A 108,324-nucleotide genomic window follows, 5' to 3' on the forward strand; every position below is an offset into this window, starting at 1 on the left:
ACATTTGGATACCACTCTACAGAACCATTACCTATTCCGAGGGGGGTTTCCTATAGGCCTAACACACATACTTTTTCCCGTTTTCATTTTCATTAGGAAAATGGATAGTGTGTTCTACCTGGTGTAAGTGTCATCCACCATCTTCAATTATTTCCTTACATTGCAATACCCTTTCATTATTACTTTCATTTTCAATGATTTTCCTCGTTATGTTGCCATCCCAGTTCATCACTAATTTCAATTCTTTTCATTTATTCTTTTATAGGTTGAATACTTGTTGGTCCACAATGGAGAGCATACATAAGATACTATGGCATACACTGATGTGTTTGCATATTCTATTGATAGCTATTGATATAAAACATATACAGTACTTTCCTTCTTTAAGAAGTCCTGAAGGAGGAGTCTCCTTGATGGGCAATGGTGTAAGGCTACCTCCAATTGGAGAAGAACCCAACTAGGTTGCCATGACTACTATATTTTCTTGTTCACTCTTGAGAAGTGGGCCCCACACTTGGTCAGAAATGATGATGGGGACAATCACTACCTCCTCTCTCTCCTTTTGTATTCTCTTAATACTCATGCTACTCCTGCCTTCCTTCCCTCAAAAACTCACGCACTAGCAAGCTCTATCGCAAGCCTTCAGCATAGACCATCATGCACCTCACTTCATTGATGCTTGCCTCTGTGAAGCTTCCCATCCAGTTTATCTAGTCTCCCACTTCCATCCATGCAAGACTCCTTCCTCTCACATCTCACGTTCTCCTTCAGAGACTGTCTGAGGATGGTGGTCTTCCTCTTGCCTGTCACCCACTCACAACCTCCTCTTGTTGTTACAAGCTTAGCCTTCATCACTTCTTCCCTCCATTCCTTAGTTACCATCATCTTCTCTCTAGCTTGCCTTCTCCTAACCTCTTCCTCTTCATCCCTGAAAGCCAAAATTTTTCCTTGTTCCCTCATGTCTTATTGTATTTTCCTTCTCATCACTTGGAGGCTCATCTTATGCAAACCTAGCAACAAGTATTAGCCTATGGTCGCCTACCCATGCAATCAATTGTGCCAATAAAGCTATGTATGAGACCTGAATTACATTTGGCTATGGTCCTCCTCCCGTTTTCCTTCCACCCTTCCCCTCATCTTCTCTCCTTGCCTCCCTCTTCAAAGCAACTCTACTGGATGAGTGCCAAGCTATCCACTCCTTTCCCTATTCATTTCTCTTCACAAAATGGTGACAAGCGACTATAGCCTCCTTTGGTTCCACCTCAAAGGTCACAAGTTCGGAATCATCTCACAAGCATCTTGCCTCATCATATCTCTTTTTTTCTCCGTGCCAAAAAAATCTTCCCATCAACTGATTGTGACCTTGCTTAAGAAACCAAGGTATAGTGCTTGTCTTCCTATTGATCTCCATAAACATTGTTGATTGAGAACTCAAGAAGCACTTTCTTTGATAGGAGTCTTCTGAGACTTTCATTCACTATGTAAATTGAATTTCTCAAGCTTAAGATTATGTCCCTCACTAGCCTTGCAAACAAGGACATACAACCTTGCATTTGGGTTTGAAGAATCGAGAATTTTCTCTCAATGGCTCTATTTGTAATCTAGTGCTGTGATCTTTCTCTACATTATCTACGCTATTGGAAACATCTCCAATCTGGGATGTTTATATGCTCTCTATCCTTGGGTCCTCTTGAGTCTAGGATTTGGTTGTATTGCAAACCCATGTAGAACCATAAAGCATCTGCATAGCCAATCAAGAGAATCATGTCCTTGACCATACCTTGCATGATCCATAATGGCTGTTTTTACTGGGTACAAGGCACTAGTGGTTAAGTTGATTCACTCCCATTCTATGCCCCTTCTTAGATGAAGTGATGTGTTGGTTATCTTGACATGCCATCCTGGTAGGTTTGTAGTATTTCCTTCTAGAAGATGAATTGGCTCTAACATAAGAGTTCATTGTCCTATGTAAATTGTGATTGTTTTGAAATAACAGCACCCTTATTCTCTATTACATTTTGTCCACATGAAATATGCCACAGTATAGTGTTTATATCTCAGTGGCCTTGCTACTATTTTAAGTAACTTGTATGCGTAAGTTGTTGCTTGCTTTATCTCCAATTTTTTAGAACGAAGATTAGCATTGTAGGTAGTCTTGAGATGCAGTTGAGACCGATTGTGTTCTCCATGTGATCATGCTGGCCTGGAAGTGATATCTTCCTCTTTTACTTTGTTGAATTTCTTAATTCTTTTCTTTGTCTTTTCTATGTAATTATAAACTACATTTGCTAACATTATAATCCACGGCTCTTCCATTTCATTGTTCAATTCCTTTTTGCCTTGTTAAATTCCTTCCTTTCTATTTAACTATAAATTGGAGATGTTGGCATTATAAATACATGACTCTTCCATTTCCTAATGCAATTCATCATAATGAGATGCTCAATTTTAATGTTCTTCCTTTTTCTACTCATGATCTTGGCACCTAAATCCAACTTGGCACCTTTGCAAAAGTTTCTTTTTCTAGGTTATGATAATGATTTTGCTAGATTTCTTGGTCGATTGTTGGGTTGTATGCTTGACTATAATAACAAGCAGTTGGGGTCTATGCCACCTACCGTCCCAAGCTAGAAGTTGTGCATATCTGATACCTGCTTCTCTTGGATGGATGCAGGTAACATTCCTCAACATTGGAGTGCATTTCTAGTACAACTGCTAACAAAATATGTGCCTTCAATCTCTTATTACTCTTCATATTTTCAAATGGAGAGTGTAAATGCAAAGGGTTTTCTACCTCTTTATATATTTCGTACTTCATTTCGATACAAAATTGCATTTAACATTTGGGTACCTGTTTGCAGAACCACTACCTATTCCCAGGGCAGTTTCCTATAGGCTTAGCACACACACTTTTTCCCATTTCAATTTTCATTAGGAAAATGGATAGTGTGTTCTACTTGGTGTAAGTGTCATCCACCATCTTCAATGATTTCCCTCTTTACATTGCCATATCCTTTCAATACTACTTTCATTTTCAATGATTTTCCTTGTTACATTCCAATCCCCGTTCATCACTAATTTTAGTTCTTTTCTTTCTTTCTTTTATAGGCTGAATACTTGGTCCAGAATGGAGAGCATACATAAGGTACTCTAGCATACACTGATATGTTTGCATATTCTATTGATAGCTATTGATAAAAAAATTATACACTACTTTCCTTCTTTAAAAAGTCCCAGACGAGGGATCTCCTTGATCGATAATGGTGTAAGTCTACCTCCAATTGCAGAAAAACCCAACTCGGTTGCCACCACTACTACATTATCTTGTTCACTTTTGAGAAGTTGGCCTCGCACTTGGAAAGGTAAGGGCCCACTCCCTTATTTTTCAGGTGTGCAGACCCTAGGATGGGCATGCGCGCGCACAAACACACACACACACTCTTACATTCCTAACCTAATTAATACACACATTCGGTTATGAGAGTAGGTGTTTAATGCCTTATTTCCTTATGATTCTTTGCTATTTAAAATGGGTGACATGGAATATCTATAGTTAGCACACTTTCCTAAGTATTGACTCCAAGTTTACCTCTAGTGCCCTGGTAGCACTCTCTTCGATTCTTTTTTACATTGGGGGAGGCATAAGAGACAAATGCCCATGTGTATTTTGCACTTTCTGATGGGTACACTCATCCCCATGGTATCCATAATGGTTGTACTGATTAGGGGACTAAAATCCAAATTTCCTTCATGAGGGACAAAAGAAAGGAAGGAGGACCTTTTCCTTTTCCTGAGTCCATTGGCTACCCTCTAAATACTCTAATTTGTTAGATGCCTTGTTCCATTGAACTTTAATGAATTGGTTAGTAAGGATGAGGGGGACTATCACTACCTCCTCTCTCTCTCTTTTTGTATTCTCTTGATACTCGTGCTACTCCAACCTTCCTTCCCTCAGAAAGTCACACACTAGATGGCTCTATCACAAGCCTTCAGCATAGACCTTCCCACACCTCACTTCTCCATTGATGCTTGCCTCTCTTAATCCTCCCGTCCAGTTTCTCCAGTCTCCCACTTGCATCCATGCAAGCCTTCTTCCTCCTACATCTCACTTTCTCCTTCGGAGATTGTCTGAGGATGGTGGTCTTCTTCTTGCCCGTCTCCCCACTCACAACCTCCTCTTGTTATTACAAGCTTGGCCTTCATGACTTTTGCCCTCCATTCATTCGTTGCCATCATCTTCTCTCTAGCTTGCCTTCTCCTCACCTCTTCCTCTTCAATCAAAGGATAGAGAGTGTATAAACATCCCAGATTGAGATATTAAGAGATTCATGTCCTTGATCATACCTCTCATGAGCCATAATAGTTGCTTCCTAGGTGGCCTAATAGTATATATGCAAGAGGGCATTAGTGGTTCAGTTGATTTACTTCCCTTTTGTGCCCCTTCTTAGATCAAGTGATGTGTTGGTTATCTTGACATGCCGTCCTTGTAAGTTCCAGTATTTCCTTCTAGCAGATGAATCAGCTCTATCACAAGAGTTCTTATCAGATTCTCCTATGTAAATTGTGGTTGTTTTGAAATAATAGCTTGAGATGTAGTTGAGGCCAATAGTCAGCTCCATCTGATCATGCTAGCCTGGAACTGATGTCTTCCTCTTACTTTGTTCAATTTCTTAATTCTTTTTTTTGTCTTTTCCATGTAACCATAAATTGCATTTGCTAACATTGTAATCTGTGGCTCTTCCATTTCATTGTTCAATTCTTTTTGCCTTGTTAAATTCCTTCCTTTCTATTTAACTATAAATTGGAGATGCTAACATTATAAATTCATGGCTCTTCCATTTCCTAATGCAACTCATTATAATGAGTGTTCTTTTTTCTACTCATGATCTTGGCACCTTTCCCAAAAGTTTCTTTTTCTAGGTTATGATAATGATTTTGCTAGATCTCTTGGTTGACTGCTTATTCTTAACTATAATAACAAGCAGTTGGGGTCTATGACACCTGTAGTCCCAAGCTAGAAGTTGAGTATTCTAAGATCGCCTTCTCTTGGATGGATGAAGGTAATAGTCCCCGACATTGGAGTGCATTTCGAGTATAGCTACCAACAAAATCAGTGCCTTCAATGCTCTTATTACTCTTCATCTCTCCAAATGGAAAGGGTTTTCTACCTCTATGTATTTTGTACTTCATTTCGATGCAAAATCACATTTAACAATTGGATACCAGTCTGTAGAACCACTACTTGTTCTCAGGGCGATTTCCTATAGGCCTAAAACACACACACACACACACACACACACACACACACACACACACACACACACACACACACACACACACAGAGATGCATATGCACGTGCATGCATGCACACATGTGCGCACACACTTACACACACACACACACACACACGCATATAAAAGCAAAATCAACAGACATCCAACAAGCCACTCAGACTACTTGAGCAACCCTATTTCTCCTTTAGAATGTGAATCACTTGGGCAAACTCGAGTATGATTTGTACCTTTAACTGACCAGCCATAACTGGAGCAATTCAGCAATCAGATACCCCTCCCCCCCCCCCCCCCCCCCATCAGGACACTTGACAATATGCACACTTCTCTATCTTAAAAGGATGAGATACAACGTTATATACACAACTCTACCAAGGAATCCCACACTAACCCTTACATTGTGGAACCTACATACACACTGCCTATCATCTCTTCAACATAAAAATACTATAATTTTGCCTTGAAAGAATGGTCAATGGAGGGTTAGATATAATTTAAAAAATATATGGTAGCTTAAGCAAATTATTTTGCAAGTTTACTCGGAGCATCATTCTTACTAAAAATTGCTTTAATTAGAGAACTTCGCGTATCTCAATCTCAGTGTTTTGAAACCAAATTTTAACTCAATTGCCAACAATGGAATAATCATGGCTCCACTTTTGCAAAGGGGTTCCCATACTAATTGGAAGCATAATTAATATGGTTGGCCATACCAAAGAAGACCTTTGACTTTGACTTTTAATATAGCTAGCTACATGAATATAATACATGTATCTTGTTTATAAACAAAGAAGGTGCTCCTCTCATCATTTTGTTTGAAAAGTGTGGCTGTAAATTGATGCCATCTATGCTCACAACTTTAATGATAGAATTTTATTTGGCTCTTCTTCTTACCCCCTCTATAGCATCAAGTTTTTGATCTCATGGTTAAATGTCTCTTTTTTGGTAGTGATGTCTCGTCTTCTCTCTCTCTCTCTCTCTCTCTCTGTCTCTCTCTCTCTCTGTTTCTCTCTCTCTCTCTCTCATCTAGCTCCCTATGTAGCCTAATTAGAGTTTGTTGCTACTTTACTAGCCCCCTATTGGAGCTCCTCTGATTCTCTTCTTTCACAAGGACCTGCTACAGGTCCATCATCTCCAAAACCTCAAGCAAAGCGAGGAATTTGAGTGGATTGAGGACCAAACTCCATGTGTGCAAGAATTTGAGTGGAATGAGCATCCAACTAACTCAGACATTCGAATGGAGTGACGAGCAAGCAACAAAGAAGCACGTTCTCTCTCTCTCTCTCTCTCTCTCTCTCTCTCTCTCTCTCTCTCTCTCTCTCTCGTGTTTGTCTAACTTCCTACCATCTAGGTGTCTCTCTCTCCCCCCTGTCTAGCTCCCTACCATTTAGTGTGGAATTGCTATATGGAACCCTCTTGTCTAACCTGAGGGGATTCTCATAAATATACACCAACGGAGACATGATCTTCTAAAATGACACACATGAAAGCCCGCCATAGAGAGGACTGAACATAGTGACAGGATAAACATCGAAATTAGCCCATTGGAGGGAGATGAGGAGAGACCGTGGGGTATGGGACTCTAGAGGCGTGGCTGTCCTCTTTAGATCACACCTAAGACCACTCACATATGTGGTACAGAGAGAGAATCATGCATGATAGATGTGGATACGAGTCTAGCTACCAAAGGCACAACCGATTTTCATTAAAGTGTGTTATTTCCCTCCAGATTCATTATCTTATACACCTGAGGTCACCACAAAGGGACACAACCCATATGAGACGATACATGCTCACATCACGAAGTTCTCTAGGTAGGGAGATATCCTCCATCTTGGTGACTTCAATGCACACATGGGAGATAGATAAGTGGGCTTACTTGACTTTGCATCTGACTCCTTCATAATACCGAAGCTAGATGCAGCGCAGAGCTTGGGATAGTGAGGCACTCAACAGATGCACCACCCGTGACAAGGCATGGGAGACGTCTACTAGAGGTGGGGTGCTAGATTTGATCATATATAATGGTCTCCAGAGATGGCCATCATTTGGTGGGCTCACTTGTTTTCCACATGGGAGGAAGACAAGTAGTGAACTACCTGTTGGGTTCTTTGCCTTTGCCTCATGGATACATAACTTTATTGTGCCTCCTCTTCCACTCATACGTAGCCTTTCATATTTGTCCTACTAGGCCAGTCACAAGGAGGGCCCCTGCCATGCCCGCTCGTGTCTAGATCCACTTTGACCATGCCCTTGATCCAGTTTATGTTAGCCACCTAGCCCAGGAGCTCCTGTCCCTTCTTGGGATGCTGTAGACCTTGCCCATATCTCGAGCACCCTTGTCTCAATGGTACATGACGTTGCCACCAGATCTTTCCCCATGACTCCGCACATGTACCAACTGGGAAAATGCCTCCAAACCCTTGGTTTGATGATGAGTGAAAAGAGATGAGATCTCACCTCACATGTGAGCAAGCCTTAGGTCAGCTGACATCAGCTGAGGCACAAGGGATCTCACGATCATTGACACATTGTAAGAGGCATGTTTTTCTCACACACCAGATGAGGGCTTGCATGTAGGTGTCAAGAAGGCAAATGACTCCACTTTGGGGAGCTCAATAGTGGCTTGCATAGATGTGAGTATCCCTTTTCTAGACCTAACGTCTAGGGTTATGGAGCGACCTAAATCTAACTGTCTATGAACTAAACTAGGAAGGGGCCTATGAATTAACTTGAGTTGAGAAAAGGACGAGTTAAATTGAGCTGGACTTGGAGTGTAACAACAACCTGTAGACTTGGTGCCCTATGAAGTGAAACTGAACTTTAGAGGAACTTTGAAGGCTTGCTTGCTAAGTACCTGTGACGGCGAACAATGAACTGTGGTGACGAATTGAGCTGTGACGAATTGTGGTGGCGGTGAATTGAACTGAGTATACGGGAGGGAGCTAGATGGGAGAGAGATGGCAAGGAGCTAGGCAGGAGAGAGAGAGAGAGAGAGAGAGAGAGAGAGAGAGAGAGAGAGAGAGAGAGAGAGAGAGAGAGAGAGAGAACTAGACGAGAGGGGTGAGAGAAAGGAAAAAATATATATTAATGTCCTCAAGAGGGCTCGCGGGCCTAAGGGACAAAGTATAACAAACGAAAATAACTCATACAAGCCTCGAAGAGCTAAAGCAAAAGATACGCTAGGGACCTTGCTAAGCGCTATGTTAAGCTGAAGCTAAAGAGATCAAGAGCTCAAGAAAAACTCAAATACAAACTGAGAGTTGAGGCTCAAAAGCCGAAACCTAGCACCATGGTGGCTTTCCTATGGGTTGTGAGGATATCTCGGATCTGTGTCTATCGAGCCATCTTTTGCTATGGCAGAGAACATGCTCTCCTCGCTCTCTAGATTCAATGGGCTATGTGAAGAGTGATGCCTCATCTCTGTGGTCCCCTCTGAGGAGAGTTGAGATAGTAATATCTCTATCATCAGGTCATCCAATAGTGACGCCTCGCCTCCTAGGTAATCTATAAAGGATGTGATCTCATCAAAGTAGATTTGAAAGACAATCGACAAAAGGGGGCATTCCTGCTTCACCCCGATCGTGCTCTCAACTCAATCCGATAGGCATCTTGGAGCATTTGAACAAATGATGAGTAGTGGACTATATTAACTAGTGCTTGCATCGGGCATCATAGAGAGAGCATGCATATGTGTGCCAAACACCTACATGTGTGATGGGAATAGGCAACTTCCCCTTCGATAGAAGCCCCCACCCAATGGAAGGATCTTCTCCTCAAAATGATATGATGATCTCGTCATGGAGACCCACTCCCTATGCAAAGACATACAAGCAAAGGATCATCTCAAACCCATAGGAGTAAATTTATTATTTGCAACAAGAAATCAGAGAGCTCAAACTTCAATGGACGGCACTCCAGAGGAAAGTATAGAATATGGGAATAATGAAAAGCAAGAAATTATTACAAAGGTTATACACAAATGTGATGCATCACCGACACCGACACCGACACATGTCTCTACAATTAAGGATATGATCAATTGAGTGAACTCAATCAATCAAGAAATGACTACTAATGCCAACAACAAAGTCAATAGAGTAAGTTTCTAAATGGAAGTAAAAAGCAAGATGCCAGAGCACAAAATAAGACGATCTTGCGGATCGGGGGATTGAAAGATGTCTACCTTCATGATCATGAGTGAAACGAATTAAATAAATTAATTGAGGATGAGTCAATGTCCATTGTGTGAGATAACAGATGCAAGACCATGATGTGAGACATATGAGAGGATACATGTTGAATACATTGAGATATATGAAAGAAGTGATTGAAAACAAGAATGGTATAATTATCAAATTCCTATCATGAGATATTTGTTATATAAAATAAGTTAGACTTTAAATGAAGACAAGAAAGATATAATTATCAAATTCCTATCATGAGATATTTATTATATATAATAAGTGGAGAAAGACATCGATGACATAATCATGTCTTAAGAAAGAAGAACCACAAGTTGAATGGGACAATGTAATATTAGTTGAAATGGCACACAAACACAGGTCTACTACAAAGGGAAGGTAGCAAGAGTTAAGATCCTCTGACAACCACATTTGCTAAATGGTACAAAGATTATAATATATGAGGAGCTCACTCCTATTTAACTTAAACAAAGAAACAATGAACTCACCAAAGTAAAGGAAGCATGCAAGGCAAGCAAATGGACAATTTATGGAGATGGACAAGTTGACTAGGGACTCCACAAAGGCCACCTTACAATACTATAAGAATGCAGCTGTCCTATAATAACTTGAGAGGAGCTAGCCTTGTGCACTTTCCCAATTCTTTGGCTATCTAGATCTAGTAAGACATTTCTTGTGTTTATAATTTATCTCATAGACCCATGAAGTCTTCTGTATGCCTCTCTCTCTCTCTCTCTCTCTCTCTCTCTCTCTCTCTCTCTCTCTCTCTCCATGCAAAAAGCAAAAGCACAAGCACAAGCAATCCTTCCATAGCATTTAGATCCATGTGCAATGTGACAATGCATTAATTTCTTCATGCTCTCTAATCCTAGTTGGATGTGAATTAACATTTCTTTGTGTTTATATATTCACACTACCTTTCAAGTAGCGGTATTGCAATCAAATAACCCATTTGTTTCTAAGTTTTCATCATTTGCCACATGTTAAATTGTTTATTGAATCTACTTTCATTCTGAAGTTTTTTTTTTTTGGTTGCCCTTGAAAATTCAAAGCAACCCCAGCATGTACTCATATCTTTAATATTCTTGCAAGGTCATGGCAAATGTTTGATTTCAACTTTTTTAAATTTATTTTCTCTATCATTGTTTTACACTACTATAGCACCTCATTGACTTATGATGAAACAAAAAATGACGATACAAGCATAAGTAGAGTCAAAAATACATGTCACTATACAAGTGACCTCTCAATTAATTCTTATGAATGATTTGCTCTTAGGATCTTGTCAAAAACATGAACGACCAAAGGAGGCATATTGATTCCTGAGTGAGCTGCTGCTCCTCCCTGCTCCCTTGCTGCACCCTCTCCCTCAGCCTGTCCCTCCCTCTCTCCCTTTCCCTCAGCCCCTCCCTCTCCCTCAGCCTCTCCCTCCCTTCTCCTCCTCCCCTTCAGCCCGCCCCCTTCCAGCCCGCTCCCTCTCCTTTCCTCTCAGCCTGCTCCCCCACCCCCTCCCTACTTCTCCGCCCCCTCCCTACCTCTCCGCCCCCTCCCTGCCTGCTCCCCTGCCCCCTCCTTGCCTCTCAGCCCGCCCCCTGCTCCCTCGCCCCCTCCCTGCCTCTCCGCCCCCTCTCTGCCTCTCCTCCCCCTCTCAGCCTGCTCCTCCGCCCCCTCCCTGCCTCTCAGCCCACCCCTTCCTCTCCCTCTCCTCTCCCTCTCAACCTGCACTGCCCCCTCCCTGCCCCTCCCTCTCCTTCCTCTCCCTCTCCTCTCCCTCTCAGCCAGCCCCCTCCCTCAGCCCGCCCCCTTCCTACCTCTCCTTCCTCTCCCTTTCCTCTCCCTAGCTTGCCCCCTCCCCTTCAGCCTCTCAGCCTCTCCCCTTTACCCCTCCCCTCCTCGCCCCTTCCCCCCGCTCCCTCCTCACCTCCTTTCCCTGTTTTCTACCCCCTATCTCCCATAGCTTTTTTTTTGGAGCGGAAGGAGCCTTCGAATTGTCAGAGTCAGCCTCCTCACCTCGATTGGCGATGGATACTCCGTTAGCCAATCCTACTGCACCTCCACCGGCCATGAAAACTATTACCTTTTCTAAAGACGAGTTGCAGCAGCTCAAGAAGGATGTAGAGATTGAATGCTCTACCACGTTGCTAGCACGCATCTTCAGGTCTCACCCCTCCAGATCCCAAGCCAGAGGCTGGATGCTTGTGGCTCTCCCCCTAGACCTCACTCCACGATTGTTATATGTTTGTCTTCTGGGATGAGGTTTTTTCCAGGTTGTTTTTGACACTCCAGAGGCTGCGAGCACTGTGCTCAAGGCTGAGTTTTTACACCTGGGACACAGGAAGATCTTCTTTGAAGCCTTTCATATTGGTTTCGACCCAGTGGAGGCAGATAAGGAAATCTTTTTGCTCTTCATCAAATTCCCTGGGCTTCCCTAGGTTTACCATCGACTTCTTTCTGTTATTGGGGAGCATTTTGGCGCAGTTGCTGAGATCCCACCCCTCCCTGGGTTGCCATTGACTGCGGCAGAGGCAACCAAGGCTGATGGGGTACCTAGAGTTAGGGTCCTCTATGAGGATCCTAACCTCAAGATGAATCATGTTATGATCCAGCGCCCGGATGGTTCCTTTTTTCGCCAGAGTAGAGATTTCAGGCAGACAGGACCAATGCAGGATATGCAGGACCATTGGACACTTTGCCAGGGATTGCCCCAGGAAGAAGAAAAGGCCCAAGAAGCCCTCTAGTACAGCTACTGCCCCATGGCCTCGATAGGGGGGACAGGGGGTGGTATAGGTCCAGCACTTGCTCCTCGGCCTCGACAGAGGGGTGGTACAAGTCCAGCACCTGCTCCTCGACCTTCGCATGGCGGTCCTCCTCAGGGTGGTGGTGGTACAGGTCCAACACCTGCTCCTCGGCCTCGACAGGGGGTAGTACAGGTCCATTGCCTGCTCCTCGATCCCCACCTACCTCACGGTCACGCGATGCTCTCCAGTGGGTTTCAACACGTGTGCAGATCCCTCCTTCAGTTCACCTCGAGCTGTCCCTCTAGTCTCACCTCGCATAGTCCGAGACACTGAAGCTTCGACCTCCTCCCCGGTTGCAGCTTCTTCCCTAGATCCAGCGGTGCCAGACGCTCTTCTTGAGCAATAGAGGTCTACGCGGCTGGGCAGACACAGGATAGAGAGCAGTCCTCACTTCCTCCCTTGGATAGGGGGAAGGGGATGGTTTACACTATTGATCCTCTTCCCTCAGAAGGGATCCTTTGCACTCCAGTGTCTGGCTTGCTTCACATGAACTCGTTTTCAGCCTTGGCAAATGGTTCAGATTTCTTAGAGGAGGAGTTTGTGCACGCTGGGCTTCCTGTTGACAGGGCTTCTTCTTCAGGTGGCAGGGTTCTTCCCCCTGTTGATTTTCCGCCACTTGGTTCCATCCATCCCTCCTCGAGCAGGAGGTCTTCCCTTGTTGAGGGGTTTGTTTCCGCCACTAGATCGGGTAATGTGTTCCACTCTACATCCTCCTATCGATGAGGATTATTAGTTGGAACATACAGGGCCTAGGTGGCATCCCACATCGCCGCCGTAGACAGCTGATCCGGGATCAGCTTCATCCAGGTGCTACTAGGGGTTCCATTGATATCTTATTTATTCAAGAGCACAAGCTGGATTCTAGAGATTGTGCCAAGTCAGGCAAGTTGCTTTCTGGCCAACATTTCGGTCGCCTGCCTTGGGCACCAAGGGGGGCACTTCTATTTCAGTTTCGCAGTCGGTTCTCCCCTTAGTTGTTGGACACGGAGTCATTATTCCCTCTAGAGCTCAGTGGATTATTCTTTTGATTGGAGGGCGTAAAGTTGGTTTCCTTAACCTGTATGCCTCCAATATTAGAGGGGAACGTGTCCTTATGTGGAAGACTTTGCTCTCCTGGGCCCCTGTTGTGGATTCATGGGTGATTGGAGGTGACTTTAACATGGTCGAGTTACTGTCAGACAAAAAAGGGGGTAGAGAAGGCAGACTTCACTCTTTGGAGAGAGTAGCTTGGGATGCCTTCCTTTTTCACTTCTGTAGCAGAGATACTTAGTGGGATGATGCCTTTCTTATTCAGCCATAGTCCCTCCTATTCTCTTGGTTGAATAGGAGGCAACAGATGCCTATTCATGCACGCATTGATAGATTCTATGTAGATGACTAGGCACTAGACAGAGGTGGATCGGTATGCATTGCTGCTGGGGTTTCCACTTCAGACCGCTTTCCTGTTGTGCTGGCTATCTTAGAGCCTCACTTGAGAGGCCAGTCTGCTAGCATCAGGATTCCAGATGCCTTTTACACAGAGGAGGACCTTACAGAGGCAGCCCTGCAGATATGGATTTCTCATGTCCAGGGTGGGCAGCCATATCCATCACATGTAGCCGCTGCCCTTTCTGGTATTAGCAACTTCTACCACTCAGTTGCTTGTACCAAGAAACGAGATATTCTCAGACGTGAGATTGGTGTTTGCCAGCAGTTGGCAGCTTTGTAGAGGGAAGAGCAGAAACGGCCTTCAGATGCTTGGATTCAAGAGCGCCTTGCTGCAGCAAGGACTCATCAGCAGTTATTGCTTGATCAGAGAGCAGAGTATGCCTTTCATGCACGGGAGTCCTTCTGGATTCAGATGGGTGGTAGAGTCAATAAACACTTTTTCTCTACATGGGGTTTTACAGATAGAGCCTAATGATGTCTTACGCATAGCTTCAGATTTCTATGCCACCCTTCTTACTGCTGATCCTGAGACACATGATAGAGAGGATGCTAGACAGGCTATTTGGCAGAGCATCCCTGTGTTGGTGAATCCGGGTATGCATGTTATACTCAATGCACCTTTCACCAACACAGAGTTCGACTGCACTTTCAGCCCTTCACAAGGTGCCCAGGTTCGGATGGCCTCACCCCGTCTTTTTTCATTGCATTTTGGGTTACGATTAGAGACTATATTACTTCAGCCCTGCAGGCCATTTGGGACTCTAGCGAGATGCTTGGGTCGCTTACAGAGGGTCTCATCCACCTTATCCCAAAAGGAGGTTGCAGAAATTTACTGTCCCAGTGGAGGCCTATCACACTTCTGGGGACTTGTTACAAGATTCTAGCCAAGGCTATCAGCCTCCGATTGCAGCCACTTCTCCCTGATCTTATTCATGACACTCAGACGGGATTTGTGCATGGCAGAAGCATTTTTTATAACATTTTCTCTTTCTGGGAAGCTTCAGAGTGGCCCATGCAGAGTCGCCAGAATCTTGCCATTCTACTTTTGGATTTTGAGAAAGCTTATGACAGAGTAGATTGGGGTTTTTTGGAGGGCACCCTTCTACGCTTTGGCTTTATTGATGCTTGGATCAGAGGTGTTTCCTCTTTGTACAGATTAGCCCACAACCAGGTACTTATTGGTGGGGTAAGGGGTGAGAGATTTCAGATTTCGAGATCAGTCCATCAGGGATGCCCCCTTGCTCCTTTCCTTTTTTTGTTCGTGGCCGAAGCTATGAGTATCTATGTTAGATCTCAAGCTGACATCTTTGGGCTGAGACTTCCCATCAGAAGGGAAGAGGAGCTACTTGACAGTGAGTTGGCAGATGACACAGCAGTTTACTTGGATGCCACTCCACAGACGCTCACTTCTTTCAGGACAGCATTGGATTTATTTTGCTTGGCGGCAGGGGCGCAGATAAATTGGCATTAATCCAATGGCTTTTGGATCAGTGATGAGGACACTCCAGTTTGGGGGCTTGACATAGGATTCACTTGGGTTCAGAGGGGTGAGCCTATAAGGTATTTGGGCTGCCAGGTCGGCTTGGATATTTCTACCACGCAGCAGTTTGCTCCCGTTTTGGAGAGCATCAGAAGGAAGCTTCTTTTTTGGAGCTCAGCCAAGCTGGATCTTGCCTCTAGAGTTGTGGTGGTCAACTAGGTCCTCTTGGTCACGGCCTGGTTTGTTTGTTCATGCTGGTGCCATTCTAGGGACTGCATACTGCATTATTCAGCTCAGAAGACCGATCAGAAACTTTCTCTGGAGTGGGCTTGATGGCACAATAGATGCCTTAGCCAGGGTGGCTTGGGAGACCCTCATCCTCCCTACACAAGAAGGGGGTCTCAATATTATTGATCCAGATTTACAGTGCAGAGCTTTACTTTGCAAGATGGTGGTGCGGGGACTTATGCCAAGGCAGGAACCGTGGAAGGACTTTCTTATCGGCAGCATATAGAGGTGCACACCTTCTTCAGGAGGAGACTGGATGAGCAGTGTTAGGTGGATCTTTACCATAGCACACTCAGATCACCTTTTGGTTTTTAGTGTCCAAGATGGTGGCAGATTGCTCAGGTCCACAGAGGACATCTTGCTTGAGTTTGCTTTTCAACCTATCAAGGTTGTAGGTCTTTTGGTGCAGGGATCAGATTCAGAGTGGTTCCTAGACCCAAACCCCCGGCTACTCTCCACCGGGTCTGGGAGGCTCTAGCTCTATGGGAGAGTTCCCATCAGGTATTTGCAGTGGGACCCCGAAGAGTGGGAGTGGATTGACGCAGGACATCGAGAGAAGAGCATCCCCTTCTTTCGTTACACGGCCAGTAATGCAAGGAGATTTCAGCGCAGTAGTAGAGGTTGAAGACCTTCTAGAGTTCCTCATTGGGAGACATTTGATATCACTGCGGATCTGCAGAGGTGCTTCTGGAGGAGACTCTGGAAATCCCACAGAAATAGAAAGATTGCCTAGTATCTGGACAGACACCGTACATACTTTGATGGCCGTATGGACGGGTATGCAAGGAGACTCCCGTGCAGCCTCAGCTAGGAGGGCTTCTTTCTTCAAGGAATGGAAGGATTCTCCTTCCTTCTCTGAGACTACTACAGGGTTGAGGTGGCACTTTCAGCCTCAGCCTTGATTGTTTTCCACCTCACTCTGAGGGGATTTTTATTTATCCTCATTATTTCATGATGTACTTCACTTTGAGCTTGTTGTCGCGGGTTTTTTCTCTTAATAGAAGTCTCTTTCTTGAAAAAAAAAAAAAAAAACATGAACGAGTCTATAGAGTAAAAGATGAACAAGGAAGTGCACTCTTTGGATCATTATTTTCCCATTAAAATATGGCAAAAATGCCTACTTTCTTTCCCTAAGTGAAATAATCTTGCCAATGAAAATATCTTGAGCCATTAAGACCCAAAAATAACTCTAGCCTCTTTATAATACCTTGAATCGAGAAAAAAAATTCCCTTGAAAAATGTGTTACACTAAGGAAATATTGAGGCCCAAGGAAGGAAAAAATGTTGGGTGGCTCAAACTCGCTCCTTAAAAATATCCCAAGATTTTCTCAGTCAATCTTTTAGTAGATTACCATCACTCCATTTTTCTATCCCATTAGGTGCTCTCATATTGGTTGGAGTTTGCAAAGGAACACACTCATATTAGAATAATCAGTGCAGGAGTGCGTATGAAAAAAGTGGCATTGTTTGAAAGCAACTCAGGATTTCCAGGAAAAAATCAAATGTAAAGGGTGTACAAGTCAACGATTTCTATTTCTACCAATTTTTATTTTTGAAAGAAAAGAAAACATTAACTATAATTACTTATGTTTCTGTTATTAGTTTTCATAGCTTGTAGCCTTTTTAGCTTCTCACGTTTATGAATAAATGCAGAGTGTTCTAGTGCCAGTTGGCCCTAGAAAATCTAATGTAGGAAGTAACTCGTTAAGGATGTATATAAGAATGAGATGCAGATTAAGAAACCAGAGAAAATCCCACCTTTTGGTGATGGGCCTCAGTTCATTAAGGTTTGCATGCTCATGGAATCAGAGGACAGCAGGCAAGCACATCCCAGCTGTTGAAGGATCCAATTTCACCAGTCAATACAAGGGTGGGCAAACTTAAAAGAATTGGTGGCTTTGCCTTCAAGAGATAAGGCAAATTCATAAGTTATTAAAAACAACAATCGAGTCAGAAAATTTGAAAGTGGGCTACCATTATCTCAAATGTGTGACTATCATTCTGGACCATGATGTCAACGCAACCATAAACGGTTTACAGCAGGCTGCCAACTGCATCTACTCGCTTCAGCTACATGAAACATAACGCTGCTCCAAACCTACTTCTGAACAATCTGCTAAACTTCTATGCTAGGGAAAGACAAAGTGAGCCTTCATGCTGGCCTACCTTGTCAAATGCTGATAAAAGGCATATGTTCTGGGAGGTTGCTGTCAAAAATATTTACTGCATTTCAAGACTAAGGAGAAAAAGGGCGAAAAGGGAGAGCACCACTCTTAAGACCTGATAGATTTTATCTCAAGGAAATATAAATTGGACATCGAAAAATAATGCCTACTGACTCTATATAATTTATGTGGAAAGACACAAATGATGCATAAGCATGTACAGGTGCTGAGAACGTGCACAACTTGGCCTATGCACAATTCATTTCCATGCAAAGGCCTTCAATCCAGTCCAGAACCAGAGCAGGGCCACATTTTGGCATTCCTTATGCGTCTGTACAATGACCTTGAAGTTAAGGAGGGCGAGGGCGAAGTTTTTGGCATCTCTTTAGGTAAATGTTTATGGAAGGCTTTTACAGCGCCTGCTACCCCATCTTCGCCTTTCATAGCTTCCGCTAAATCAACAGCCCTCTTTTTCACCTGAGTACGTTATGGATAACAGGTAATGCACACAAAACAAGCGTTTTCACAATCCTGCTTATTCCTCATGAAATCTCTCTCTCTCTCTCTCTCTCTCTCTTTCTCTCTCTCTCCCCCCCCCCCCCGCCCCCCCCCCCCACCTGCAGAGAAAGGATAGTTGGAAGGACATTTCCACTTTGTAAAAGAGCTCAACCTTCATGCAATCCATTAGATGCATGCTTTGGCTGACTCTTAGTCGTGCATACTATGGAAGACCATCGGAGCTGAATAGGAAACACATCTAGTTGCCACATTAACTCCAAGGCTCACATGGTGGGATTTGGCTAGTTGCTCTATAACAGGAGGGTATGGTCTAATCACCAATCTGGTGTGTGCTCTTATAATCATGTTGGTTTTGGATGGTAGATCTTAATGCAACTAATGTCACTGTCCCATAATATTTGCACCATTTTAAAATCTCTTAAGCAGGCCTCAAAACTCCCTCTATCCTGCTCCCTTATCACGAGGCTAACCAGGTCATTCACGAGGATCTCATACAGCTACACACATATGACCTGGCTAGCGCCTAGCAATCTTCCTAAGCTCAGCTTCTACCAGAGAGCACTGCCTACAGATATTAGAGGATGTCTTCATCGACCTGCCAGGCTACAAATGGATCCACTTCCTAAGAATCTCGATTAGGAAGTTCCGTGTTTCTTCCCGCCGATTATGTATTTAGACTGGACAGACTGACGGCATATCTAGAGAGGGCCACATCTGCACTCTATGCAAGCTACAGGAGGTTGAGTCAGAGGATCACTTTGCTGCTTTCACATGTCCTGTGTACTATGAGATCTGAGGCCACCACCACTATCTTTTCAGAGATGGACTAAGACCGCTCTCCATAATCTTGGTCCATCCAAAATAAAGACGGCTAGCGATCTTCACTCACGAGGCTATATGACACAGACCAATTACTAATTGACGGGCTGGAGCAGGAGTTGCTGGGTGGTGAACTGATGTTGGAGGTACTGGGCAGTGAACTGGCACTCTATGACGACAAGCTGAAGCTGAGTTGTGAACTGGCGCTATAGAGCTGGAACTGTGCGGCAAGTTGAACGGTGAAAGGGAGCGACTAGAGCAGAAATTGGGCGGGGGGGGGGAGAGAGAGAGAGAGAGAGAGAGAGAGAGAGAGAGAGAGAGAGAGAGAGAGAATTAAATTAGGTAAAATTCCCACCACAACACAAACCCTAATAAGTTTCAGGGGACAAGAACAAGAACAACAACTAATGCTAAAGATTATGTACATATAAGAAAACAAATGAAACACCAATGCAAACAAGGAAAATCGTTATCATTATTTTTAAATTAGGTTTTAGACAAGGAAATTTAAATTAAACAAGTACCTACGAGTAGATGAACTCCAAAAACAGAACCTACCTAAGAGCTAAGAGGGAAATGGGCTTTGAAGATCCCCACTATGCATTTTGATTGTACGTTCAAGGATTCTAAACATATCCAAAGCCGAAATTCTAAAGATATAATAACTATAAATTACGACAGATCGGAGTTTCTTCATTACTTTTCTTGTATAAAAGCCCTGCCTAAGAAGTAGGCTTAAATTATGAATTAATGCACTCTTACTTGTGCAAAGACGAGAGAACCTATAGAATTGGGAAGTAATCACTCGTGCAAACATCAATGTGAGGCATTCGTATCATATTCAAGATAGAATACTCAAGTTGTGTGGTTTATCATAAACATCGACTTCTAAACCTAAAGAAGATTGAGTAATGCTAAGATCCAAGAAACCACAATAGCTTCCACTAGCTGTACAATTAAGTTCAAAAAACTCTGGACTCTTGAGATAAATTCCTTTACCAGTACATAAAATCCTTAAGTTTGGAATGTTCAGTCATCTATGAATCTCCTAACCTGAAGTTTATTAAGAACGATTGGTCAAGTCTCACAAGAGATCAATCGTTGCATAAACTCAAATTCATAAGTTAAAAGGTAGAAGTTTGCTAAGGAAACAACACAAATAGTGCCCATCAGAGTACCAATGCTTTGTTGAAATAAAGAGTCTCCTAGAGTTATGAAAAATTTATCTAGAAGAAGTTGAACCAATATAGGACATCTTCAGCATCTACAACATTTGTGCACCTTTTCTTTTCCAAATCAAGGTCTTTCTTTTAAGATTTCATCCAACAAAAATCAAAATGCGAGGCTGGTTTTTCAACTTTTAAAACCTTGCATCTATCTTTTTTATATCTATAACTGAAAACTTGTGAAACAATCTTTCCTATTCGTGATTTCAAATCTTCCAAATCTAAATTAGTATAGAGTGTAGTTAATTCAAATGTTTCAAAAAAAAATGGAGTACTTCAAAACTTTAAGACTGGTATAACCCCCACTGAATCATCAAATCCAACTTAAATCTACTCTAACATCAGTCTCTCTTAATAAGTTTTTCCATAGTTTCATGGACAATTGGTAATATGTCCTTGAAGCAATAACTCATTTCACTTAGAGAAGCCTTACAAAATCCAACTTAAATCTACTCGAACATCAGCCTCTCTTAATCAATTTCTCCATAGTTTCATGGACAATTGGTAATATGGCCTTGAAGCAATAATTCAAACCATTAAGAGAAGTCTTACAAGCCCCTACAATGAATCTAGGTTTCTTAGGATTTTTATGAAAATTTAAAGAAAAGGAAGACTTGGGTTGCAAAGACTTGCAAAAGTTTTGATGTTTCAAAAGAGGTATAGAACAACTAGCATACCTCTTTGCTGTAGTGTCAACCTGTCCTAGTAGAGATAGCAAATAAAACTTTTTACAGCTAAAGACAATTATTTGAGTATTTCTCTACATAAGAAATCCCAAAGTTTTGCTAGAATTTACGCAAGGATATCTCATCATCTGAAGAGAGCGTGCTACAACTATCAATGGTGGGAACCAAAGGAACTTCTCTTAGTTTTGAAGCAACTAAATTCAAAACTATCGATTTCCAATGTGATAAGAGACCTTGGACCAATAAAGAATTTTATGACACCATAGCCTAGCTACGCCTTTTAGGCTACCTAACTGCCATCATGTAACCGACACAGACAAAATACACAACTTTCTTCAACTCACAAGTATGGTGCCCGGTACAATTGCTTCATTTCTCAATGTCCCTTTTTATATAGCTTGTGGTAGACACCTACTTGTGACTTGCTTGTCATAGACTCTACCTTCCTCGATACTTTTAAATAAGTAACACAGCCAAGCATGCGCACATTGACAAGGTGTATTAACACCTTTTCAAAAGCTACATGGAAAACTAAATATAGTGCAACAAAGTTACATAACCTTAGCAACCCCCCCCCCCCCCCCCAAAAAAAAAAAAGACACACACACGCGCAGGCCCGCGCGCACACACCTTTGTCTTTTTCTTTTTTGGGGTGAAATCTTTGATTGCTTTATATTACAATGTAGCTAGCCAGAAAAAAACTGGTAAGCGGAAATAGTACATCAAGCAAAGATGTTCATTTAGGACAAATATACATCCTAATCTATGCAGTGAGTTTGCTAACAATCGAAGAGCGATTGTTGCAAGGAATGACGGAAAAAGACAAAAGTAAAAAATACACACACACTTTTTTTTAAAAAGTGAAATCTTTATATTTCTGTGTGGGAAACCTCAAAAGAGGTAAAAACCCACCAACAAGTACAAGAAAAAAGTTTTTACAAGTAAAACCTCAGAGCAAAAGTCATGAGGTAGCCAAGTAAAAAGTTACATATCAAGCTGGAGGAGAGTCAAACACAGCATCCTCCAGCTTCAAATTGTTCTAGTGTAAAAACTGATGCAGTGATGAAACCACACCATCAATAAAAACAAGCTGTTTTTTGCCCTTGTGATTCTTCTTGATATAGGCTGGTACCCGAAATTTTTGAATCACAGGGTCAAAAACCTGTTGTAACATGGGATGAAAAGATTCCAGTAAAAAAGGTACTTCTGCATCCCTGACAGAAGAAGACTCTGACACAGGCATCAAAGGCAGAGAAGCTAAATCAACATCCGTATCTTCCGATGAAAAAGCTGCATCTGATGAAGCAGGGTTCAGCATTTGAGCTTCATTCGGAGGATCAATCTGAGTAAGAGCAGGGGCAGTATCCTGAGAGAGAGCATGCATGTCATCCTGTAAATTGCCCTCTGCAAGGGGTACATCCATATCCTGAGTAGAAGAAAACTAATGGTGCTCAACAGGGTGCAATCCTGAGCTTCTTCAGCAAGAGGAAGATTTGCCTGTGATTTATCAACCTTCCTCCAGTAGTGCTTCGAAGCAATAGAGGGCTTCGCCAAAGAAGCCATAGCAGAAACCGGAGGAGAAGGTCGAGTAACCTTGATAGTTGAAGAAGGAGCACGTGGTATGGGCTTGGATATAGAAGGGCAGGCACGTGCAAAATGACCAACCTGTCGGCACCGATAACATCCAATGGGGAAAGATGCAAAATGGAGCTTGATACGCATCGGATGAGCAAATCCCAAATCAAGATCCAAAGTAGATGGCATGGGCTGCGTCATATCCCACAAGATGCAAAGACGAACATCACGGAAGGCTTGCAAGAACTCCTGTCTCGGAATATGGAGAGGCCTTCCCAAAAAAGCTGCAAGAGTTGGAAGATGTTGAAAAAGAGGCACAGGCAACGCTTTGAGAGTTATCCAAACCGGACAGTGAGTCAAAAGTGTCGCAGAAGGATCGAAAAGTGGATCCCAGGGCATAACATAGGCGAAGAAACCTGCTCCAGGAACGCCAGCATCATTGACAAGGCACTCTACCACCTCAGTCGAAGTGCATTGGGCATAGTAAAATCCTTTGCCTAGAAAGACAAAGGAAGAAATACAATCCAGACCCACTGCAACATCAGCCCAATGACGGAGCTGAGCTAAAGATAAAACCCTGCCCATGAAGTATAGGCAGACTCCAAATTGCTGAGCCTGTCGAAGACCAGAGACCAAAAGGCCAGAATCCAAGGAACAAACAAGTGGGAAACTCAATGAAGGAACTTCTGTAACAGAGGCAGAGCACAATTGGCGAAGAAGATCCACCTGGAGAGAAGAAGGGCCATCAGAATTATCCAGCTTTGCCGATTTGATGAAAGGGGAGGCAGGCAGACCACCATGCTTTCGCCGAAGGAACACACGAGTAGGAGCAAAGGCAGAAGGAGGTGCCGAGGCCGAGAAAACAAAAGAGAGAGGGGGCTGCGCAGGGGATTGTATAGGTTGTACTGTCTGCCGTACAGACTGTACGGTCGATCGTACAGCCTGTACGAAAGTCCGTACAGCAGGAATGGAGGGTTGTACGGGGGGGTCCAGAGGTCACGGGAAGAGTACGAGAGACTGCGCAGGAGATTGTACAGGCGGTGGTACGGAAGGCAGCAGCCTGCACGTCAACAGTACGGAAAACCGTACAACTGACGGTAGCTGTACGGACGACAGAGGAACCAGCAAGGTCTGGGATTGTACGGACGACGATGGTACAGACGAGGATGGTACGGACGGCGATGGTACGGACGGAGACAGGGAGGGAGAGAAGGAGGGCTCCATCGCTCCTCACCCACTCACACCTTTCTGAAACACCTCCTCACGGGAGGTGTTTTAATAAGACAAAGCCCTAGCTCCCTTCGCAATCACACACCCAATCACCCCATACCTACATAAACACACCCATCTAACCCCATCACCCCCCCAAGGCCCATTGCACACATAAAGACGTATTGAGCAATTTTTGAAGTTGACAGTTCCCAACTTGCAAATAACTCATAGACTAATACAAGTATCAGCACATCTTGCTTACAACTAACTTGCCAATAACTCATAGACTATTACAAGTATCAGCACATCTTGCTTACTCCACAACACATCTTTAAGCATAGCAACCTTTAAATTTCCATAGAAAGAAAGAAAGATGAGAATAGAGGAGAATCGATAGTTAACAGAGCCTGATAAATGGACTGAAAATCCTACCTCGGGGTCAATCATGTATTGAATTGCATGCACAAGCTTATCCAATGAAAATTGCTCCACCGGGATTGGAGCTGGACCCACACCTTTTGCATGCACTCGATCACCCCAAAAAGGTTGGTCCCCGAAGAAGGGGACGATGGTTGTGGGACACTGTATCACATGAAGTTAAAGATTATTCACAATATTTGGAATGCAGCAACACTCAAGCTTGTTAGAGACTTGGGGGAGGGGAGGCTGTAGCTAACTAGAAATAGAAAACAATATTAGCCTCTCAAAATCATTCCTCCTCGTCCCTCTCAAGAAAACAAAATCAAAAAACCTGTATATCCTAAGAAAATAAAGGGGCCTACTAGGTGCAAGGAATTATCGCAGCATGTGAAAATGTAGAAGCATTCTTAAACAAGACAACATAACCTGCATATTGATGCTCCTTTTAACTTGGCCTACTGAAATGCAATTCCACAAGTGATTACTGAAGTGCCATCCCTAAGTTGAGAAGCATGCCTTATCATGTTCTATACCTGCAAGCCTTGCTATAGTTATGGCCCGTGGGTGGTATATTTGACTCCATTTCAAGTTATGCTCGGTTTTAGAAGCTTGCACACCAAGACAAATCATTCTTCTATTGGGTTTTCATGATGCATAGAACACATCTTATTCAACAAACATTACCAACATTACCCCTAAAAGCTGGAGATCTCACTAGGAGGTAAGTAAAGATACTAAAGTGTGCCACACACATTTAGGATTGCCCTATCACATCATCGGTAGCAATTCAAGTTTTTCAACTAGTCACTTGCACTTGATTGCCAATGTTCACATCCACCATCACATATGAACTACACGTAAAGCCCTTAGGTGGTAAACAAGATAGCTATCATGGGGCATTTCATCATCACAAACACATGAAAATAAGTTTGTGAGCCGCATAGGCCTGCGAGGCCTTCCACAGACATTAACACATCTCTCTCTCTCTCTCTCTCTCTCTCTCTCTATGCGCACGTGCGTGTGCACATGTGTGCGTGTGTGTGCGTGGAAAGGGTATGAGGACTATAAAAACAATTTGAAAAATCTGCTGGATCAGCCAGCCCAAAAGTTAGGAAGCTAATTGAAAGAGCCCTTGGAACGCCACAACCAAGTACTAGGTCTAGCACACAAGCTAGCCCAACAAGTACTCGCTACATAGCAAGGTTTGTAATATTTTTCTTTCATTGAATGTAAGGGAATCACTATCATTTGATAGTGCCCTAGATCTTGAAGGGTCTCACGTGGACTTTCATAGAATCATATCCCTCTCTCTCTCTCTCTCTGCCTCATAGAGCTCAGGCACACGCCATACCAGAGGACAGAGACCAAGAGGAGCACGAGGACGGCAGAGCCACACAGGACACATGCCTCCACCATGTGGATGTACATATGAGATGGTTTGTAGATGCCGCAGGATCTTGTTACATAGGGGACGTACTCGCCGCTTCATCTCCAGACGATCCAGGATGATGGCAGCATTTCGGAGGAGACTTACTCATGGAGATCTCGCCCCACCAGCCGCTCACCTCACCTTTGCCCAGATTTGTACTCTCATAGCAGGAGGCAGAGTCGATGGACAGGATTTCCAGTATTATTTTGGTTCTCAGACTCCGTGACACCTGGACTTGTATCTTTGCATTGGCATATTGTGCTCATCCCCCCCATTTTGCACCCGGGGGCGGTTTCCTTGCATCTAGTTTACTCTGTATTTAGGCTCAGATTTGACATTATGTACTTTCACTTGCATTATATTGCGTAGCACTTAGATGATATTCGACGATGCCTCTTCTTTGGGGCACGTTGATTTTGTGCTATCTTGTATGCAGAGTTCTTGATGTCCCATGGGCCCATTTTGGCCTCTAGTGGACAATAATACACTTTCTTTCTTTCTTTCTTTCTCTCTCTCTCTCTCTCTCTCTGCTCCAAGAGTTTCTCTCCTATGAGGGAGGGACTGAAAAAAGTTAATGGAGGCCTCAAAATCATCATTCTCCACCTCCATCATTCTCTCCACCCTCCCTTACCTCCATATCCATCACTATCCCACACCCCACCCCCTTTCTCTTCCCCTTATCTTCAGGCAGGGGGGGATTCTCCTCCTAGGTGAATTCAATGCTCATACGGGGAGTAGACATGTTGGGCTGCTTGACTTTGGAGCTAACCCCCTAAGAGAATCCAGCGAAACTTGGGATACCAAGGCACTCGGAGGATGCACCACAGGTCATAGGATATGGCCAACACTTACTAGAGATGGGAACACTGCATGATTTAATCATATAATAGATGGGAGCACTGCATGATTTAATCACATAACAGATAGCCATTATCCAGAGGGCTCACATGTTTTCCACATGGGAGGGGTACGAGTACAGTGCAGCATGTCTCAAACACTCTGGTATCAGTAGTTTAGGACTCCGCCGCTAGATCTTTCCCTACGACTTGATTCATAGCATGGCCCCAACTGGGAAGATGCTCCTGACCCCATGGATTGATGATGAGTGCCGCGAGATGAGATCTCACCTCACACGTTTGGGACACCATACAATGCTGAGGCACAACGGATATCACGGCGCTTGACACACCGTAAGAGAGAAGCTTTCCTCGTACATAGGATGATGAAATAATCGTTCCTTTTCAAGGAGGGAATCCGACTATTGGGTGGGGACACGTACGTGACATCACTCTATGACATCCCGATCCAGCTACCACCCAATATGTCGTCTCTGTCCAGGCCCACTACATCCATCCTATTCACGGCACAGAATTTGCAAGCTGCACCATACGGTCTCCACAACCGGAGAGCCCAAGACCATGAGGGGCTACGGACTGAGCACTTTACATGGGCAAGAGGTTTTGGCTCCAATCTTGGCACAGATGTTCAACCATGCCGTATGCCACAGCTTCCCCCCTACTTGGAGTACCACACCATTGTGCCAATACACAAAGAAGAGGACCCCATGGACACGGGGAACTACCGTACCCTCATGATTGACCACACTGGCCAAGATCTATGGGTCGGTACTAGAGAGAGAGATCAGCTATCACACTAAGACACATGGGCAGCAGGCTTAGGGACAGGCTGATTTCCAAAGGCAGCATTCCCATCTTGACCATATATTCACTTTAAGGACCAAGAGAGATCGAGATCCCAAAAAGTCTACACATGCTTTGTCAACTTTCGGAAGGCCTTTGACATAGTCCCACGAGCCCGCATGATTAGGAGACTCCAAGAGATGCAGATCCCAGGGTTGAGGACTTCGCAAACTTACGTCGCACGTAATGCTTCTTGTACCTAGTTTGGTCTGCCGAAAGTCTTTTCTCTACTCTCCTCAAGTATCTCCTAGTTCTCTCACTAGCTCCTTCAAATGTTTCAGAACTACTCGGCATAAGACCTCTCTCTAGGACCCTAGATCACCACTTCACTCGTGCTAATCAACACCAACAGTGTCCCACCGTGATCGCCATAAACTGTCCGGGGGGGGGGTTTTCCTAACACTTCTGGAAGTATTACCGGAGGCCTAGGGCCACTGGTGCGAGAAGCGAGTAAGACGTGCCATAAGTGTCACTGATGGTACGTAGGCAAGTGCTTGTCGATGGTGTCAACTATGTGCAAGCGGTACAAGTGCTGAAGTGATGTGAGCAAGAAGAAGACCAAAGCGGAACAACATCATGAAAGCCAACCCTCGACATGAACAGCAAAGAACTTCAACCACATGACACAGGTCCGTTGTACCAGGTGAAGGGAGGAGGAGGGGAGGAGAACACAACGGAAAGAGATTTTAGAGTAGCGAGCAGAGATGGGGAGTAGCATAACTCATTAGAAAGCAAGATGACTGATACACCCCCAGAAGATACACACGAGGCGAGCTCTTGACTCTAGCCTCTCCTTCACTCACGCCTCTCGCCCCTGCCAGAATGTCCCTCTCCCTTTTCCCTTTCCCCCTCTTCACCTTCTCCTCCTCTGCTCCACCCCCCGCTACCAATCTCCTCTCCTCCTTCCTATTGGATGTCTTCTTGCACCCTTAGCCATCCTTAGCCATTCCACCGTTTGTGGGCCGCTCTGTCCTTGATGGCTTCCGCAACACTCCAGCCTGTCCTGGGTCAGTGAATCCCATGCTCCATGTGTTCTCCTACGCTCATGACACTAGTTGGTTGAGAGGGTTGGTGCACCACCTATGCCCCTTAACTGTTGGACTGCTTCCCATGTGCACCAACAGGTGTATCCCGTGTACCATTGCGCCAGTACTTCCCTCTGATTGACTTTGACCATGGTGAGTCGAGGTTGAGGTTTGGCACTCTTCAGTCATGTATTGCTTCCGTCATATCCAAGTCATGTCCAGGTCAAGTCATGTCCAAGTCATGTCCATGTCAAGTCATGTCCAAGTCTGTTCCATGTCATGTCCAAGTCATGTCCATGTCAAGTCATGTCCAAGTCTGTTCCATGTCACCAAGATGTGAACATATGTGAACACGCTGCGACTAGGTATGACCAAGGTCTAACAACTTGGCATGTTGCTGAGGTGACCATGACGTGACCCAGGTGTGACTCTTGGTGGGTCGCCATAAACTTTGAGTACAACACCACTCCAGCTAGATGCAGCCTTTCAGACCATCACATATCTACACCGGGTTAGATCATATGGGGACTGCACATCAAGGACACAGAGGTTGCCATGGTTGGCTCTTGATTCCTCCGTGAGATTGGCAACATAGGGAGACGAGTGACGCTGGTATGCACGGACTCACAGATGGTTTGTGAGACTAGGGTTTCACATCGATAGGATACCTCCTTTTCAGTACAGTTTAGATGCCCCTCCAGTACTCCCACCCACCATCCTGATCGGGCCACACACCAACCAGGTCATTCGAGAGAATCTCTTGTAGCTACAAACCTTCAGGACCTGGTTGGAGCCGAGGGAGCTCCCAGTGAAGCTGAGTTTCTACAGAGATTACTGTCTTCGTATTTCGGAGGAAAGATTCATCACACCACCGGGGTACACTGAGCTTCATATGCCGCACTCACTATGGATCTCCATCGGACAGTTTCGGGTATCATCACACCGCCTCCGCATAGAGAGCGGCAGAGCAGAGGGGATCCCCAAGGAGCATCGCATATGCATATTGTGCGACTGTCAGGAGGTTGAGTTGAAGGAGCATTTTATTTTCAGGTGCCCACTCTACTACGAGATCCGAGGTCGCTACCACTATCTCTTCAGAGACGGCTCCGGGCTCCTTTCCAGATTCCTCGCCTACCCAGATCAGAGATGTCTTGCGGCATTCATTCACGAGGGGGTCCGACACAGAGAGTACTTACTCGGGCGACGGGGCTTGGCCACATCATCAAACACTTCTCAGAGCAGGATCACAAAGTTCTTCCCATCAAGTGACATTGATCATCCAGTGTCTAGCCGCAAACGTGACAGAGACCCTGACCCGACGACCGCAACACGACACACGAGACATCGAGGGGACACACAGATCACTCTGGGGGACCTCCCGTCATTGTTTAGACCCAAGGATACGCCCCACGGGAGTCACGGTAGCTCTGGTCTTACGTCGAGCCTCCTCCAGGAGACCGAGACGCACGGGACCCCTTGATGGACGCCAACATCCCATCACCAACTATGCACAAGCTGGGGCGACATGACATACGGAGGATTCCGCTCCGCTCGAGTCTTTTTTCTTTTCATTGTCATACCCAGATGTATTTGATTATGTATGATCAGACTTAGGATTCAGCACGGGTGATGATGCTCGTTTCAGTAGCTCCACCCTTACTGTGATTTGTATCAGGTTTTCTTTCAGTCTCATAGACCCATCGGTCTTCCGAAGACTCTAATAAAATTTATTTCTTTCTTTTCTCTCGGGGACCCTCTACTGTGGCGCCTTCCAGCACCTCCCACCCCGATTTGGTGCACCGCGAGGGCTCCCCTCCTGCCTACAAGCATGACACATGGCTGTGTAAGCCCCGCCTCCACCACCCAGGGGGTTCTTTACCCCCACCTATTTTTGCGAGCTGCGCCAACCATCAGCCTCCTCGTGGGGTTCCTATAGCCCCCTACCTCTGCTCATGTGGGCTGTGCCCTGCCCCCTGAAGGCCTATCCCATACATAGCCCTCTACTTGGGCTCACATTGCCCAAGCAATCTACTCTTAAGAACCTCTGCACCTGCAAACAGCAAGAAGGGAAGGAGATTAGCTACGAACGTTGGGAGCATTGCAAATCTAAAAAATGTTACAACCATGCTCTCAGATTTTGCAGCTTTTGCAGAGTTCTTTCATACATAGCAGCAAATACAATCTTGGGGTTCAAAATTTGAAGATGGACAGCTCACCTGACAAGAAGACAAGAGGGGAGAAACAGCAGAAATATAGTGACACTGGGGCAAAATTGCAAACACACAGAAAATTGATGATGCAAATGCCAAAGCTTGCATATCTGCAGCTAAAGACATTCTTAAAATGCAGGATGCAAAAATTGAAGATGCAAAAATTGAATCACAACAGAAGATTATTGGGGAAACAAGGTAGAAGAGACTATGCTTAGCTTAAAGAATCATATGCAGAGGGATTTGAACAAGCAGAAGGAGGAGATACAAACAGGATGGAAAGCTCAGTTGAAACAATTGCAAGCAGATACGACTCACATAATTGAAGAAGAAACCAGCTACCATGCCTCACTCATTGAGGAATTAGAGGGACAAATTGTCATCCTCGAAGCAGAGAATGAAGCCTTGAAAGCATGCGCACAGCAAGAAAGGGGATTTCAGACACCCTTGAATGAGTAGCTGAATATCATCAAAGAGCAGGTTAAATCCCTCCAGGCACAAGAGGGCAACGAGCTTTGGGACAGGCTGGTTTTAGGAGACATGCGTACCAAGATGAGCCAGTAGAGATAGTGCAATCTTACACATATTTGGGACAGTGTTCACCGGATCAGTTTTCACGATGTCCCATGCAACTACAGCACGACTCACATGACGGCGGGGTGCTCTGGCCTGACTAGAAAGGCAGTCCTTCCAGGCACACTTCCATGACCGTCCAACGAAGGGTTGCTTTTGACACCCTGGTGAGACCGACTGCCATGTATGCAGCACCTTTCTATGGAGTGACATTTCAGTGACAAAGTGGAAGAGATTTGAGAGCCTACAGGTGACTATGGAATCTATGATGATTCCGAGTAAGCTATACAAGCAAAGTTTGCCATGATCCCTCTTCAGGTTGATTTCATTTTTCAGACAATGACATTCCTCCACAAAGTTTGGGCCTTACCCAATGGAGATTACCGAGGCTAGCATTGGAGTCTTCCGGGCGACTGGCAGAGAGCAGTGTTGATACTGGTACGCACAGGTATCCACATGGTTTGGTCGCCACGGCATTCAGATGGACACACTTCCCCCCTTTCAGTACAACATGGATGCACCATCCGAGATGATCGACGAGATGAGTCAACCGTATCATACGGTTGGACCTCCTCCAGCTTCATACGTCTTGGGCTTGGGGGGGAGACCTGGCCTTCCCCACCAAGATCCACTTCTACCATGACCACTTCCTGAGGGTCTCGACGCATGGTCTCGTCAACAGACCTCAATATCTGGAGGATAGGAGAGTCTCATGCACCGAGGATTGCCATCAAACAATTGTAAGTCTCGTCACATCAGCTGAGGATTGAGGCAGGGAGCGCTGCAGGCATAACCAGAGAGCAGAGGATTTGCAAACTATGCCCAATGGAGAAGGTCGAGACAAAGGAGCACTTTCTATGTGTCTGCCCAATCTACTATGAGATCCGAGGCTTTCAGGAGGGGTATGGATTTGGTCTACTTACATGGCTGATCCATTTTCCCGACCATGATTGATGCGACAACACAGAGATATACTGATGCGACAGACCAGAAAGCAGCAAGAGGCAATGCCACAGGTCACCGATATCGACGAGCGCAGACACGTATTACAGACTCCTATGCATTTGAGTCAGCTCCCGGGGAGGCTGAGGGAGAGGAGCTTGATGAGATGAGAGCATCATGGATTAGCAGCGAGAGTCACCGTCACGATGCTGCTAGATGAGAGGCGCACACTCCACATGCGGCACGGAGAGTGACCAGAGCACGCCCGATCAAGGTCCGTTCTATTTCAGCCCTCCTCCAAGGAGACCGCCAGAGACGCGAGACGTCACTCTTGACGCTGAAGCGTTAGCTCTGAGCACCTAATACTATTTTGCTATTTTGCTATTTTGCTCACTAGTTTAGCACTTTAGCTTTCAGAAAGGGCCTTAGTGAGCCCTTTTCTTCAGCCCATAGCGGCTTGTATGAGTTACTTTTGGTTTTGTACTTTGTCTCATAGGCCCACGACGCCTCCTACAAACGTTAATGCATCTCTCTCTCTCTCTCACACACACACACACATTACCATCAAGAGTCTAAAATTTAGCAATACCAATAATATAACCTGGTAAAAGCCTGGAAGTGGCATGATCAGCATAATCTACATCTCTCTCTCTCTCTCTCACACACACACACAAATTACCATCAAGAGTCTAAAATTTAGCAATACCAATAATATAACCTGGTAAAAGCCTGGAAGCGGCATGATCAGCATAATCTATATATGATTTGCGAGCCACAATCAACTAAATCACAGTTGGATATCAAAGCCTTTCCTTAGAGGGTAATGAGCTCCAAATCACTATTAGGTTTTCCACTACATATCAACATAGGTACATGGACATACACGCTACTCAACACATCCACTTGAACAAAAACTGTAGTCCACACAAAGCAATATTTTTAAGAGCCAAACAGAAATCAAAAGCATATGCACATGAGGAGAAACAAGTACAAATTTCCTTGCCATAATCTTTTCAAGTTCCAATGTAGATGGAATGACTATCATGTGATCCTGAGAAAAGAACACTCCAAGACCAAGTTGAAGAACTCAAGGGATAAATTTTGGACGAGACAACCAATGAGGTTCTGTTGGAAGTCAAAATGCTCTACCAAATGCATCAGAAGCTTTCAGTTCATTTCTTTTATTGCAATATCTTCAACATGCAATGCAGAAAGCAAGCAATGAGATCACATACAACAAAATTGCTTACCGCTGCTCTCAAACCAGCAGCTGTCGTACCAGCACCTCCATGATGAACCTGTTTTACAGGACAAGTGTCAATATGGTTCCAAGGCTTCACAGATTCGTTTTCTCCTAGATGAGTCAAACTCCCTCCCCACACACCCCCCCCCCCCAAAAAAAAAAACAACAACAACAACAGAATCATGCCAATGGTTGACACAAGAACTGACCAATGATTGAATACCTTTACAAAGATCAAAGCATTTTACTCTACATGCATACCTTTACATAGATCGCTACTACAAGAAGGCACTAGGTGAACTTTATGCATAGCTAACAAATATCAACATTCCACATATGAAGATTTAGTTTGCTGTTAGCGAGCACAGACCAAGTTTTGGGTTTGTACTCATTTGCTCATTGTGCCATTTGAGTGCAAATTGTGCCAAGAGATAGCCCACCAAAAACCGGTGGTAAGAACTACAGCTAGATCGAAATGCCTATCCAAGTCAAACAAACCAATTCTATGAAATCATATCCTGTCAAGGCCCAATCAAACATTCTCCGTGTGTCCAATAGTCTAAATAAGAAAAAGATCGCTTCTCTATTCTTGTAGGTGCCTCCGTCAATAGTGTACCCTATGTGACCTACAGGAGATTGAGTCACAAAAGCACTTTGATTCCAGATGCCCTTATACTACGAGATCCAAGGTCAGCACAACTATTTTTTCAACAATGGATTCAGACCCCTCTCTAGCTTCTTGGTTCACCCGGATCAGAGACGTTTGATGACCTTCGTTCATTAGGCCATACGACACAGACTAGTTGCTCAGCGTACATAGACGAGATCAGCGTATCCACCCAAAGCATGCTCAATCAGTTTTTGCAATCAGATAGCACGAACAAGAAGTCCCCCAAGAGACAACATAGCCAATGACCTGAGCAAGAGACACGGCAGAACCGTTAGCGTGTTGATGCACATATTAGGCTTGGGGATCTTACTTGCATGTTCGTCAAACTACGGGCATAGCCAAGGGGGGTGACAATGGCACTCATTCAACGGAGAGCCATGGCTAGGAGACCACATCAGACCTTGCAAACTGAACAACGTCAGCACTCTGTCATGGGTTACATTCCGCTGCAGCACAAACAATGACTAGAGCCTCTCTCTGTCAAGAACCTCTTCTCCATTCTCAATCACCCGGTGGACTTAGTTTCTCAAAGAGCGATACCACCACAGTTTCCATCCTCTCCTTAGGCTCCGATACTTTGTTTACTAATGTTTTCGTGTTGGTGTTTGTGTTTGTGTTTGTCTTGGGTACAGATGCCCACTCAGAGGCTCAACCTATTCAACTCGTTGTATCTAGTATTTCATATCTCTAAGACCGTTAGGTCTTTCAAAGACTTTAATAAACTTTCTTCTTTCTTTCTTTCTTTCTTTCAAGTCTTCTAGCATCAATAAAAAATCATATGTTGTTCTTTTTCCTTATTCAACTTTCACCGTGTCAAATAAGAACGAAATAATCCAGCATCTTTTTTTTAAACATTAGGCATGGGTGCATGCACCTAAGCCATCCATGTATACTTCAAAAATCATAATGCTACTTGAAACTCTATTTGGACACAAAATGTCATCTAAGACATGAACTCAACATGCAAAAAATGACAGCTCAAAAGATTTTCAGTTCAGCTTAGAGTACCTAGTTTAGGCCATCTTGAGCTTGCATGTACTCCATCCAAACAATTTGGTTGTTGATGTCTTAACTGGCATTTGAGGCAAAGGCCGATTTCAGCCATGGAAAACTTAACACAAAATGGACACATAAAAGCTTTGCATTCACCTCAAAGTGCCTCATGTGGGCTATTTAAGCCTACACACAAACCGTCTCATAGCTTCATTGTTAGAAATCTGCTCTGGTTGTTGTACTTGTAATGTCATTCTTGGACCAACCAGTGGTCACTTTTGAAATTTAACATCAATTAAACTCAGCTTCCTCCTGCCTAATCTCACTAAATAGCTTTAACAAGGAATATCTGGGGCATCCTGGCCGAAAGGGTCTCTCCAATACCACTCTCCTAGGTCCCACTGAAGCCTCTTCAAGGATCTCCTCTCCCAAACCCGAAACCTCTGATACTGAGCTACTATTCTAACTCTCTGAGGCATACATCCTCCAAAGTCCTCCATCCTGACCTCCTCTCTCTATATCCTACCGCTTTCCCACTCAAAGTGCTCTGCCTAGCACAAGAATGCCTCAATCCTGTATGGTAGGTGTCCAAGGCTCCACAATGCAAATGCAGTACTCCTCCCTGCCATGCACCCTCGCCTACCTGGGAGCCCAGAAGGTCCTACTCTGGACCCATCAGGGGAAACACCCACCTCTTTGCCTATCAACCGTGACTTTGCTTTGATACTATGTTGGATATCATGGTATCCTATCTTGGGAGCCGAGAAGGTCCTACTCTATACACATCAAGGGAGACACCCACCTCTTTGCCGACTTTGCTTTGATAGCATGTTGGATATCATGTCTCTGATACGATGTTGTATCTACCTGGCTCTGATACTATGTCAGAGAATATCAACAAGCTCTGAAATCATGGCAGACATTACTGTGAATAGGCTTGCTTGAAATGTCATGCCCAAACCATAATAGACAGCAGATAATAAATCGACCACAAGATCACAATTGAAATCTAGAACGTACTCAATATGTGTGTGTGTGCGCACACCCACACACACACACACACCCACACACATATATATATCAATCCCACGTTCAGATCTGAAGTAGACAGTGGGCTGTAGCAATCAATAGATGAATAATAAATAGACAGTGGGATGTAGCAACCAATAGATAAATAGAAATACCCACTGGAAGGAACAAAAAAATCGATACACAAGTGCTCTCAAATGTAGAAACAAGATGTCAATGCATCTGAGATTAGATAAAACAGGATGAGGATCTAGGCTGTGTATCTGTCTCAGGGAGCTTGTTGCTACACCTGATCTGTCATAAGTGATCTATGCTTCATCTAGCCTAACTGAAGTCCCAGCAGCCCTCTGCTTTAGTCTGTAGGGTATAACCGTGGACTTCGTGACACAGCTTAGCACTGTGATGCTGCAAGCACAGTACCCCAAATGGGATGCCTGCTTGCTGGCTCTCATTACAACAGAATTGAAAAGCAATCAAAAAGATAAGAAGACAGGACATTACAACAACAAAACATGAGGGAACAACAGCAAACAAAACAAAACTTGTGCTCTCATGAGAGAACTCTCAATAAGCTCAGGGTCTGCCTAAGCTCCTGGAATCTCAGACAGAATCATGTCTTGGGCTAAGTATCAAGGCCAATAGGCCGTCAATGAACATAGGTTAACCCTTCTGGAAGTGGAGCTGCCTCAAACATTACATATGCATACAGATTAGCTTTCCCTTCATGTGATGTGTCTCTTAACCAATTCTTTCTGGCAATTTTAGCACACTCTGGATACTCTCTTGGCCCCATGCAATACAATAAAGCTCTCAATATGTAGCAAATACCAACTCATAGAAGTTATCAGACCGACTTATATCAAACTTCTCTGAGAACAAGTATCATACCACAGCAGCACATTGTGGAAACAACCAGTCATGAGGGCAATTCTCCAAAAGATATATCCAATCAGGGAGATCCTTCACTGCAATAATAAAGAAAACAAAACATCCAATCACTAAAAAATTTGGCATCCGAAAGATCCCTAAAAGTTATCATTTGCTACTAAAGAAGAAACACAAATTTGACCACCATCTCAAGCAATTGTTCCATGAGGAGTAAATAAACTCATTATTTGGCATAATAACAGAAAAAAATGTGAGCCCTAACTATGAACGTGAAATTTTTTAAGAAGTTTATTCATCATATCAGAGTTAAACCCGCTACCAAAAATTTAAAAGTCACATGCACATAACCCTTGTAAAAACTTACATGTTAAGATCAAACTATAAAAATATATCCCATATGACCAAGGAGGAGATTTATTTAAAGATTCGTTGGTTGCAGCTAACAGAAACACACTCCAGATCTTTATTTTACTGATGCTTTGCCTGTCATAACAGTGGAACTTTTGAGGAAACATCCGATTTGAGAAACAGAAAATATAACTACAATAAGTGTAGATCTGTATATGTATGCATGGGGATGTATGTATTTCTTGTAAGCATGTTATGTATGTATGTATAAAAAGTGTTCTGTCGTGATAATAACTAGTATCCTCTTTTGTAGAGGGCGTCCAGATGTGTCTGGACGCACCCCAGAGTCCAAACTTCCTATGAGACTCATGATTTGAAGGTCAACCTTGGGAAAACCATCTTCAACACATCCCGGGCAGCAGCAGTCTGAGAGCAATCCATCTTCGACAAGGCACCACTAGAGATTGTCTCGTGCTATACCTACCTGGAAGTCCTCTTCTGAGGCCCGATCTTCAAGCTGGACTAGCTATGCAGGCCAGGTTGAGAAGAGGGTATGCTGCACTCACAAGACTTCAGCAACAACTGTTTCCAGACACACTGTCAAGATCCTAGGACTAAGTTCTGTTCTTTTCAAATGGTAGCCCCTTTAGAGGCCCAGATTTATTAGAGGCATACTAGTCCAAGATGCACATGGATGATCTACAGTAAAGCATGGGTCCCACACCAAATCCTCCCAACAGCATTTGGAGCTACTCCCCTTCAACTTGATGCAGCCTTTCAGGTCATCATGTACCTTCGTAGAGTCAAAGACTTTGGCTCCACGGCATCAAGACAGAACATGCGACCTTGGTTGGCCCTATCCTCGTCTGTGGCACTAGGACTTGATATGCTTGGACATGCAAATGGTTTGTAGACCTTGACTTCACAGGATAGATTGCCACCTTTTCAGTACAGCTCCAAGGCCCCATCAGTCCTGCTCACCTATCATGAGGCAAACTAGGTCATCAAGAGCGCAAAAGATTTGGATGGGTTCCAGCACGTAGAGGATGCAACATGACTTCACTTGGGGGATGGCTGCATGGCTGACAAAGGGAGGTCCTGCATTCTCTATTGATCAAACTTCTCCAACCTATAGGATCTAGGGCCATCTGGTATTTACGATTGAGGTACAAGATTCAACGCCGCCTTCTCGTCCGCGCCCATTGCGCCAGAGGATAGTGTTTGGGAGACTGTGTCCAACATCACTACCTAAGGTCATGCATTCTCCATTGATCAAACTTCTCCAGCCTACACGATCTAGGCCCATCGGGTATTTAGGATTGGGGTACAAGATTCAACGCCGCTTTCTCGTCCGCACACATTGTGCGAGATGATAGTGTTTGGGAGACCGTGTCCAACATCACTACCTAGAACATATGGGTTGCCTGCTACAGTTTTGTGATGGGAGGCCATCAGGTTCCCCCAGCAACCACCCTTGTTGCCATCACGTAGGATATCATTCACATTGCACACCATCTGGGAGCATTTGTGCACATGATCCCCTTAAATCGTTAATCTCCTTTAGAATGTTCAACTAAAAAGAGAGTCAATTTGATTCTTCATTTTACTAATGGCGACTTGTTCTTATGTAGCTCATATGGAATACAAAAATAAAATATGATATATCTACAAATATATCATATGCACTCGTACATGAATGATGATCTGTCACGAGCATCCGCAGCCCGTGGCCACGTCCGCATCCAGCTAGTTGCCACATGGACTGGTTGGTGCCATGTCAGCCCAGTCGGTGGGCAGCAATGCGGTCGGCCATTCTAGTCGGTCTATTTTGAGGCCCAAGGGGGCCTATAAAAGGCAGTCCCTTGGCCTTCATTTCACGTCCACTCCTCAGGCCTTATAACTGCCATGTTGCAGGCTATGATGTAGATGCAGTAACAACAGTCCGAGGCTCTCTTCACCCGCATGACCCGGGAAGATCGTGAGCAGGCCACTAGAGAGCGTGAAAGGCTAGCTCAGGAGGCAAAAGAAGAACGCGATCAAGAGGCTTGAGAAGCAAAAGAAGAACACGATCGGGAAGCTCGAGAAGCCAAAAGGGCAGCTCGAGAAGCAAAAGACGAACGCGATCAAGAAGCCAAGGAACTTCGGGACCGCGAGGCTCAGAAGGCCAAGGACCTCCGAGAACGTATTGCTCGGGAAGAGAAGGAAAACGGGCTCGACAGCTTCTCATTTCTCTACTTCGACCAGAGGGGGGAGAAAAGGAGAGACTTCCATCTCTAGCAAGCCTTCTTTTCCAGGGAAGCTCAACTTCACACGGTACGATGGTAAGCAGGAACCCTTAGTGTTGACTTCATGGCTCAATCAATTCGAAAGTTATTTTTCAGTGATGCCTACGAAGGACGACGAGCGGTGCATCCTAGCATCCATGCACCTCACAAGCGAGGCGGTCACCTGGTGGCTCAAGTGGCAAAAGAACCACTATGATGCAGATGAGGAGACAACCTTTCTACAGCTAGACGGAATTCATGAAAGATCTTCAATCACGATTCCTACCACTGCAGTACATGGACAGGCTCCAGGGTCAATTCTACGAGCTATGCCAAGGAGATACCGAGCCTCGCCCTTTGATTTTCAGATAGCACGTGAGATTCAGAAGGGAGGAGAAGCATACATCGTCTATGTCAACGCGACCAATACGGAAGTTCCAATTAAGACCCCCGAGCAGGAAGCCTTGCTTCAGCAGTACCAGGACATTTTTCTCACATCGAGCTTGCCTCCATCCTTACCACCCAACCGGCTAGAGGACCATCGTATTGAGCTTTTGCCTGGATCATCACCTCCCAACAAGCATCCTTACCGTCTCAGCAAGATGATGGAGGAGGAGCTTGAGCAGCAGTTAGAGGAGTTGTTACGCAGTGGCTTCATCCGCTCCGATCCTCTTCGTCAAGAAGAAGGACAACTCAGCTTGGATGAGTGTGGATTATGCGTGGATTATGCGCACTGCCTTTACATTCCTTGCCAAAATCTTGTGCTTAAAGCAATGTTTCCCAAAAATGAGAAACATTTACTAACCTTCACATCATACCAGTATCAATGCATGTCCACTTGTTCCACCATAAGTCCTTCGAAGTGGAAGGGAAGAATGTGAGACTAGATTCGCCACTTAAATTCCTTCCGCAAGCAAGCACGATGCTTGATGCTTCTCATCTTACCATAGGGATGCCTGGTAAGCCAAGTAAATTTGTAAATCAAACCTTGACCTTAACTTAATCTATCTCTTCAAAGAATGAATCCAAGCCTCTAAATCTTTGGCTTCTATCCAGCATTATACTTCCTAAAATTCAACAAATTATCATAAATTTCACAAAATCTTTAACTGCATAGTCTTCAATCTCAGTTTTGGTCCAAGAAGGAAAAATGATAAAAATGATGGCTCCACCAAGGTACAGGGCTCCCTTCCCTTATGGATGGGCTATTAATATTATTTTGTACAATTTTTTGATTCAAAAAGTCCAAAGCCTACATTCCAACTCGTGAAGTTACAGTAGTCCTGTACCAATCTGATTTATTTCCATTGGGTTTGTCACATGGTAGCCCATGTGGCTTTCCATATCGACCTCAACTCCAGACATGACTCGTATCAAAGCTGGCTTTCAATCACATGCAAAGATTATATGATTTTATGATTTTACCTAAAGCTTACAGCACTTTTGAAAACATTAATCATACTAGCGATTATTAAATAAATTAAAGCAAGTATGGACATGAAGATTAAACTTTACCTCGAACAAGGGAAGAACATACACCATCATCCACATAATATATAGGACAAAGGGCTCAAATGGTGCTTTTTTCCTGCTCTGCAGAGTGCCTTCAGAGACGTTTAGATGCACTACAATCCCTTTGTGAGTCACATGATTTGAAGGTCAACCTTGGAAAAAACCAAGGTTATGATCTTCAATACCTCTTGAGCAGCCATGCATCAAGAGTTGTTCGCCTTTGATGGATTGCCGGTTAAGATTGTCTCATCTTATACATACCTCAGAGACCTCCTTTCTGGCCCTATTTTTAAGATGAGGCTAGCTATACAGGCTCGTCTCAACAAAGGATGTGCCTTTTTAGCGTGCCTTTTTAGCCAGGTTGAAGAGGCAGTGCTTCAACTCACACTTTCAGGATCCCCGGACCAAGCCCTATTATTCAACTCCTTGGTCCGACCAACTAGGATTTATGGCAGCCCTTGCTGGGGACCGTATCTCTCCGATGCAGAGTGGGCTCGAGTGGAATGTCTCCATGTGCTCATGTTGTCACGGATGATTTGCAGTAAGCCATCTGTTCCCCCTCAGTTAATAGACATCTGATAAAATTGGAACGATACAGAGAAGATTAGCATGACTCCCTTTGAAGCTATATATGGACAAAAAATTGTCATTCACCAGTTAATTTCTCTGATACCACTTGAGACAACAACTCATCTATGTGAGGTAGAGGATATTTATTCTTGATTGTCTGCCTATTTAATCCTCTATAGTCAATGCATAACCTGTATGTTCCAGTTTTATTTCAAAAGAAAAAGGATGGAACATACAAGTTATGCATTGACTATAGAGGATTAAATAGGCAGACCATCAAGAATAAATACCTCACATAGATGAGTTGTTGTCTCAAGTATTATCCAGGCCCAGTTTGAATCACCCCCACTACAGCTCAATGCAGCATTCCACGTCATCACGTACCTATATCATGTTAGAGGGTACGGGGATTGTACTTAAGCCATGGTTAGCATTGTCCTCCTCTATGGCCCGAGCAACTGAGGGTGACCAGAGATGCTGGTACGCACACATAGGTAGGTGGTTTGAGAGATTGGGGCTACACATGGTCAGACTTCCTCCCTTTGAGTACAGCATTGACACACCACTTCTCCCACTTAGGTATCATAAGGTCAACCAGGTCATGCACAAGGACCTCCTGCAGCTACACACATTCTAGACCTGGTTGAAACCGAGTGAACTCCTAGTGAAGCTTGGCTTCTACACAGACCATTGCCTACATATCTTTGACGAGGGTTTTATTGTTCCTCCTGGATATACTCGGATTCACCTCCCCCATTTACTAAGGATCTCTATCAGGCAGTTCCGGGTTTCTTCGCATCGACTTCACATTGAGAGTGGACGAGCTGAGGGAGTACCCAGGGAGAGTCAAAATCTAGAACCTGAGTACATAGAATTGTCCATGAGAGACTACAGGCAAGTTCAGATATTAACACAGGTCCACATGCTTCCTTTAACAAAAACTCCCCTCCCTCTTCACGTTGGACCCCTCTGGAAGCTTAGTATGAGGGCACAAGTGCCTTCTACATACAATGGACAGAACGACATAAGCAACATACAGTGTACCTTCACATAAGCAACATGCAGAAAACTAAGCCAACTTAACCTAGGCATGATTTCATGAAAAGTGGAGCTTGGAAAACGAGCTGCAGCCACAGGTGAGGTGTCTACAAGTTTGTAACTTTCATAAATATGCTAGTTCCATGAATAGCAGCTTCAAGCAGGCACATAAACAATACGCACAAAAAAAACATCCAAAGTATCACATTAGAGATGAATATCTGTCTCAGATACGTGTCCATAAATTGGCATCGATTCCAGAAGCCAGTACATCACTTTCCACCTCATTGATAACGGTATGCTACCTTGTTATGGAATTCACAAGAACTTCTAAGTGGACAGCCAGACATAACCAGAACTTGTATCACAATGCCCATGCTAGTCATTTCAACAAAACAGAATATGAAAAGACCGACACCCATACACAGTCCAATTACAAAAATAAGCTAACCACTTCAAGCATGGGCAAAGCACTTACAATTTCCAATTCCCCCCCAGCCTTTGTCAATAATTCCCCTATGAGATGTCTGTTTTAAAGCTTCGACTATAATCTCTGTCATGCCTTGAGGATCTTCAACAGGCTGCAAAAAGCATACCCAATAACAAAGAGACACTCACTTTCCAGTCCAATATAAATAAGTTGTGTATTGTACAACAAAAAGGCATTACACGGACCACAACAAAAAGGCCTTACAAACACTTTGAAGAATACTATGGCCCAAAAGAAAAGAAAAGTCCCCAACTTTGGCTCATCACATCTGGTGCAGATCAGCAGGATTAAAATTCTATATACATATAAGACAGAACGTGGCAAAGTGCTGAAGACAAGAAACCAAGCTTATAGTTGCTAACATGTACCCCATTACAAAAAATTGGCAGGTTCATACTACCGCTGGAGTTGCAGCAGCGGCAGGAACCAGCACTAAAAGAGCAATCGTCTTTAGATGTGCAACATAGCATCCAAGCATACCGAAATGTCATCCATTAAAAGCACAATGTATGCTGATAACATAAGGCATTGGCTGCACCTCCACTTCACACACACATACACAAACACACACACACAAAACAAAGACCTATCAAACAATACGTGAGCAGGCAAGCAGACACAATAAGGCTGCAACACATAGATGAGTCAGGAACTTGACTAAACAGATCAAAGCATCCGCTGAAGAGCACTTCTGCAAGGACAATACATTCATGACCAGGCACAAGAATCTACATACCAAGCTCCCAAATCCCACATAAATCGGTGCATCTCCAGCTCTAAGCCAGCTCACAAGTGGCTCTGGTGGCTTATAATCTTGGGACAGGTTCAGAAAACAAAATCCCACAACATCAATTTTAGATCCCCAATCTGCAAGTTCCAATCCAAAAGAGTATTACTTTTCCAATCTTAACGTGCAGCACACAAGGAAAAAATGTTACAGAAAACTCCCAACAACCCCAACCTTATCCACTCAGATAATTTTTAGTTTTTTGATTCTGTAACACTGACCAAATCTCTTCATGTGCCTTCCTTTACAATACCTCATAATTTTGCCACAAAAACCATCCCAAAAAGAGCTTGAAGCAACTCTTGAACATAGTGAAACACCTTTTGGTTTTGGCACCAGGTGTGGACTCCAAATATACCCTGTTGGCAACTTCGAAACGGAAAATTGAGTGCCACTCAGGTAAGTGATTGGCCGAAGCTGCAGCTTTTTTTTTCTAAAATCATTGATTAGGTCACGTATACCCCACCAGATAAGTGAATCAACAACTTGGTAAGACAGCTGCAGTTACAAGTAAGCCACAGAAAAAATCATTCACAAGTATTGCACAGCTTGTCACTTAATAATCCAGCACAAACATTAATCTATCCCCCTGATGGAGAATGATATATGTCCCAAGGATCTTCGTATAAATGTATGCAGAAGTAAACTCACCCGGTTTGCAGCTAAGTGATGTACACGAGAAAGAGGATGAGGGAACTCACTAGTTGGCCTACTCAAAGCACAAAAAAGGTGTTAAAAGATGAAAATAGCTAACAACTCATTCAAAGATGCTGTTTTTGAGAGTGCACTTAAATAGCAATTAAAAGCTGTGGATGCTGATTGTTATACAGCACCATCTCCTTAATCATGAAAATAACACATGGTTCAACCCAGTAATTCAACACATGCGCATCTGACTTTGCAGCACTGCACTTCCATAAAACATACCAGCAGTAGAGAAAAGCCACACTTCAATTTCTTAAAAGCTCCCCTTACTTCAACCAAGTAATAATTGTAATTTGTATAAATAAAAACTGCCGGCACCCCTCCCGCCTGCTCCCCGAACAAAACAAAAAAAAGAAAAAAACTTTATAAATGGCTCAGACTGTCATTTAGCAAATCGCCCCATATATTTACGTATTGTAGTTGTTTCAATAATTCTCCATAGCTAGTCTACACCTGCAGAACATACTTGGAGTTCTGTAGAGTCAGTATAGAAAGAAAGCAGCAGACTTACGTCCAAGGCATGGTGAAAAATATATGCAATGGCAGTTTCAAAGCCTCTGCAACATGAACATGCCCTGCATCCACACCATACAAAAAGATTTACTGCGATTAATCTCTCTCTCTCTCTCTCTCTCTCTCTCTCCGCGTGTATAAGCCATCCTTCCCCACCAAATTTTGTAAAACCCGTGTGGATCTTGATGGTTCATGCCGTGGTGCGTGTGTGTTTGATTCCTAGGATTCACTTCGGATGAGTCAATTTGGCTCCTTGGCATTGTCAATATGAAGTAAAAAGCCTCTCTCTCTCTCTCTCTCTCTCTCTCTCTCTCTCTCTCTCTCTCTCTCTCTCGGTCGGTACTAGAGAGAGAGAGATCTGTTGGAAAGGTCACCTCCCCATCTGTAAGCCCCCAAATGAGTAGAGCGTGGGGGAGGGATACCTAGGGCAGAAGATGCCCAAAGAAGAGAGAGAGAGGGGGCTGCCACATGGGCAGCACCTCACAAGAGAAGAAGGCTGCAATAGATGGCGCGAATTACAGTGCAGATGGCGGCGACAGCAAGCCCTAGATCTGACCTGGCAGGGCGCAATGACATCAGCAGTGTATGGCGCTGCACACGTGGCTGGAGAGAACCTGGCACAGGGCAGAACCAGCAGGCCTGGTGGAGCAGCAAATGGGGCTGACAGTGGGCCGTGGCATGCCTTATATAGGCTGGGCCCTTGCCTAGATTGGAGGGCCAAAAGCCCTAAAAGTGTGGGCCATAAAGGGCTAGTTTTGTGAGCCCTTAAAGGGCTGGACCACCAGCAGACTGGTCGGCCAGTATGAGGCTGGCTGGTCGGTTTTCTCAGCAGGCCTTAGGGCCTATATAAGGAGAGGCTCTTGGCCTCATTTCAGCATCCAGCAAGTCAGCAAACAGAGGAGCAGCAGGAGCAGCAGAAGCCTGATCTTTGGGCCTACATCCAGGAGGCAAAGCAGGGCCAGAGTTGCTGCAGACTGAGCTCACTTGGGGCTGAAGCCTAGGCCGTCTACTAGGGCAGCAAGGTGCTGAGATCTTTGGATGGAAAGTCTACTTACACTCGAGGTGGAGTATGCGGGCTCGAGTCTAGAGATAGTCGGCAGATAGGAGAAGGACCTTGTGGTAAGATCAGAGGACCACACCATTGGTGGGACTTTGGATCTCTCTCTTTTGTATTGTGTCCATAGTTTTGGACGGAAATATATTATTTTGGTGGTTTCTCTATCAGGCTGGTTCATTGTCTATTGATGAGTCTGCACATCTATTTTATGCACATAAGTTAAGAAGTTTGTGATTCCACATCCCACACGCACACTATGTGAGCTCCTAGGCATTACTATAAGTCTTCCGCTGTGTAACCCTCTGTTGGGTCATTTCTAACATGGTATCAGAGCCAGAGTAGGAGGCTCACAGGTGTGGGAGCTTGAAGGCAAGGACCTTGCTGAAGGACGACCCTAATTCAGAAGCTCTTGGGAATTGACTTCCACGACTGGAGGATTGTGCCCTTGCGAGAAGGAAGGCGACTCAGGTTCAGTTAGGTGCATTCAAAGTTCTGGTCTACTGAAATTGAGATTAGTTGACTTTGCTGTGTGGTATAAACAGCAGAGATGTCGACCTCTACAGCCTCTTCAGCCCCTGCTTTCCCTTCCTCCTCCCCCAGTGTTCTCTCTTTCACTATCCCTAACTTTGGAGAGTCTGGGAAACTGGACGGGACTAATTACCCGATCTGGAAAGTGAAGATCCAGAGTCATTTTTAGTGGTTTGGAAGTTGTGGAAGCTGACCACGGGAGTGGAGTCGAAGCCGGAGGACATAGTGGATAGGCAACGGAAGATATTCATGGCAGTAGACAGAGAGGAGCTCGAAGCTTGGGAAGACAGAGATGCCCATGCCCTGGCAATAATCATAGGGACTACGGCGGACTCCGTTCTTCCACATATCTAGCTGGCCGAGACATCAGTAGAGGCGTGGGCCACCCTAAAGGATCTATACAAGACAGACACGCAGATTGCTAGAAGGTGATGGACAAAGAGTACTGAAGCCAGAAGAGTACCTACTTGAGAACTCTGCGAGAGTTCATGGTCCAGGTTATCTGGAAATATTCATTGGTTACAGACCTTGCCAAAGGGAGGATGGGTTGAGACAGACCCTCAGAGCATGGTGCCTGGAAGACTCCAGGTTGTTCACTCATTATGAGGGGGACAACTGGAAGATCGTGACGGCTGGGTTGCTCGAGTTTAGAGGCGGGAACGTGACTGAAGGTGGTGGTGCCAGGAGGTGCTACCAAAGATGGACCTGTGTACCAAGATGGTGTGCGGAAGCGGAACCAAACCTGGTGGAGCACGAGCCACTGGATGAAAAGCCAAGAAAAGATTTTGACATCAAAGAGTTCCAGAAGACTACAACCAGGGAGTTACTGGAGCATCGTCATCGCCGTGTTGGCATTGGGCCAAGATGTGTCGGTGGGAGGGGGTGTTGGAAAGGTCACCTCCCCATCTGTAAGCCCCTAAATGAGGAGAGCGTGGGGGAGGGAGACCTAGGGCAGAAGATGCCCAAAGAAGAGAGAGAGAGGGGGCTGCCACATGGGCAGCACCTCACAAGAGAAGAAGGCTGCAACAGATGGTGCGAATTACAGTGCAGATGGCGGGGATAGCAAGCCCTAGATCTGACCTGGCAGGGCGCAATGACATCAGCAGTGTACGGCGCTGCACACGTGGCTGGAGAGAACTTGGCACAGGGCAGAACCAGCAGGCCTGGTGGAGCAGCAAATGGGGCTGACAGTAGGCAGTGGCATGCCTTATATAGGCTGGGCCCTTGCCTAGATTGGAGGGCCAAAAGCCCTAAAAGTGTGAGCCATAAAGGCCTAGTTTTGTGAGCCCTTAAAGGGCTGGACCACCAGCAGACTGGTCGGCCAGTATGAGGCTGGCTGGTCGGTTTTCTCAGCAGGCCTTAGGGCCTATATAAGGAGAGGCTCTTGGCCTCATTTCAGCATCCAGCAAGTCAGCAAACAGAGGAGCAGCAGGAGCAGCAGAAGCCTGATCTTTGGGCCTACATCCAGGAGGCAAAGCAGGGCCAGAGTCGCTGCAGACTGAGCCCACTTGGGGCTGAAGCCTAGGCTGTCTACTAGGGCAGCAAGGTGCTGAGATCTTTGGCCGGAAAGACTACATACGCTCGAGGTGGAGCACGCAAGCTCGAGTCTAGAGATAGCCGGCAGATAGGAGAAGGACCTTGTGGTAAGATCAGAGGACCACACCATTGGTGGGACTCTGGATCTATCTCTTTTGTATTGTGTCCATAGTTTTGGATGGAAATATATTATTTTGGTGGTTTCTCTATCAGGCTGGTTCATTGTCTATCGATGAGTCTGCACATCTATTTTATGCACATAAGTTAAGAAGTTTGTGATTCCACATCCCACACGCACACTATGTGAGCTCCCGGGCATTACTATAAGTCTTCCGCTGTGTGTACCCTCTGTTGGGTCATTTCTAACAAGATCAGCTCCTACATGGAAATGCATGGGCAGTGAGCCTTGGGGCAAGCCAGCTTCAGGAGGCAGCACTCCCCTTTGGATCATATCTTTACTATGCGGGTAGTCATTGAGAAGGCATGATCGCGATACCAGAAAGCCTACGCTTGCTTTGTAGACTTTTAGAAGGCATTTGATACCGTACCACGAGCTCATATGATCAGACGACTATAAGAGATGTAGATCCCAGCTATCATGATTTGGGGGGTGATGAGTGTATATGAATAAGTCACAGGGACAGTACGTGCCTTGTCAAACTAGGTCGAGAGTACGGTAGGGGTGAAGCAAGGGTGCCCCCTCTCGCCAACCTTGTTTGGGCTTTATATTGATGAGACCATGACATTCATTGACCGACTGGGTGGCGAAGGATCATGGCTAGCCGCCCTGATGATCCAGATACTGTTTTACTCAGATGATGTCCTCCTCTCCTCCTCAACAGCAAGGTTACAAAAACACCTAGATGCCTTAGAAGTATTTTGTAGAGAGAGGGATCTGACAGATAACCTTGGTAAAACCAAGGTTATGATCTTCAACACTGCACTTCATCGACATAGCTTCACCTAAAGAGGAGAGCTAGTGGAGATCGTACAATCTTACACTTATCTAAGGGTAGTCTTTGTAGGGCCGGTCTTCACGATGACCCATGCATCCAAGGCACACCTTACACAAGGGCAGGGTGCTCTAGTCGACTAGAGCAGCAGTGTTTTCAGGCACATTTTCAGGACCCTCCGATGAAGGGATGGCTATTTGACACACTAGTGAGGCCTACAGCCATGTATGCAGCACCCTTCTAGGGATGTGATCTGACAGTGACGAAGTGGCAACGTTTCGAGAGACTACATGTGACTACGGGATCCAAGATGATTTGGAGCAAGCCCACAGTCTCCCACCAGATCATACAGGCAGAGTTCGCTATGACACCACTCGAGATTGATGCTATCTTCTGGGTAGTTACCTATCTCCACAGGATCTCGGCCTTACCTGGAGACAGGCTACCAAAAGTGGCACTAGAGTCATCTATGCGACTGGCTGAGAGTGGAGTCAGCATGGCCTAGTGTGCACGCATTTCTAAGTGGTTCGACAAGCATGGTATTCACCTCCCAATATAGTTTGGATGCACCTGATCCTCTTGTCCCACGGGATGAGATCAATCGTATCATACGGTTAAACCTGCTCCAACTTATACGTCGTAGACATGAGGAGGGGACTAGGAATTCCCCACCAAGACCAGATTCTACCACGACCACTTCTTGAGAGTGTCAAAGAACGGAGTGATCATCAGACCCCAATATCTAGAGGACACACGTCTCACATGCTCTTAGGATAGCCATTGGGCTGATACAAGTCTCATCCCATCAGCTGAGGATTGAGAGAGGGAGAGCCGCAGGCACACCTAGGGAGCAACGAATGTGCAGATTGTGCGCATTGGGTGAGATAGAGGAGGAGCATTTCCTATGTCCCTGCCTAGCTTACTATGAGATTCAACGACGCTTTCACTGCCTCTTCCAAGAGGGCCTTGGTTTCAGGCCTCTGTCAGATTGATTCACTTCTAGGACCAGATCTGCATCGGTCTCTACCTAATGGAGATGATACAGCAAAGAGAGACCCTTCTGCGTCTTATCACAGAGCAAGACAGAGTTGCACAGTAGGAGATTGAGGTGGGTCAAGCTCAGCGACACGTCACAGACTTCTACACATTCGAGTCCACTCCTAGACAAGTCAAGATAGAGGAGGAGATCGACGACATGAGGGCCATATGGACTAGTGAGACGAGACGACGACGAGGAGGGATTCAACCAGGGATGCTGGAGCCACCCGCAACGCAGCGACAAACCAAAGCACGCACTCGAGCCCATTACAGCACTACTGGGAGGAGACCGCCTGACCAAAGGCGTTACCATTGATATGGCCTACTAGATACAGAGTGCTCGGAGACCATGCCCCCCCCCCCCCACCACAACGTGAGGCGACCAGCCAAAAACACATATGAGACATTTTTGCAACTCACAGGAGAGCCACCATGGCACCTAGATATGTCTTACGACTCCTACCCCGAGACTGAGTCTAGCTATTAGTCCTTAGTTTTGGATTTGGACTTGGAGATTACATGGTTTTTTTGTACTTCTGATTTTAGTCTAGTATGGTATATTACTCTGCAAAGGGTCTTAGTGAGCCCTTTACCTCAACACTCTGTGGCTTCTCTCTTTCTTTCTTTCCATCACTCAAACCCAATCGTACACTTGTCAAGTTTCAGGACACTCAAACCTGCCTCAAGTTTGCTCAACCGCAAACATCACGTTAAAGGGCACTCCATATGGATTAATGAGCACCTTGGTGGACGCACTAGGAAGGGGGGCCACTCAACCCCCGGCTATACCCGTATTTCTAGCAGGGAACACCAATCCCTCTAGGAGTCGATCCATAGCCGTCTCCAAACTAATAACTACATTTCTCAGGGAAGGAGATCCAAATCCCATGTGAAGCGATTTGAGAAAATATGTGAAGCATTCGGTGCTCCCAGAGATCTAGAAATGGTTAATGCATTCGGCCTCAGCCTAGGTGGCAGGGTAGGCCAATGGTATATGTCACGAGGACATGAAAAGAGGACGTGAAAAGTGATGTAAAATATCTTCCTAACTCAACCTACGCTTAACCGGGTTAAGTGTTGTAATGGTTTGGCCGTGAGGGACTGGCTAGAGGAAGTGCACACTTCCTAGAAGTTCATAAGGGCAAAGTCTAGGTGCACCACTAGGTCCTAGAGGCAAGGCAAAGGCTTCAAAAGAGGGGTCTAAAAGTTGGGCCCAAGGACAACCAATGTTGTCCTTGGTATGGGGGTTAGGACTTTAATGAAGGGGCAAATGGCAAGGAGGAGGTGCCATTTGTCAAGCATGTGTATGCATGCCCTTCCCCCACCTTCCATCTCTCTCCCCTCACTCTCCCAGAGGTGTTGGACGTTTTCAGTTGTTCTTGTGCAGTTTTTGAGCTGTTTGAGCTGTTTCAAACCTGTTTTCAGCTGTTTTAACACTCTTTTGACTGTTTCAAGGCTAATATGCACTTCTAGGAAGTGCCAGAACTCATTTTTGGACTTAAAAAAATTTTCTTACAAACGTCCGTACGGAATCCATGCAGATGTGTTCAGTTGCCTCCATCAAGTGCCCAGGGTTGTCTTATGCTGTGCTGGACCTTTGTGCACATGTTTTTGGCTGCGTGGTGGCTTCTGGACCAGTACACGCTGCAGGAGGAACTTTCCCTGTTGCTTTTGGCACCTTCTCTTAGGAGAACTCAGGCACAAATCCCGAGGCAATCATTTCGGGGCAGATCTATGAACCATCTTTCCTCTACAGCTCTTTCTTGTTCACCCTCCGCTCTCTACCTTCATTTCTCTCTTCTCCTGATTGCTGGAAGACACCTGCACCCTGCGGGGAGCTTGGACAGAGGATAGGTGCAAGGCAAGAGCTCGCCCCTCTGCCACAGACAGCAGGAGTTGGTTCCAGGTTCGGTTTTTTCCTTGTTCTTTCTTGCTTTGCAGCTTTTTGCAGTGCATGCGTGTTATGTGCAGTCCTTTCAAGACTCCAACAGGTTCTAGTAAGCACCCAAAGGCCAGGGTGATCCTGTGGAAGGCCTAAGGACAGTGTGGATGCATGTGATAGCCTTGAGGCTACCTTGAGCTCGGTTTGCCAGTGGTTTGGATGCCTGAATGCCTCTAAGTTGTGTCAAATCAGAAGTGGATGCCTGAGTATACCTTGCCAGTGGGAATTCTAGTGGTGCACTGGGATTAGATGCCTTGAAGACAAGTAGAGGATTTGCAGAGAGGAACAATGCAAGGTTGAACCCTTGTTGTAAAGCATTTCCATTCGGAAGCATTAAATATAAACCGTAAGGGGCGCCAAGGCATTTGGGGCCAGTGGGTGCACTGTGTACTATCTTCATTGAGCAGGGGCATTCTAGCCTCACCTTTGTTGTTGTTGAAGCTTGTTTCTAAGTTGTGCTAAGTGATTTAAGTGACTGAAGCTTGCATTGTGGCTATTTATGAAGTTTATGACTGAGTAGAAGAAGATCACTGCTCTTTTGTTAATTGAGGGCCGGTTTCAGTGGTTCCATTGCCGAGATCGTCACCATCTTCCTACAGAGGTGGGCCCTAATAGTGTTGGGTGATGGACACCTTCAGTGCAATTGTTGCTATAGCCATCAATCTTAGCAAGCATGTCACACCGTGAGAGGTCATTGACCATTTCAGAGTAGGAGGGGCAGGACGAAGACAAAGCATCAGAGAGGTTTGAAGAGGAGCACAGTACCAGCAGGGGTGATGACCAGCAGGACAGTGGGACTCATCCACACTCTCCTGAGCATGCCACGGAGGACTCACAGGATGAGGTAGATGAGGCAGAGGAGCTTGATCCCAATGCACTTTTTTAGCTACGAATGCAAAGTGTAGCGGGAGCCCTGTCGCAGTTGCAACATGCTGTCACGGAGATTATGCAAGCTCCTCGCCCTATGGTTGCTTCCCCTGGAAGCAAAAAGTCATCTCAAAAGAAACATAAGAAGCATAAGAAGACCCCTAGGCATGTTTCTTTCAGTGGACAGCCATCAAAGATGCCCTCGATCACCCCTATAGCGGGTAATGCCAATAACTTCCATTCAGTCAATCAGGGACAGCAAGCCCTTCCTCAGCCCACGATGCATCCAGGATATTTCGGAGGGGGATCAGTTTTTCAGGCAATGGTGGCACCATCTGTAGAGGCACCCGGAATGCCAGGTGACTTTATGGGCAGCACGCAGCCGGGAATGCAGAATTTCCAGCAACCTATGATGGGTGGAATGCCCCTTGCAAATGCCAATATGATGTACTCAAACATTGGGATGCAGCCTGGAATGCAGACAGGAATGCCTGGGACAATGGGCAATACTTGGAATATGCCACAGATGCAGGGAGTGGGACTTGAATGCCAAACCCCACCATGGGTACGGTTGGAATGGCTCAGAATGCGGGAGCAATGATGCCCCCACCGTTTTTACAGGCCCCCGTTTATGACAATCTCACCCCTAAAGGCAAATTGAAAGATTATAAGGAGGGAATTATAAGGAGGGAGGGGCAACTGTCAAGTTTGAGACTTTCAATGGGATGCAAGACAGATTGAAGGCTTTGACATTCGTGCAACAGTTTGATGCTGCCTACTCAGGTGGACACTTCACAGAATCCTCCAAAGTCCGAAAGGCAGCCACCTTTTTGAAGGGCAATGTATAAAGAAAATACTTGGAGACAAATGTCACGATCTGTGACGTTTTCCTTTCTCTATTTCTAGACTTATGGATGGTTTGATGAATGGACACTTGTGGAAGGGTATGCCCTTTTCGACGGGACACTTGCCCTTTCGACGGGACACTTCTTAATGAGGCACAACCCTTCACAAGAGACATTCTAATGAAGAGACATTCCTATTGTAATGTACCCTCTCATCAAGGGTCACACCCTTCACAAGGGGTACACACCTCTTCATGCACATACCCTTTGGAGTACACACCTTTCATGTGTGACTCTTCACTCTCTATATAAGAGAGGCCCAATTGTATGGATGACAACACATCCACCCTACAGACATTCAAGCAATACAATTATTCCCTGTTCTCTGCTATCTCAGTTCCTTAGCACATTTCTAAATATAGTAAATCTAGGATTTCTTACAGTGGTATCAGAGCAAAATTCGCTCCTGCCTGTAGGAAATGCCCCCCACCTTCTAGCGCTGATCTGATACATTTTTTGCCGCTAGAAGGACATCCGTGCACATTGTGCATGGAAGAGATGGAGAGGATGAGCGTAAAATTTTTAAACGCCTACCCGGCCTAAAGTCATCCTGGCCTCTCCATCTCCCTCACATCACAAGTTGATGTGAATGGGCACGACCAAAATCGTGTCTTTTCAGGTGCTTGGGCTGTCCCAAAACCAAGGGACGCACCTTTTCCACCATGGGACACACCTTTTGGTGACGAGTCTCGACTCCTCACTCATGGGACATACCCCATCGTGGACAAAAGGACATACCTATTCATGCAGGGTCACACCCCTTTTAACAATGGGGACATATCCCCTCATGAACAGGTGCACCTATTCCAAGGGTCACACCCCTTCGAATAGGCACACCTCCTAGGCCCCAAGTACCCACAAAAGGGTACCTAGAGGGGTAAAAAAGGAAAAAAAATAAACCCATCCCCTACCCCTGGGTTTACCCTAGCTACCTAGGGTTAACTAAACCCCCCATTTAATTTTTGGGGCAACTAACCCATTAGGCAGCCCAACGAATCGTCGCAGCCTTTCCCCAAAAAAGAAAACGGCTACGTACGGAATTCCCTGCGCAGCACCTGCGTCAGCCGTACGGATTTCCGTACCAGCCTGCGTCAGCCGTACGGCCAGCCACCAGCCTGCGCCATCCTCGCCATTTCTGCCTGCGCAATTCGACCGTACAGTCCGTACGGTACCTCCCGCCAGTCTGCCGTACAGGACGTACGGTCAGCCAGCCTGCACTGTACAGCCTGCGCAGCTCTGCATCAGCCTGCGCTATCTACACGACCAGCCCCCCCCCCTGCGATATCATTGGCCTCGCCAGCCCCCCCCCCTTTTTCCTGCGCAGTCCTTGCCAGCCAAGCCTCGCTCCTGCCTTTTTCCTGCGCAGTCCAGCCCTGGGCAATGTTCTAAGCCTCGCCAGTGACAGCCCGCAGCCCTTGTTTCGCCATTCATTGGGCCCTGCAAAATCAGCACCAGTTGCAGCTCTTCGCGCGATGAAGACAGCCTGTTGACAGCCCGGACCAGACAAGTATCGAGCACTCCTCGCAAACCATTGCACCATGGATCTCCGGACACCAACTTGCAGCCTTCTTCTACGCAATAACTTGGCAGATTAAAGTATTGCCAGGTGGAGTCTTTCCAATCTGCTTTTTACGGATTCTCTTTAACAAATTACAGCAAATGAAAGAATCCACATTAAAGCATGGAAACCCCTGGTAATTCACCCGGCCTTTCAAGGACACCTCAGGCATCTGCTACTACACAATATCGTGTTCAAATTGCACAGCCAGCCCATTTTGGAGCCTTTGCATCTTGGGTCTTCTGTGTCACGTGCCCTCCGAGTGACTTGGACCACATCCTCTACCTTCTGCATGAGGCACCTCAGTTACATTATTTCCTCAGCACAGTACAGGTTGTGTTCCACGAGACATGAAGATATCCGGAACACGATATTCCTCAGGAGTTTGCTGTTCATTTTTGGAGAGAATTTTACCCTTCACCTTCGGCATCTCCAGGGTACTCTCCACCTCCTTCAGCTCCCAGATATCCTCCTCTACAGGTTGTACCTTCTCCAAGTCAGTATTTACCCTCTGAAGGCACTCCCTCTCCTGGATATCCTCCACTTCCGACAGCAGCTCCTTATCCCTTTTTAGATCCGTGGACTCTGCTACCTACCCCTGTCCTATCACGAGCAGTAACACCATTTTCAGAATCTCCAGTGTTACCTCCGACAGGACCTCCCTTACCAGATTTCCACGGGTGGTTCCATCCTGCCTCGCCTGCCCCCTCCAATATGAGCAACCTCAGGGAGCAGCCCGAATCCTCCTCCAGGAATGGTACAAACTAGAGCGCAAGTTCGCGCTTTTCTCACAGGGATCTCCGACATGTCGCACCACTCGCGTGAAGCCTCTCCAGAGATTAAAGAATCAAGTCCCAAAAAGACCCCTGAAGGCAACGTCCAAAGTGAATCACTATTGCAACTTCAAATATCTCAGCTTCAGGACAGCATCTCCGACTTGGTTCAAAAAGTTCAACAACTTCAAGATTCTCGAAGTCCCGCACATACAGAGGATGACGTGACGCAACCAGACGACGATGCGGACTCTTTCCGACCAGAGGTAGAAAACACTGAACTACGTGCCCTCTACCGATTACTTCAAGCTTCCAAAACTAAAAGACTTGACGTCAAACTTCCGGAAGCCTACACTGGTCAACGCAATCGCCGAACAGTTGACCAATGGCTCGCTAAAATGCGCATGTATTTTGACACTGTTGACCTCACTGAAGGCAAAAAGATCGCCTTGGCAGCCTCCCTCCTGAAGGATACAGCATTTCTATGGTGGCAAAGATGCTTAAAGGACGGAAAAAGTGTGTTAACATGGGAACGTTTTGAACACGTGCTCCGTAAGCAGTTTGTACCTGCCAATGCGGACTTCCAAGCACGTTCAAAACTCCGACAGTTGGAGCAAACGGGTTCCCTGTCTTCCTATATCTCTCAGTTCACCACATTGGTGCTGGAGATTGATGGTTTAACTGAGGATGATCGCCTTCATGCTTTCATCTCAGGCCTAAATCCCTCGTTACGCATTGATGTTCTTAAAGCAAACATCACCACCACAGATGGCGCTATTGCTTATGCAGAGCGCATTACAGATTTCCTAAACACAGGGAAGCAGAGTGCTAATCGCACACAGAACTCTCCTATGGCCAAAGGTGCTCGCCTTCAAGATAACACCAGGTTTCGAAAAAACTTCGGTAATCAAGGTCAGCGACAGTCTCAAGATCCCCAGAAGCCTCAGAAATCATTTGCTGGATTCCAACAGAAGCACTCCCCCAAGGATCGTGTTTCTTCTTCTTCACAAAGTCATTACCGACATCCCCAACATAAAGGTGCGGCCACTGACAAGAAGAACAACTCCAGCTCAAAAGGACTTTGTACCATCTGTACAGGCGACCATAGATGGTTCGATTGTCCCAAGCGACCAAAGCAAAATTCTAATATGGAACCTAGCACTTCCCAAAAAGAAGATGCTACCTCAGCACAAGACAAGAAAGGCAAAGCTGTTCGAATGGCGAATACCATCCACCTGAGCCTTGCCAGCAACCCCGAACCTTCCCTGGCCACTCAAGTACTTTGTGTTCAAGGATCGATTCGTGGAACAACGGTCACCATCCTCATCGACAGTGGCTGTTCTCATAATTTCCTAGCCAGTTCTGTGGTCGATAAACTTCGGTTGACCACCAGTCCTAGCCTCATGGACTATCAGATTGAACTCGCAAATGGAACAACTTTCTTGTGCAACACCAGGATTAAAAACTTGTCTTTTCGCATCCAACATTATACGGACAAGTTGAACTTCGACATTATGCCTCTTTCTCGGTACGATGTCATACTCGGACAACAATGGCTCTACGACTATGATCCATCAATCAGTTTTCGCAGCCATACTATCCAGTTTGTCCACCAGGGAAAACTTATTGAGCTAACTGGTTCTAGGGACTCTCCTTCAACCCCAGTTGCCTCTGTCCTACAAGTAAAGAAGTGGGTTCGTAAACGCCAAGTAAAGACTTCACTTCTGTTGGTTACGGCAGTAGAGGAGACACCAACAAAGGATCCTCCTGAATACCTCAACCAACCTTTTTTCCAGCCATACCTGGATCTTTTTCCACAGGAATTGCCAAAGCAGTTACCACCTCGACGACCAGTGGATCACCCAATCGAACTCATTCCCGGCAGTAATCCACCGTCGAAACCTCCTTATCGGGTTTCTCATACTCAAAATGAAGAAATCCAAAGACAGGCCACCGAGCTACTCAACAAAGGTCACATTCGGCCCAGTCGCAGCCCTTTCGGATCTCTTGTACTACTTGTGGAAAAAAAGAACAAGTCTATGCGCCTCTGCATCGACTATCGAGCCCTCAACAAGCTCACTATCAAAAACAAGTATCCATTGCCTCGCATTGATGACCTCTTCGATCAACTTCTACATGCAACACAATTCTCCAAGATTGATCTTCGTTCAGGTTATCATCAAATTCGCATACGAGAAGGTGATGAGTACAAGACAGCTTTTCGAACAAAGTATGGACACTATGAATGTTTGGTCACGCCTTTTGGGTTAAACAATGCCCCAACCACATTCATGATATTAATGAACGACATCTTCAGGCCTTTCCTCGATAAGTTCGTCATCGTTTACCTCGATGACATCCTCGTTTTCAGCAGATCCCTACTTGAGCACAAACAACATCTTCACCAAGTTTTTTAAGTTCTCCGCACAAATTCTCTCTACATCAACATTGAGAAGAGTGAGTTCTTCAAGACCCAACTTGAATATTTGGGACATGTTATTTCCGCTCAAGGTATCTCTGTGGATCCTAAGAAGGTCGAGGTAATCCGAAACTGGCCTACTCCTAAGAATGTTCATGATGTCCGCTCTTTTCTCGGATTGGCAAACTTCTACCATACAAAGGTCTATCGGTTTTCCGAAATCACAGCTCCTATGTCCGAATTATTATGGCTATTGCTGACCCAAACCTTCCATTTGAGGTCATGACCGACGCTTCCGACATCGCTACAGGAGCAGTCTTGATGCAAGAAGGCAGAGTTATTGCTTTTGACAGCCATAAACATTCTGATATCCAAACCCGATATCCGGTCTATCATAAGGAGTTTCTTGCTGTTGTACATGCTTATCGCTCTTGGAAACATTATCTCATGGGTGCCGACTCTGTGGTCAAAACAGACCATCACTCTTTAAAGTACATCTTTACTCAGCCAGTCATGAACGCTCAACAAGCACGCTGGGTTGAGTTTCTGGCCAACTTTCACATGACCATTGAGTACATACCAGGACTACGCAATGTAGTTGCACATGCTCTCAGCAGGTTACCTCTAGCATCAGCCATGGTAATCTCTACATTATCTGTGGATGTTCCGAATTCATTCAAAGGAAAGTATTTCAATGATAAAGACTTCGGCACAGCAGTACAGGTTCTTTCCAAAGATCAACCTTCGACTTCCGAACAGAAGATTTTCTCATCCTATTCTTATACGGACGACCTTCTTTACTATCAAGATCGCGTCTGTGTACCACATGACAAGGATGTTCGACGTCTTTTGTTAAAAGAGCATCATGCAGTTCCTTATGCTGCCCATCCAGGCATCAATAAGACTTATCGGTTACTCAGTGCAACATACTACTGGCCTCAAATGAAAAGAGAGGTCATCAAAATGGTTACATCTTGCTTATCATGTCAACAAATGAAAGCAAGTCGACGACTTCCAACAGGACTTCTTCAGCCTCTTCCAGTTCCAACTGAAAGGTGGGAAAGTATTTCCATGGATTTCATTACAACACTACCACGATCTTCCCGAGGTAACACTCAGATTATGGTAATTGTTGATCGCTTGTCCAAAATGGCACACTTTGTTGCTTGCAAAAGCAGTGCACAGGCCCCGGACATAGCCAAACTCTTTATACAACACATCTTCCGACACCATGGATTACCCAAGAATATCATATCCGACAAAGATCCTAAGTTTACCAGTCACATTTGGATTTCACTGTTCGAATCTTTGGGTACAACTCTACTGTTCAGTTCAGCTTACCACCCAGAATCAGATGGCTAGACTGAAAGAGTCAACCAAGTTCTGGAAGAAATGCTTCGACATTATGTTCAGTCACGCCTCGCAGCCTGGGAAGAGTATCTACCACTCCTTGAGTTTGCTTATAATAACTCTTTCCATAGTGCCATCAGCATGACTCCATTCCAAGCAGCTTATGGACACACTCCGATTGTACCAACAAATTTTGTACTTCAACATCGAGTGGCCCTAGCTGATCAACTGGTTCAAGAAATGCAAGACATTCTACTGCAAGTCAGGGATCATATGCGAAAAGCGCAAGAGCGGTATCAACAGTCTGCCAACAAACATAGACGTCACCTCGAATTTAACACTGGTGACATGGTGCTATTATTTGTAGCTCCACATCGCTATAAGACGGTTAAGTCTGTGTTTCCTAAGTTGCAACGAAGATACTATGGACCTTTCCGGATCGTCAAGAAAAATTCACCTTTAAGTTACAAATTGGAATTACCACCATCATGGGGTAAAATCCATCCAACATTTCATATTTCTTGGCTAAAGACGTACATTCCAGGCGATGAAGCAGTTCCTCCTGCAGGTGATTATGTCCCAGAAATCGAAGACGATTATGTTCTCCTTATTCCTGAGCGTATTCTGGACCATCGACAGCGAGAGACTCGACATCGACTTATCACGGAATTCCTTGTTCTTTGGCGAGATCTGGATGACTCCGACGCTACTTGGCAGTCTGATGAAGACTTACAGCAGTACCTTGATCTTTTACAGCAGTATTTTCAGAATCTACCATGATATTTTCTACATCACTTCATTATCTCCACCAAGGTCTTCTTTTGAGTGGGAGGGGATGTCACGATCTGTGACGTTTTCCTTTCTCCATTTCTAGACTTATGGATGGTTTGATGAATGGACACTTGTGGAAGGGTATGCCCTTTTCAACGGGACACTTGCCCTTTCGACGGGACACTTCTTAATGAGGCACAACCCTTCACAAGAGACATTCTAATGAAGAGACATTCCTATTGTAATGTACCCTCTCATCAAGGGTCACACCCTTCACAAGGGGTACACACCTCTTCATGCACATACCCTTTGGAGTACACACCTTTTCATGTGTGACTCTTCACTCTCTATATAAGAGAGGCCCAATTGTATGGATGACAACACATCCACCCTACAGACATTCAAGCAATACAATTATTTCCTGTTCTCTGCTATCTCAGTCTCCTTTCTGTTCCTTAGCACATTTCTAAATATAGTAAATCTAGGATTTCTTACAACAAATAAAACAATACTGAAGACTATTAATGGCTGAAGAATAAATATATATCACAAACCGAACTCAGTACAAGTGAAGATATGAGAGAAGCTCTAGAGGAAGCAAACGTCAATCCTGACAACTGTAGTGGACTTCTGCACTAGCTCCACAAGTTGGAACCGAACCAAATCTGAGACAGCAAACTGATGCAAGGGTTGCTGCAGATTTGGAATAGAAAGAACATAATCTGGAGCGGAAGTTGGAGGTAGATCTGGAGCAAAAGTTGGAGAAGATCTGGAGCAGAAGTTGAGGGCAGATCTGGAGCAGAAGTTGGGACAGATCTGAAGCTGAAAGGAGATCTGGAGCAGAAGTTGAGGGCAGATCTGGAGCAGAAGTTGGGACAGATCTGAAGCTGAAAGGAAGGCAGATCTGGAGCAGCAATTGGGGCAGATCTGATGCAGAAAGGAAGGCAGATCTGGAGCAGAAAGGAGGGGCAGATCTGAGGCAGAAAGGAGGGCAGAACTGAAGCAGAAAGGAAGGCAGAAATTGAGGCAGCAGAGGAGGCAGCCAGGAGGCAGAAATTGAGGCAGCAGAGGAGGCAGCCAGGAGGCAGAAATGGCTCAGGGTGTGCAGGTACCTCTGGAGCTGGAAGAGAAGAGATTAAAGAATACCTAGCCCCCCCCCCCCCCCCCTCTTTAAATAGGAAGGGGCTTAGTCGGTCAACCAGCAGGTTGACCCCAGAACTGACCGACCTGGTCAGATTTGACCGACCAGGTCAATCTGGTCAGCCAGATCTGGTCGGCCAGATTTGGTCAGCCAGCAAAAAACTTTTTTTTTTAATTTAATTTTTTATTTTGTTTGACCTCCGAACCGGGGCTTTTTGACAGAGCTTTGGTTGTGGATTTTGCCTCCGATCCGGGGCTCTTTGACAGGGCTCAGAGAGTCACCAGTGGTGTTTGTACCTGTTTATCCTGTCCTCTAGAATTGGAGATTGCCTGGCTTAACACCCCCTCTCAATGTCCAATGGAGACAGGAGAAGCAAAGAGGTGTTCTATGAGTGATCTATCTTCTTCATCAGCCTTTCTTTCTTTCTTTCTTTCTTTCTTTCTTTTTTTTTTTTTTTTTTTAATAAAGGGTTTTCATTTAGATGGAGATGCCTACAAAGTAGGTTTTCATCTTCACTAAATGCCCAGATGATGGTACAAAAAAGAAATACTTGAAGGAGTGCACTCGCAGGGGATTTGTTCACTTCCTTAAGTACACAAAAAAGAAAAAACTGCTAAGAAGGAGGAGGAGGTAAACCAATCCCCAACCGTGGGCAGAGATGCTCAAGAGTTAACCGGCTTGGTAAGAATATCAGCATGATTATCGGCAGCTGGAACATAGATCAACCGAATAGTACCTAATTCCACTTGCTCGCGAGTAAAATGAAAGTGAACACCGACATGTTTGGTGCGGTTGGAAAAAATGGGATTGCCTGCGAGAGCGATGGCACTTTTGTTGTCGACGTAGAGGATCGTGGGTTCAGTACAAGGAAAGTGTAGCTCTGCCAAAAACTGTCGGAGATATATGGCCTCTGTGGTACAATCATACAAGGCCCGGTATTCAGCCTCAGTAGAAGAACCAGCAACAGTTTCTTGTTTACGGCTAGACCAAGAAACAGGTGCCGAGCCAAACGAGAAAATATAGCCGCCATGAGAACGACGATTGTCCGGGTCACCAGCCCAGTCGGAATCAATGTATCCCTGTAGGGTTAGTCCTGGTCTGAAATGTAAACCATAAGAGTAAGTACCACGAATGAACCACAAGATACGAATACATGCATGCCAATGAGTGAGCTTGGGTTCATTAAAATACTGACTGAGAATAGAAACGGAGTTAAGCAAGATCAGGACCAGTGTGAAGGAGCCAGAGGAGTTTGCCAACAACCTGGCGATAGAGATGTTCATCAAAGGGAGGAGACTCCAAGTCTTTTGAGAGCTTTACTGTGGGATCTAAGGGAGTGGCAGCCACCTTAGGCTCATGAGGAATGATTTGATCAAGGAGTTGAAGAGCATATTTCTGTTGAGAAACAAAAATACCACCAGAATGTTGTACAACTTCCATGCCTAAGAAATAGGAGAGCCGACCGAGATCAGTCATTTCAAAAGTGATGCTGAGTTGAGTTTTAATGAATTGAAGTGTAGTGGGAGTGGAGCCTAAAAGCAAAAGATCATCGACATAAAGTAAAATAAAACAGACCCCCTCTGACGAATGATGGATATATAAATTTGGATCAAAGGGAGTAGAATGAAAACCATTAGTTTTGAGGAAGGTGTCTATCCGGTGGAACCATGATCGAGGTGCTTGTTTAAGCCCATAAAGAGCTTTGCGGAGACGGAAAACCTTATTTTCATGGCCAGGAGGAGAAAAACCTGGTGGGGGAGTCACATAGACTTCTTCATCAAGGTAGCCATTGAGAAAGGCACTCTTGACATCCATTTGATAGATAGTCCAGTGGTGATGAGCAGCTAGGGCGAGAAGAAGACGAAAGGAAGTTAACCGAGCAGTAGGAGCAAAGGTTTCCTCATAATCGATACCATGTTTTTGGCAGAATCCTTGCACTACTAAGCGAGCTTTGTACTTGTCCAGTGTTCCATCGGCTTTGAGTTTTGTTCGGAAGATCCACTTGGTTCCGATGATCTTTTTGTGAGTGGGTCGATTGACCAAGATCCAGGTCTGATTGCGATCAATACTTTCAAGCTCCTGTTCCATAGCACGATGCCACGCAGGATTTTGAACTGCTTTCTGCCAAGTGGCAGGTTCAGAATGTATGATATAGGCCGTGGTAAAAAAAGAGGCAGTGGTAGTAGAAGAAGTTATTCGAGTAGAGCGGCGAGGACCGGAAGGAGGAAGTTCGACAGGAATAATCCCGGAATCCTTCATAGTTTGGCGATACCAGCGTGGCAGCGGGTCGTGAGGAGAAGCAATGGGTGGGGAGAGAGATGTTTCGGGAGGAGAGGAAGGAATTTCGGGTGGAGAATTGTCGGAGGGAACAGGAGTAGATACGTCATCAGGAGAGAGAATAGAGGAATTTTTTAGCACTGCTCTTTCATCGAAGACCACATCTCGGCGAACCAAAACTTTGTTTGTGCGAGGATCAAATAATCGATAAGCTTTGGCTTCTGCCGAGTAGCCAACTAGAAGAAAAAGTTCAGCACGAGGTTCGAGTTTACCGCGAGTATCATTGGGAGTATGAGTGTACACGTGGCAGCCAAAGATGCGAAGATGAGAAATAGAAGGACGGTAGCCATAGAAGGCCTCAAAAGGCGTCATGTTCAGGATGGGTTGAGTAGGACAGCGATTAAGGATATAGACAGAAGTATTGACGGCTTCTAGCCAGAGACGTGCAGGCAACTCGACTGCAAAAAGCATGGAACGGACCATGTTCATGACTGTACGTTGTCTCCGTTCGACACGAGCATTTTGGGAAGGCGAATTTGGAGATGTAAGATGGCGTTGGATACCATGCTCTTGAAGGAATTGAGTGAATTCATGGGAAATGAATTCACCACCATTATCACTACGAGCAATCCCAATAGACTTTCCCGTTTGGTTCATAACCAAGCAAGCCCAAGTAGCAAAGAAAGAAAAAGTATCGGATTTCTCTTTCATGAAAAACACCCATTGATAGCGAGAGTAATCATCCACAATTAAGAAGAAATAATGTGAACCATTGAGGGAAGGAACATGAGATTTGCCACTAATATCGAGGTGAATTAGACGCAATATCTCACTGGCTCGAGAAGTGGAATGAGAAGGAAAAGGAGTTCGGCTTTGTTTACCTAATTGACAGGGATGACAAATATCTTTAGCTCGCGATAATTTAGGTAGGCCATCAACTAGATGATCCCGAGACATTTCATATAAAGAGTCATAGGACAAATGTCCCAGACGATAATGCCATAATCGTTCTGTGTCAGTTGGATCTTTCAGGGTAGCATTACCATAAAGCCGATGAAACTCAGAACCGCAATGGGAGGGAGTCGCAAGAAATTGAGTTATGAAGTACAGACCATTAGGTTGAGCATCACCTCGAGCTAGAAGGAGTCCCGAGGACTCATCTATGATGTCAACATGCATCTTTGTAAATAGCACTGTGCGACCAAGAAGGCAAAGTTGATGAACAGAAAGAAGATTGACCCCTAATTGGGGGACATAAAACACTTGATCCAATTGAGCAAGATTGGGACCTTTGTCAGTATCAAAAGTTATTGAACCAACACCATGAATAGTAGCAACAGAGTTATTGCCACAACGGACTCCCCCTGTCGTCGGTTGGCGAGAAATGAAGAGATCAGGATGAGGGGTCATATGATGAGTGGCTCCACTATCCACAATCCAAGAAGATTTAGAGCCACATGGAAGAGTATGAAAAGCTGACCCAGATAAGGGAGAGGAGGAGTCAAGCTCGGTGATATGGATCAAGGCTTGAGAAGTGAAGTCTAGAGAATCTCCGGTGGACCAGTCAGACAGACCTTCAGGAGTTATAAAGGGAGATGATGGAGTGAAGTGATTAGTGACATGGCCCTAGGGTCTCCAAAGACCAGTGTTCGAAGGAGGAGGAGGAGGACCACCCCTAGGACGCCAACGAGGTGGCTGAGGAGTCGTGGTAGGGGGCTGTGGAGTCCAACGGGGTGGTTGAGGAGTCGTGGTGGGGGGCTGAGGAAGAAGGCCTTTGGCTTTGGAGCGACATTCATCGTCAATATGCCCAACTCTCTGGCAATGCTGACAAAACCTATTCTTTTTGGGAAGGGTGTGCCAGGCGGGTTTACTACTAGAGGGGTTAGGAGTAGGAGAGGGCTTTCCGGAGCTAGGTTGATCTTTTTGAATCCCGGAGAGAAGAGCCCCCTCTAAAGCAGGAATGCTATGTTTTTGGTGGACCTGAGAGTAAAGACGAGCATAACGCAAAAGTTGGCATTCGAACTCATAAAAAGTAGGAAGAGAAGGTTGAGAAATGATTTGTTGCATAAAACTGAAATACTTGGGCGGAAGTTTATTTAAAAAGAAAGTAACTTGGTCATCCTCGGATTTGGGAGGACCAGTTGTGGCAAATTCAGCAACTAACCGCCGGTAATATGCTAGTTTAACCTTGAGATCATCGTCAGCAAGAATCTGGAATTGTTGGAGATCATGGTCAAGATTGATGCGATGAGTACGATCTCGAGCTGCATAGCGGTCAGTGAGATGTGCCCATCGCTCAGAGGCAAGATCAAAATGCTGTAATTGAGAGTGAAATTCAGGTAAAATTCCTTGCATAATTTCGACAATGGCAGTGGCATTACGATGTCGCCACGAACGAACTACCTGAGGAGGATAAACATGAGAATCAGGTGGCGATTCGGTACCTTGAACGAGTTCCCATAGGTCTTGAGAATCAAGCACATGGCGCATGAGATTTGACCATGTGGTATAATTAGACCCGTTAAAACGAGTCATATCAGTGAAAGCATGTTTGGCTGTTGCAGAGACAGGGTGAGGGAAAGAAAGAGAATGATAGGGAGAAGCAACCGGTGGAGGCAGAAGAGAATTTGGAACAGAAGCAGAGTGAGAAGAAGGGAGAGGCGGCATCACCGGAGGAATAAAAGAATTTGGAAAAGGTCCTGAGGGGGAGGGATGAATATGAGAGGCGGGATAAGACATGAGAGGTTAAAAAAGAGGCAGCGGGAGAGATAGAGGGAAATAAACTATAGGAATCCAGTGGCATGGGAGAAGGAGGAGGATGAGAAGCCACTGGAGGAAAGATGGCAGCGGAAGAGATGAGAGGGATGGGAGGGAGGGAAGAATGTGAACCGAAAGCAAACTCATTGTCAGACGCATTTCTCCTTTCTCGTCTGCGCGTGTTCACATGCATGTATGGTTCTGTGTGCTCATGATTACTTGTTCCTATGCCTTGCATAACAGATGGAGTTGCACTAAGGGAATAGGGCAACATACCTTGCACTAATTCTTGTGGAATAGGCACTGTCGAATAATCCAATGTTCTCATGCCGGCCTGTCCTCTTTCGTCAGGGGATACTTGTTCTTCGTTGGCACCGAACTTGAGATGTTGCTCAGCTTCTTCTGAGTTGAATAGAGGTCCTTGTTGACGTATTGGAGAGAACCGTGGAGAGGTAGAGGCACGAGGTGTGTGGGTACCTGCTTCAAGTTCCTTCCATTTCTGGAATTCAGCAAATTCTTTAAAGAGTTTGGAGAGGTATTCATCACCTTCAATCCTTGCAGACTCTCTCTCGACATATGACGAAGGTGGTGGTTGAATAGAGGTCGATTCAGGCTGAGATCGCTTTGGGGAAGAGGGAGAAGACATCTTCAAGTGATGATTTATCTTCCAAGCTTTCCAGATCAAGGCTCAGGTGTCGATTGGCACACCTGGCTCTGATACCATATAAAGAAAATACTTGGAGACAAATAAAACAATACTGAAGACTATTAATGGCTGAAGAAGAAATATATATCACAAACGGAACTCAGTACAAGTGAAGATATGAGAGAAGCTCTGGAGGAAGCAAACGTCAATCCTGACAACTGTAGTGGACTTCTGCACTAGCTCCACAAGTTGGAACCGAACCAAATCTGAGACAGCAAACTGATGCAAGGGTTGCTGCAGATTTGGAATAGAAAGAACATAATCTCGAGCGGAAGTTGGAGGTAGATCTGGAGCAGAAGTTGGAGAAGATCTAGAGCAGAAGTTGAGGGCAGATCTGGAGCAGAAGTTGGGACAGATCTGAAGCTGAAAGGAAGGCAGATCTGGAGCAGAAGTTGAGGGCAGATCTGGAGCAGAAGTTGGGACAGATCTGAAGCTGAAAGGAAGGCAGATCTGGAGCAGAAATTGGGGCAGATCTGATGCAGAAAGGAAGGCAGATCTGGAGCAGAAAGGAGGGGCAGATCTGAAGCAGAAAGGAGGGCAGAACTGAAGCAGAAAGGAAGGCAGAAATTGAGGCAGCAGAGGAGGCAGCCAGGAGGCAGAAATTGAGGCAGCAGAGGAGGCAGCCAGGAGGCAGAAATGGCTCAAGGTGTGCTAGCCCCCCCCCCCCCCCCCCTTAAATAGGAAGGGGCTTAGTCGGTCAACCAGCAGGTTGACCCCAGAACTGACCGACCTGGTCAGATTTGACCGACCAGGTCAATCTGGTCGGCCAGATCTGGTCGGCCAAATCTGGTCGGCCAGATTTGGTCAGCCAGCAAAAAACTTTTTTTTTTTTAATTTAATTTTTTATTTTGTTTGACCTCCGAACCGGGGCTTTTTGACAGAGCTTTGGTTGTGGATTTCGCCTCCGATCCGGGGCTCTTTGACAGGGCTCGGAGAGTCACCAGTGGTGTTTGTACCTGTTTATCATGTCCTCTAGAATTGGAGATTGCCTGGCTTAACACAATGCGCTCCAATGGTGAACCAACCTCCTCTTGCAAGGCAAAGCACCTGGGTCGAATTCAAGCAGGTCTTCTCAGCAGCATGGCTCACTACCACTTTTGAGGTGGATATCATGACCGCCTGGTACAGGTTAGATGCTGCAAATTGCAGAAATTTGGAGGACTACAATAAGAAGTTTTGGGAAGCCCTACAGCCAGTGAATTCTTACAGACATGTGCCGCTGTCCGAGCAAATTGAACGATATTGCTGCGGGTTGCCAAAGGAGATTCGGGACTATTGCACGAAGACAAGGGTTTCCAATATGTCTCAGTTGGTTGAGAATGCCACTACAGCTTATGCACTAATGCAAGGGAAAGTTTATGGGTTCAAAGGAAGCTCACAGGAGACATCAAGGCCAAAGGGCAGCAAGACGGAATCCCCTGAGAAGTTCAGAAAGTTTTCGCAGCCCATGAATGCAAAGTTTGATGGAGGACAGAGGCGAGTACCAACCCGCATGTCTGATGAAGAAAAGCAAATTCTCTATGATGCCAACAAGTGTTATATTTGCAAGGAGGAAGGCCACAGGGATTTTGAATGCCCACATAAGAAGCGGAAGTTCCCTCCTTCTGAGCAGAGTGAGCACAAGGAGGAAAAGAGGACTGATCAGAAGAATAAAAAGCCCAAGCCCACTGCTGGTCTTTTGCCAGACTTGATTGGGGCTGTTCAAAATACAGATGCTACAGAGTTATGCCGGGCATGGGCATGGGGCAAGATAAGAGACCAGACAGCTCTGATGTTTTTCGATCCAGGAGCCAAGGCCAATTTCATCTCTCCAGAGCTGGCTGGAAAGTTAGGAATAAGGGCAGAAGAGATGGGTCCTTTGTGTGATGCAGATATGGCGTGTCCGGGACTCAGCCAGTCAGTTACTCCGGTGATAGGCAAGCTGCGGATGCATATTCATAGCTACGTGGACACAGAAGAGTTCTATATTATGCCGTTGAATGGTTGTGATGTGTTACTGGGGATACCTTGGCACTTTCGTGTTGGGGCTGTTTTGGATACAAAGAATAAAACAATCACAATCACTCACCGTGGCAAGACCCAAGTTCTGGATGCTAAATTGAAGGGAGAATCCATCCCTGTTGTATCTGCTTCTGCCATTGGCAACATAATGAAAAAGCATCTTTCAGCGTACTTAGTGTTTGCATCTGAAAAGAAGTCAGTAGAAGAAGAGTCTCACTTTTCTAAGCTGGAAAGACAGCGGACGGATTTTCTTTTTCAGTTTAGGGACTGTTTTTCTGACTCACTTCCACCGGAGTTGCCACCTGAAAGGCCAGAAGACCACACGATAGATATAATCCCTGGTAGCAGTCCTCCTAACCGACCTCCTTACAGGGTCAGTGCAGCCCAGCAAGAGGAAATTATGAACCAGGTCAAGGACCTGCTGGAGAAGGGGCTGATTCAGCCCAGCTCTTCACCTTACTACTCACCCGTGCTCTTGGTCCAGAAGAAGGATGGATCCTGGCGGATGTGCATTGACTATAGAGCCCTATTACCATTAAGAACAGATTCCCTATACCTCGGATAGATGACATTTTGGATAGGTTACAGGGGTCTGGAATGTTCAGCCGCATTGATCTGAAGAGTGGTTATCACCAGATCAGAATTCAGCCAGAGGATGTTCAAAAAACAGCATTTCGTACCACATTTAGTCTGTACGAGTTTCTTGTCATGCCATTTGGGTTAACTAATTGCACCTGCCACCTTCAACAGAATAATGGACAGGATTTTTAGAGAGCACCGAACCTTTGTTGGCACTTTCTTCGATGATATCATCGTGTTCTCTCAGGATGAGGCTGAACATAGGAAGCACCTCGCAATTGTTCTCGAGGAGCTATGGAAGCATAAGCTGCTTGTCAATGCCAAGAAAAGTGAATTCTTCATGCATGAGATCCATTTTCTCGGGCACATTGTTTCCAAGGATGGAGTTAGGATGGACCTTGCCAAGCTAGAGGCCATCAGGAATTGGCCATACCTGAAGAACATCCATGAAGTACGTAGCTTTCTGGGCTTGTGCTCGTACTACAGGAGGTTCATTCGGTATTTTGCAGAGATTGCATCTCCTTTACATGCCTTACAAAAGAAAGGGGTCACTTTCAGATGGGGACCCAAAGAAATTGCAGCTTTTGACCTACTAAAGGAGCGACTCTGCTCAGATCCTGTGATTATTTTGCCAAATCTTCGCAAACCGTTCGCTGTCCAAGCAGATGCATGTGGGGACAGCGTAGGAGGGGTACTTATGCAGGATGGAAGAGTCATGGCATACGAGAGTAGAGTGCTCCACGATGCTGAAATGAATCTTGGCATCTATGAGAAAGAGATGTTGGCTGTCATACATGCTCTTTCAACCTGGAAGCATTATCTTTTGGGTGCTGATTTTCATGTTCAAACCGATCATCAATCACTGCGGTACTTTCTGTTGGAATGAGGATATCATTATGACATGCATTAAAGAAAGGCTAAGCTTGTTTAAGTTAGGTACAATGGATGTGTTGACTTTACCTTACCTTATTTGTAGCTATAAATGTCACAAAAAGAAATTTCAATGGATTATAAATGCTCATCATGTGTTTTCTCACTCAGAGAAAGTTGTCTGAGAAGCATATGAGGTGGGCAAATTTTCTTTCTATGTTTCATTTTCAGATTGTGCATGTGCATGGGAAGAAGAATGTTGTTGCAGATGCACTCTCACGCAAGCCCACTCCAGATGCAGCGTCTGTTAAGCCACAAGTTTCAGCAGTGACCATTGCATATCATGATGAGCTTGATGCCATGAAGGATTGATATGCCAATGATGCTGATTTTTCACGGATTTATGATCAGTTGGTTGATGGAGAGAGGCATGAGCACTATACTCTCAAACACGGATTTCTGATGATGCATGGCAGATTGTGTGTCACGAAACAGTTGAGGCCCAAAGTGTTGACAGAGAGTCATGCTCCACCCTATGCAGGACACAGAGGCATTGATGCCACCATCAAAGCTGTGGAGCACTATTTCTTTTGGCCATCATTGAGGAAAGATGTCGAGGCATATGTCAGGACATGCATCACCTGCCAAAAGATGAAATATGACAAGCAGAAGCCAACTGGACTGCTGCAGCCTCTACCTATTCCCAATCGACCTTGGCAGAGCATTGCCATGGATTTTATCTTTGATCTTCCTCGTACACCATCTGGACATGATGGGATATGGACCATTATTTGCAGATGCAATAAGCAGGCCCACTTCCTTCCCGTCAGAAAGAAAATTACAGAAGACCAGATGGCGAGACTCTTTATGTCTCATGTGTTTAAACATCACGGGATGCCTCAATCAATTGTCAATGATAGAGACCCGCGGATGACAAGTCTTTTCTGGAGAGGTATCTTTGAGAATATGGGTACCACGCTGAATTTCTCATCCTCTTTCCATCCTGAATCTGATGGGCAGTCCGAAGAAGCCAATTCCACTGCCCTTGATCTTCTCAAATGCTATGTTTCGGATCAGCAATCGAAATGGGAGCAATTTCTGCCACTTGTTTAGTTCGTGTACAACAACACTGTACACTCATCCACGGGGAAAGCCCCCTTTGAAATTGTGGCAGGAGAACGGAAGGTACCTCCCATTCTGCATACGAAAGAGAAGATTTTTGAAGCGGACAGATTTGTGGAAAGTTTGGATGTTGCTTACCAGAAGGTCAAAACAGCCCTCCAGAAAAGCCAAGAGAAGCACAAACGAGCAGCCGATAAGCATCGCCGAGAGTTGCTCTTGAAAGAGGGCAATTGGGTGCTTCTGCGTTTTCAAAAAGCACGACTCAGGAAGATGAAAGGCAAGACGAAAGTGTACACAAAGCTGAAGATGTGGTATTATGGTCCTTTTCATATTTTTGAACGCATTAATGACGTAGCTTACAGGCTGAAGCTACCTGCCACTTGGACCATACACAATGCCTTTCATGTGAGCTTATTGAAGCCTTTCCAGGGTGATGTGCCTGTTGACCTGCTACATGAGGATCAGCCCGAGGTGCAAGAGTTGGATGAAATCTCGGTTCCAGAACAGATTTTGGCACATATGGAAAGAAAAGTAAAAGGTAGAGTTTCCAGTCGCTATCTAGTGAAGTTCAGGAATTATCCTGCACTGGATGCGAGGTGGATGGAGGAGGGTGACCTGGCAGACTCACCTCAGATTTTGCAGCTCTACCTCAACGCGTTTCAGCTTGCGCCAACTACGGTACAGGCTCCTACAGGTTCAGCAGAGCAGAGGTCTGGAGCATTGCCTAGTGCTCAAGAGGAGGGTAGCACCTATTCAGCAACTAAGCAATCCCCAATTTATGGGGCAATCTAATAGCTCACAGGCCAGCCAAAAGGCCAGCCATCTCAGCCAACCAAGTGGCCAGAAAGACCAGCTGGTCTGGCCGACCAGAACTGGCCGACCAGTTGGCCGACCAGCTGGCAGGCCCACCGACCAGCTGGCCGACCAGCTGGCAGACCTACCGACCAGCTGGCCGACCAGCTAGGTCTGGCCTATAAAAGGCTTCTGCCCCCACACTTCCTTTGATAGGACAAGACAGGACCTGCAACTGCTCCTCGTCTCCTCCATCTTTTGCTACAGGCCTGCCTGCTCCATCTACCTCTCCTCTTCAGATCTGCCTCCTCTGCTGTCTCCTCTTTTGCCTCTCCTTCCTGCCTCCTGGCTGCTCCATCCTCTCCTCCAGGAGCATCCTCTCCTCCAGATCTGTCCCAACTTCTGCTCCTCTGCTCAGATCTGCTCCTCTACTTCAGCTCTGTCCCTTCTTTTCCAGATCAGCTCCTTCTGCTCCAGATCTGTCCCATCCTACTCCAGATCTGTCCACTTCTGCTCCTCTGCTCCAGATCAGCTCCTTCTGCCCCAGATCAGCTCCTTTTCTTCATCATGTTGCTATTCCAGATAGCCTGAAGGTTCCTTCCTTAGAGCATGCTGGTTCAGCCATTTCCTAGGGCAGCTCCAGCCCTTCATCACCCTCGTCATCATTGAGCTACACGGAGGACTGCGTTACGCTCCCTCTGCTGCTATCTTTTCTACTGTCTCTCTACATGGAATCATCTTTCTGATTCACCTCAGCCACGGTCCTTCAGACACGACGGCTTGAGGTTCTTGTATTCAGTTTTTCATATTACCGACAAGCACTATGTTTTCTGAGTTCCATTCTTCAGTTGTGTCTGAGTATTGTCTACTTTTTGATCGCTCCACTGCAAACCCTATCGTTTCTCTATATGGTATCAGAGCCATGGTGATCTAAAGACCCCAGATCTCTGGTGATCTAAAGATTCTGCTTCTTCGATGGAGACCATAGGTACAGGGAGCATCACTCCTATGAACATATTTTTTTCCTCTTCATTCCGCTGCACACTAAGGGAGACAACTCCATCTTCTACTCCCATCCCTCCCTTTCAGAACACCATCTTCTACTCCCATCCCTCCCTCCCTTTCTGAACTCCATCTTCTACTAGCATCCCTCCCTCCCTTTTCGGTTTCTGGCTTGACACTCCCCATTCCTTCGAAAGAGGGGGTCATGATCCTTCACCTCTACCTCCATCGGCATCGACTTCCAGGATCTACAAGTTCTCCCTAGGCGGGACCCTTTTTGTTCACATGTGTCTAGATGACTGTTGTTTCGAATCTTCTACCTGCATGGAGGCGGGGATAGACTCCTCTCTCCCGAGATCCAAGATCGGACACACACTGGCTCACTGTTCAGCTCCAACCTCTCTGGATTATCAGTACTGCTACGACAAATTTGTTCTTTACCTTTGCTCTTTCCTCCACCTTTCGGCGGTGAGAGGGGGTGGCTTATTCTCTCAAGCTTCACAGTGTTCTTATTTCTATATGGTATCATACGTGTAACTCCGACACTTGAGGAAGTGAACAATTCCCTTGCAAGGGCACTCCTATTGTGATCTCCTTTTGGGCATTTCACAGGGATAGCCAGCACCACCATCGACATCCCTACACGAAGCTCAAAGCACACACTATTTGCCCCTCCAAATTGGCAATTGAGAGGGGGTATTCAGCAACTAAGCAATCCCCAATTTATGGGGCAATCTAATAGCTCACAGGCCAGCCATCTCAGCCAACCAAGTGGCCAGAAAGACCAGCTGGTCTGGCCGACCAGAACTGGCCGACCAGCTGGCAACCCCACCGACCAGCTGGCCGACCAGCTGGCAGACCTACCGACCAGCTGGCCGACCAGCTAGGTCTGGCCTATAAAAGGCTTCTGCCCCCACACTTCCTTTGATAGGACAGGACAGGACCTGCAGCTGCTCCTCATCTCCTCCATCTTTTGCTACAGGCCCGCCTGCTCCATCTACCTCTCCTCTTCAGATCTGCCTCCTCTGCTGCCTCCTCTTCTGCCTCTCCTTCCTGCCTCCTGGCTGCTCCATCCTCTCCTCCAGGAGCATCCTCTCCTCCAGATCTGTCCCAACTTCTGCTCCTCTGCTCAGATCTGCTCCTCTACTTCAGCTCTGTCCCTTCTTTTCCAGATCAGCTCCTTCTGCTCCAGATCTGTCCCATCCTACTCCAGATCTGTCCACTTCTGCTCCTTTGCTCCAGATCAGCTCCTTCTGCCCCAGATCAGCTCCTTTTCTTCATCATGTTGCTATCGAGATGCTGCTTGCTGACAATATTTCTGCCATGAGGTCTCCATGATGGGTGTTCGCGACACTCGACATAGAGGATGCATTGATGTATGGATGGACTCTCGAGCTCTCCTAGCCCATATTATCATCGCAGCTTGTATCTTACAGATGATGTATACTCTGGTATGGGCTATTTCTACCTATTTGTACTTTTTCAACAGCAACCTAGGTAGTTTGCTGTTTTAAGAAAAGAATATGTCACAAGGACGTGAAAAGAGGACGTGAAAAGTGATGTAAAGTATCTTCGTAACTCAACCTACGCTTAACTCGGGGTTAACCAAGGTTCAGTGTTGGGCAAAGTCTAGGTGCACCACTAGGTCCTAGGGACAAGGCAAAGGCTTTAAAAGAGGCGTCTAAAAGTTGGGCCCAAGGACAACCAACGTTGTCCTTGGTATGGGGGTTAGGACTTTAATGAAGGGGAAAATGGCAAGGAGGAGGTGCCATTTGTCAAGCATGTGTATGAATGCCCTTCCCCCACCTTCCATCTCTCTCCCCTCACTTTCCCAGAGGTGTTGGACGTTTTCAATTGTTCTTGTGCAGTTTTTGAGCTGTTTGAGCTGTTTCAAGCCTATTTTCAGCCGTTTTAACACTAATCTGACTGTTCCAAGGCTAGTATGCACTTCTAGGAAGTGTCAGAACTCATTTTTGGACTTTCAAAAAAATTTCGTACGAACTGTACGGACGTCCGTACGGCTGTACGGAATCCGTGCAGACGTGTTCAGCTGCCTCCAGCAGGTGCCCGGGGTTGTGTTTTGCTGTGGTGGACCTTTGTGCACATATTTTTGGCTGTGTGGTGGCTTCTGGAGCTGTTCTGGACCAGTGCAAGCTGCAGGAGGAACTTTCCCTATTGCTTTTGGCACCTTCTCTTAGGAGGACTCAGGCACAGATCCCGAGGCAATCATTTCGGGGCAGATCTGTGAACCATCTTTCCTCTACAGCTCTTTCTTGTTCACCCTCAGCTCTCTACCTTCATTTCTCTCTTCTCCTGATTGTTAGAAGACACCTGCACCCTGCGGGGAGCTTGGACAGAGGATAGGTGTGAGGAAGGAGCTCGTCCCTCTGCCACAGACAGCAGGAGTTGGTTCCAGGCTCGGTTTTTCCTTGTTCTTTCTTGCTTTGCAGCTTTTTGCAGTGCCAATATCAAACCATTAGATTGCCGCCTGCATCTAAGGGCACACAAAACGTGCCTATTTCAGCCATTGGATCAAGAGGCGCTTACCCTCAGCCATAGATCCAAATCTCCATCTAATGGCACACATCATGCGCCTTTTCCTAGTCGTTGATCTAGATTTGCACGTGGGGTGGCCGCTAGGCATATTGGGGGGCCATCGTGCGTACTGATTTATGGCCATTGAATCAACCATATATCAATTGCTTCTAAACACGTTCTTGATGTTTCCCTCCCCCCTTACTTTTTCTGTAATAAAAGCCTTACTATCTTCCATAAGGCTTTCCGCAACGCCTCCTAGTTGACTTTCTCCTCAGGGTTGAGGGACCTATATGAAACCGGCCTTCGATAAACAAAAGGGCAGTGATCTTCTTCTACTTAGTCATAAACTTCATAAATAGCCACAATGCAAGCTTCAGTCACTTAAATCACTTAGCACAACTTAGAAACAAGCTTCAACAAAAACAAAGGTGAGGCTAGAATGCCCCTGCTCAATGAAAATAGTACACAGTGCACCCACTGGCCCCAAATGCCTTGGCGCCCCTTACGGTATTTATTTAATACTTCTGAATGGAAATGCTTTACAACAAGGGTTCAACCTTGCACTGTTCCTCTCTGCAAATCCTCTACTTGTCTTCAAGGCATCTAATCCCAGTGCACCACTAGAATTCCCACTGGCAAGGCATACTCAGGCATTCACTTCTGATCTGACACAACTTAGAGGCATTCAGGCATCCAAACCACTGGCAAACTGAGCTCAAGGCAGCAAGGCTATCACATGCATCCACACTGTCACAAATCCGCGCCCTTAGATGCGGTTTACGATCTAACAGTTCCAAATAGATGCCTAATACGCACCTTGGATAAGTTTGATCCAATGGTTAGAATACACGCACCTAGTTTGCAACCATTAGATGAAGGATAGAAGTATCCACACCCTTCAAAAGGCCACAAAATAGAATTTGAAAATTATTCCTTGCGTTTAATGACTATTAGCCCAATTAGCCCAAGGATTAGCAAATTCACCTATTCCCTAATCTCCCCCCATAACCTAATCTCCCCCTTATAGGGGGCACTTTTTGAGTCCAAACTTCCCCTAATGGTGGTCCTCGTATCTCATAGTACACATGGCATCTGAATTCAAAGTGCTCCTTTGATACAATCTCCTACATGTTGCATAACGTGCAAATTCGTCCCTCACATGGGGTGCATTTTGCTCGTTCTGTCTCAATATACAATTAGTGAGGCAGCACTTGGAACTACCTAATCGAGATCCTCAAGGCATATGGGAGATATAGCTAGGGGGATTGATAAAATCCTCCTCCGAGGTCTCTAGGCAACTATCTCTGTAGAAGTTGAGTTTTATTGAAAGCTCATGTAAAGCTATGCTTTGGTTTAGGGCTGAATCGGGGTTTTTGATTCTACTTTCTACTTTTAGCCATAAATCCTATATCATCCTAATTATCGACTTCTTGCTCTGCCTTTTGGTTTCCTCAATGGTGAGATAATCATGTAGCTGAGTTAAAGTGAGAGGATGCTCTCTAAGAGAGCATGGTGACAAAATTGTCGCACGAGTTTGGAAGATTGTCGAGGAGAACAACTACTTGTCGATCATGCATCTTTTCACCATGCAGTATTAGTTGATCTATCTGTCCTTTGAGCTCATTCAAATGGGCATTCACATTTTTACCTTCTTGTGTTCTAAGCCTGTTGAGGTGTCTCTTGATGCCTAAGGCTTTTGGAGTACTAGCATCTTCATATGTGGCTTGCAAAGTCTTCTAGGCTTCAAGTGGTGTTTTCAAGTTTCTGACAATAGGATAATTATATCTTTGATGGTCAAATTTATGAGTATGAGCATATCAGCTCCCTCTTGTTGGTGCTTTCAAAGGGGATGCGTACCATAGCTGAGCTCCTTGGTGCACAATTTCTTGTGGGTAGGATCAGATGGCACATGGAATATCGAGACCAAGGTCACCTAGAAGACAGTGATGCCATGTAGGGAGAGGCAGACATGGGTATCATTGATCCAGAATGTAGAGAAGAACTATGATGGGAAACCCATTGTCAATGGATTGACTCCAGGCTCTGAGCTTCAGAAGCTCTTGCTACTACAGTAGGAAACACGCTCCACACAAGAGGACAGTGGCAACAATCCAACCGGTGGATCTCAACAAAGGCCCCTCTTACAAAGAAGGGGTTGCCACCATTGATGAGGAGCTCGATGAGGCTTGTCTCAAGCAGCCTCGTTTGGGCCAGTCTCCATGGCAAAGATGAGTTCTTTTTGGCGTGGCATCTCTCAGGCAAAGCTTCATTTGGCCTTTGAAATTTACATGAGGAGCTTGATGAGAGTGTGGTGGCGTCTCTCAGGCAAAGCCTCATTCGGCATTTGAAATTTAAGATGGGATTAATGGACTTCAATTAGGCAACACATACACATTGGTTCGGCACAGTAGGATACACGTCCGACGAGATCCTTGTGAGCTTAGAGTCAATTCCGCAGTGGCTCGAGGAGAGACTGAGAGTGCCCGCTCACTTGAAAGGAGCCGGTAGCAAGATCCAAGAGATCGAGGAGGCCAAGGGCATGGCGAGAGCTATTGGGTAGGATCCAAATTCCATATATCCTCTGCATTGGTTTGGTGTGTTCTCTAGAACAAGAGTCTCTCTGAGGGTTTTCTTCCCACACTAGGACGACGACGAAGCCCTAGCCCGTCTTCTTCAAAATTTGTTTGAGTTGGTCAGTTCAGATGGTGTCAGAGCAAGGGGACAGAGGCTAGGGAGGACGAGGGCTTTGCTACAAAAATAATAGCCACATATCCCAGAAGACCCCTTCAGCATTGAGGGGAGGATATAGACAAGCTCTCTAAATTCTTGTGGGAGATTTTAATGCACGAACAGGATCATTGCAAGGCATCATAACAACAGAGGGAAGAGACCCCGCATGCATGGAGGAAGTGCAAGACGACAATGAAGAAAGGCATCACAAGAAAAATCATCCATATGGGAAGGCAACTCCTCACACTATGTGGATGCTTTGGGATATAAATCTGTAAAGGCACATCAAATTTTCAAAACACGGAGGGTTGCACATGCAAGACAGCTCAAGGATCAAGCGTAGTTGACTATGTGATCACAAATCCTCATGCAAAGTACATGATTGAATATATCTAGCTTGAGGAAGAGTCTCTTGGGTATGACCACAAGACAATGTCTATAGGCATAATGGGGACAAGTATTGCTGTGAAAAAACAGAAAATTATTACACATCCGATGTTAAGATTGGAATACAAAAAGGCTCATATCTACGAAAGGGAGATAGAGGTAGCAATGGAAGATGGACAAATGCCTTCTACATGTCAAGAAATGAGCAAATATATTACGGATATGCTGCTGTCGACAGCCCAAAATTTCTTCACTAAAAGCAAGGGCACGGGAATGCCATTTAATCACTGGTATGACCACGCTTGCAAAGACGCAAATAAAGCCTGGAAAACAGCAGACAAAAGAGAGAAGGAAGTGTGAGAAGTGCAGCGGAAAGTGAACAGAAAAGAGAACGCAAACCACACCCCACACAAACTGAGCTGAAAAGAATGAGAGACTGCAAGGGATCTCGGGGAAAAGCCCTCTGCACTGCTGGGCAAAACCTCCACTATGAGATATATTAAAAGTGAGGGGACGCCTATATATAGCCTCTACACACCCCAGTCGGCTGGTACAACAGGCCGACCAGCTGCTCATAAGACCGACTAGACAGCCAGTAGGGGGCCAACTAGCATGTAGGTCCTCCCCTGCATCTGGCCCTGGTGTGCTGCCCTAGGAACCCGACGTCCTACAGCCAAGGGGTGGCCACACACGCCCTTAAATCTAGCCTATATAAGTGGCAGAAGAGGGGCTGGAATCGTGCCATCAACCAGGCCCTCTAGGGCTGCGAAACAACCTCCGCACAGAAAAAAGACCCCAAGGGCACCAAATCAAACCCAGATATGTGCCAACCTGACCTGGTACGTGCCCAGGGCCCTGGCTCACCATCATCAAAACAGCAGAGGTGCCTCAGAGGTGGTTGGACACATCACTAGCCCCTGGCAAACACATATGCCCAGGTAGGCTCCAAACCCTACCCCTAAGCTAACCTCACAAAGGGTGGGCACACCCACAACAAAGGCCCTCTCTCTGATCTAACCTAACCATGTTACATAGGAGATGCTCAACTCTAGCAGGACGACACAGCACAAACATACAAACAAATGGTAAGGAATAAGAAAAGGATATTTCTCAAGAACAAAGACCTTGAGAGCTTTGAGGAGCTGAAACAAAATACCACCAGAAAGTTTTTTCAGAAATTGCATGCCAACAAACCTGGCTCCAACCAGCCCCTCCAAGATGGCCGACCCTCCTGCTGGTACACCCGCCTCTGCTGCGCCCCTTTCTGGCAACCTGAACTGCCCACATGTGTGCGCCTTTGCTGCGCCACATGCCGCCTCAGTCCGGCTTCCTGTGCGCCTCTGTTAGGGGCCTGTTCCAGCCCGTACACAGTCCTTGAGGTGCCTCTGCCAGGCTGCTGTGCTGCCCACATGGCAGCCCATGTGGCAGCCCCTTTAGCCCTTTCCCTGTGGGGTGCTGCCCATGTGGCAGCCCCCTCTCCACCACGAGTCTCCTGCCCACAACAGCCAAGATGCTGTCCATGTGGCAGGCCATTCCACCTATGGTCCACCCCCCCGATGCACTCCTCATTTGGGGGCTCACAAATGGGGAGGTGACCATTCCAACAGATATGATATGGTGTATTAAAAGCCTTTACGAAAGAGATGGGGAAGAGAAAGTCAAACACAATTACAGTATCAAACATCAAATGCAATTATAACAGAGGAGGACGTGGGTAAAGGCCTGAAAATAGAAGAAGGATTCCATTTATAATGGCAGCTCAGTAAAATCGAGCCAATCCATAAGGGGGGGACAGCAAGATGGCAAAGAATTATCAAACAAACTGTGAGAAAAGCAGCGATGCGGAGCGATGAAGGAGATAAAACAGCAAACATCCCAAGAGAGAACCAGAGAACAAGAGAGACTGCACAGGATCTCGGGAAAAACCTCCTCAACTGCTGGAGAAAAACCCTCCACTGGTGGCTGCACAAGTGTGCACTGAGATGAAAACAATGAGGGGAAGGGGCCCTATTTATAAAGTCACCTCCTGGATAGAAAAACTGACAAGAGGGGACGGACAGCAGGTCGGGCCTCATGGCCCTAGTTGGGGCCTGTATACCTGCCAAGCAGGGCACCACCTAGGCGCCACGTTGCCAGAACAACTCTCCTGAGTCCCACAGCATCTAACGCAAGGGTCTGCCCTCTTATAACCAACGGCGCTATGGAGAGTGATCCTACCCATACCGGAGTGGTTTCCGGTCAATGGTTCAATCTGCCCCAGACAGCCAAGCACTCTAATCCTCTACCATTCCATTGAGTCGTGGGTGCTTGTAGGGGTGTGAAATAGCATGCTGCCAATGTGATATTCCCTTCCCTTGCCATTATTTCAATCCACTATATTTTTATACGGTTTGCAGTCATTCAGATATAGCATGCTATTCCACCAAATCCTCGTCCTCAAAGACCACAGGGGCACCCAGGCAAGCTGTCGAGGTTGAGCATCAACAGTGTCCTACCACTGACATCCTCTCTTGACAAAGCCAGCCTTCACCAGAACCACTGTCACAAAGATCATTTCTTCTATTCTCAACAAGCCGGCAGATCTGGACCCCCAAAAAGCATACAGAGTACCCAACACCTTGGTGGACAGCTGACCAACCGGTTGCATTGCAGGGATCTCCTATGGCTCGCATGTAGACAGTTATGCCAGGCTAAGTGTGCCGTCCCTCAAAGACATCATAGTGTACTTCTCTAATTGTTCATCTCGTCTCAAACATCAGCCTTGGGAGTGGATACCCATTTTAATGGATGCAAACCTTAGCTTTTATTGTATTTGGTTCTCTTCAATCTCATGGACCCTTCAATCATTAGAAGGCTATAATAAACTCTCTCTTTTTCTCCAAATCTTCAGAAACAAGTGAGTTCCCACCTGAGTAATCGTACACCCTCCTGACATGATGATGTTTCTGTCTCCATCATAAAGGCTTCAACAGGTTCATCTATTCCTGCTTGCAACTAGTCCATGAAGACCCCTGTCCATGTCGGCACTTGAAGTTATTTCAAACAACCTTTACAAAAGTCTTGCTGCATGCATTGATGGCCTCCACAATAAGACTTCACTCTTGTCTGCCACGAAGGCTTTCGCTCTCCATTCTCTCACCCACTTGAGGGAAACATGGCACACACTATGCCCAAAACATACTGCTGAAGTCTAAATTAATGCACAGAGAGAATACAAATGAGCAAAGGCATCTACTTAAGGAATGAGATGGCTAGAGAAATGGAACCAAACAGAAAAGGTCCCCAAAGACAAAGCACACTTAAGAACATTGGTTCTAAATAGGATGATGACTGCACTATAGAAAAGCCCTAATGAGAAGATGGAATTTTTACTGGAAAGTGATTAACCCAAAAACCACATACATGGAACAAGTCTACATAATAGACAGCATCTCCAAGTCACCTCAATTTGACATGAGACTCAGCTCAAATGATTAAAAAATAGAAGTGGGAAGAAGGAGAGGAACACAAAAGGGATGACATGATTTACAGGTATGCTGCCAAAGTGAGGCAAAAGATGAGGATGAAATTGTGACACATTTCACCAAGTCCAAAGTACAACAGGATAACCAGCATAATTTTCAAATTCTACAAAGGCAGGTAGCCAAAGCACTGGGAAGGACCTGATGCATCAAAAACAAAGAGCATTGGACAGCTTAATATGCTTGGTCTAATTGATTTCTCAGTTCGTAAACTAGATTTACAGTACACAGCTATAAATATCTATCGGTTTTGAAAACTGTGTCATGGATCTCTCCTTTATGTGGGCCTTCAGTGAAAAAGGATACAATTTCTTCTGGCTATCCTTGCTTGATCTAAAGTCTAGCAGACATATTTGAGAACTCCTGATAGTCTGTTGAGATGTTTGTTGTTACAAATCAGACTATACCTGCCTCTCTAGCTAAATCATGGCTTTATAACATGAAACATGGACCATTCTTAAGCGATGTCCTTCACATTCATCAATTCTCAGTAGCAGATGTCTAAATAGCAAACAAATCAATCAAAACAACAAATCATCTTACCATAGCATGGAGGATTGGCAATTATTGCTTGAGCTTTAAAAGGCACATCCTTCTCATAAGACAATGTACACGCAGGTAGCAAAGAATTGATAATAGATTTCAGCTGCTTCCGTTGCGTCCTGATCTCTGATGGTCCTGATGGAAGAAATCCTTTATTCTTTACCATGTCTGTTCAAGAGATGGAGTCAGTTATTCAGTCTATTGATGACAAAACCCATGGTAATCCCACACAAAAGAAATTACATTCCAGATATCACTGATTAACTCAAGATGCACTGTACTGTTCGGCAGGTACAACTACTAATTCAAGACAGGACATGATACAAGAATCATCAGCCTAAAAACCCACTAGACAGGCTCCAAGAAGCACTAAACTTTTGACGTGAGAAAACATCACATTGCAATCAAAAAAAGCTAAATCGATAACTTTTCGTGGAGAGGCTAAAAACAGTGGACACCAGAAGAACATGATACAAGACGATAATGCAATGGACTGACACCCACCCCCCAACAAATTTTTTTAAAAAGGAGCTAAAAAAGACAACAATAAGACAGGAGAGACGTACATCCTGCGAGAACTTTGGGGTCTCCTCCCAACGGGTAAAATTCCAGCCCTGATTTCAAAACAAAATCTTCAAAATTTGAATGGGTTGCCAACCTCACACGATGTCCATGTTCCTGCAAGTATGGCAAAAGTTAAATTTTCATTATGTTTAGTGTTTTATTGTATATTTGAAAAAACTTCAAGCACTGTTAGACTGCTGCAGAATTATCATGCCTAGTAAAGAAATTAAACGTAGCACCAGTGAAAATTTTTGGGTCTCACATAATGAGAATTGATTGACCTGGATCAGCAACCAGAATGGCAAGCTACTAGATTACAGGAAAAATATTTGAGTATACCCAATAAACAGACCTGCAGATGCTTTCCAATAGCCACAAAGGGCTGAACATCTCCTCGAGTTCCTACAATGAGCATGACAATTTGCAAAGGAGGAATAGATTTCTCTTCTGCATCTTCGCCTCCCTCAAAAGCAGAGTCATCTATTACATCCTCGACTTCTGGCCCAAACAGGCCAGGAGCAAAACGAGCACTTCTATCAACATCAAATTCCACTGTGCCATTTCTTTTCACAGTAGCTATCCGCTTCATCAGCTTCTTCTGTTTCAATCAGAGAAGATTCAATGAGTTCTTATGATAAAACAAAGGCATGAAGTAGCTCTCTTCTCACTACTTTCAAGCATTTGTTGATGGACGCTAATCATCCTTGCCCAAAGCTGTGTTTAGCACTCCATCCAGTGAGTTTGCAAAAAAAAGCCTTAAGAAACAATAAGAATAGCCTAGCTAAGTCTGATCCGAGTATTCAACCTTCCTGATTTGTAGGCACAGCATTACTTGATGGAAACCTTTAATTACATTATCCATAAACATATTAGTGCTTAGTTATGAAGTCAATTTCATAATGGCAAAGACTAAATGAATCGAACCAGATGTGTGCATTTAAACCTAAACTTAAAGCAGCAGACAGCTACAAACATAAATGCAGTTCCATGTGCTTGGTTCTAGCAAATGTCCAAGTACCATTTACAGTACCAATACAATATTTAATCTACTAGAGTTAAGAGCAAACCCAAGGTCATGAAAGTGCACTCTGCTCATTACTTGCAATGCAAAGCTGCAAGTACACATCTGCATGTTGATAAGAATATGCAATCAAAATCACACAAAGACCTTGCATATGATCCAAGAACGGCAGTCTGTAATGCTTACAACTCTGAAAAATAGTGCTCACATCAAGCAATAAGGTGGCCAAAATTAAAAGCAGTGTTTTTTCTTTGGGCAAAATTTTGCACATTAGGTGAAAATTTTGCACTTCTAAGGAATCTTGGGCAAAATTTTGGCCCCAAAAAGGAAAAATATCGCAAAAATTTTGATTAAAATTGTTGGAGGAATCATAGCCAAAGAGTGTGTGTGATGTGTTGTACTAGGAGATCTAGTAGAGGTTTTATGTGTGAGCGCCACGTGTCATCTTGGGACTTATCCCATATGCACTTGGTACATGTGTGAGTGTGCCTAGTCTATAAAGGCTTGTACTTCACTTGTCATTTTCATACTTGATGAGTGAACGAAAGCCTTTCATTATGTCTTCATTTGAGTATCAGTTTCTCACCCTTAGCATACCTCTCTTCCTGTCACTCTCATCATGTTTCTAACATGGTATCAGAGCAGGTCAGTGCTGCCCTAATCCGCCCTGCCACATCATCACCCTCTCCAGCCCTAACCCTAATTCTGCCTATGCTGTCTCCTCCTCTCAGCCAGTTCATCTCGCCTCAATTCTGCCTCCTTCCGTCAGCCATTAGCTGTCTTCATTCCCTGCTGCCTTCATCCGGACTGTGCAGGAGCTATCCCCGAGTATTCTAGGTGCTCTATACGGTCTATTAGCTGGCTAGTCAGCACAGTCTTCAAGGCTCGTGTGCACGTGTGGAGCTCTCCATCGCCGAACTCAAGGTCTATGTGCTGCTGCTGCATATCTGCCTTCAACAGAGTCATTTCCAAGCTGTTTTGAGGCTTCCAGCACTTCTATATTAGCCGTTTTTCACTGTGGTGATCTGCTGTAGCATTTCGGTGTGCTTTGGACAGTCGCCTTATACATTTCGAGGCCTGGCTTTGCATTTGGAACACCTAAACCTATCGCCTAGCCATCTACATCAAACCACCTTGCACATTTCGGACCTGCGTGTACATTTTGGAGTACTTCGGGCCTTCGACCAGCTGCTGCAACTATCTATAGGAGCACCTCTTCAGACGTCTTGCACACGTGGAGGCTGCTATTGCATTTTGGAGTCCTAGATCAGCTGCTTCACTTGCTGGTTATGTTAGAAAATTCCCAACAGAGGGTACACGCAGCGGAAGACTTATAGTAATGCCCAGGAGCTCACACAGTGTGCGTGTGGGATGTGGAATCACAAACTTCTTTACTTAATGTGCGTCACATAGATGTGCATACTCATCAATAGACAATGAGCCAGCTAGATAGAGAAACCACCAAAATATATTTTTCCATCCAAAACTATGGACACAATACAAGAGAGATAGATCTAGAGTCCCACCAATGGTGTGCTCCTCTGATCTAACCACAAGGGCCTTCTCCTATCTACTGGCTATCTCTAGACTCGAGTCCGCGTGCTCCACCTCAAGCGTCTGTAGACTTTCCGTCTAGTGTGTTCTTCTCCACCTTACTGCCTGTGAATCAGCCTAGGTGGGCAGCCCTTGCCAAGCTTTGTCTGTAGCACACAGGTCCCTGTTCCACTGCTCCAACCTGCTTGTGAATGGCTTCTCCAGAAGATGATGATCTCAGCACCTTGCTGCCCTAGAAGACAGCCAAGGTCCAGCCTCTTCCTCGCTAAGTTTGCAGCCCTTCAAGCACCCTCTCACCTCCTGGATATAGGTCCAGAGGTGGCTTCCTGCTGCTCCTTTCTGTCTCCTGGAATGCTGGCTGCTGGATGAGAAATGAGGCCACAAGCCTCTCCTTTTTTAGGCCCCAAGGGCCCCTTGAACTAACCGACCAGCCAGCCCTAAATGGGCCGACTGGCTGGTCTGTTTGGGCCGACCAGTCTGCCCCAAAACAGCCCTTTAAGGGCTCACAAAACTAGGGCCCTTTGGCCCACACTTCTAGGGCTTTTGGCCCTCCAATCAAGGTAGGGGCCCAGCCTATATAAGGCATGCCACTGCCCACTGGCAGCCCCATTTGCTGCTCTACCAGGCCCCATGCAGCCCCGTACACTTGGGCTCCTAACCTGCCATGTCAGCGCCTGTTTACCCTGTTCTCCTGATCTGCCACGTGTGCGCCTCAACTCTGTACTATTCCGTACTGCTGCTGACGTCATCTGTGGTCTCTTCTTTGGGTCCCTACTGCTGTCCTCTGCTCCACCTTATGCTCCTGCAGATCAGCCAGGTACCCGCCTCTCTTCTTTTGGGGCACATCCTGCCCTAGGTCTCCCTCCCCCACGCTCTCCTCATTTGGGGGCTTACAGATGGGGAGGTGACCTTTCCAACAGGTTATTCATGTCAGCTTGCTGCCCGCCCTCATGAAGCCATTTTCCATCGTGGCTTCCTTGTCTGCTAGTTCCTTGCTCGTGGAGAAGTTCAGGGGGGAAGGCTTTCCCACATGGCAAACCAAGATGCAGTTGCTCCCCATACGTGAAGGAGTTTGGGACGTTGTTGAGGACGACCACGTTGATACACTTGATCAGCAATAACTCAAGTTATGGAAGCAGCAGAATGCAAAAGCCATTTCTCTCATTGGTTTTTGCTTGGCCATTCATCATGTGGACTCCAAGTCAACTGCTAAGGAGATTTGGGATCGCCTTGAGAATATATTTAGTAACAAAATCACCAACTCTAAAGTCTTTTTGAATCTCAAGTTCTATGATTTGAAAATGGAAGAGAGTGAAGAGTTGAGTGATCATCTAGCAAGATTTCAATCTATTGTTCAATAACTCTCAAGCTTGAAAAGAGCGCTTGATGATGCGGATAAAATGGATGTCCTTATGAAGAGTATGCAAGGGATACCTCGCTTTGAGCAAACCCTTGAAGTTCTACGCCTTGCCACTACCACGGTTGATGATATGGTGGCTCTACTCATTGAGAAGGACCGTCATAATAAAGAAGCCATTCTTGCCTCTACTGGTCATCATGCATTTGCTTCCACAAGCAAATGGAAGACCAACAAGAATATGATTTGCAGGTTTTGTAAGAGAAAAGGACATGTTGAGGCTAATTGCTTCAAGAAGAAGGAACAGGAACAAGAGAAGCACCATTCCAATCTTCTTGTTGAAGACCACGCCGAACCTGAAGAGCCCCTGAGGACAAGCCCTATATGCTATGTGTTTTTGTGTCGAGTCAATAAAAGTTCTCAGCATTGAGTAGTCTCTAAACTGAATGTATTTGGAGTCAATAAGGGTACTCTATCATGGGTTGTCCCCCAAAAATGATTGTATGGTTTTTTACTTTGATATGATTGTATTGACCACCCAGTTCAAAGTAAGGGAGGGTGACGAGTGATGGTCTACCCTTGCCGGTTGCAAGCTAATTGAGAAGTCACTATCACACGGTAGTTGGACTTGCTCTTTGTAGTATTGTGGTGGAGGGGGGATCGGTCTACTCCTTACATGTTGGGTCTCACACTCTTTGCTCTGAAAGGGGGTGTTGGAGAAATCATAGCCAAAGAGAGTGTGTGATATGTTGTACTAGGAGATCTAGTACAGGTTTTATGTGTGAGGGCCACATGTCATCTTGGGAGTTATCCCATATTGCTACTTGGTACATGTGTGTGTGCCTAGTCTATAAAGGCTTGTACTTCACTTGTCATTTTCATACTTGATAATTGAATGAAAGCCTTTCATTATATCTTCATTTGAGTATCATTTTCTCTCGCTCTGGCCTACCTCTCTCTCTCTCACTCTCACCATGTTTCTAACAAAAATGAGATTTTTGAGCCATTTTATCGCCTAAAATTGCACTATACTAGTCATCAAAATATGGAAAATAGTGTTACCCATCATGAAACTTTTTACAAGCTATATATAGTGCACTATATTGCACTATATTAGGCATAAGTATATGGAAACACAGAGGTTATACATCATGACACTTTTTCCAAATATGTATGGGTTATCGCCAAATGTTTGACACTTGCGAGGGCGAAATCTTTCGAAAGCTTACTGGGGTGAGCCGTGAGCACTACCGTTCACATCCTCAACAGAACAAGGACCAAGGTTGTTGATGATAAAACTCCATATGAAGCTTACTATGGTAAGAAGCCAACCATATCTCATAATTCATTTACGGATTTTTGGTTCTAATGCATTTGTTCATGTGCATAAAGAGGAGCGGACAAAGCTTAATTCCCATAGCTGAAGATGTATCTTTGTGTAATACAATGAAGAATCCAAGGCCTATCGCCTTTTCGACCCGGTAAAGTAGATTTTTATCAGTAGGGACGTGATCTTTGAGGAGGCAGAGCCCCAGCCTGCAGAAGAGATTCAAAGGCTTCCGTCATTACCCCCGCCCAAGGTCACCATCCAAGAGGTGAAAACGACTGAAGAACCCAAGGAGGAGGAAGAGCATGATGTTCCTGTACCAGCTCCAAAGGCAACTCCAACAAAGGCACCTTCGTCAATGAAGAAGCTACCTCAGTTGTATTTGGAGACTTTGGCAGACTCTCACGGGTCACGGACATTTCTGAGAGCAGTTACGGAGCGCGGTGGTCTCAATGCAACATGAAGACTGTCACGGGGACGTGGTGGTGATGGTGAAATGTTTAAACTGACTGTCACTGAATTTAGCCTAGGGTACCAAGCTAGGAGCCTTAGTTAATGCCCAAAAGGTACCTATGATTTTATGTGCAATAAGTGCAACTCCTGGTGCTATTAGAGTGGTTTTAATTTCTAAGGTCATTGGTTTGGTTCAGTGGGGTCATCCTTTAAAAACTGACCCCTAGAGATGTTCCTTTGCATTAGGGTCATGGTGTGCCATCTGACCCCCTAGGGGCATTAAAAATCCCATGCCTCATTTTGCCTATGTATCTGCTCGTGGCCTATCTGCTTCCTTGTGTCACCCCTGGAAACCCCTGGAAGGCCCTGGAGCCCTTCCTTGGCTTTCCTTGCTGATTTGAGCCTTCACCCCTACCAAGGCCAGCTTCATTCCTAGATGGCGGAGTTCTGCAGCTCTCCCTTTGCTGGCTGAGGTGGAATTTCATGCTTTCTTCGCGACAGTTCTCCTCCCCTTGGTGCCCTCTGTTGCTAGCATGCTTCTGGGACCTGGATGCCTTCATTCTGGGCCACTTTTGAAGCTTTTTTTTACTTTCCTCGCGACAGAAGTTCTTCTTTTTTGCATCTGAAGCCATATTCATGGGCGCCTCTCTTCCTACTCCTGCTTGGTGCAAGGTGCACTGAAAACGGAGGTGTTTGTGGGGTGAAAACTCTATTTCTAGTGGACGCATTCATGGCTGATTTGCTACAGCTTGCTGGACACTCTCTTTTCTGATCTTTTCTGGTGCTGGAAGACACTCATGGGCAGCTCCCTCCTACCAGAGTTTGATGTCCGCTTCTCATCTTACTTCTAGAGCTGTTTCGGGCTGAAACAGGCTCTTTCTGTTGGCTGAATTCTCATCTTCCTTTTCCACTCTTTGCTACAGCCATTCCTACTGAGTTCCTGCTAGGTTGGATGCACCGTTGGGCTGAGAGAGGATTGGGGCACGGGCACTGGTTGTGATACTCTCTTCCTGGGGGTGCAGTGGTTGGCCTTGGGCTCGGACCTCGGTAATGGCTTGGAAATGGGTAATGCATTGCTTGGCATGCTGTCAAACTGGTCTACTTGTGAATATGCATGTCTACGGAAAGAAACCAAAGTAATAGCACTGGGAGTTGGTCACTAGCGCAGCCACGGGTTGGCATTGTACTGGGTTGCACCTGCGGGTGAGCTCTTGAAGGGAGTTCCTTTGTATTTTGAGCTAACCAAATTAAATAAATACCGCAAGGAACGCCAAGTGTTGGGGCCAACAGGTGTCACTCTCTATGTTTCTGAGTAGGGGCATTCTAGCCTCCCTTGTCTTGAATGGTTCCATGATGCTATGTAGTGAAGTTTTATGCTTTGAGTTTTGTTTGTGGACAAAGGCAATCCTTTAAGTTGGCTGTATTTTCATCTTTGTGAGATAGTAGAGACAGATACATTGCCCCTTAGTGATCTAAGGCTGGTTACAGTGGTTCCGTTGCCAGGACCCTCATCAAATCATCCAGAGGAGTCCCTGGGCAGCTTGAGTAGAGAAAGCAATTGCTGATTTTGGTACAGCCATCCACTGCTTTTGGATATGGACCATATCAGGCTTCGTTATGATGCAGACTTAGAGTTTGACCCAGAGCCACAGATAAGGGGAGCACACCCCGGAATAAGAGTGCAAAATGCAGCCCATGAAGGGCAAAATGTTCAAGTTGATGCATTGAGGCAGCCAGCTCCACAAATGCAAAATCCTATGGGTACAGTTGCATTGGGTGTTGACCCAAGTGTACAGGCAAATGCTATGGCAGTAATGCAAACACAGATGGCTTCTGTGTTGCAAGTTTGACTCAGCTCACTCAGAGCTTTGCTGAGATTGTGCATAATCCAGCTTTGATGCCAAGAGTAGAGGCACAACCCATTCAGGGTCCACAGATGCATATGGGACAGCCACTACCAGAGCCACCGACACCAGTGGTATAGCCACTATCAGAGCCACCGACACCAGTGGTACAGCCACTTGCAATGCCACAGAGGTAGGGACCAAATGGGAATGAGCATGGTAGCAATGCTCAGAATGTGCAGCAAGGGCAGCAAGCCCAACCACAGTATGTGGTTCAGCCTACACACTTCGGAGGAGGATCCATATTTCAGGCCATGACCTCACAACCAGCCCCAAATTCTTTGTATGCTAATGTGGGGATACAACCTGGATTGCAGGGAGGCAGTCCCATGATGTCACACACTCAGCCAGTAACACCTGTGCCTCCAAACCCAGCTGTGGGAGGTGTTCTTCAAGCTCCGGAAGGACCCCAAGGACAGCAGCCTCTTTATTTGCAGCCCCCTGGCTATGATCAGTTGAAGCCCAGGCTCAAGATGAAGGATTACAAGGGGGGGCAGCAGTGAAGTTTGAGACCTTCAATGGTCATGCACATAGAATGAAGGCTCTTACTTTCTTGCAGCAATTTGATTTGGCTTTTGCTGGAGGGTACTTAAGAGAGTCTTCGAAAATCAGGAAGGCAGCCACATTCCTTTTGAAAAGGCATTCTCAGCCGCATGGTTCACCACTACTTTTGAAGTGGATGTCATGACTCAATGGCATAACTTGAATCTAGGGAATGCAGGAATCTTGAAGATTACAACAAGAAGTTTTGGGATGCGCTTCTACCTGTGAGCTCTTAAAGAACCGTCCCCATTTCAGAGCAAGCTGAAAAGCATTGTTGTGGTCTTCCCAAAGAGTTGAGGGATTATTGTACCAAGACACACATTTCCAGCTTGTCACAGTTGATAGAGAATGCCAACACAGCTTACTCACTCATGCAGGGCAGAGTCTCAGGTTTCAAGAGCAACGTCAAGGAGGAGCCAAAGAAACCACAGCAAGCTGGAAAAGTCCCTCTTAAATCAAAGTTTGTGGCAGGACAAAGGAGAAAACAGCAGCCCTCTTCTCTCACTCCTGAAGAGAGGAACAAGTTGTTTGTTGAAGGGAGGTGTTTTCTCTGCAAAGAGACGGGTCGTAGGGCAGCAGATTGTCCTAACAAGAGGAGGAAAGAACCTGCAGCAACTCAGGCTGACACTAATCAAGGCAATAGAGAGGACCCCAGAGGCAAGAAGCCCAAGCCAAGTGCTGGCCATATACCTGACATTATTGGGGGTGAGCATGATGAGAAGAAGACAGAGATGTGCAAAGCATGGGGCAAGCTACGAGATCAGCATTGTCCATACTTCTTTGACTCAGAAGCCAAAGCAAATTTCATTACTCCTGAACTTGCAGCTCAGTTGGGTCTTCAACCAAAGGGGATTGGTCCTCTTTGTGAGGCCAAGCCAAGCCAAGTGCTGGACATATACCTGACATTATTGGGGGTGAGCATGATGAGAAGAAGACAGAGATGTGCAAAGCATGGGGCAAGCTACGAGATCAGCATTGTCCATACTTCTTTGACTCAGGAGCCAAAGCAAATTTCATTACTCCTGAACTTGCAGCTCAGTTGGGTCTTCGACCAGAGGAGATTGGGTCTTCGACCAGAGGAGGTTGGTCCTCTTTGTGAGGCCAACATAGCTAATCCGGAGATTAGTATCCCTGTCACTCCTATCATAGGGAAGCTACGGATTCACATTCAGGGATATGTGGACTATGAGGATTTCTATGTGATGCCTTTACCTGAGTGTGATGTTTTGCTGGGAATGCCTTGGATGTACCGTGTGCACGCTATCATCGATACACATGATAAGAAGCTTACCTTGACTTATAGGGGTAAAACCCAAGTCATAGATGTAAACTCGAAGGGAGAATCAGTCCCAATTGTGTCCGCTTCGGTGATTTCCTCTATAATGAAAAAGCATCTTTCAGCGTATTTGATGTTTGTCAAAGAAAAAGAACCAGATGAGGATAACTCTGATTTTTCCAAGCTGGAAAAACAGCAAACTGAGTTTTTATTTCAGTTTCAAGATTGTTTTTCAAATGAACTCCCAAAGGAGTTACAGGCCAAAAGATCATACCATTGATATCATTCCTGGCAGTTCTCCACCTAACCGACCACCATACAGGGTGAGTGCGGCACAGCAGGAGGAGATCATGTGTCAGGTGAATGAAATGTTACAGAAGGGGCTGATTCAGCCAAGCTCTTCTCCATATTGTTCTCCTGTCCTACTTAAGCAGAAGAAGGATGGATCTTGGAGAATGTGTATTGACTACAGGGCTTTGAATAAGATCTCAATCAAGAATCGATTTCCTATTCCACGCATTGATGATATCTTGGATCGATTAGAGGGATCGGCCATCTTCATTCGCATTGACTTGAAGAGTGGTTACCATCAGATACGAATCAGGCCCGAAGATGTACATAAGACTGCCTTCAGGACCACTTTTGGGCTTTATGAGTTTCACGACGGACTTGGGTTCTCTCTATTAAAAAAAAGATGACGGACTTGGGAGTACTTCATTACTTTATTGGGATTGAAGTGAAGCAGGGAAAGAGCTGTATCTTTATCTCACAGGTTAAATATTGCAAGGAGCTACTCAAATGCTTTCACATGGAAGATTGCAAAGCAGCAGTGACTCCCATGGAAACTGGTCTGAAGCTAAGTATACATGATCCCCCACTTCATTCTTCATCACCTACACTGACAGCCTTGCACCAGGCAAACGTGCTAGGAAGAGAGGAGAGTGCTCGGTCTTGTTGTGACAGCAATTCCTTGCTGTCTTCTCTGTTCATCTCTGAGCTTTTGTCAGCCCACATCTTGTGGAAGAATATATCTGAGTTTTGGTCTCTATCTCTCTCTATCTCTTTCAAGGAAGGTTTTGTATATAAGTGTGATCATCTACATAGTCTATTGAGTGTTGTATGAGCTGCGATCAAAGTGAGAGGGGTGAGAGATTCTATCCTCTACTTTCCAACAGAAGCTTATTGAGTATGCTGGCGGCGAACCAAATTGTATGTGTATGTACCTAGATGAATCCAGGAACATTCCCAAACTCATCCTCTAAAAACGCACATAGTGCAGTTTCAATCTCACGATAGTCACTCATAAGATTGAAAACCATAAACTCCATCACGCATAGCAGGGACTAGCTACTATGACATCCCCACTGACGCCATCAGCGCCCAATAGTGGGTGTAGACCATAGTATAAAAGTATGCTCTCACACATACAATTCCACACACCCACGCATACTTGAGCATCCATTTATACAAAGTCTTCGTACTGAGTTTCTGTCGGCACCCCGGAGGTGAAGGGCAAACTCAACCATGACGAAGGCTAGCACTAAAGGAGAAGGCTAATCAAAAAGTAGTCCAAATCTCTTCATTCGAGCTACAACTGCTTGTGAAGTCTAAACGATTTCATTTTAGTCTCTCCCGAACGAGCATCCAAATTGTATGTGTATGTCTTGAAAATTAATATTGTGATGATAATAGGAGTACCAAAACAACAAAGCAGTGATTTCTCTGCACTGTAAAAGGAGTGTATTGATTGGATGATTGACAATGGTGATGACGCTAAAGAAAGAGCCGTGATTGACAACTGATTCTGGAGACAGTTTGCAACAACCGGCTGAGCGAGGTCTTATCCAGCAGTATAGAAGCAAATAAGCCAATCTCCAGACTCCCATAGAGCAAAAGCATGCTCCTTGAAGCAGATTAAGAGATAGAGAAAGACCTTAACGCTACTTATGGGAGTCTCCACACATAGAAAATCTCATTTGTAATTATGAGGGATTCAGAGAAAGCTAGAGAAGATTACAGTGATTTGAGTAGAGTGGCTTTAAGAAACCGCTCCAAATTTTCTCATCACGATCAAATCGACATATATACCTAGATGAATCCAGGAACATTCCCAAACTCATCCTCTAAAAACACAACATAGTGCAGTTTCAATCTCACGAGAGTCACTCATAAGATTGAAAACCATAAACTCCATCATGCATAGCAGGGACTAGCTACTATGACATCCCCACACGAATCACTGACATCAATACATACACAAAATACCTTTATGCATAACCACTCCTAATCTTTCGAAGATCGTAACTAGTTCATGACAACAGATACAAGGCACTTCAAAAGTCGCAACAAAACACGTACTGATTGGCATGATCAATACTTGTAATCCCTTGAAAAGTGTATTCTTTGAAATGATAGCCAACACGAGACCTAGCAAGTGAGCTTGAAACAAAACAAGAATACTACATTTTAAAGGCCAATACCTGCTTTCGTTTTGACATTTTTGGGCCTGGGGTGCGGACATTTTCTTTTTCTTGGGCTTCCCCTTCCTTCCCTTTATCAGTACTTGATCTCATCAGTGTCAACTTTTTATTTGAGCTCATGGTTCCATCAGCACCCTCAAAGGATCCACTGGGGAGAGTTAGTGCACGCTGCAGGCCTTCAATATTTGAAAAACATTTAAAAGAGTCAGCCATGTCACAATGTTTGATGAAGCGGACCACACAAAAACAAAGATATTGAAAAGAAGAAAGCCATCCAATCTTGTTGGATCTCCAGTGTATATTAACAATACCCTCTCTCTCTCTCTCTCTCTATAACGTCATGCTATCATTACGCTTAACTCACGGGATCTACGGGTCAAGCTTCTCCGACAATCCTACAAGTTGAAAGGAACTAAGATATGGATAGCTAAGAGCTTACACGAGCTCAATTGAAAAATAAGGCAACGGAATTAGCTAAGGTCAAGGCTGCTAGGAATGATGGAAAATGGGCAGTGTACCCTGAGGGCGTAGCACTCATTAAAGAGTTGAAATCCAAGCCAAAAGACTGTCAATCTTAAACTGATGTATGGCCGATTATGTTTTTCCCAAGTCGTAATGTAGGTAATCTAAATAATTGGAGCTGCTTTTTGACTCCCTGGGAGCTGCCCTCCCTAAGCTGATATACTAGTTGGTTTTCATGTTGCCCCATAGACCCTTGTGGACGTTAATAGTGTTTGGAGATATCATAGTCAAAGAGTGTGTTGGTGTGAAGTGTTGGTGTGTAGTACTAGGTAATCTAGTACTAGTCTATGTGTGTGAGTCATGTGTGAGTGCCACGTGTCATCATGGGACTTATCCCATATGCACTAGGTGCTAGTGTGTGAGTGAGTAGCCTATATAAGGCTTGTACTTCACTTGTCTTGTCATACTTGATGAATGAATGAAAGCCTTCTTCATGTCTTCATTTGAGCATTATTTCCTCACACCCTAACCTTCTCTCTCTCTCTCTCTTCACCATGTTTCTAACATGGTATCACAGCCACCTTCCATAGCTGCCACATCACCCTTGCCCTAACCCTAATTCTGCTTCAGCCCTTCTTCTTGCAGCCTCCATTTCTGTAGCCACCTCAGCCCTACTCTATTTCGCCTCAGCCCTGCCTCATTCTACCTCTTTCTGCAGCCATAAGTTTCCGTTTTCTGCCTCCTCCATACCCAGCCACCGCTTCATCTCGTGCTGCCTCCTTTGTTGCCTTCATGCGAGTGTTTTAGATGCCCATTTTCCTCTCCTTGCTTGCTGGTCGGCAGCTCCTGCAAGCTGCACCTACACGTGTGGAGGTTTAGGCAGCTTTGGCGCCCTGAAAGCTATCTGGTCGGCACTTCCTTCAGCACACTTCTGCACGTGAGGGTTCACAGGGCTATTTCGAGGCTATTTCAGAGTCTTTCGACACCCAAGACAGCCTCATCTTGCTGCTGCTGTGTATTCGATCACCTATGAGCATTTTGTGCAGCGCTTTGACGCCTTTGGAGGCATTTCCGACGTGTTTTGAGCTTGCTGCTGCATAACCGCCTCGAGCTGCTTTGAGGCCTTCAACACATCTCCATCAGCTGTCTTCTACTTCAGATAGCTGCTACAGCATTTCGGAGTGCTCTTATGAGCCGTTTTGAGAGGTCTAGACCTGTTGCAGCATTCCATTCCACATTTCGAGGCATATGTTGGCTGTTCTCTGATTCGGGTTCACATTTGGAGCACCACTACACATTTATATTTGCTCTTTTGCACACAAGGAGATTGATGTCCTGATTTGGAGACCGAGACTAGCCCATTCCTTTGCTGGGTCTTCATTTCTGCTTGCTGCCCACCTTCACGAACGTCTTTGCCATCATGACACCATTGTCTTCTACTTCCTTGCTCGTGGAGAAGTTCAAAGGGGAAGGTTTTCCCACATGGCAAACCAAGATGCAATTGCTGCTTATGCATGAAGGAGTTTGGGATGCTATTGAGGATGACAAGGTTGAGTTACTTGATCAACAACATCAAAAAGATTTGGAAGCAGCATAACACTAAGGCCACTGGAAATCTTGTTTGATAAGAGTTATTCGCAAAAATTAGCATGTTGGAAGAATTAGTGTTGGGTTTGGTCTTCAGCTCCTTGTACCTAGACACCCTAGGGTTAGGCAGCTGCATTTTATCCAGGTACCCTATCAGAGTCTACACTAAAGTAGTCCTCCCATGCTTGTTACAATATCTATTGATAATCATGAGTCTTGGGTTACACTATCAAATAACTCCCATGTATTTGCTTACACGTACATTACCAGAATCCCTGGTCGACTCTAAACCATTTTAAATGGCCACACAGACCTGGCAAAACCCAGGCTAGTATACCATGGCCAAATGCTTTATGACAGGCATCAACTTTCCTTACATGCCAAGAATGACTTACAATTGCTATGGCTAACAATTAACCATGGTATAATATCCCTCAAAAAACCGTTCTATCACTCACATGCTCAAAATACTAATACGGGGGGCCATTCCCTGTCAAAGAATCAAGGTTGTCAGAAATGGGTAGCCACCAGTATTCATGGCAACCAGATGGGAAGCCTTGAATGTGAGCTGAAAGCATTGTCAACTCTACATTACAACTTGAAATACCAAACCGCTCTCTCAACCGTATTTCTGCCATCAGCTAGTAAAATGTTGCACTAATTCTTTATCTTATTACCAGCAATGTGTCACGCGAAAAGAAACAAAATAAGTTATCAACCATGATAAAATTACGAGATGCTTATTAGATTAGGACAGAGAGTAGCATAGAAGGAATACCAGGAGAAGCTTGTGAAAAACTCGACTGGATTCTGTCAACCTCATGGAACGGAATCGGAGATGATGACATACATTCCTCGCCAAAAGAAGTTTTTGAAGTCAGGTCCATTGACACTAGCGCAGGAGCTGAAGTCGAGGGTCTCAACTGACCCGTTTCTCCTGATGTCTGACTGCCGATGGATTCTGCAGGACTCTTTAACGCACTATCGGGCTCTATATCATGATCTGATTTGGATCCATGATTTGGATACCGTCCCGATCCATTCTCAGCACTCCTTCCTTCCTGCTCCAAATCATGCTCAGACTTGTTTTTTCTCTTACTATGGGAACTGCCATAAACGCCAACCTGGGAATAAGATGTAGATGGCGTGCTATCAGTCGAACCTAAGCCACCCATGAAGGCCATCGGCCCAACGAAATCTCCGTTAAGTCCCTCTCCAGACAACATGACTGGTATCATAAAGCCCCTGTCTGTCTCATTCATCTCCGCAGTATCCGTGACAGGGCCACTACTTCGTTCGCAGTCCAATAGTACCTCCTTTCCCGATCTTTGAGGGGAATTCTCTCTTTGCATGTGGGTGAGTGACTTGCCTGAATTAGCCTCTAACGTGACTGGAGCATTCCCAAGTTCATTCTTGTTTGCATTAGCGTCTAACTTGACGACAGGAATAATCTGATCACGTGATCGCATTCTTAAAAATTCAGCTTCGGGAGCAATGTCTCCGCCCTCGCGGGCAATGCCCCGACCCGCATGTATGTAGCCATCTTCGGTCGCGCTTGGTTCGCTTAAAGAATCCTCCCGTGCGGAAGGGCTCCACATCGCATCTACCCCATTGGAACGGTGTGCTGCAGTGCTTGAGACACCATCGCCGAGAGTACCATTTGACAAATCGTGAGCTGATGTAGCTTGCGAAGAGCCCGCTATAGGATGACGTAAAGACGTACGATCTGCAATTGTCTGTCTAGGAGAAGATGATGGAGAAAATGGAGCAGATGAAGAAGAAGAAGAAGCTGAAGAGGATGGCGCAGAACGCTCCTTCTGAGATGAGGGAAAGGAAGGAAACGACTGAGAATGGGAAGGCGAAGACGACGAAGACGAAGAACTTTGCTGATCAACGTCAACTTCATCAATTTGGTCGTCGTCCATGATAATGAGAGAGCTTCCGAAACGAATCAGTCAGAGCAAGTTCCCAAGGTATGCACAACTCTGTTGATCGGTGCGTACTTTGAAACAACAAAATTAGCGCTTCTAGCAACAGCAGCCAGTATGAAAAAAAGCAACTTTCCTTCATCCGCAGCTAGCGGAATGTGCCGCTTAGCGTATTCTCCATGTCCCGCAACAAGATTCAAATGCCATTGTGGCCAATAATACTCGGCCGCAGCAAAATTCACAAAGAATCTGCTGCTATACTCAATTCAGCTTCGCAGGGCAAACAAAGGCAACGATCTCCACTCGAAAATTCAAAAAAAAAAAACGGGCAGCAAGATATGCATATAAATCGATCGACGGAGAAGGCACGCGGGGTGTTCAAATTGAGACGGCGTGAGCGGCGGATCAAAGCGATGAAGAGAGGGAGGGGAGAGGCTGCTACGAAGATGGGAGGAACGTTTTGCCGGCCTGTGAGGAGGAGCTAAGGATCGGGGGAGGGAAGATGGATGAGGATTCCAAAGCAGGTATGTTTTCTCAGCGAACAGAATAAATTTCCATGCGATAGCAAGGTGGATGATGAGCATTGGAGATCGGGGGAAGGGGGGGAGGGGAGCTAGGGTTCGAAGAAGCAGAAGCTATGGCGATGAAGAAGAAGAAGAAGAGAAGAAGAGAAGAAGAAGAAGATGATGAAGAAGAAGACGAAGATTGTGAGAATGAGACAGAAGGTGAAGAGAAAGGAAGAAAAAGCCAGGTAGAGAAAGTGTGGGAAAGAAAAAGGGCTTCCCATCGGCCTTACACTTGGACATGCCACCTGGTTGGTTCGGACTACACCCGGTGACATCGGTGCGACCGACCGGTCTCGAGTGGTTCGCGTGCTGGAGCTTGCCACCCGCCCACTTAGAGAGCATTCCCGCAATGCCCGAGGTGAGGTCTGATAGAATTTAGCCTCAAACATCGGACACAATGTGAGAACACTGAGGAAATGTTGTTCTGCAAATTCCGGGGAAGGTTGCAGCGACTTTTTAGTGAAACCAGGATGGTGTAATTGGTTGAAATTGAGCAAAAACATACGTACTCCTACTCTTGAGTCAATCGAAAATTCAAGGACGTGATAATCAGTAACGTGGGAATGCCCTCTTATGCGCCTTCCCAACCATCAAGGGAAGCCGCAATGCCTGACTATTTACTGCCAACACGTTGCCTTTAATAGGTGACCGTGACGAATTCTATCGGTTCAACTGGTCTTGTAAACGAGCAACGGCCTTGATGGTTTCAAGGGAGTAGGAAATCGGCGGTGTGAGATGGCTGCCAAGAGGAAATTGGTGCACCGATAGGCTTGCTGATTGTCGTCCATGACAACTATCATCGCGTGTCGAGTCATTATCGATGGCGTGTGATGCATGGTGACAATGGTGATGGGTTGTGCCTCAAAGTGGTCCTCATAAAGCAACTGGTCAGTTGTGTACGGGAGCCGGTCACAGTTTGTGTCAATTTGTTCTTATCATTACGAAAAAAGTTTTGATCAAACAGTCGGGAATAAAATTCATGCAACAACCGTAGCCGTTAACCAAGGGGCAACAAAAGAAGAAGCACAAGTACAAGCTATGAGAGACAGCCATTGGATAAAATTTGGGAAAGGCCTAGCCTCTAGGGAAGCCTTACACTAGAATCGCCACATCACACCCCCTCCTTTCTCCCCTACTCCCCCCTAAACCTCCACCCTGTTTGATCTTTTGCTGGTTTTTGTAATTTTGCTTGTCTTGCAATTTGAAATTTCACGTGTCATACAATCTATTCGAAAATCCTTTAGTACCTCAATCAAAAAGTCCAAAAAAATCCCAATAACAAAGGCTATTTAGGATTTTGCCCATCAAAATTATTTACTCGGGTTAGGTCAAATATTTGGTCTACATCTCAACTTTGCTTGTCAAGTCCCGCATCATTATTGCCTAGAGTTTGGTGGCTATTCTACTAGTAACATCTTAAAATTCTCAAGTGTGAGGCTTTAGCTTTTATTCAAATCAGATTGCAACAACTCTGGATAGCAAATATTTTTCCCCTTACTGGGGGGCTCAAGAAATTGCAATAAAGCTTGTTGTGTAAAATAGGCTTCTCATGTCAGCCAATCACCTGTCCCAACAAGCTCCTCGCAAGAATAGTGGCTTTGTCATCATTCCCCACATCATCCCCTCCTAGGAAATTAGCCTCCCATGCCTTGATGTCGCTTCATGTGCACATGTCCTTGCATTCATCAGATAATGACATTAGCCCCACATCAATCCATGAATCAATCAGAGGATAACATGACACCTTTTCCAACGAGAACATTGTGAGCAATACAGCCACCCTCCGCAAGGAAAGAGCTAACGTCAAATTCCAAGAGAGGGTGGAGAGCTCTCATGCACCAATAACTCGTAGGCTGCAAAGGTGTAGTTCTACTCCAATAACCAATAGGATTTGATAGTCACACTTGATTTTCAATCAACCTTTGACTTTGACACATTCATCTTGAAATGACCAATCTAGCTAAGCCAATTAGAGCACATTCATCACTTGCAGGCCACCTTCCATCTGTATGTCCACCTTACAACTTCAGATCACATGGTGACTTGGATGCCACATTCCGTGTGTGAACCACCTTCAATTGTCATTCTAGTCAACAAACAATAGCATTTGACAACCACCTTCAATTGTCATTCCAGTCCAACAAACAACAGAATTTGATAGTCACTCAACTATTGCTAAGCCCTAGATTTTGACAAATTCGTCCCAATAACCAACCAGCTAAGTCCCACTAGGAGATAATATTGGAGCACAAATGGAAATCCACCTTCCATTTGTGCATCCAAGACATTGATTTAGATCAAGGGATGACTTGGATGTCACATCCCATGTGCGAGCTTGACAACCTACCTTCATGTCTTTAGAGGAGCAACAAAGTCTAAAAAACCTTAAGTGGCTTAAGGGTCTCATGTGGAACAAAGGCCTTAAAGCACATGGTACATATCAAAAGAATATGTTGAGTTGTCTCTTTAATTATATGAGATCTTCTTTTTGAGTTTATCTCTCCTTTTATGTCGTATGAATTTTGTAGGTAGTAACAAATTGGTGACCCAAATTGATAAGGAGTGGGGGAGAGGGAGATGTTGCTCGAGATTTGTGGTTGATATCAAGGTGTTGAGTGGATCCTTGCCATGGTGAGGCATGCTATAGGCCTCCTTTCAAGCCTTTGAGACTTCTAGCCATTGTTGTTGGTGCTACGCTCGTTTCCTAGCTTGTGTAGTCTATAACTGGCTCGTGCTCTTCCTATTTGCTATAATTGGCTTATGCTCTTATTACGTGTTAGTTGATACTTATGTCTGTAAAGAAGATGTGTTAGTTCCATATGAGACTACTAAATGATTTATGGATTTTACAAGCACTTTGAGGCTTTCTATATGCAATGCCTTAGGTTGGTGGAGCTTTTGTATGCTACAAAAGAAAATAAGTCACTCGAATTAAGTCCCCCCAATTGAAAAGAATTTAAAAATATATTAAAGGAGGGAGGGAAGGGTTGAAAAAGGCAAGCGGAGGGGTAAGGAAGAGGAGTGGTTAATGAGGGAGTCCCTCTATATATGATTATTTATAAAGGTACCGATTTAAAACCCTCTTACTATACTTCTTTCACAACATCTTGTGTAGCATCGTGGAATGACCCTATGAGTGAGTATAATATATCTTGAGTTCAAGTCCGTCCTTTGCATGAAGTTTGAAGCTATCCCTTTGACCTGGGCTAGTCCATCCTCCGTTAAAAATAAATGTCTTTTTTATTACATTTTTTATTGGGTAAAGTTATGGAATAATTTGTTGAAATTAAGGACCCTTAGAATAGGTAGATGGGAACTATTGATGACAAATCTAATGGAGGAATCATGTGAGAGGTAACAAGGGCTATTAATACTTAGCTATGCCTTTGCAAACGTCTATGCTCTTCAGTGTTGCATGGCTTAATCTCTATAAGCTCATGGTGTTACACAAGAACCATAGCTAGTTGTTCGTGAGTTCATTTGATAGTTCTTCTATAGCTATCAATGTTTCCCTTTACACAAGTGCTAAAAGCATGTCGACCAAAAACTTCAAATCTCCTATTGCACTTCACACTTTCAACACATGAGGTGTATTGGGGGCTCCTCCATATGGCAAGGAGTTTGCCCATACCTTTGTTCTAAGCCTCAATGGCCTTCTAGTAATGTCACCCAAACTCTCACAAAGCCATACCCAATCAATTTGGCTTTGGTGATAATGGTGACATAGACTCTCACAACTTGGTTCACATGGAGAGTCTATGTCCTTAGGTGCTCAGTAATGGCACTATCTAGTTAACTCTCAAACATCCTTGCAAGACTATAGACCTTATTCATACTCTCAAAGGTGAACTTTGATACATAAATCACTTTTCACAAAACTATGCACTACACAAACACAATAAAAAAATATTCAATACTAAAGAGCTTGCCTAATCAATTGACATCACTACCTAACAACAAATTTTAGCCTAGGGTCTCGACGTGCTTCACCATTGACCTCATAACCTTGCTATTATTTAACTTTTATGGAGCAATTTTTAATTGCATATGCCCTATTCCCCTTCCCTCCGCTGCTCTTTCCCACTCCCTTCCAAGTCAAGCACCCTTTCCTACTAAAAAAATAGAAACTCTTAGCTTTGACAACATCTTCATGTAGCTTAGTGTGGTAAGACCTCATTAATTTGCTCTCATTAATAGTTATCTTATACCTATTCTAATGGACCTTAATCTCAAAAAACTATTCTAGGCCTTAATTTTTAAATCTAGAAATAAATCTAATTTCTTAGGTGAAAAAATGGAGTACCCCTATTAAGCTAAGGTCAAAGGATCAGCCTCAAAATTTCATGCAAAGGGGGGTTTTAAACTCAAGACATCCATTGCCCACTTACAAGGTCTTACCACTAGGTTACATAAAAATTTTGGAAAATAAGAAAGATATAAGGGTTTCAAATTGTCAACCTCATAAATTAAAGGGGAAGGGGGGCCCCTTCTCATAATAGAGGGATGTCCTCATTGATTTGTTTACCTCTACCCTTGCCTTTCCAACCCTCCCCTCCTACCTTTTCATATAGTGAATACATTTTTGAATTCTTTTGAAGTTGGGGGGAAATTTTGGCTCCCCCTAATTCCTTATAGGTTTGTTGATCTATACTTGCCATGTACTTAATCTAAAAGCCCTTAATCTCAAAAAATTGTTCCATACATATAACTTGACCTAAGAGACATGTAATTGAAAAGGCCTTTATTTCAGTGGAAAAATGTAATTGATTTCTTATGTGAAAGGGTGGAAATACCCAATGAAGCTAAGGTACAAGGGAGATTAAAAATTTAATGCAAAGGGGGGACTTGTGATTGATTTCTTATGTGAAAGGGTGGAAATACCCAATGAAGCTAAGGTAAAAGGGAGATTAAAAATTTAATGCAAAGGGGGGACTTGTGAACTCAGACATCCTTTACTGTCTCATGTTGTCATTCTGCTAGGCTATAAGAAGATGTTTTGAAAGAAGTATGGTAAAATGGTTTTAAATTATTTTTCTCGTAAATAAAAGGGGGAGTGGTCCTTCCCCTCACAAATAGAGGGACTCCTCTCTCTCCTTTTTACCCCACCGCCCCACCCTTTCTTTTCCCACCCCTCCCCTCCTCTTGTTCCACTAATCAATACATTTTGTATTTCTTTTCAATTGAGGGACCTATATTGGTAAGACGTCATGAATGGGTGATAGATGTCTTAAATTCGAATCCCCCCTTTGCATGGAATTTTGAATCCACCCCTTTAACCTTAGCTTAATTTGTGTACTCCACCTTTACACTTAATAAAGCTCGATTGATAAATAAGGGCCTTTTCAATTACCTTTCTTCTTAAGCTATATGTATGGAATATTTTTTTAACAATAAGGGCCTTTAAAATATGTACATGGGAAGTATAGATGAACAAACTAATGAAGGAATCTGGTGAAATCCAATAGGGGGTGTTGGTTGAACAATTTACCCATAAAGGTGCTAACCTAAGTATACTTGTAACAATGGTTAAAAAGTCAAACAATATTATGCTCGTCTTCCACTTCTTATGTATTTGATTAATTCCAGAATTTCAAGCAACAATTGATACAAGCTCATGTACATCTCCTCCATGCACGAATCGGAGATAAGCCATACACACACTTTCCAAAATAGCTTGCCTTTTCTAGAAATAGAGTTTGCTTTTCCCACTATAGTTAATATGCTTAGGCTGTTCCAAAAATTAAAATATGTACATGAGCATTTGTAATTTCAAAAATTAGGCTTTTTGAAGTAAGCCTTGTTTATTCCCCACGTCACTGGTTGTGCCTTACGCACACAAAAATGTTTGCCGCTAATAGCCATCACCCTGATTAGTTACTCTTCCCCTAAATCCACAATATCCATTAATAATGCAAATATTTCAAGCATAAGAAACCTTGGAGACAATCACCAATATTATTCAATCTTTCAGCATTTAAGCGATGCAAAATCAACAAATCATACATGGATGGTGCATGCATGCAACACATACCATCGCATGGTGCACACACTCTACACGTGCATAAAATCATACGAATGGTGCACACACTACTACACATACCGTCGTCGCGTAAGTGGTGCACACACTGCTACACACTCATATGGCCATAACCATATATATCCAGCCATGGGTATGGATGGTGCACACACTACTACACATATCGTCGCTCATTGCGTAAGTGGTGCACACACTGCTACACACTCATCGAATAAGTGGTGCACACACTGCTACACACTCATACAAACAACAAGCATACACTGCATCACATGCGCGACAAAATGCTAGATCCCACAACTAAATACTGAAAGATTAAAAAATAATGGGATAATCCCAATTCTCATAGCATTGATACACACCCATTGCTAGTAAAAACTATTGAAACACCTTAACCATCCATTTCTCCATCACTCTCTAAGATATATATAATATGCACACTTCTCTATTCCAAAAAAAAATTGACAAAATGGTATATACATAAACCTACTAAGGATTCCTAGTATGATGTTTACACTAGCCCTTACACTATGGCACATTCTACAACTATTTGTGCACACATTGCGCTTAGTGCAAATATTGCAATTTATGGTCTCAACACAAAAATACTATAATTTTGCCTTGAAAGGATGATCAATGGAAGGTTAGCTTTAATTCAAACAAAACAACATTACTTAAGAAAAGTACTTTAGTAAAGTACTTCATGCATAGCAAGGCACTTTATCCATGTCATTAGCAGCTTGTATCTCAATCACATTGTTTTGGAATCAAACTCAATTAGCTTAATTGTCAAAGTATTAACAAATAGCTTGATTGTGAAGTCTTTCTTGGCCAAGTTATTTCTTGGCAAAAGCATGTTTTTATTTTTCCAAAATTGGGCAAGAATTACATCGTGTATTCTTTATTAGCATTCAAACAAATGCTAGAAGTACAAATTTTAAATTTAGGAAAAAATGGTCATTAGGGTATCATTGCTCCATCCATGCTTAATTAACATGTATAGCTGCATTAAAAAACCATGTATAATGTTTTTTTAGATTAACAAGAAATAGCGACAAGTCAATGGGTTTGTAACTAAAGTAAAAATAGAATGCTATATCTACTGAATTGAAAAGTTTCCTAACTAAATTATTGAAGCTAGTTAGGCTACTCATTAAATATCCACCCAAGTTCATGTTTAAATAACTATAAGGTTTGTAATATCTAGATTCAATAAAGCTTGTGTGGTATCTAATCTATCATTTTAATTCTTAAATAACAATCCAGCTTGTGCTTATTTCCCAATTGGAAAATACATATTGTTTATTGATCAGAGGATTTAAAAATATAATCAAAGGCTTCTTTAGGATCAACAAGGCAAATAAATATAGCTTCAAGCAAGTTACTATGAGGAACTCTCAATAGGATGAATAGCATGGCTCAAGAGCCATGAAATATGGAGTAAATAGATTAGCTCTAGTTATGGAATGTTTGAGAATGAAAAGCCAAACACATAGCACCATAACTATATATTAAAAACTAATGAGTAGGAAAAACATCTACTTGAACAAGAAGAGAGTTTGA

The 108,324-nt window shown here is 44.9% G+C and overlaps 2 protein-coding genes across 2 annotated transcripts; one reads left to right on the forward strand and one right to left on the reverse strand.

Moving 5' to 3' along the window:
• Positions 1–17,370: 17,370 nt before the first annotated feature.
• On the reverse strand, positions 17,371–100,880 carry LOC147902800 (sterol 3-beta-glucosyltransferase UGT80A2-like). The gene is made up of 14 exons (XM_087373814.1): positions 99,012–100,880; positions 96,185–96,360; positions 84,622–84,867; positions 84,272–84,383; positions 83,706–83,873; positions 45,041–45,104; positions 44,476–44,533; positions 44,145–44,322; positions 43,774–43,904; positions 43,026–43,128; positions 36,816–36,892; positions 33,243–33,290; positions 24,126–24,275; positions 17,371–18,133 (listed from the first exon to the last, which is right to left on the reverse strand). Exons 1-14 carry the CDS (start codon positions 100,156–100,158, stop codon positions 17,936–17,938), a joined length of 2,856 nt encoding a protein of 951 aa, XP_087229940.1. The 5' UTR covers positions 100,159–100,880; the 3' UTR covers positions 17,371–17,935.
• On the forward strand, positions 68,732–79,084 carry LOC147902801 (uncharacterized). The gene is made up of 3 exons (XM_087373174.1): positions 68,732–70,030; positions 72,184–72,870; positions 78,905–79,084. Exons 1-3 carry the CDS (start codon positions 68,732–68,734, stop codon positions 79,082–79,084), a joined length of 2,166 nt encoding a protein of 721 aa, XP_087229300.1.
• Positions 100,881–108,324: the final 7,444 nt, after the last annotated feature.

Source organism: Dipteris shenzhenensis, chromosome 4, assembly GCF_047967505.1.
Source record: "Dipteris shenzhenensis isolate YYH24624 ecotype China chromosome 4, Dip_SZ_1.0, whole genome shotgun sequence".
NCBI classification, from domain to species: Eukaryota; Viridiplantae; Streptophyta; class Polypodiopsida; order Gleicheniales; family Dipteridaceae; genus Dipteris; species Dipteris shenzhenensis.

Coding starts and splice junctions, on each gene's coding strand:
- LOC147902801 (XM_087373174.1), top strand. CDS start 68,732: ATGACCGCCTGGTACAGGTTAGATGCTGCAAATTGCAGAAATTTGGAG. Junction 70,031..72,183: donor AAGAGGAAATTATGAACCAG/GTCAAGGACCTG, acceptor CCACTTGTTTAG/TTCGTGTACAACAACACTGT. Junction 72,871..78,904: donor TTCAGCTTGCGCCAACTACG/GTACAGGCTCCT, acceptor GACTTCAATTAG/GCAACACATACACATTGGTT.
- LOC147902800 (XM_087373814.1), bottom strand. CDS start 100,158: ATGGACGACGACCAAATTGATGAAGTTGACGTTGATCAGCAAAGTTCT. Junction 96,361..99,011: donor TTTTTCACAAGCTTCTCCTG/GTATTCCTTCTA, acceptor CAAATATTGAAG/GCCTGCAGCGTGCACTAACT. Junction 36,893..43,025: donor CTGGGGGGGAATTGGAAATT/GTAAGTGCTTTG, acceptor TTATTATTGCAG/TGAAGGATCTCCCTGATTGG.